Source organism: Eschrichtius robustus, chromosome 11 (assembly GCF_028021215.1).
Source record: "Eschrichtius robustus isolate mEscRob2 chromosome 11, mEscRob2.pri, whole genome shotgun sequence".
Classification (NCBI taxonomy): domain Eukaryota; kingdom Metazoa; phylum Chordata; class Mammalia; order Artiodactyla; family Eschrichtiidae; genus Eschrichtius; species Eschrichtius robustus.
The window spans coordinates 101916549-102038444 of NC_090834.1; the positions used below are offsets into that span (position 1 = coordinate 101916549).

Below are 121896 nucleotides of genomic sequence, written 5' to 3' on the forward strand. Positions count from 1 at the left end.
CTAGCCAGCTACCCATAGACTTGTGGAAATAATAAATGCTTAATGTTTTAGGCCATTAAGTTTTGGGGTAGTTTGTTATGCAGCAGTAGCTAACTAATACATCCCTGGTCTAGTCCTCCTCTCCTGGGACAGGTTTCCGCTGCCTTACCATGTCTGTCCCATCCCTGCTTCCTACTCCAGGTGAGATGAGAGGTTCTGGGCACACCATCACCAGCTCATAGTCCTTACCCGTAGCTGTAGTTGGGGGGCAGCGGGTAGGGGATGTGCCCCCGGGGCATCAGAAGGAAAGTACGCCCAACATGCCAGGCACTGCAGACAGAGATGAAGATGAAGGAGGCCCTGAGACTGATGCCCTGTTCATAAAGGAGCTGCAGAAAAAGGAGAGGAAAGGTCAGTGTAACAGCCACGTTCACAGCAGCATTATTCACAACATCCGAAAGGTGGAAGCAAATCAAGTATCCATCTGCGGATGAATGGATAAAGGAAATGTGGCACATACATACAATGGAACATTATTCAGCCTTAAAAAGGAAGGAAATTCTGACACCTGCTACAACATTGATAAACCTTGAAGACATTACGCTAAATGGAATAACCCAGTCACGGAAGGACAAATACTATATGACTTATGAGGTACCTACAGTAGTCAAATTCACAGAAATAGACAATAAGACAGTGGCTGCCAGGGGCAAGGGGGAGATGGGGGGGTACCCACAATGGGGATTATTGTTTAATGGGCACAGAGTTTCAGTTTTACAGGGTGGAGAAGAGTTCTAGAGATGGATGGCGGTTATGGTTGTACAACAACATGAATGAACTTAATGCCATTGAACTGTACACTTAAAAATGGTTAACATGGAAAACTTTATGTTAGGTGGGGTTGCCGCGCAGCTAGCAGGATCCTAGTTCCCTGACCAGGGATCGAACCTCCGTCCCCTGCAGTAGAAGTGCAGTCTTTTTTTTTTTGGAAGTGTGGAGTCTTAACCACTGGACCACCAGGGAAGTCCCTGGGTGTATTTCATCATACAAAAAGTCAGCGTAAGAATTAGGGGCTGGGGCTTCCCTGGTGGCACAGTGGTTGAGAATCTGCCTGCTAATGCAAGGGACACGGGTTCGAGCCCTGGTCTGGGAAGATCCCATATGCCGCGGAGCAACTAGGTCCGTGAGCCACAACTACTGAGCCTGCGCGTCTGGAGCCTGTGCTCCGCAACAAGAGAGGCCGCGATAGTGAGAGGCCCGCGCACCGCGATGAAGAGTGGCCCCTGCCTGCCACAACTAGAGAAAGCCCTCGCACAGAAACGAAGACCCAACACAGCCAAAAATTAATTAATTAATTAATTAATTAATTTAAAAAAAAAAAATAGGGGCTGAAACCTGTTTCTAAGAATGAGTCTTGGCCCAGGCTCTTGCCTTCCACCCTGGAGGCTGATTATGGATGCCTGGTGCTCCCCAGCAGCAGGGGAGATAAACATGGGCTATTGCTATCTTTTACCTTAATGATAAGGAAGACTGACGAGGAAGAGTCAAATGCTCCATTGTACATGGTGATGATGGTTGAGCGGTGTTTGCCAAATAGGTTCCCGATCTGAGAACACACGATCAGCCTGAATCACTTATTTATCCGTGAAATCTTTCCTGTGCACCCGGCAAGTGTCAGGCCCTCATACCCAGACCTACCCTCCACCCCAGGAGCTACCACCCTGGCTTGGGCCAACCCCATCAGAGGCAGCCAATGTAGCAAAGTGCTTCTCCCTCCCTCCACCCGCCCCAACCTCCGGCCAGGTGCCTGTGATGAGGGCAGGCTCACACCTGCAGGTTGGTGATCAGAAACAGGATTCCTCCCACGGTAAGCATGGGCATGGCCAGGAAGAGCAGCACAGCTGAGTCTGGAACAATCCAAGACAGAGATGGGGAGGTGTCACAGTGCAACCCAAACATGCAGCCCCGAACCCTGGCCCCCACCTGCTCCCTACAATCCTGGGCTCAGGACCCCAATTCTAGGCAGCCTCCCAGCATCCTCCAAGGATCTTAGGGTCCTGGTCAAGGCTCCTTCACGTGCCCCTGCGGAGGGACCCTGCAGAGGTCTCCTGAGACACCCTCTTCCTCATCAAAGATGACCCTTGGTCTCTGGCAGGGTGGATGTCTACAGAGAGAGGCACGACTCAACCCACCGCCCCCTTCCCTCATTAAACCACAAGCAGCCTCTCTATTCATCCTTGACACTGTGGGGGAGAGAAGCCTGGATTCAGTCCCTGAGCCCAGCCTCTAATTCACTGTTTTGAGCTAGATTTTGAATCTGGGACTCAGTCATTTCATCTGATAAATGGGAATAACAGTCCCTGCTCTTCCCACCTCACCAGGCGCTGTGAGATCTGAGTGTCTCTCTTTTGTTCATTAAACTTTGAGCATTTCCTTTGTGCCAGGCACTGTGCTTGGCACTGGAAATGCAGGATGAATAAATACTTCTTGCCCTTGGAAAGACTGACATGCAAAAAAATCATTCTAACAGGTCTGGCAAGTGTTGGGTAAGAAAGCAGAACTAAAAACAACTAAAGTGCCCAGGACTAGGGAGCCCTCTGTAAATTAGTCTTTCCCAAGTCACAGCCTTCTTTCTGCCCACCTTCATGATTTGGGCCATAACCCACACCTGTCTTATTTGCTAAAAAAAATGTTTTTTTAAGTTGACTCACTTTTATCCAAAAGAAATCTATTATTTTTAAATGAAACTTTATATTGGGAGTTCCCTGGTGGCCTAGTGGTTAGGATTCTGGGCTTTCACTGCCGTGGCCCAGGTTCAATCCTTGGTCGGGGAACTGAGATCCCACAAGCCACTGTGGCACGGCCAAAAAAAGAGAAAACTTTATATCGCTAGTATAAATGAAAAGCAACTTGTGTTGCTTGTTGTGAATAGGAGGTAACTGCAAAAATAAATACAATGAAAACACTGTTATTAAACTTCAGAATGTTCAAAGCCTGATACTTGCTCTTGTCATAGTGTTAAAATCATCCCAGCCCCAAACCAAGACTCTCATGCATGAAATCAGAGGGCTGAATGAGAAATAAAAAGGGAGTAACTCTCCCACCAGGTGATTCAATGTTAATGCAGCACATGTGTGCTTCCTAAGAATATTCTCCAAAGTAACTATTATCCTAGTAACTTTTGTTCCATACCTTGAGAAGCACTGTAAACCTGCTCATTTTAGAGCATTCACACTCTTTACCATTCAATTTCTGTCTCTATAAAAGGTACGTCTTCAAATGCACTAAAGGTTGGTTGAGATTCCTTTCACAATAGCATGCTTTTTCCAAAACCAAAAAGCCCTATTTTAGAGGGAAAGGGAATATTGTGACTCCAGTGATTCACAAATGTGAGTCAAACATACCCAGCCATCACCTCCACATTCAGCCACTTGAAAATCATGTTTAGGCTTTTAGGTAAGAAGACAGTTTGATGAGCAGAGTGGTTTTAAAATAACTGGCTTGAGGTGCCAGGCTACCTCATGAGATCTGCTCAGACAGAGACCCTCAGTCAGCCTGCGTTCACTGAACACAAATGAAGTAACAGCTTCAGCACAGGTACTAGACACAGGAGAGTTAGGTACTTTTACTTCCTAACCCCAAAACTGAGCCACGTGATCTGACACTGGGGAGGAATACTGGAAAGCATCTCTTGGCCTCTATAACTGAGATGCTAGCAAAGAGCACAGCCAGGGTCCCAGGACCCCTTCCCACTAACTTGCTCTGTGGCCTTTGGCTAGTCTTTGCGAAGGGTCCCTCTCTGACCTGTTTTCTCCTCTACATAATGGAGGAAGTGGGGAATACACCAGACTGAAATTCCCAGACTTTGGGAATTTTAGACACTTATAGACCAGTAAAATTTGAAAAGAAAACTTCTGACTACACTAGAGTTAGCAGTTTGTACCCGGCTAAGTCAGGATATTTTCAAAAACTGCCATTCATATTATCATTTCATTAAAAAAAAAAAAGAGAGAGAGAGGACATTTAATACATAACAGAAGGAAGGATGTAATCTTTTGAATAAAGTCTTCTCTCTGAAGCAACCCCTCCACTGTCCTTATTTTTTGCATGTCTCACTAGACTAAACTGTTTTTATAGACCAGCAATAACTCTCTCAAGGACTCTTTCCAGCTGAAAAGTTTGTGGATCTCTGAATAACTGTGGGGGTCAGTGCATCCTGCCCATTACCTTCTGCACCTGCCCATCCACCAGCTGCCCCTGAGGTTGTATCCCTCCCGACGGCACTCACCTGCAGAGATGAAGGCTATGGTAAGCGTGGCGCTGGTGTAGAGAAATCTGGAACACAGAACGGCAGATGGAGAATGCGGTCAACAAGAGAGAAAGCTGGAGGGGCAGGGTGCGTGGAGCCAAGGTCCTCCCACCTAGAAGTCCCAACCAGCCAAGCCCTTGAAGAAAGGGGTTAGTGCCTCATTTACAAATCATAATCTTGAGTTCTAATTCCTCTTGCTGTGTGACCTTGGGCAAGGCACTGCCCTTCTCTGGGCCTCAGCAGCCTCTTCTATGAAGAGATGTTTGTGGATGGACCTAGAGACTGTCATACAGAGTGAAGTAAGTCAGAAAGAGAAAAACAAATATCACTTATTAACGCATATATGTGGAATCTAGAAAAATGGTACAGATGAACCTGTTTGTAAGGCAGAAATAGAGACACAGACGTAGAGAACAAACGTATGGACACCAAGCGGGGGAAGGGGGGGGGGGGTGGTGGGATGAACTGGGAGATTGGGATTGACATATATACACTAATATGTATAAAACAGATACCTAATGAGAAACTACTGTAGAGCACAGGGAACTCCACTTCGCTGTATAGTAGAAACTAACAGAACATTATAAAACAACTGTACCCCAATTTAAAAAAATTAAAAAAAAAAAAACAGAATCTAACCATTTAAAAAAAAAAAAAAAAAAAGAGATGATTGGACTGACTGATCTAGGCCCTAAGCTTAAAGTTCTACGATGTTATTGTTTAAGGACCACGATCCCAAGGTTATGGGACTCTCTTAGAGGCATGGGGTAATAAAAGCAGTGCTTAAGTGTGACATTCTGATTTATAATAAGAAATACATATTTGGTCCAGGTCCGCAGTCCCTGACACGGGGCTCCTAAGACCCTTATAAATTCCTACATAAGAGAACTAGGAGCATCTTTCATTCTAATGAGGTGACCCTGGATGGGTCCTGGATGCGGGCTGCTTACCAGGAAGACCAGCCATAATTAGATGCTTGGAATTTTCAGCCCTGCCCCCGACTTCTCCAGAGAGGGGAGAGGGGCTGGAAATGGAGTTAATAATTGATCATGCCTACATGAGGAAGCCTCCATAAAATCCTAAGGGTATGGAGTTTGGGGAGCTCCCAGGTTGGGGAACACAGCCATGGACCAGGAGGGTGCGGCACCCTAACTCCACAGGGACAGAAGAGATGCTGGGCTCGGGACCCTCCCTGACCTCACCCTATGTGTCTCTTCATCTGGCTGTTCATCTGTATCCTTCATCATATCCTTTAATAAACTGGTATATGTGTTTCCCTGAGTTCTGCGAGCCCTTTAGCAAATAACTGAATCCAAGGGGGAGGAGGTCACAGGAATCCCAGGTTTGCAGCTGAAGTTGTGGGTAAACTGGGGACCTACCACTTGCAATTGGCATCTGAGGTGGAGGGCAGTCTGGTGGGACTGAGAGCCCTTAACCTGTGGGATCTGATGCTATATCTCCAGGTAGACAGTGTCAGAATTGAGTTAAATGATAGGACACCCAGCTGGTGCCACAGTATTGCCTGGTGTGGGAAAGGCTCCCACACATTTGGTGACCAGAAGTGCAGAGTTCTGTGTAAAAGTAAAGGAGAAACACGGGTGGGAAGACTGGGTTTTTCTTAACACACTAAAGGCTGGAGAAGAGGGAGTGGGCAAAGAAGGACGGGCAAGAGGAGGAGACAGGTGACCAAATTCCAAGAGCGACTGACAGAGTCATCGTGCACCCAAAGGCTTAGAGAGCCAAGGACTTGCTTTCCTGCCCGGCTGTTTCCTGGTCCAGCCACCCTCCAGTCCCTCTGACAGCTAGCCTCTCACGTGCCTCCCGGGAGGCACCAGCTCTGGGTCCTATCAGCTCCCCGCAGGCCGCTGCTTATCACCGAACCTGGCCAGCTGCGGTGGCACCCTGTGGAGCCAGCAAGTCCCTTACCCTCCGTGACTCGTCTGCATGGGATGGACCCCCACGGCCTCCCCTCCCGTCAGAGGGAAACTGAAATCCCACCGCTGGAGACACCCAGGACGCCTTACTACCTAAGCTTCTGGGGAGTGATGGTGGCGGTAAGGAGGATGGCAATGAGTCACTCGGGTATGATGAGGACAAAGGTCCCTGGCATGAAGGCGAGGGTGGTAATTCTATTTTTATTTTTATTTATTTATTGGCCACACCGCACGGCATGTGGGATCTCAGTTCCCCAACAGGGATCAAACTGGCGCCCCTTGCACTGGAAGCGCGGAGTCTTAACCGCTGGACCGCCACCAGGGAAGCCCCGAGAGTGACAATTCTAGGCTTTGCTAATTTCATAACCCTGTCCCGGGCCAGGGCTCACAGGAAGCAGGCCTGGGCTCCTGCTCGATTCAGCATATCATACAGCATGCAGTGTCACGTGCAACAGAGGAAGGAGGTGAAGAAAGGGAAGCAGGAGTGTGGGGAAGAGGGAAGGTCGAGACAGAGTCCACACCCTGGGCAGTTTCTAGCAGGGCTGCTGGGGCAGGGATACCCAGTTGCCTGGCCTGGGTCTCCCTCCAAACAAAGCTGCTGCCAGAATTCCTCTTGCCCACCCCTGTTCAGATCCCCTTGGGACTCACATGGCTATGAGGCGGGCCACGGTGGTCTTGAAACGGTCAAAGATGTAGCCAGTGGGGAACGTCATGAAGTTGTTCATGAAGGATGCCAGGGTGAAGATGAGTGAGAAGCGCTCGTCCTGGGCTTTGCAGTCTGGAGGAGAGAAAGGCAGATCTCAAGAGCCCAGGGTGGACGGGCCAACCTCCCATCCATCCCAGCCTTCCTGCCAGGCCGGCACCCAGCCTGGCTCCCGTCCAGGGCAGCCTCTTCCATCTCGGACAGCTTGCCTGGTAGAATAAGTTCTCCCTTAGATAAGTGGAGACGTGACTGCCCCTAATTACCTCTTGGGAGCCGGTACTTCCCTCCCCGGGGACCTCCGAGACCAAGGTTGAGGGCAGGGGCAGCTGACACTCCCTTCCTCTCACCATAGACATGCTGGCAGAGGAGGCAGGAGGTGGAGTCCTTCCGACCCCTTCCCACCACTGGGGAACCAGACTCAGCTTCCTAGAGAAGCCCTCCTCCCTTACCATCCAGCCCCGTGGCATTGCCCATCAGCCTGGCATTCGGTTCACACAGCTCCTCGAAGTAATGTTCTGTTTTGAAGACAAACACCAGGGATGCCCAGCCGAAGAGGACGCCCGCAAAGCCGAGGCATTCCAGCAGCCCCGTCATCAGGGTGGCCACACGAAGGGGCAGCCTCTGGCCCTGCATGGTCCGAGGTGGAGCCGATCCTCAAATCCCACTGGTGGCCTCCTGGGCTGACCACAGGAGCGGCAAAGCCCGGCTTTCGAGCACTTGGTAAATTCCTTTGGCAGGCGCTTCTGTTCAGGTGGCTCTCTGGTGCTGGCTGTTTCAGGCCTGGGTGAAAACCATCAGTGGGCGATTCCCTGGATCCTGTAAAATAAGGCAGAGGCTGCTTGGTACACAGGGCTGTGGGAAAGGTAGCGGTGGACAAAGGTTCTCTGTGGGATAGACAAAGAGGCCAGGTGTTAGAAACAGCTGCAAATGCCTCCCCATCCCACAGCTGGCAACAGGTCGGGAAGCTGGAACTGAGCCCCAGTTCTGGAGACGGGCCACTAAAATAACAACAGCAATTGTGAGCCAGGAACAGGGGGTAAGGGACTTTACACAGGTCCTCACAAAGCCTCACAATAACTTGGCAAAGTGGGTGTTTTCTTATCTTCAGTTCACTGACAAAAGCTCAGAGGACTTTGTCAACTTCCCAAGGTCACATGGTCTGGTTAGTCACGTCGCAGGCCAGTCTAAGGGCAAAAATATCCCCACCTCCACACGATCCTCCGTGACCCTCGGCTAGGACTCCCAATAACCCCCTTCCCAGCGCCCCTCCTCGCATCACCATCTGCCAGGAAAGCGCTCCCCACCCCCACCCGCTCCCCCTCCAGCACGTGGTTAGCGGCCCTCCCAGCAGGGGCGCCCCGAGGTCTGCCCAGCCACAGAGCCCCTCGCCTCGTCCCCGCGGCCCCGCCGCCCGCACCCCCGGCCCCGGCCCCGGCCCCGGCCCCGGCCCCGAGACGCTTCCTACCCGCTGGCCTCCTCGCGGAGCTCTCAGGGCTAGCCGCAGCGTACCTTGCGAGGTTTAGATTCGCGCCTCCACTCGCCCCTCCCAGACCCTCCACGCCCCCAGAGATCCCGGAAGGGCCGGGATGGGCGGGGCCAGAGAGGTCCTCCGCGACCCACTCTCCATCACTTCCTTCTTCTCCAGCTCTCACAATCCCGTGCTCTTTTTGACCACGCCCTGAGACCTTCCCTCCTGTCACTCTAACCCCAGCAGCATCTGTTTCCCTCTCTTGATCTTCTTGCAGCCTCTCAGCTCCTTTGCCCCTCCTTCCTCCCCTGACCGAGATAGTTTTAGTTCTGTTGCGCACAGACAGGCAGCCCGACGGAAAAGATCACACAGTCGCAGCACACACACAGACGGCTTACCTGCAGACACACACACACACACACACACCTTCTTCCTTGTGCTCTACCGGGACCACGCGGGTGGGCACAGAATATGTTTCTCCCCATTTGCCCAGGAGCTCAATCCTTTCTCCTGATCTCATGCTCCTAGCGCTGCCAGCAAATCCCAACACAGAGTAAGAGAACCAAGAGCCGGAACTAGACAGTGCAGACAGGAAAAAAAAAAAAAATGGTGCCTGGCCGTTCAGTGACTGTGTTGCCTGCCATTCCACTACCTGCGGCCGACCAGACGGTGCACCCTGAGGGAAATTCAGGAAGGAGAAAACAGGATTCTGGCCCTAGATAGTTAAGATCTTTTTTTTTTTTTTTTTTTTTTAATTTTTGGCTGCGCTGGGTCTTCGTTGCTGCGCCGGGCTTTTCTATAGTTGCAGCGAGCAGGGGCTACTCTTCGTTGTGATGCGCGGGCTTCTCATTGCGGTGGCTTCTCTTGTTGAGGAGCACGGGCTCTAGGCGCGCGGGCTTCAGTAGTTGTGGCGCAGGGGCTCAGTAGTTGTGGCGCATGGGCTTAGTTGCTCCGCGGCACGTGGGATCTTCCCGGACCAGGGCTTCAACCCTTGTCCCCTGCCTGGGCAGGCGGACTCTTAACCACTGTGCCACCAGGGAAGTCCCAGTTAAGATCTTATGCAGGAATAACTTCAATACGCCAAGATGCTTGCCTCTTCCCATACTTAGAAAAACGCTAAAATCATGAACTCGAGATGTCTGTTTTTGTGATTGGCAGTAATCTTTTCCTGTCTGACTACATGGGCTGTTATTGTTATTGTTGTTGTTGTTGTTTCTCCAGCAAAAACGTTTAGATATCTGACTCCTCCCTGACCTCTTTGGAACAGTTTCTCAGAGCCGAGAGGCTGCCTCCCAGGCTATAGTCCTCAGGAAGGTCCCCGAATAAAGCATAGCTCACAACTTTTAGGTTGTGCTTTTTTTTTTTTTCCAGTCCACAACAGCTTTCCAGAAACCACCCCCTGGCGTGGTGCTCTGCCTTTTCGCCACCAAGGACCCCTTTGATTACTCCCTGCCTCACCCCCAGCCCAGGTTCTGAAAGAGTCAACCTGCCAGACTTTATTGATTAAATATTCATTCATTGCTCCATTTTTTATTAATCAAAGACATATATAATTGCCCGTCGGAGCTCGTGATCAGCATGAACTAGCCAGCTGAACCAGCGGCGCTGCTCTCATTCTGGCCCAGAGCGAGTGAACTAATGGCTTCCGTGGCCATTTCCCCGTATAGAAAGCTGAATCTGGGGGAGAGCTGCTTGTATATTCAATGCAGTCTACAGCTCCCCAAGCCCAGCCTCCTGGATTCCTCCTGGGGCCCAGGGACTCAAGCTATTCCAAACCCACCTTTCTTTTTTAATGTAGAAGAATTAAGAGATTAGGACAGTGGAAAACCAGAACCAGGGAGTATTTTCCAGATTGCTACAAAAACACAAAGGATAAAGTGTAACCACCCAAGCACGGGCTGTATAGAATAGGGGTGGCTCTGATCCTATATCCGGTACTCACGAGTTATATAGCCCCAGGCCAGCCTTTTGGAAGCCCCACCTGTAAGATAAGGCTGATTAATTACATGAATTGTCACAAAAGAAATATGAGATGGGTTGATGAAGGTATGGTAGGCAGTAGCCAGACTGCCTATGGATAGTACTGGGTTCTCCAGGGTCCAGGTATGCAAACAGAGCCAGAGAAGCAGCCTTGGGAGGGGTCTTCAGAGGAACTTGCCCAAAGTCACTCTGGGAGTGCTTTAACACTCCCAGACTTCACATCGGCTAATGGGACATTAGAGAAAATAAGTCTTTTCTTAAAAAAAATTAATTGATGGGGGGGAAAAAAAAAAGAAAATACAGCAGCCCTGGACAAACAGGACTTAAGACGCAAGATTTTCTATTTTACTGTGAGATACAAAGACACTGAAATTAATTCAAGGCCTATCTCCTGCTCTGGCTTACGTTTTGGTCTCCTGAGGACCTGGGGGATCAGTGAGTGTGGAAGCAGCAAGGGAGGAACACAAAAAGTCAAAGCAAAGAGACAGAGATTTTAGAATGTAAATCTGCAGGAACCGTCAGAAAGGCCCAGCTCCCGGGCTATCTGTGCATCCAGGACTGGAGCTCAGGACCCGGACAGCTTGTCCGGGCTCTGTCCACCTTATCCTGTTATCTTTCTCTGGCTCTCAGTGGCCCCCCCACCCCGCCACCCGCATCGAAGTCTGCAGGAGGCACTCCCTCTGGTAATGTGACCGTCTTACTGAAACCGTTGGGACGGAATAATAGAATATTCTTTGAACCATTCCCGTTTTATTTGGTTCGAGTTCCAGCATCTAGCAGAGGCAGATGCTATTTAGATCACCCTCAAGCCTCACTCCGATGAGGATTAGTGTGTAACATCAGAGAGAGGAGCGATTATAATAAGATCTGACGGTGCGCCTGGGGATGTCTTCATTCCTTCCCTCTTCACTTCCTTCTTTCCGCTCCACCCTGCATCTTTTGTAATTGATTGATTCGCTCAACAAATATACGCAGCGCTCTAGGCTTTGTGCCAGGTGCTGGGATTCAGAGCTAAGAGATTCAGCCCCTTCCCTCAAGGAGCTCATTCTCTAGTGGGGGAAACAGACAAAGGAAGCCAAGATTTCTGGAGGGAGGGGATGGTCTTCCAGGCAGAAGCCAGCACACTCCGTTAAGAGGCGTGGAGCCTGAGTAGAGCAAGAACATTCAGGAACCAGCTAGAGCGAGGGGCGTGGCAACACTGGAGGCTGGAGTGGCCGCCTAAGTGAAGGTCTTTGGATGTCAGCCCGTATCAGTCAATCAGGTCCTATTGATTCTACCCCTTAATATCTCTCCTCTCCACCCTTGGCCATTGCCCTGTTCAGACACTCATCCTCTCTCACCTGGACATTACCTGCTTCCAAACCATTCTGCTGCAAGAGTTGACATCCATTGTTCCCATTTAATGACACTACTTACCTGCTCAAAACCCCTCCCAGGCCAGAGAGCCAGTCAACCAGCCAGTGAAGGCCAGTCCAGGCTCTGGGGATACCAGTCATGGGACATTATTGCACTGGGGAAAAGAGGGAACTTAGCACTGGGTATCTTGCTTCCCACCCAAGTACTGGTGCTGGGGGGGGGCTTTTCCTTCCCATTATGAGCATGTCTGGATGCCCAGGCTCCACCCTATGACAAGGGGGTGGGGAGGTGGGTATATTTATTTAGATCAGGGAAGAATGGTTTGCCAAACCAGGCAATAGGAATGAGCTGCACTAAGTCACCCCCCCCCCCACACACACACACACAAGCCGTGGCTGGTCCTCAGCAAGGCCCCCTTCCAATGCCGCCCCTGCCTCTGCACTGACCTCTCTCCTCAAGCCTCCTCCAAATAACCTCAGGCAAGACCGAACCACCCCCCGCCCCCAACCAAGGGCCACTCTCGGGGCAAGGTCCACATACTCTTTCCTGCCCTTCATCCCCTTCCAAATTTTTATAGGTGGATACATTGTGAACCACTCCTATAAAGGGCTTTGATTTCTGACATGCCAAGCAAACAAACAAAACAAGACAGAAACTTTTATTTCCTTCAAAATCGGGGCTCGCTGCAAATCAAACTGTTTGGTTTTTCCCACCTATGGTCTTGAATGAGGTTTCAGGACCCTGTTTTGGAAGACAAAAGGTAAATGCACATATTTTCTGTTTCATTTCAACTGGGGAGAAAAATACTAATCATCTTGAGGCAATGCCAAAAAAAAATAAAATAAAAGACTTATTGGGCCAATTACTGATCTTACTGACCCCTCTGGGCTTCAGCGGCCTCACCTATAAAATTGGAATCAGGTTGCTGTATGGATCAAAGATGTAAGAAAATTACCCAATTAGCACACTAGCTAATTAATAAATAACAGCTATTGTTGTTAAGAAAAATTAATTACTGAAAAATGGAGAGGAAAGCATGGAATCATATTTGAGGAGGATGGGAAAGTGTCCCTAACCTAAAACAGAAATGAGAAAATAATCACTGTATAATGGGTGAGCTCTGTCATCTGTTCCAAAAACTCCACCCCCGAGAAATGATCTCTAGTTGCTCCCAAACACACATCTGTGTAACCCAGGGTGACTGGTTTACATCATTGACTGGACTCGTCCAAAGCAGGGGTGCAGTTTGATTGTACTGTGAGCTGGGGAAGGAAGTCTGTTCAGGAACCAGAATGGTTAGGAAAGGGCACAGAGTCTTAGAGCTGGACACTTCAGCGTTGTCTCCTGCTGTGTTCAAAGCCGTCTGACAGGGTGGGGAGCCGCTGCAGAGCCCTGAATAAAGATGAGGCCCCCTGCCCTGGGAAAACCTTTCTTTTCAACCTAGTTTCAACCTAGAGTGAATCTAGAAGGACCCCCAAAGAGGCATTGAGGAGAGGGGGCTGCTCTGGCCGCTCAGGTCAGCCCTGGTGGATGCTGGAGTCAGCAGGTGTTGCAACCAGATCAGCCTCCCTTCTGCGCGGTGCAGAGAACAGGGCCCCTTACCAGCCACAGGGAGCTTTGGGACCAGTGTCAGTGACAGAAATGGGAGTCACAGACCCCACCACACTAGCCTGGTGAGCTTCCTGCTGCCCACCCCCCTCCACCCAGCTCTAATTCGGTGCTCATCAAGCAACTGCTTATTGGTAACTTGACCTGCCATGTAGACTCTGCTAGAACAGAGTGCCCTGGGTGCACTGTTGATTTCTGAATCTCCAAAGCTAAGGACCAGGCTGGGGGGCGCTGCCAACACTGAGACATCCGACATCCCTGCCCCTGAGAAAAAGAATAACAAGTGTCAATAGTACCTAGTCTTCACTGAGCGCTGACCACCTGTCAGGCATTCTTCTAAGTGCTTTGAGTTTATTCTCTCTCTGAATCTCACGACAATCCTGTGGGGATAGGTGTCATTATTAGCATCCATTATCTGGGCCAACTGAGGCCCAGAGGGATTAAGCAACTCCCCCAAGATCACACAGTACCTGGCAGGGCTTGGCTGTACACCCTGATGCGCTAACTATGGCAGACGTTCTTAACCTGTGCCCTACCCGTCCCCTCTGAGGGGCCTCCCACAAGTGCTGGACAGAACAAGAGCTGGAATTAGGTTGCTAGGTATCAATTATTAGTAATAGGAATGGGGGTGGGTACCCCTTTCAGAAGGCATCATTGATTAAAAAGAGAGAGAAGCGTTGCCTCTCCATTCAGCCACGGATCTGTGTCTCCCAGCCCTACTTACCCAGCCACCCATACCCACCCCCATGCACTCTCACGAAAATGGGAAATGGGCCCGGGGAGAAGACAGGATTCCTGAGTGAAAATAACAGGATTTTTCAGATGCCCAGCTCCCCGAGGACAAAAAGAACAGGAAAGAGCTAGGGCCAATGAAACACTTTTGTTTTGTGGAAAGGCAAAGGGAAGCAGGAAGAAACTAGAACAGTTTCCATGGTGCCGGAGGGATGGGGGTAGGGGTATCAGGAATTAACCGGGAGGAGGGGTGATCTCCACTTGCCCAGAGAGCACGCACATGATGGAAACCCTAACATGCTGACCTGTCCCTCTCTACCCTTCTTCCCTGAATCAACCAGAATCAAGTTTGTGGTGAAACTAGGGAAGGCCCCACCAGGATCTGTAGACAAAACACTGGATAAAGAAGCAGGAGGCCTGGGGTCCGGGCCCAGCCCTGGAGAACACTAGCTGGGTGATCTGGGGCATCTTTTCCTTTGGGAAAGCTGTGAAGCCAGTGCTGAACATCGCTCAGCCCTGACTCTCTGTGAGGCTGGGACTCTGTGCAGAGGCCGAACGTAAACAGGGATCGGTTGGGGGCAGCAGGCAACCCTGGATGCAGCCCTCCCCTTCCCTACACAGAGGAGGACAGAAAAACACCTCGATGGTGAGTCTTCCCTGGGAGTTTCTGCTTGGAAGCTGAAATGGCCTGACGGTGACTCAGAAACCACGGAAGTTCTCGAGGCTGATGGGTTCTTATAGATTGTACAGGCAGCTCTCCTCGGGGCTGCAAAACCACAGGACGGGCTGTGACCACTCTCAAGGAAGGAGCCGTATACTGCAAAGAGCTATCTGCCCTCTGGGTCTTAAAGCAAACTCAGACTCAACTCTCCCTCCTTTTGAGACAAAATTGCCTCTGGGGATACAGCAAGCCTCAATGTGTCTCCTTCTCCTAGAATTCTCCTCAATGAAAATATCATTTTGGGTATTAACAATGGCAACAGTAATGACAGCCATTCTGAGCGTTGCTTGTGGGCCCAGCACTGTACTAAGAGCTATATATCTTATATATAATCATTTCATCTTTACAGCCACCCCATAATGTGGCTACTATTTTTATGCCCACTTTAAAGATGAAGAACCTGAGGCCTAGAGAGATAGAGTAACTTAGCTAAGTCACATAGCCAATAAGGGGATAGAGATAGACTTCCAACCCGGGTAGGCAGACTCCAGAGCCTGCATTTCGACCTCTGTGCATAACATCCCTCTTCCTGTACCAACGTCATCCTTCTCCAGGAAGCCTTCCTTGATGCTCCTTTCCCCCACAGAGAAGCCCTCTCTCTGTCCTCTACATTCTCACAGGGTACATTTTCATACCATTCTTTGCACATCTTTCTTATACTACCCTGATGGTGTTTCCCCTCCAGCCTCTCCCTGGGACCTTAACTGCTGTGATTAGGTGGGGGGCGGCGGGGGTGGGGGGCGGGTTGCGGCGGGGCAGGATGACCTACACTAAACAAACTCACAAGAGACTGATTGTTAAACCTGAAGTGCAATTTATTAATTTACACTGAGAAATGAAACCACCTAGGAGACAGGAATCCTGAGGCTGATTGGTCAGCACAATCTCTTTCAGGAAGGACAGACTTTTGGGAAAGGAAATCAATACCAGAAGGTTCTTTGTTCAGTACAAAATCAGATTGAAGGGGATTGATGGACTGACACTTAGGTGAAGGCTAACGTACTCCTGTAAAGCCTCCTACTTGCCAAGGGACCAGAATATCCAAGGCCATATGGGTGTCCTTTTCTCTGGACAGTGCTGGATTTTTCTGGCTTCTATGAAGATCTTACCTTTCCGGATGCATTTATCATCATTGTGGCTGGCTTTTTTGTTCACTTGTTTGCTTAGATTGAATTCTGGGTATTTGATAGAACTGAAAGGCAATTTCCCATTGAGACCCACTGAAGAATTAGCAATACGTACCAGCCGTTCTGCCCTTTGAAGAACCTTCACATCCATGTTATCATTTCATCTCCACACTGCCTTGCAATGGAGGGATGGCAAATGGTACAAAATCTGAAGCCAGACTGCCTGGGTTTGAATCCTGGTAAAGTGTTACCCCATCTCTAAGTTGGAAATAATAATAACACCCACCTCATCATTTGTTGAGAGAATTCAATGAGTTAATACACATAAAGTGCTTTGAACAGTGTCTGGCATCTGGTAAGCACTCAATACTTGTTAGCAATGATTAATAATTCATTTTATAGATGAAAAAACTGAAGCCCAGAGAGATAAAAAGTCACTAATATCATACAGCCAGTAAATGGTGGAGATAGAATTCCAAATCAAACTGGCTTCCTTCAAGTGCTAAGGTCTTTCCCCAGACCAGTTTCTTATCCTTTCTCCTTCATGAGAATCCCAAGGAAAGCCTGTTTTTAAAAATGCAGATACCCATCCACCAGAATGGGTAAAATTTGAAAGGATGAAAAGATCAAAGAATGGTGGAACTTTTCTGGCGGTCCAGTGGTTAAGACTCTGTGCTTCCATTGCAGGGGTTCGATCCCTGGTTGGGGAACTAAGATCCCACATGCCACAGTGCGGCCAGAAAAAAAAAAAAAAACTGCTGAGGATGCAGCACAACTGGAGGTAGGGAATAGGAAGAGCCACTTTGGAAGAGTGTTTGACAGTTTCTAATTGAGTTAAACAAACACCTACAGTAGCAGCCAGGTTCAACCAGAGAAGCAGAAGCACTATATATATGGATATATATGGATTTGTCAGAGGGATGTGGCCTCTCTCAATGTGGGAGCTGGTTAAGCAGTCTTGCAAGGCTGTTGTGGTTGCATCTCATGTTAGAGTTTGAGTTCCATGGGTCAGGCAGTTGGGAACAGAAGGTGGATGTAAAGTGGGGGAGATCAAAAGTAGGCTGGACCCCATAAGCCCTAACGGGAACCACACAAGGATAGACTGAATCCCTGAAACTCGTGTCAGTTTTGTTGCCTCTGTCATTGACGATGTGGGTATTTTGCAGAAGCCAGCATCCCTCACCACCAGAGCTAAACACATACATGCCTGGCTTAGGAGGAGAGGCCAAAAGAGGAACCAGCTGCCGCTCCCTGCCAACAAGGTGTGTCAGCAAAGCAGCCACAAGGTGTGAGCTACACAATGGCTGCTGCTTCCCTTACACCCCCCAAACCCCTTGGAGAATCCCTCCCGTGGCCCACCTGAACCAGAAACATACAAGAAAGGGAATTCAGCCTAGCCAAGTCAGCACATCACAAAGCCATCACACCCACCCCGAGATATTTGTCCGATAGAAATGAGTGCATATGTTCACAAAAGGCACATACAAGAATGCTCCTGGCAGCCTTCTTCATAATAGCCAAAAGCTAGAAACAGCTCGAATGCCCATCGAGAAGAATATGGATAAGCAATTGTCCTATATTCAGACAGTAGAATACTGCTCTTCAATAGAGAGAACAAACCATGGGTACACATGACATAGATTAATTTCACAGATATGATGTGAGCAGAAGAAACCAGACACAAAAGAGTATATGATGTACAATTCTATTTGTGTGACATTCAAGAACAGGCGAAACGAACTGATGGTGATAAAACTCAGAGTGGTGGTTGATTACAGCCAAAAGGGGAAAGGTGTGTTAATTGCCTCTCGTGGGAAGTTGTGTGATGGAACCTTGGGGGTGCCTGGAAGGGTTCGATACCTTGATCTGGGTGGTAGTTATATAGCTCTATTCATATGTAAAATGTCTCTGGGCTATACACTTAAGGTTTGTGCTCTTTTTCCTATGTATGATATACTGTCATTTAAAATGAAATGCAGATTCCTGGGTCCCCCTCCCCCAGAGACGTCTGATGCAGTTTAAGGACCACTCTGGGGAAAACTCTGCCCTGTGCCTCATTTCTTCTTGAATCTGGTCCCCTTTTTGTATAGTCAGTTGTCGAATTCATCCTAAAGCCAACTTTTTTAAGGAGAGAATACGTCCAATTTTAATCCTACGCCTCTGGGATTTGAAAAAGCAAATTTCTGTTCAAAAAGTCACCCCGAGCATAGGACTGAATCACACAAAGCTTCCTAGTAACGGCCTCGGAAGGTGTGTTGACAATATCTGAAGTTGAACCGCTCTTGGTTTTAAGATGCCAAGTAGCTTAATAGTTTCCCACTTTCACGGACCATTCCTTTGGGAACTGCTAGGAATTGGAGCTTCTCTGTTTTCATAACAATTTCCCACATCCCAAACTCAGCCACCCTCTCCTGGTGTGAACAGACCCAGTACAGCTGCCTCCATCTTTGGAGGCTGAGTCTTTCAGAGACCGGAAGGTCTCACTCCCTGAGGGGAGGGGCAACCTCCCTGGGGAAAGCTCTAGAAAGTCCTCAGAGTCCTGGATGCAAGTGGCCCAAGTTTCCGCACAGTTCAAAATGAGCATAATCCGGGACTTCCCTGGCGGTCCAGCGGTTAAGACTCCGTGCTTCTACTGCAAGGGGGCGCGGGTTTGATCCCTGGTTGGGGAACTAAAATCCCACATGCTGTGTGGTGCGGCCGAAGAAAATAAATAATAAAATGAACCTAATCCTCTTTCCCCCCACTTAGAGCACAGATCTGCCTGTGGAGGAGATACACCAGTATGCACTGACGTTCCTGCCCGGTCCTCCCCGTATCCCCTCCTCAAGCCGGAGTTTCCATTCTTCAGAGCTGAACATGAGATGCTGCTTCCCGCTGGAGAACAGGGACGAGACAGAATAACCACTCGGATTGAAGCAGCTCTCTACAACTTGTCAAGCAGAGCACTTCCCCAGGTTCCCCCTGAGCGTCCGCCCCACCAGTCAGAAGGGATGCAGCAGAGTGTTTGCGGACAGGTTTGGCTTCAGAGTCCCCAGTGAGAAGCAGATACCTGCCAGAGGTAACGCAGAGATGTTATCAGCTGTTCATGAGCCCACACCTAATAGGTATCTGGGCTCAGGGGAAGTGACACCAAGGGGTGCCACTGACAAATTAAGTGATTAGGCTCTGACCCAGCACCTGAGTCCGGTGAGAGAGGCAGGGGTAGAGTGGTGATACCTAGATTCCATTTTGCAATCGGAAGCCTGAGGCTTCTGGAAGAGCTGACGTGGCTAAGTGTACTTTCCGTGCAATCTTACCCTGTCACCAGGTGACGAGTCAGCCAAGAGGGAACCCCTCTTCCATCTATCGAAGCCAGGCAGTCAGGGCAGCCAGAGAGCCTGGACTGAGGGAGGAAGGTTGCCTTCCTGCCCTCTCCACCTCAATCACCAAACTCACGCTGCCCTCTGTACCTTGAAGTCTGGGCAGGTTGTAGCCCACCTGCCTCATCCTACAACTTGTGCACTCAACGTCGGGGCTTATCAGAGTTTCTGCCCAGCCCACACCAGCACATACGGTCAGCCTTTAAGCTATGTTATGGTGCAAAGGAGACACCTGAAGTCAAACCCGGAAACAAAAGAGGTCCAAAGCAAGTGATGGGATTGGAGGGACGCTGACACAGGGCTCCCGGCAGATTTATCCAGAAAGGGCAACGGGAGTGAACTGATCCCCACTGAGCTCCGTGCAGGGCTTGGTCTATACATGGTGGTGCTGATGGATTGGGTCCAAGGAGGATCCTGGATGTCTACGGTTCCCTGGGATTGGGGACCGGGAGGGCCCAGAGCTGTGAAGGATCCAGGTCAGGCTATAGGACTCAGGAGTTAAGACAACCTAAAAGGAGGCGTGGGAGTGGGGGGGGAGGCGGGGCAGGGGGAGGAATTCCCTGGCGGTCCAATGGTTAGGACTCCGCACTTCCACTGCTAGGGGTCTGGGTTCGATCCCTAGTCGGGGGAACTAAGATCCTGCAAGCAGCGCAGCATGGTTAAAAAAAAAAGAAAAGGAGGCGGGACTAAGGCTGCTCACACCTGAGGGGAGTGCCCAAGGAGGCTGGAATCTGACCCTGAGTCACGACTAGGAGGGCTTGGGGCCACTCCTGGGAGCTCTGGCTTGACAAACGCCCTTGAGAAAGATGCAGTCTGGGCTGGTTTTTGACTTGGCCCCAAGTCACTTGTCCAGATTCCTCAAAACAGGAGACTCCCAGAAAACAGAAGGAACCAAACTGCCTTGGGACTTTCACTAAATAGCTTCAGCATTGGGACCTCCCTGGTGGCGCAGTGGATAAGACTCTGCACTCCCAGTGCAGGGGGTCCAGGTTTGATCCCTGGTCCGGGAACTAGAGCCCACATGCATGCTGCTACTAAGAGTTCACATGCTGCAACTAAGGAGCCCACCTGGTGCAACCAAATAAATAAACAAATATTTTTTAAAAATTAAAAACCTTCCAAAAATAATAAATAAATAAATAGCTTCAGCATCAGTAAGAAAGGAACCCTCCATCTCTCAGCCAGGATGGGAGAGAGGGGCTGCAGGCCCCACTCTGGAGGGAAGGGGCAGTGAGGGGCAGCAGGAGAGGAGGAAGCATGGCTGCAAGATGCATGGGACGCTCAGGCGGGGGTGTGTCTGGGAGGGCCTCACCGCCCCCCGCCAAGTCTACAGAATTGACGATTAGGAGTCAAAGGTCATTATGATCCTCGTCCAAGCCTGTGATGGGCACCCCTGGTCCGTCCACAGCCTTCCTCCAGCTCTGAAACACTCTCCCTGGGTGTCCTTGAATAAGTCCCTTCTCCTCTGAGCCACTTCTTCAACCTGAAAAGAGGAATGCGGTTGCACTGGGCTCCCTCCGGGAACTCCATGAGCATCGTGTGAGATTTGGACACCCTTGCTCTGAATCCACGCGTGCTGTCCTCCGTGTCCTCTCCATCATCAGCATTGTAGAATGCAGGCCACAGAAAGAAAGAACTCTGGTGCTGAGTGAGGGCCTCTGGCTGGGAGCAGCTTGGGTGCTGAGGCCCTGGGGCACACAGAGGGCCAGGGAGTAGCCAAGGCAGGGGTAAGAGGCATTTGTCACCCCTGAGGCAGGCTACCTGGGCCCAGCACCTCATGACACCTGTGCATCAGTACTGAGCTCCCATGGTCCTGGGAAGAGGTGCTGCCCTCCCTTTATTAAAGTGATCTGAAACCTGGGACAGGCTGCAGTCCTCCTGGGCCTCACTTCTCCTCGTGGTTCTGTGGGAGAATCCACCAGGCCCAGCCCAGCTCTTGCAGAAGGCCTCCTACTCCGTTCCTCACCCCCCAGCCAACTCCTACTCGTCCTTCAGAGCCCAGCTCGAATATGACTTCCTGAAGGACACTGTCCCCCAGCACCAGGACTGGCACAAGTGCTCTCACTGTGGCCCATACTCTCTCATCATAGACTTTATGCCCGCTTATAATTACATATTTGTGTTCGGGATTATTTGATTTCTGAGTTCTCCCCCATCACAGGCACAGATAAACACTCATGGGTACACAGTGGGGCACTTATTCAACGACTATTTATTAAGTGACTGCTGATGCCAGGATGGCTCCAAGGGCTGCAGTTACATCAGTTGGATAAAAAGACAAAAACCCCTGCTCTCATGGAGCTTACTTTTTTTTTTTTTTTTTTTTTTTGGCTCTTCTGTGTGGCTTGTGGGATCTTAGTTCCCCAACTAGGGATTGAACTCCCGGCAGTGAGAGCACGGAGTCCTAACCACTGGACTTCCAGGGAACTCCCGGAGCTTACATTCTAGTAGGAAGAGACAGACAATAAACAATAAACCCAGTAAATAAACAATAAATCCAGTAAAAACAAACAGCACAAAAGGTTACATAGTAAAACCTAAGTCTCCCAGTAAACAGACAATAAACAATAAACCCAGTAAATAAGTAACTTACATTCTGTTGGAAGGTTATGGAAAAAAAAGAAAAAGTAGAGCAGGGTATGGGAAGACCTGTGTGCCAGGTGAGAGCCAGAGGTGCAGGATTAAGCAGGGAGATCAGGGAGGCCTCACTGAGAAGGGGAAGCAGGGGCAAAGCCTTGAAGAAAGCAAGGACTTGGCAGACGGTGGCTGTTCACTGCTAAATTCCCAGCCCCTGGTCCCATGGTGGGCCCCCGGTAGTCATGTAATAAATGATTAAACAGATGAATGAGTGGGTGAATGGATGGATTGTCTTTATCTAGCTCAATGTCCAGCCAAGACACTGTTACCTGGACCTGGGGGGCTGTGGTGGTCCTTGTAGTTGACCCCCTTTTGAGCATCTCTTCCCCCCTCTCCGCTGTTCGGCAATAATGTGGCTCTGGGTTTGATCTAGTCTGCAAGACTGCCCTGATGCATCCAAGATAATCATAGCAGTATCAGACTCACTGCCAGGGACTGATTCAGGAACCCCAATCCAAGTCAGTCAGTATATAATACCCTCCAGGTGACCATTGTCTCAAGTGAGTTTTGACCTAAGATAACCCAGAGAGAAGGGAAAGATTTTTGTCCCGTGATGGGGGAAGGCCTGATTTCTCCTCCCAAAGAAGGACAAGGAGGCCAGATTAAGCCAGTTTGGGTTGGGTTTTCTATAACCTCCCAGAGTTCTCTGGCTGATGAGGGGCATCCCTTCCACTCCCACTGTGTGCTGGTTTGACCCCCTCATGGGTCAACATTACCCTTTTTGCCAAGGTCATAGATAAAGCGGTCTGTCCCATCTCTGGGTACCACCCAGCACCAGCTCCTGTCCTCTCAAACCGCCCTGTGAAGTACACATTATTCTCACCTAAATTTTTTTTTTTTTTTTAGTTTTTTATATCATCCCCATCTTAGAATAAAGCCCTTGGACTCAGAGAAGCTACTGAAATATGTCTTGACCAAAAACCCATCTCTGAAGCCATCCAGCTGCTGGTCAGAGAAGGGAGAGGATAAAATCTTCAGCTGAAAAAAGAGAGGGTGCCTGGGCCCTGCATGTGCCGTGGAGAGGCTCCAGCTGCAGCCTGGAGAGCCCCCATTTCTTAGGTGGGTCTTGCCTCAGGCAGGAAATTCCTCTTTTTTTTTAATTTTAAATTATTAAAGAGGTAATACAGGCACAGGGTTTTAAAAAGCAAATAGCACAAAAGGTTACATAGTAAAACCTAAGTCTCCCAGGATCTGGGGCAGTGCCTAGGGGTGGCTGTGGTGGGCATGGAGGTGGGGAGATCTCTATTATTTGAATCCACAAGCCCCTCAAATTACCCTGAGACTCAATACAGTCTGCTGGCTAGACAAACATTGCCCTTCCCTCCCTCTCAACCAGAGTCTTTCCAATACAAAATTCTGGGCAGCTACTCTTACCTATTTTATTAATGCTCTTCCAGAGATTGTCTATGCGTGTATCAGTATATGTGTGTATAATTATATATATATATTTTTTATCCCACAGGGTTTTGATACAAATGATAAATATTATTACACTCTTCTGCACTTTGCTTTGTTAACTTAGTATCTTTGATATTGTTCCATATAAAAACATATAGACCTCATTCATTCTTTTTTTTTTTTATTTTTTAAATTTTTTTCGTTCATTCTTTTTGATGGCTGTATATGGATGTACTAAAATTTATGTAACCAACCCCTATTGATGATACTTAGGTTGTTTCCTACATCATGTGCTACCACAATCAAGGCTACATTGGCTGTTGAGCTACACATATCTTCGTGCACATTTCAAGAGTAACTGCAGGAGGGACTTCCCTCGTGGTCCAGTGGTTAAGACTCTGTGATCCCAATGCAGGGGACACAAGTTCCATCCCTGGCTGGGGAACTAAGATCCCACATGCCATGCAGCGCTGCTAAATAAATAAATAAATAAATAAGTAAGTAAGTAAATAAATAAATAAGTGAGTAAATAAGTAAGTAAGTAGAGGAGGGCTTCCTTGGTGGCGCAGTGGTTAAGAATCCGCCTGCCAATGCAGGGGACACGGGTTCGAGCCCTGGTCCGGGAAGATCCCACATGCCGCGGAGCAACTAAGCTGGTGCGCCACAACTACTGACCCTGCGCTCTAGAGCCTGTGAACCACAACTACTGAAGCCCGTGCGCCTAGAGGCCATGCTCCACAACAAGAGAAGCCACTGCAGTGAGGCCTGTGCACCACAACGAAGAGTAGCCCCCGCTCACAACAACTAAAGAAAGCCCGTGCGCAGCAATGAAGACCCAGTGCAGCCAAAAACAATAAATAATAAATTTATAAAAAATAAAATAAATTCGTAGAGGAAAATTAACTTAAATAAATAAATAAATAAATAAATAAATAAATGCACTCTTTGGAGGAAAAAAAAAAAAGAATAACTGCAGGATAATTTCCTAAACAGTGAATTTTAAGATCCATGAGCACGTGCATTTTATTTTATTTTTATTTTTCTAAGTGTTTTGTTTGTTTGTTTGCTTGTTTGTTTTTTTGGCTGCATTGGGTCTTCGTTGCTGCGCGCGGGCTTTCTCTAGTTGCGGCGAGTGGAGGATACTTTTCGTTGTGGTGTGCGGGCTTCTCATTGTGGTGGCTTGCCTTTGTTGCGGGGCACGGGCTCTAGGCTTGCGGGCTTCAGTAGTTGCGGTGCGTGGGCTCAGTAGTTGTGGCTCGCGGGCTTAGTTGCTCTGCAGCATGTGTAATCTTCCTGGACCAGGGCTCAAACCCGTATCCCCTGCACTGGCAGGAGGATTCTTAACCACTGCACCACCAGGGAAGTCCCAAAAAAGAAGATTCTTAAACAAAAAGGAAAACCACTCATCAATTCCCCAACCTTAAATAATTTTCATTTTTGCATATTCTCCTCCAGACTTTGTCAACGTGAATACTTACTATTTGTGGTTGCAATCACAGTGTTCATGCAAATTGTGTATCCTGCTTTTTCTCAACAAACATGATGTTATAAACAGTTTCCATGCTTCTGCATATTCTTTATAACTATCATTTTTGTGGCAGCATAATATTGTATTGACTAGATTAGGCATGGTTTTCTTAACCATCTCACCGCCTGGAAAAATACAGGAGAATAATGCCAGTGGCATGCCTGGAGCTTTTTTCTTCTGTTGAATTATGGTCTTAAGATCAATTCCCAGGAGTGAGATTAATGAGTCAAAAGGTAATAATATTTTCAAGGCTCTTGTTACATTGTACTAGATTGTTTTGCAGAGTTTTGCACACTGCTTCCAGAGACGGAGGAGCACAGACTTCATCCAATCTGGCTAGCACCGGGTAATGGTGTTTGTAAATTCTGCTAATTTAATAAGTATGAAGTGCTATCTCCATACTGCTCTCATTTGCATCTCTTTGATCACTAACCAGTTGAACTATTTTCCAAGCATTTGTTTACTCTCTGCTTATCCTCTTGGGTGAAGTAGTGGTCCACGACCTTCACCTGTTTATCTGTTGGAGTCCTGAGGCCTTTCTTATCAATTTGAATGAGCATTTTAGAGTCGATAAATATTAATCATTTGCCAGCCAGATTTGGCCATTGGAGGCTTCTGAGCAGGTGAGTGCATGATCAAACTACAGCTTGGGAAGATTAATATTTAGGTTGATTGAGGAAAGTGGGCTGAGAGACAGAGAAATCTGTCGGTAGGCTGCCAGGCTTGATCCCACAGAGGGGGCCTGAAGAGCACAGTGGGAGTGGAAAGGGGCAGGAGGGTCCGCGGCCCCCATACTGGAGCTTGTGGTTCTCTGCATTGCCTCCAGCAATGCCCCTCATGCTCCCTTGCAAGTTCAGTGGCTTCAGCCCACAGAACTGGAGGGGAAAGGGATTGTTGTGTCCTGTTCATTCACCCTGCAGATAAGAAATGTTGTGTGTGGAGGACCACACAGCGAGGGGATGCCTTAAGCACCTTCCTCATCTGGTGTCTCCAAGGGGGTGGGGGAGGGGTTGGAGCATTAGTGCAACAGGGAAGGGGGAATCACCAGAGTCTTTTGCCCTATTATTTGGGTTCCCAGACAAATGGAGTCTAAGGTAACTCATCCCATAGCCACCCCCAGGCAGGGCTTCCCAATACTTCCCCATACCCACCTCCACCCCAGATTTTTTTTTTTTTCCATTGGATTATTTTATTACATTTCACAACTAGTTTATCTCTGCGAGTTCACCATGGTATCACAAGATTCAAAGTCTGGTGTTATTAAAATGTGCTATTGAGGTTTTTTTTTTTTTTTTTTTTTTGGAGTATAGTTGCTTTACAACGTTGTATTAGTTTCTGCTGTACAGCAAAGTGAATCAGCCACATGTATACATATATCCCCTCTTCCTTGAATTTCCTTCCCATTTAGGTTACCACAGAGCATTGATAGAGTTCTCTGCGCTATATAGTCTGTTCTCATTAGTTATCTATTTTATACATAGTAGTGTATGTATGTCAATCTCAGCCTCCCAATCCATCCCACCCCCGACCCCAGACTTTTCACACACTGCTGGATACCAGCATGACCATCGGCACCTTGCACCATGATTGTCTGATTAGCATCTTCTTACTAGTCGGTGGGTCCAATAGGTCAGCCGCCCTTGTGCTGAGTGCCTACTCTGGACCGGGCTGTACCAGGTACACGAAATAAAACAAAGTCAAAAAAGATATGGACCCTGCACTCAGTGAACTCATGGTCTCGTGAGAAAGGGAGGCTCTCTGCACCGGGAAGGGCACTCCAGCAGACACAACGGGACCCAACTTTCTAACCAAGAGGCCTCCAGGGCGCCAAAACTCTGACTTACGGTCAGGACTGGCATGGAGCTTCATGAAAGAAGGAAAGGGGGCACACAGACCTGGATTCAGAACCTGGGTCCACAGCTTCCTTGCCCTATCCCCTGTGATGAAGCCATGTGACTTCTCGGTCCAGCTGCCCTTAATATTTGCAGGGCCAGGGCGGGATGCAAACAGAGGCTCTGGGACCCTAGGCTGAGCGGTTCCTCCTCACCCCACCAGCCCACGCCGGGCAACCCGTGCCCACAAGGTACCCCAGCCTCCAGCACAGGAACTTTGCTCTTTTGTGTTCTTCAAAGGGACCCAACATTGGAAGGCTAGGTTCAAATGTCAAATGATCCAACTCCTCGGAGTTCTGTACAGAAATCCAGCCATCTCCTCTTCTCTTCCCAAACACAACTCCACCCCAAACCAGGGGCCTCATGGACATGCACGGGAATATGGCACCCACATGTCCAGGCTCCACCCACACCTCCTCCAAACAGATGCCCCTCAGCCACCCGAGGGGCACACATACTGGCACAAAGGTAGAGGGGAGACGATGCCTACACAGGTGCTAGAAGTAGACTTGGGCCATTTGAGCAAAAGAGATGCCAGGGTTCTGGACGCCCAAAGCGTGGTCCAAAAGGGGGAATGCGGGGAGTTCCCTGGTGGTCCAGTGGTTAGGATCCCAGGCTTTCCCTGCCACGGCCCGGGGTTCAATCCCTGGTCGGGGAACTGAGATCCCGCGAGCGGCGTGGCACAGCCAAATAAATAAATAAATAATCAAAAATAAAAAGGGAACTCAGGCTCTCAGAGGACACATCCCTTTGGTCTCAAGGCCTTTTTCCCCCATGGAAGGATGCTGGCTGGAGGAGGACCAGAGCAAAAAACCCTCTAAATCATGGGACCCAGGGCAAGACCCTTCTTGCCCAGATCTAAAAGTAGTACTACCGCTCTGAGTTTGTATCTCCATCTGTAAAAAGGGGATATTAGTAGACCTCCCCTCCCATAGAGCTGCTCTGAATGTTAAATGAGCCAGCACACATACATTCATGACATGACGTGAGTAGTTAACAAAGGTCAGTTATTATTATAAATAATGTAGAGGGACAGAAACTCGAGAAACCAAGCAGGGAAGGAGAAAGCACATTCTGACACCCCTGCCCTTTAAACGAATCTAGTTTAGGTTTTCTCCCCTGTTATAGAGAGGACCCGGAAAGGAGCCCTGTCCCCATCAGGCCAGGCAGAATAGGATGTGGAACTCACTGGCAAGGGTTCTGGGAGGCAAGTGCAGGCCCAGCTTTTTCCCCCTCCCTCCAGAGTATACGATCACCCCGACAGGTTCAGGGGCAGACCTGGTGGCCAGTGGGAGTCCTGAGGGGCCCAGAGTGGGGTCTGGGGGAATCCCTAGAAATTCTGATCTTCCTCTGGGGCCCACATCACAACCCCAGAGCTGGGAAGTTGGGGACAGCATGGGATCTGGCTGAGATGCTTCACCTTAGCTTCTGATTCCAGAGTCACAGAGAAAGGAGGATGTCACCAAGTCATGGCTTTTTGAGACTTCAGGAGTTTTGGGTCCAAGATGTACCTTTTGATAATAGGGAGCCTGAAGCCCAGAGAGGAGAGAGGTCGGTCCCACATTACACAGCCATTCGGAGGCAGAGTCCAGGCTAGAACTCAAGACTTCTAATTCTCAGGTTTGGATTGCTTTCGTCACACTGGGCAGACAGCCCTGGTCTGTGGCAGGGGCAGGTGGAGATGTGGAGGTCAGACACACACACACAGGGTGGGGAGTTCTAACTAAGAACTGACTCCCAGACCCAGCTCTGCCACTTAGGACTTCTGAGACCTTGGGTCATAACTTTACTTTCTGCCCCTGAACTGCAACATCTATTTCCTCAGCTTGCTGTTAGGCTAAACAAGAAAATTAATATGAATATTATTAGCGTTTATTGAGCACAGGGTCAGGCTCTCTGTCAGGTTCTTTCATGCTTTATCTCATTTCATCCTTAAACAACCTGATGAGCTGGGAGCTACTATTGCCGCCCCCCCCACCCCCCCCCACCTCGTTTTCTGGATGAGAAAACTGAAGCTTAGAAATCTTCAACACCTTGCCCGAGGTCATCTAGCTATGAGAGCAGCAGAGGCAGGGCATGAACCCAGCAAAGCCTCTGCTCTTGACCATTGATTGAGCCAGCCCATCTTGTATGCCAACTGCCAAGTGTCCTACAGTCAAGTTGCCAAATAGGTGAAGAAAAGAAGCAGGGAAGTTCTGTGGACTCACTAAAGCGGTCCCCAAGAAGGAAGAGGGGCCCCAGGTGTCACACTGAGAGTAGGGGTGCTATTAATAAGCGGGAGCTGGTAGATGAAGTCAAGACTCATCTAGTTTGTGTCAATGTCCTGCTTCTTCTACATGACCTCCTTTCCAAAGCGCACAGTTCTCCACACAATGAAGCCTTCTTCTCAGGGAAAATCCGTCCATCAGCCCATTTCCCTGAGATCCTTGGCTTCCCTTGGGACTGCAGGTCCCCCTACAGCCACCAGAGGGTGGGCCAGCTCTGCGGCAAGTCCTGAGGACACAGTAAGCCGCCCACCAGCCCCCTCCCCCAAGTGTCCGGCCAGGAATGGACCTAGATGCCCTATGGCACAGCCCTCGGTTACACTTTGCCTCGGGTACATCAGTTTACTCCCTTAGATCTCAAAAAGTCTAACTGCAGAAGTTCAGTTCGATCAGATGTGGTGTCTGATTCTACTGAGATAAAGATCTTAAGAATCACCACCAAAACAGTAATGACAACAGCTACCACTACAGACACTGGTTAGAACCTCATTCTATGAAGCACATTCTCATACCTTGACTGGCTGGAGATTTACTGGGTAAGCTGAAGCTTATGCGTGAGTGGTATATTCCATTGTACAGATGAGGAAACTTGAGGCAAACGGGAAAGGAAGTAACTCCCTTCGGGTCACCTAGAGGACTCTGGTCTTCGGGGAGAGCTGTTTCCAACTCCCTGCCTGTCTGAAGGAGGGGATGGGGGTTGGGGGGACTGCAAATGTGGATAGGGAGAGGAGGAACAAGGGGTCAGAATGCTCTACTGGGAATATCAAATGCATTGTGGTATTTCCTGTAAACTGAGACCCTGGGCCATCCACCCATGCGCCATTCATCCATCCAACGGTGTTCATTGAGCACAAGCTGGGGACACAAAGATGGATGAGAGGAATTTCCTGCCCTCAAAAAGCTGTCAGTCTAGTAGGGGAAAGTCGTGAGTCAGCAGATAACTATAGGAAACCGACGCCTGTACAGTGGGGTATAAGCAGAGGAATTTTTGACCGTCTGGAGCACACCCAAGTTCGGGGTGTCTCTTGGGGCTCCCAGGGCTGAAGGACAGGACTGGAGCCAAGGATCACTGGCGGGGACGCCCCCTTTCCTAAAGCTCATCCCGGGATGGGGGCTCCCCTCCCAGCTTCGGGTCCCCACCTGTGTTGGGGGCCGGGATCCCAGCCCTCCCCCCCGCAGAAGAGCGCCAGCCCAGGGAACGGATGACAGCACACACCTGAGTCAGCCCGCCGCCCACCCGCCCCTCAGCGTCTGTCTCCGCATCTTGTGATATTTCGCTCGCCGGGAGCCAGCCCCACTGCGCTCCGGAGGCAGCTCGGCAAACAAACCCAGCGACAGATTGTGCCGCGGCTCATTCCGGGGAAGGACGCCAAATCCCACCCTACTACCCCCAACACTCCCTCCCCGCCGCCCCCTCCAGGCCTTCCTCCCAGGCGCGGGCCCTCGGCAGGGTGGGTCCCGGGAAACGCAGGGACCCTGCTTTCTAGAGATGGGAGAGGGACAGGAGCCCCAGAGACGCCCCTTTTCACTCCCACCTCACCCGAACATAAGACGGGCCGGAAGAGGAAATTTAGTTGCTGGGAGGGCCTGGGAGCCCGGGAAGGGCAGAGGATGGAACCAGCAGGGGGCGCCCGAGCGTCGAGGTGCAAGAGGGCTGGGATCCCGCTACTGAAACCCGGTGGAAAGGGAGATAAGCGACAGACATCCGACCCAGAGATGGAGAGACAGGGAGGCAAGGAGGCACAAGGACAGAAGGGAAGCGACAGAGACACGGACAGAAAGCGAGAGAGACAGAGAAGACAGTGACACCAAGAGACAAATCATAAAGGAAGGAAATGGCAGGGAGAGAGTAAGGAGGGGAGGAAGGGAGGGAGGGAACAGAGAGACGGAGACCATAAAATATGAATAAGAGCGGGAGGAGAAAATGAGAGAAATCGAACGAGAACGAGGGAAGAATGAGATTATGGATGGAACAGAAAATGAATGGGAAAATGAGATCAGCATTTATAAAGCGCCGACTGTACGCCAGGCGCTGCGTTGGGCTCTGGCACAGACGGGAGAGGAGGAGCCAGAGAGCCAGGTGGAGGGGCGAAGGGGTTGTTTTTCTTTGCTCGCGGGAGCGGCCGCCCGGGACTCCCGCGCTTCCTCGGGCCGGCTTCGCGCAGATTTCCCTGGCTCTGGCCGTCGGCGCCGCTCCAGCAGCCCCAAACCGGCCTGCGCCGCTTGGCCACTGTCCCCGAAGCGGCTACCCCGAGGGCCCCGCGACTGTCCCGCGCCGGGGTGGCTCCCAAGGTCCGGATGCCCGACGCCCTGGACCAGGTCAAGGCCAGGGTGATCCGCATCGCCCCCTTTATAAGGAGACGCTTAGGTCGCGGGCCTGCAGGTATCGCCCTGAACGAGGCCACGAGGGGCGCAAGGGGTCCCGAAGAGATCAGAATACCCCCCTCTTTAAAAGGAAGCAGAAGAAGCTCCCGTGAAGCCAACGCTCTCCTCCCACCTTTGAGTCTTCTATCCCCCTCACGGGCGATGAGACACACGCGCACCCAAACTTGCACCCGCTTGCAGATGCATTAAGGGACATACACACACCAAGGTACACATACCCTGGCCACCCATCCCCAAGTTTGCTTGCGCCTAACTCTCACACGTTTCCCATCCGCGCAGACACGCGCGCTGGCTGACACTCAGCGGCTCATCCATTCGCACACTCACGAGCCCCTGCTTCCCCCGGCCCGTACAAAAGATAACGTGCAAGCACTCAGTCACACCTGCACAAGCGTCCTTGCGCGCGCGTGCACGCTCATATGCACTCGATCTCGCACCCACAAACTCTTGCATATACTATTCTTATAGTCGCACACACTCAGGGCTTGGGGTCTGGGAACGGAAGGGACAGTGGAATCTTGGAGCTCTCCCAGAGGACAGGAACATTGGAGGCCTGGGCAAAGGTGCCTGGGGCCCGGCAAGGAGGAGGAGGTGACCCAGGAGCCCGGCTCCTCCCAGAAAGTTGGGAGGGGGGAACTGGGCAAGTCCACGGGGTTCCCTTACACTACCGCACCCCCCCCCCAGGAAGGGATTTCTCTAGAAGCGTGGCGCCGTGACGGCGATCGAACACAGTCCTCCGGATCCCCCAAGAAAGAGAGGGGGCCTGGCTGGAGGGGGCTGGGAAGCCGCTACCGCCTCCTAGTGGCCAGGAAAGGGTTAAGTCGGCAAGCTAGGAAGCGAGGGAGGAGCCAGCGAGTGCGTGAAGGAGGGGGGTGGCTGGGAAGAGCATCCTCGCTGTCCCCACTCTCCCTCGGCGAGCAGCCGGCGCGCACGGACCGACGGACTGACGGACACCGCGCGCTGCCTGCGCTGCTGGGGGGCGCGGGCACCGGGCATCGACGGCCGGCTCGAGCCCCGTCCCGCCGCGCCCCACCCCGTCCCGTCGGGGCCGATGGCTCCTCCCGAGGTTCGCAGCCCGGGGGGCGCAGGGTAGAGCGCCGCGGCCCGGCCACACAGCCCGGGGACTCCCGGGCCCTCCCGGAGCCCCGCGGAGTCCCCGCCGTCCGTCTGGCCGGCTCAGGGAGCGAGTGGGAGCGCCCTCCCCCCCGCCGCCCCCTCCCCCGAGCGTCGAGACAAGATGCTGCCCGGGCTCAGGAGCCTGCTGCAAGGTAGGGACCCCAGCCTGCGGGAGGGCAGAGAGCATCCTGTGGAGGCAAGCGGGGCGCCCCCTCCGCCAGGGCGCGAGGGTGGGGCAGCGGTGGGGGTGGGGGTAGCCTGGGAGGAAAAACGCTTAGCCCCGGGCCCCGCCCCCGCCCCCGCCCCCAGAGCTGCCGGCAGGAGCCGCGCTCCCGACTCGGAGCCAGCTGGGCTGTGCGGGGAGCTCGAGACCGAGGGGGGACGCAGGGGGCAGGCGGACCGGCCCCGGGGGGTGGGGAGGGAGGCTCAGGTTCTGCTGTCCCGGCTCCACCTGCTCTGGGGGACGCTGAGGACTCGGGCCGGCTGGGGAAGCGCCGACTCAGCAACTTCTCGTGCCCCGTGCCTCAGCACTTTCCAGTCACCAGGGAGGACGAGGGATGAGGGTAGGGGGCTGTCCGGGAGGATGGGGGAGCAGAGGGAGATCCAAATGGCCCTCCCCGGTAGAACAGATGGAGGGCGCTAGAAAAGGGATAGTTCCACGAACTGAGTGACAGACAGACAAGGGTGTGGGCCAGAGATTGGGGGTGGGGTGGGGAAGGGGTAAGAAGGAAGGGGATAGGAAGGGGCCAAAGATGGAGAGAGTGGTCAGGGGAGGGAGATAGGAGGAGGAATAAAGGTTAGACGGGAAACGCTGGGAGGGAAGTGAGACCCTGGTGAGGACAGAGGAAGAGGGAAAGAGAGGGGAGACCAGATTAGGGGAGGGATGGGGAGAAGACTAGGGCCAGGGACCCAGAACCTGGCGGTGGGAGAAATAGGAAAGAGAATGAGGTCTGGGACCCTAGGGATGGGGAAGGAACGGGGAGTGAGAAGATCAGAAAGCCAGAAACCAGAGGAGGATGGGGATGGTGGACAGAGATGGGGTGTCAGGAACAGGGGAAGAGGATTGGGACGAGCTCTAGGGCTGGGGATGGGAAACCAGAGACAGGAGAGGGGCTGGGGTTGATCAGGGTGGGGATGGGGGCTGGAAAGGGAGGAAAGGACGAAGGAAGAGAAAGGGGAGAGAGAGAGAGACCAGGGGGGGCGGCCTAGGGATGAGACAAAGAGACTTCTGGTAACCACTTCCACGTGGGAAGCCCTCCATTTCCAAAGCGCCTGCCTGTCACTTCCCTTCTCTCAGGGAGTGGCCAGTGGGCCAGACCCTGGGCTCTGAGCTCAGGGCCTTGGGGGCGGCTGTGAGGGAGAGAGGAGGAAGACATTCAAGCGGAGTGGCAGCCTCCGAGGGTGGGCACCCCGGCTGGCTCAGTGCTGCCATTTATATCTCCGGGCCCCGTCGTGGGATCCTGCCGCCGCCGCCACGGTGGCTGCTTATTTTGGGGTGTTACATTCTGGCAGAGTGAGAAGCTGTTTGCAGCAGCTCTAAACCTCCATCACCCGCGTCAGTGCCTCCCCAGGCCGCTGCGTCACTGGCATCATCACCACCTCCGTTCTGTTCCCCGGCTCCCACCTCCTCAAGCCCCTGCCACCTCAGCATCTGCCCGGCAGGCCCAGCCCTTTTGGGTGTGGAGCTGTTGCTTCTTGTCTGGGACCCTGTGCCCCTCCTTCAGAACCAGAGGCCTTGACTCCCTTTCCAGGGAGCACTTTTCCTGGGGCCACTCTGCCCTGAGGGTTGGCACCCTGTTTCCTGCCTCTACACTGGGTCCATCTGCTTCCTTCTCAAGTTTCTTCTTTCACAGGGATCTCTGGACTTAATGGTGGCTCCCGGGCTGAGAACTTTGTTCGTGAGCCTTGGTGCTCCAGGATGATAGCCCAGAGTCCTTGACAGTGGGCCCTCAGTGAATGGATACTTTTTGGCTCTGGGCACCTCAGTCTTCTGGGATCAATACCATGTTCTGACCTCTCTCCGTTCCCTCCCCTGGTCAGTTCTGGCCACATCTTCTGGACACTGGTCATCTCTTCCTGACTCCCAGGTGGGCCGTCCCCTAGAACAACCACAGCCTGGAGCCCAGGAGGGGAAAGTTGGAGAGAACCTGGGTCCTTTACCTTGCCTTGAGCCTGAATAGCCAAACAGACCCGGTGTCATTGCTGGCCCAGCCCTGTGCACCTGGGTGCAATTTCTGTCCTCCCTTTACCCCGAGCGCAGTAACTCTCACACTCAGGGGTGGTGTCTGTGGACGACGTGGGGTCTCCCAAAGAAAGGTCAGAGAGTCCCTCTTGACATGGACTTGTCCAGTCTGGCTTCCACCTTGTACCAGCTGCATGCCCTGAGGCAACTCATTTCCTGTCTGTGAGCCTCCCTCCCCTCATCTGCAAATTGGGGGCCATAATATCGATCTCACCTATGTTACGTTGTATTCTATGCATAAAGACGTGTACAAATACAGTGGCTGGCACACAGTAGGTGTTTCATAACAGATGGTTTCTGCCCATCCTTGCTCTATGCTCCCCTGCAACTCTAGCCATCACCTGCTGACTTGAGAAAAAAAAAAAAAAAGAGGATGGATGGAATGAGCAGAGAGGGTGGGGAGGCTGTTAGAATAGGCCCAGATAGTAGTGGGGGCATAAAATGAAGCCTTCGAGAAAGATAACCGAAGGTGGATTGACAGAGGTTCGGTCAGGGCCTGGGCTGCTCCCTCAGAAGTGAGCTCTTCCCCTCTCCCGTCCTCAGTGGTGTGGCCTGTGAAATAAGGGGTTTGCTCTTGATGGCCAATGAGGTGTCCCCCACCTTCCTGCTCTGACACTCTGTGCATCTTGCCCCCGTCTTTACCAGGGATTCACAAAATGGGGCCGGGAGTGGAACTGTGGTCCTCGGGGAGAGAGGGAAGACCCAGGCCTGGAGGGAAGGAGTGATGGTGAAGAGCCAGGAGAAGCAGGGGGTGGGGAGGCAATGGTGGTGGGAAGGAAAAGGGCACATTGCTGGGCAGGGGCTGAGGGCGGAGGAGGGAGAGAGAGGCACAGCTCACCAGGCCCTGCTGCCTCTGCCCAGGAGCACTCGAGCCAGGCCTGGGGGCAGAGCAATCTAGAGCCCCACCTGCCCCTCCTCCTCGCTTCCAGTGAGAGCCGCAGCCTGAATTATGGATGAGGCTCCTTGGGTTACAGCTGCTTTGCACGGCAGCAGCAACGAGGACCAGAAATGGCAACAGAGTCACTGTTACGCAGCAGCTGTCACGGAGGGGCCCCCTGCTCAGGGCCCCCCCTCAAAGGGCCCGCAGGGAGCACCATCTTGGCCTTGGGGAGGTGGGCCATGATGGGGGGAGATATGGGGGCAAGAGGGAGGGGATGTGGGGAAATAAGAGAGAAGCCCCCTAATGAGGGCAAGCAGGGGGCCAGGGAATTGTGGGCTAGAGGAGTGAGTGGGGCCCCTGCCAGCCCCTGCTGAGCTTGGCCTCCAGGCTGGAAGAGACCCTGGTGCCAGGGGACTGGCTCCTGACTCTGGAGCACTCTGGGATCACGTGTGCTTCCCTCTGTCTCTCCTGGGTTAACAGTTGGCCTTAGAGGCTGAGGAAAGAGCTCCATAATCCTTGGAGGGCTGGCGGCCTTCTGAATGAACACCCTGTGAGCTTGTGGATAAGGGGTGGGATTAAGGGATCAGAGAGGGATTTGGCTTTCTCTGGTGTCAAGTCCTTGGGGAAGCGAGCTCAGAGGGTGACTCCACCAGGAAGGGAAGTGCTCTGGCCGGTCATCAGAAGGCTCCTTTCTAGTCCTTGCCCTGCCAATCACGTTGCTGTGTGACCTTGGGCAAGTCACTTTCCCTCTCTGAGCCCCAGCCATCACCTCAGTAGAACCAGAGCTTGAACCAGATGAACCTGGAGGATTTTCCACCTCCAAGATCTCCTGTTCTAAGCCTCAAACCTCAGCCCTCCTGAAACCCACCCAGGGCTCCCTACCGGGCTCCCGCACCCCACCCCTGCCTGGTTGGGTTGAGGGGTGAGAGACATGCTCTTTCACCCAACGTGGCTCTGAAAAACTCGGGAGGAGAAAGTAATCGTGAAACGCCGCACGGGGGAGGGGTGAGAAGGGCCGAGAAACGCGGAGGTGGTGTGAACGAAGGGAACAGCAGCCGCTGTGTCACCGAGTATTACATCACACCCAGCCTACACACGCACGGGGCCCGGCACTCACACACACGCGGAGGACCACCGGCACACGCTTGCGCGCAGCGGCGCGGGGAGGAGCCGGGACGCTCGCCGTGGGCCGGGTGGCAGTGGCGCCGGGGTCCCCCACCCTGCGCCTTTGCGCTCCTCCACGGGAGGAGGCACAGCCCAGCTTCCGTGATGTCCGCGCCACACGCGGGGCCTGTCGTTGTCACGTGCCCACCCCGGGTTCCGCAGCACTTCATGTAGAGGGCACCCGGCTCCCACGCGCATTCACACACAGCAACCTCTGACGCCAGGCGTCAGTGAAAGTCACGGAACCCCTCAGGCTCTACCCTGAGGACCCAGGATCTCAGGTCCTCGGGTCCAAGGGCAAAGGTCTTCCTCTGCCTTCGCAGGCGGTAGCACACTGTTTGGAGCTACCATGTCATTCTCTGGGCACTCATTGCATGTGTGCCCAGAGAATGACTGCCTGGCTTTTGGAGTGCAAAACCTGCCAGATGAAAATCCCGAGACTCATCCGGAAGTCATGATAAAGGGTAGAGGTCAAGCCAGTTCCAGCCCAGAACTTGCATCAGCTGCCGTGAGGGTCAGAAGGCCAGGGGACAGGGATGGATGAGGGGCCCCAGAGCCCCTGCTATAGCTCAGGGATACGGAGGCCTAGACACGACTCTTTAGCCCCCAGGCCCTTGGGCCCCCCTGGGCCTGCCTCTCCATCTGTGTCATAAGAAGGCTGGATCGCAGCCAACCTTCAAAAGTTACTTTGAGAAAAAACTATTGTTATTTTTTGGCCGCACCAAGTGGGATCAAAGTTCCCCAGGGATCGAACCAGTGCCCCCTGCAGTGGAAGCGCAGAGTCTTAACCACTGGACCGCCAAGGAAGTCCCGAAAAAGAATTTTTAAGTGACTTTGAATGAGAAGAGCCTGGGGTGTAAAATGCAGATTCCCGGGCTATTCCCCCAGGGATGCTGATTCTGCACAGGCGGGGCCCAGGAAGCAGCATTCTTTCCAGGACCCTCTGATGATTCTGTTGCAGGTGGCTGGAGACCCCCTGTCCCTTGGTCCCTAAGATCCCTTCCAGTGTGGAGAGATGAGGGAGGAGGGCTGTGGTCACCAGTGGGCCAGCAAGACCAGACCCCAGAGGCAGCCAGAGGGCCATTTTACATGGGCCTTAGTTTCACAGAGGGTCTCAATTTAGTTCCACCTGTTCTCAAATGGAGTCAGTTTTGCTCCCCAGGTGGTATGTGGCGACGTCTGGAGACATTTCGGTTATCATAGGTTATCATAACGGCAGGGGGAGGGGTGTTACACATCTAACGGGTAGAGGGCAGGGGTGAGGCCAAACACCCTGTACAGGACATCGTCGTATAGGACCGCCTCCAGCAAAGCACTGCCCAGCCCAAGTCTCAAGACCAAAGTCATGGTCAAACCTACCAGGGTGAAAACAGGAATGAAAGCAGACGATCACTCATCAAACAACTTTCAACCTATCACAGTGCTTCCTACAGTGTCCTCTTGGCATTTCTTTATTCTTTAATATACCAGGAGCCTCCAAAAGCGGAAGTGACCAGGGCCTCTCGCGACTCTTGAGGCTGCACCCAGAACCCCCCACCCAGGCTAGAAACGCAAGGCTCTCAGCAAGGGTCGCGTTAGCGGGTGGGTGGGCCGGGCCCCTGGCTGGCACTCCCACGCTCGCAGCCCGCCCAGAGAGATCTCCCCCGCGCCCTCCCCGCAGGTCCCGCCCCGGCCTGCCTCCTGCTGATGCTCCTGGCCCTGCCCCCAGCCGCCCCCAGCTGCCCCATGCTCTGTACCTGCTACTCGTCCCCGCCCACCGTGAGCTGCCAGGCCAACAACTTCTCGTCGGTGCCGCTGTCCCTGCCGCCCAGCACGCAGCGCCTCTTCCTGCAGAACAACCTCATCCGCACGCTGCGGCCCGGCACCTTCGGGCCTAACCTGCTCACTCTGTGGCTCTTCTCCAACAACCTCTCCGCCATCTATCCGGGCACCTTCCGCCACCTGCAGGCGCTCGAGGAGCTGGACCTCGGCGACAACCGGCACCTGCGCTCTCTGGAGCCCGACACCTTCCAGGGCCTGGAGCGGCTGCAGTCGCTGCATCTGTACCGCTGTCAGCTCAGCACCCTGCCGGGCAACATCTTCCGCGGCCTGGTCAGCCTGCAGTACCTCTACCTCCAGGAAAACAGCCTGCTCCACCTACAGGTGAGCCGGCCCCAGCCCGGCGCGCGCGCACACACACACACACACACACACACACACACACACACACACACACACACACACACACACACACACACACACACACACACACACACACACACACACACACACACACACACACACACACACAGTCCTGCTTCGCTCTGTCCCCGGGGCCTCTCGGCCCCTCTGTCCCTGCTCACCCTTCCCGCCTCTGTCTCAGCACCTCTCTATTTCTCTGTCCCTTTTCTAGGTTTCTGTCCCTCCCACTTCCTCCAGGGGCTTTTCTTTATTTTGTCTCCTCCGTCCATCTTTCTCTGTCACTAACACCCCACCCCCCATCTGACTGCGTCTGCCTGTCTGTCTCTCCCTTTCTGTCCCTCTCTGTCTCGCTCACTAACTTGCCTCCCCCATCTGTCTCCCTCTGCCTCTTCTGTCTGTCTCCCTTCACACGCCCACTCCACACACACACCCCCATGTCTGTCTGGGTGTATGTGTGTGTCTCTTTCTGTGATCTCTCCTTTCCCCCTTGTTTGCCTTCAGGGGACTCTGCCTTTCCCCAGGCACCCCAGCCCAAAGGGCTTCGTGGTGGCTTTTCTCACCCACCCCCATGCCCTCTCGCAATATGGGGAGGTGGGCAAGAGGGCAGAGCCACTGCAACTGGTATCCCATAGAAGGTTCCACCTCACCGGATCGTGGGACAAGGGAAAACCCTACCCTTTCTAGATTCCGTCCCCCAAACCTATCCCCCAAATCTGTTGTCTCAGTGCAACCGGTGAAGGAAAAAAAGCGTAACGAGCTGTTAAGGAGCTGGAAAATGGATGCTCTGAAAACGGAAGGAATAACAGTAATTGCTATTTATTGTTATTATTATTGATCTAAATATTGTTTATTGTTGTCGTTATGCTGACTGTTTGACAGTCAAATCCTCCCATTCTATTTCCCCAGGAAGCAATAACACACCCTCCAAGCCACTCTGGGAGAAAATTCTCCCTCGGCTACACAACCTCTGGATATCCAAACTCTCCCCTCTCCCCACACCAACCTGGAAGGCACTTCCTCCTCCCCATCCCAGGTTGAGGCCTAACTGGTGGATTTGATGCTGATAATTATAACAACAGCAATAGCAATAATAATTTAACATTTATTGAGCACCCAGAATGTGCTTGGTGCTGAGAAAAGGGCAGCGAACAAAACAGATGAAACTCCTGCCTTCGCAGAGAGCATTCTAGTGGCGGGGAGAGACAAGAAGTAAAATGTACAGTATGTTGGGAAAATATGTTGTGTGTTATTATTATTGCATAAGTAATGATAATGATAGCCCACTAGCACTTAGCAGGCACACTGTGCATCAGGCGCTGTGCTAAGGACTTTATACGGGTATCAACTCTGCCATTTACAAGTGTGTGGCGTTTTTTAACCTCCCTGAGCCTCAGTTTTTCCATCTGTAAAATGGGAGTAGCCATAGCACCCATCTTCTAGGGATTTTATAAGTGTTAAGTGCATGAATAATTTGTAAAGCACTTGGAACAGCATTTGGCATACAGTGGGCACGCTATAAATGCTTGTTAAGATACTATTTTAAAAAGAGAAACAAGCCTCATTTAACACTGGTCTCAGTGAAATGGCCCATCTTGGACCCTATCCTGAAGATATGGGTCAACTTCAAGGATTATACTGAGACCATGGGTGGGTCCCAGAACACTCCCTCCTTTTTTCTTCTTCCTAACTTTGCACCTCATGGTTTCCAAAGTGCGCTCAGTCACCTCATCTCATTTCTACAGCCCTGTCGGGAGACTGTTTATACTCCCTTACAGATGAGGAAGCTGAGACCAAGGGTCCCAAAATCTCTTAAATCATTGTCCATGTGCCTGGGGGCTTAACGTGTTCTCAGTATCACGTCAAACCTCACAACAGGCTGGCAGTAGGGATGGTTAGGGGCAGTAGGGACAAAAAATGAAGTTTCTGAGGCCACACAACCAGGAAGAGCTGGTGGCACTTGAGCCTTCGTAGTCTGATGACACTTCAGGCCATTTTTATCATTCAGAACTCTCCACTGGGCGCTGACCAGGTGCAGGGGGAATGGTACTCAGAAGGACAGCAGAGCAGGCTCATTTTTGAAAGCGCATGCTTTGTTTTGTTTTGGTTTTGGCTGCACTGCGCAGCATGTGGGATCTTAGTTCCCTGACCGGGGATCAAACGCACGCCCCCTGCAGTGGAGCGCGGAGTCTTAACCTCTGCACCACCAGGGAGGTCCCTGAAAGCACATGCTTTGGAGTCTGCCAGACCTAAGTTCAAATCCTGGCTCCTATACGACGTTGGACAAATTACTCATTACAAATTACTCTCTCCATTGCCATTTCCTCATCTGTAAAATGGCAATCATGATAGTAATGAACAATAATACTTACCTAAGAAGTTTTGTAAGGATTAAAATTTAGCACAGGGCCACATCAATATATGGGCGCTGTCATTATCATTATTGTTAATTATTACTAGTAGTGCAACAACCACTACTACTGAGATCCTGACCTCCTTATCAACATATATTAGTTGTGCAGATTAGGAATCTGGGGTCAGCAGGCCTGAGTTTGAATCCCTGCTCTGCTATTTTCTGACTTATTTAACTTTAGACAAGTTGCTGCCCCCTCTGAACCTCAGTTTTCTTATCTTTAAGATGGGAATAATAAAAATAATACCTTCCATAAAGAATGGCTGTAAAGAGTAAATGAGTTCGTATATATAAAGCACATAGTTAAGTGCTGAATAAATTTTGTCGTCATGACCTGATCCTCCATCACAAATGGCAGCCAGGGCCTGGGGTCAGGAAAGACCTGGGCAAGGGAGACCTTGAGTGGACACTGGGGTCTTCTGAAATGGGAAGTGTTCTGCACACCCCTGGCATGAATGGTAGGGGGCATCATGGGAAGGAAACATCTTCACGCCTGGCCCTATATAGAAGAGAAAGAAAGAGACAGCCTCTGCCTGTGAACTGCCTGGAGAAACTAGGCTGGGAGATGCCACAGGCAGGTGAGGAAGCATGCGGGCTGGGCTGAGATCTGCAGAGTGCAGGTGTGACCCAAGATGGCACCGGGCCTGCCCCGAGAGGGGAGATCTGGAGGAGGCAAGAGGACCACAGCTTTTCAGGATGAGGAAGGTGGAAATGGGAATGGGGTAGAGTGGAGGTTCTCACAGACTGTCTGCTGTAGGCCAGGCACTGTGCCAGGTGCGTTCATCACAGATAGTTACTGAGCATCTACTATATGCCAGGCAGTGTTCTGGGTGCCAGGGATTCAGAAGTGAACAAAAACAGTGTCCCTGCTCTCCTGGAGCATGTTTCCTACTGGAGTGGAACCAGATGATAGAGGCACCTGTCTCTCTTTTAACTGTTAGAGCAGCCTGCATGGCGTAAAAGAGCAGTCTTTACATTCAGGCAGATCTGATTTGCTCTGTGGCTTTGGGCAAGTTACTTAACCACTCTGAGCCTCAGTGGACCCATCTGTGAAATGGAGAAAATGACCTGTAACTCAGGGGTTCGTTGTGAGGATTAAAGGAGATGCTACTTGAAAGGGGTTTAGTGCGTCCAGTCCAGAGTAAGCATCGTTTCCCGCATTCAGTGGCTGAGGACCCTGAGGCTCGGAGAAGTTAAGTCACCCATCCAAGGTCACCCAGCTTGTAAAGGGCACAGCCTAGAATTAGCCCAGGTCTGTCTGGCTCCGAAGTGCAACTGTTCAGAGCTCTGTCTCCAGAGTTCACGTCTGCCTTCCACTGCATATTGGCTCTTGAACTCTAGGCCAGTCACTTGCCTTCTCTGAGCCTCCCTCTCCTAATCTCTGAAAGGGGGAGAATAATACTGTCTGCTTCACGGGACTTCCCTGGCGGTCCAGTGGTTAAGACTCCGTGCTCCCAATGCAGGGGACATGGGTTCGATCCCTGGTCAGGGACTAAGATCCCACATGCCACATGGCGCAGCCAAAAAAAAAAAAATTATCTGCTTCATGGGGCTGTGATGATTCAGTTACTACATGGGATCTGTGTAGCACAGAGCCTGGCACACGGTAAGCGCTCGGTTAGTCAGCTGCTGACGCAAACAATGGCGATGATACCCAGCGTAGATCAGTGAGCACTGTGAGTAGGGGTGCCTGGCACGGGGCAGACACTCCTCAATACAGCTTTCTTGAATGAATGAGGTACATTCCAGGACTCACTTGCTCATTAATATCAGATGAGGATGGATCTTAATGATCAACGATCTCAAGTCCCTTGTTTCACAGATGGAAAAAAAACCTGAGGCTCAGAGAGGTGCCCGGAGCTGCCCAAGGTCACACAGCCCAGCAGCTGATTTGATCGGTGCCAGAGACTGGAGCTGGGAGGTTGGAGGGAGGCAAGGTTAAGAACAGGATGCTGTCCAGGGAAGGGGGCAGGGGTGCTGCGTTGAGGTTCCAGATGGATTCAGAGAGCTGTGAACCGGCCACGGGGAGGTGAGGGAAATGTGGTTTTCAAAATGGAAGAGGATGACTTTAACAGACACTCTCTGCCCAGAGGGAGGGCGTGATAGGGAGCGTGGTGGGGGAGGAGGAGGGCTGTGAAGGTCAAGAGCTTATTAATGCACAGAGAACCATTTTAGAGGAAGGACCAGATCTGAGAGCTGCAGCCTAGGAAGTGACAAGAGGATCTGGCAACAGCTTGGATGGGGGTTGGGGGAGTGGACCCCCAGGCTGAGGCTCAGAGCAGGAGGGGCAGGACTTCTGCCAGGGGAGGGAGAAGGAGATTGGAATCGAGGAATCCTGTAGCCCAAAAACTGGGGCTGTAGGTCAAAGGTGCCTGAATTCCCTAGCATCTCTGAACTTCTGGTCTTCCCTTCCTGACTTCTGGAAGTCCCCAAAGTGCCAATGACCTCTGCTCCCTCTATACCCCACCCCTCCCCGTATTTATCCTTTGACCAGGTATCTCTGGGTGTGTCCTACTCTTGCGGACACTCCATTAAAAAGAGAAACCCTAATTAGGTGTTTGAGTGGAAGGGATTCAGCCCACTCCCTGGGGGGGCCAAGAAGAAAAGGTTCAAGAACACCAGGCCACGCTGGGCCAGGCTGAGGCCACGGACGTGCAGGGAGCCCTCCACTGGAGACCTGAGCTGGGCATGGGGCCGTGGCAGCAGGAGGTGGAGAAAGCTGGTGTCACAGGCAGCCGAGAAGGTTGAGGGGGACGGATCTCAATGTGGCCAAGAGGAGGGTTCTTGGCAGGCTCAGTTCCTGTAGCAGAGAGGGCGGAAGCCAGATGGGAGGGGGCGAGAAAATGCAGGAGCACAGGAAGGCGGAGGCTGTGAGTGTGGGCTGGGAGTCAACGCCCTCCCCCCACCTGAGAGCCTGAGACCAGGCTCCTGGGTGAGGTGGGGGGATCATCTCCCCAGGCAGGGAAGGGTGGGAGAGGCACCGCCAGGAAACAGGAATCCAGGGTGAGCTGGCTTGAGCACGGAGGATACCCCTGTCCCCCAGAACCAGACCCCCTGGGTCTGCTGACCACAATGATGTCCTCCACAAGAGGGGAGGACCTCAGCACTGGGGCTCTGGTCCCCTCTCTGGCAAGCCCTTCATCTCTCTGGGTCTCAGTGCTCTCCTCTGCAAAAAAGTAGGCTAGGCTGGTGCAACCAGAAGCACTAACTCCCAAATCTGGTTGATCATCACCAATACCTTGGTGAACCGGTTAAAATGCAGCGCCAGCCCCCTGCTCTCTCCCCTCCATGGAGCATACCCACTCCTCCACTCCCCTGAACCACAGTTCAAGGTCCTTCCAGCACTAATATGGTCTGATTCAGAGACTCCCCAGCCTTGGGCAGGTGGGACAGCCCCTCTAAGGGGACAGTGAAGCAGGGCATGGGGCAGCAGGCTTCCTTCCCCTCCCCTGCTGCCTCTGTGGGGTGGAGCTGATATGGTCCCCTTAACGTCCCAGCCCAGTAGCAGAACTTTGGGGTCCCAGGAAGCTCCTCTATTAGAGGAAAATGGATGGGACCTAATTCTAACTAAGACACTATTGTCATAATAATCACCATTTATTTATTTATTTTTTTAATCACCATTTATTGATGGTGGTCTGTGTGCCCACTGGGTACGGCATCCTTACAAGATCTCATCTAACCCTCCCTCAGCCTGCTGAAAGAGGTGTTCTCTGAGTTACACACACTGAGGCTAAATAACTTGCCCAAAGTAACGCAGCTGGGAAGAGGGCAAGCTGGATTTGAGCCGGGGCTCTGCTGACTCCTGAGCCTGTGGGCTTCATCACTGGACCGAATCCCAACGTGCCAGGCCCTGTGCCCGACACTTCACCCATCTGATAGGTATGGGGATTGTCTTCTTAAATCCTCAAAACAAACCCAGGGGGAGGTACACTCACCTCCATTTTAAAGATGAGGAAACAGATTGCTGGCTTGGCCAAGTTCACAATAATGGCTAACTCATAGAATGCCCACCACATGTATTAATACATGTTTCATTTAATCTCCACATGTTACAGATGAAGAAACTGAGTCATAAGGATACTGAGTGACTTGCTCGAGTGTCAGTTAATAAGGCCAGGATTTGAAAGTCAGGGAGTCTGGAAGTCTGCATACTTAGCCAAATCAGAGGTTCTCATCCTCCAAGTGCGGTCCTCCCACCAGCGGCATCAGTACCACCTGGGAACTTGTAAAGACGTGCAGAATCTCAACCCCGCCCCCCGCGGCCACCCCGACCCCCGCTCCAAGACCTGCTGAATCAGAAACCCTGCTGACAGGGCTCAGGGATCTGCAGGGGATTCTGATGCACCCCCAAAGTTTTAAGAACTCTATTGCGTTTCTCACATTAACCTCTAAATAGGTTAGAGGAGGCAGGATTAGAACCCAGGGCTCTATGAGTCAGAAGGTCAAACCCCTTCTGTTCTACCACAATGCTCCCCTTCTTTCCCAGATTTCTTCGGTACCTGTCTCAGAACCACTCACCACTCTTCTTCTCTCCCCTTTCCCCCCGCCCCGCCCCCCTCTCCCCCCGCCAGGATGACCTGTTCGCGGACCTGGCCAACCTGAGCCACCTCTTCCTCCACGGGAACCGCCTGCGGCTGCTCACGGAGCACGTGTTCCGCGGCCTGGGCAGTCTGGACCGGCTGCTGCTGCACGGGAACCGGCTGCAGGGCGTGCACCGCGCGGCCTTCCGCGGCCTCAGCCGCCTCACCATCCTCTACCTGTTCAACAACAGCCTGGCCTCGCTGCCGGGCGAGGCGCTCGCCGACCTGCCGGCGCTGGAGTTCCTGCGGCTCAACGCCAACCCCTGGGCGTGCGACTGCCGCGCGCGGCCGCTCTGGGCCTGGTTCCAGCGCGCGCGCGTGTCCAGCTCCGACGTGACCTGCGCCACCCCCCCGGAGCGCCAGGGCCGCGACCTGCGCGCCCTCCGCGAGGCCGACTTCCAGGCCTGCCCGCCCGCCGTGCCCACGCGGCCCGGCAGCCGCGCCCGCGGCAACAGCTCGTCCAACCACCTGTACGGGGTGGCCGAGGCCGGGGCGCCCCCCGCCGACCCCTCCACCCTCTACCGAGACCTGCCAGCCGAAGACCCGCGGGGGCGCCAGGGCGGGGACGCACCCACCGAGGACGACTACTGGGAGGGCTACGGGGGCGAGGACCAGCGGGGCGAGCAGACGTGCCCCGGCGCTGCCTGCCAGGCGACCCCGGACTCCCGCGGCCCCGGGCTCTCGGCCGGGCTCCGCACCCCTCTGCTTTGCCTCTTGCTCCTGGTCCCCCACCACCTCTGACTGCGGTGCTGAGACTGAAGAGGCCGGTGTGTCTCGCTCCCCCTCATCCCTCATCCCCCATCCCCAGCTGCGGCTCTGGCCCAGTCCCCGCCCTCTGGCCCTGCGGCCTTGCTGCCTTCTTTCCCCTCCCAGCTCCTCTCTTCCTCTGGGACCAGGCCACCTCTCCCTGCCTCCCAGGCTGCTGGCTTATGGCAGCCCCAGGAGGACACATCTGGTGGCTCAGCCCTGTTCTCCCCAACTCTGGCCATTAACCCGTTCCCATCCCAAGGCTGGGGTGGGCACCCCAGGCAGCCGCTGACCCCTTCTCCCAGTGCCCACAGTGGACTCGGGACGGGCTTTGTCTGCAGAGCGTCTTCCACCAGCAGAGCCTTTGGAAGCTCCCGGGAAGGGAGCCCTGCCCAGGAGCCCTTTGGAGGGATGCTTCAGTCGGGGCCAGGCCAACCCTAGGCCCCTGCTTATCCTAGCACCCCTCAACCTCCCAACACTGGAGAAATACTTTTCTCCTATGTCTACCTTGGACACTTTTTAGGGTGCCTGGAGAGAACTTTCCTCTCCACCGTGGCCCCTGTGTGGTGAAGATCAACAGAAGTTGTTTGGGAAAAAAAAAAATTTATTAAAAAATTCTATTATTTTATCTTCTGTAAGATTTGTTGGCTCAGGTCCTCAAAAGTGGGAGGAGGGCTTAGAACCATCAGGCTTTCAGGGCCAGGAGGGTTAGAAAAAGGGGAACCATTTCATGCTATCAAAGTGCTTCTTGCTGTTTTCCCATGACAAGAAGCTGAAGCCTCAGGAACAGGGTTGTGACCCTGGAGTCCCAGGCAGGACAGGAGAAATCTGACAGCCAGGAGTGGGCGCTAATGGCACCTCACCTCCTCATTTGTCCAGGAGAAGCAGCTACAGACGACCCTGAGTTGTCTATGCCTGAGGAGCTAAGCCTGGGGAAGGCTCTCTCTGAGGCTCTGTTCCTTCAGGAAGGGAGAGCAGTTCCCTCTTTCCCCTGCAAGGAGGAGTAACATGGACAGCCATGGTCACAGCCAGCCCAAACATGACTTTGGGTAAAACTGAAAAAGGCACCTCTTCCCCAGGGGAACCCAGCTGCATACCACAGCAAACACTCTAGCAAACAAAGCACAACAGTGGATTTCAGCTCACACTTGCCCCCTCAGCTGATTGCCCTTGTGCAGTGTACAGCCTGCACAGCTGTACACAACAGCCTTGTAGACAAATGGTCTCTTTCCCTTGGGTACTGTGAGGTAGAAGTCATCAGGGAGGAATCAGGTCAGAGCAGCAGTTCTCCAAGCAGGTTAGAGGAGAAGTCAAGGGGCTAGGGTGATCAGAGGGACACGAATCCCAAGCTGGGGTGTCTTGCTGGCTTGAGGTGTGATCAGAAGCTTCACCTTTCCAGGGTGTGGAGGAGAGGCTGGGGAAAGGGAAGAGCCCCGGCTAAGAAGGACTTGGTTGAGTCTAATCCAACAGAAGCAATTGGGGAGACATTTGATGGTTTAAACTTAGGGTTAAAAAATCTAACTTGGGATCTGGGGATGGAAAGAGAGGGTACCTGGGTGCCAGGGCTCAAGGATGCTGAGATTCTGTGGCCCTGGCCAGACAAGTCAGAAGGATAGTGGGAAGAGGAGGCAGAAACGGGACAGAGTGAACATCTAAGGCCTGAAGCCGGTGGACTTTGGATAAAGATGTGGGGTTGGGGTGGGGGGATAGTGCCCCCCAAGTCTGCGGTCTCATGGGGGCCTGTGTCAGGCTGGCTTTGAGGAGGCTAATGAGGGGGACTAGGGGGCCAGCCAGGCAAGAGCTCTGAAGGAGGGATGGCTGGGGCCTGGGCAGGGGAGGAGGGAAGGAAGATGCTGGTAAATCAGAAGCAGGCAGTCCAGGTCACAGAATTTTCGTTGTGAAATATTCATGGGCCTTTGGTCCAGATGCTATTTCAGAGCAGTGAAAGCAAGAGGAGTGTGTGAGCCTCAGGAAGAAGCCTACAGCAATGCCACTTTCCCCACCCCCGCCCAGACAGACCCACGGACGCCCATCACGTGCACACCCACACTCACACGCTCTCTCACACACACTAACACAGAGCGGAGCTAGAGAGCACGTGCAGGCATGCCGACACCCACGGGTCCCACAAACAGGAGGATGCACCCCCAAACACCGACGTGCGCGTGCAGCTGCTCACATGGGTCCCCGCCCATGAGATGTCACACACACAGACCCCAGCCTCTCCAAACAACCCAGCCTGATAACCCTGAGCCACACACCCTGAAATAGGAGGGACTTTCAAGGCCATGCAGTCCAACACCCACCGATGCTCCGAGGGGCAACGGAGGCCCAGAGAGGGGAAGTGACGTGTCCAAGACTTCCCAGCCCTGAAAGGAACAGAACTCATTCACCTCCTGCATCCTGAGTGTATACCCACCCTGAGTGTATACCCACATGCTGAGTTCTCTCTGTCTGCCTGACACCAGTGGGAGTTAACTCCTCCCTTTCTTTAATGTCCTGTCTCTACTCTCTCACCCAGTCCCCCTCGCAGCCCCCATCCAGCCCTTCCTTTCCGTTCCTCCTGCTACCTCCCTGCTTCATCTCCTCATTACCTCATGCCTAGAATATAGAAGAAAATAGCCATAACCTCCTGTCTGGTTTTCCTCTATTCACTCTCTCTCTCCCTCCCGCTCAACTGGCCCCTGTTGGCCAGATTCATCTGACCAAAATTTGCATTATGTCATTCTGTTACTCGGGAACTTACAATGGCTCCCTATTGCCTACAGGTTAAAGATAAAACACCTTAGCAAAACATCAAAGATCCTTCAGAGTCTGGTCCCAACTGCCTTTCTAGCTTTTTCTCTCCTGGCCTCCTCCCAAATCTTCACTCCAGCTAGACAGATTGTATCATGCTGGCCATCAGTTACCATGTACTTGAAACCCACAAACCTACTTTGAACCCTCCCCAAAATTCCTCAATCTCCCCCAAACTAGGAGCCCTCTCCCCCTGTCCTCAGATGACAGACTCCAGAGCCCTTCCCCAAGGCCAAAACTGCATCTCCGGGACCTTATCCATGGGGTTCTTTTCCTGTCCCTCAAAGCTTCAGTAGAGGCTCAGGCTAGGGCTCCCTCATAGGAGAGAGCTGCCCTCCACTGGCCACCTCGGGTATCACAGCCAGGCTGAGTTACCCTAAACTGAGAGTGAGTATCTGTCTGCCTGGGGAGAGGAACAGAAGGACGCCAGATGACAAGGTTTATAAGCCCTGAAACCTCTAAGGTTCTTACACTCAGAGTGGGGGGAGGGTTCTCAGCCCTGCTTTCTCAGCTGCTGGCTCCTGACTTTAGCTCCCTAATCCATGAGAGAACCCCGCTCCTGTGAAATACAGACTCGGGGGCTCCCAGGACACTGCTGAAGGGAAATTTGCCCACCAGGCTCTGAGAGGCCACCAGGCCAGGGACAGTCCAGGTGGCAGACCCAAGGTCCAGCTGGGGTCAGGTTTCTATATGAATTTTTAATGCTTCCAGCCAGACTTGTCAGATGTTCCGAAACCCGAGCATCTCCTTTCATCTCTGTACATGATGCCCTTCCCCACCCCCACTGCCCTGGAGGGTAGGGCAGGGAAGGGAGGCCTGGGTCAGCTACCCAGCAGCCTCTTGAGAAATGATTTGGGGGAAATAGAAGGGTGAATGACCTAGTTATTTTCCCACTTACTGTGTGACCTTGAGCAAGTCACTTAACCTCTCTGAACATCCCTTGTTTTGTTTTGCATGTATAACCTGGGGGCAATAGCGCCTGCCTAAATTGAGTTGTCATGGGGACTAAGTGCAAGAGCCCATGGAAAGGTGGCCTATATGTTTGCTGTCACCCTTATCTTTCCTCAAGCCCTGCCTCCCTCCTCCTGTTTTCTTCCAACCCCAGAGGTAGGTGCTTTGCCTCTTTCTTTTGGAGGTGGGGACTTTGGCTCTGCCCTTACTCCCTAAGATCCAAACTGCCTACCACAAGATTCTTTGGCCTTCTTAGAAACTTCAGATGAGGTGGGGGAAGGGAAGTGAGAGAGGAAGATGGATGGAGCAGCTGAGGCCGATGGGAGGGAAGCAGGCAGCAGAGAGAGGAAGGCTAAGACCCTGCTCAGAGAGAGAACAGCCAGCTGAGACTCACTCTTTCTTTCTTCTCCTTCCTCCCCCCCCTTCCTCCCTTCCTTCCCTCCTTCCCGGCGCCTTCTCCATCCCCTGCTACTCTCACACCGGAAGCAGAGATGGCCATACTGAGCGGAGGTGAGGTCAGGAGCATGGAGGAGGGGTGGAGGGCTGTTGATGAAGACTTGTCCAGTCTTCCCAGCCCACCAATTCCCTGCACAGTGTTTCTGAAACTGAAGGTCTTTTATATCTGATTTAGGTGGGAAACTGCTAAGATGCAGATTCCTGAGCCCCTGAACCAGATCTCTAAGGGAGCCCTGGAATCTGCATTTTAACATGTAGGGGTGGGTTATGAAGCTCTCTAAAGGCTGAGAAACGGCTCCTCAAAGGTGGGGTGGTCCTTGGGGGGCAGACGGGAGAAAGCGAAGGAAGAAAAGTTAGATTCCCTCCCCTCCCCCACTCTCTTGGTGGAAGTTACAGACAATACTCTTGCAAGGAGAGGGTGATGCCAGGGATGGGGAAAAAGGATGGAGACAGATGGGGGAGGGGGGATGCAGTGAATGTGACACCCAATGTAAGCAGCCACAAGCGGAGACAGCCACTTGCACGTTGCCCCCACCTTCGTGGCGATCTGAGACCCTGAACTTCTGGTCCCGCGATGTGGAGACTCTGGAAGAGTCCCCTGTGTCTGGGGCGTAGGGTCAAGGAGGAGGCCTCATCTTCAGAGACCAGCGGCCCTCCCCGGAGGGTCCACGCAGCGATAAACGGATACACACCTACCCATCACTCCCCGGCCGGAGCCCTCCTGCCCTCCCCTCGGGTCCAGCGTCCGTCAGACCTTCTTCTCCCTCCATCGGCCCTCCCCAGCCCGCGTCCCAGCTCATCTGCATAAAGTTCCAATTAACACGTTTTCCCTCAGCTATTTACGATCCCTGAACTCGCTCCCGGCTCGGGAGCCCGCTTCCCGCCGCCCCCTCGCCCCTCGGAGTGTGGCCCCATTAATCCCTGCGACCCGGGCTGCTCCCTGCGGCCTGGACCCCGCCGGCTTGGCCCGCGCCGGGAGTCTAGGGGGTGAGGGGGGCGACCCGGGGGGACGGCGGGGTCTGCCGCAGGCCAGAGGCCGGGGCTCTCCGGGGAAAAGGCAGGCGCTTGCCCGCCCCTCTTTCTGGGAAGAGATGGGGAGGGGGGCTTCTCCTGGGAGACTCGGGGCGTCGAAATTCCTCGTTCCTCATCCTGCGGCCCCCGCACCCCTCCTCCTCCCCGCCACGTACCCTCTCCCCTCCCCAGCCATCTGTTCCACTCGGCAGCGCCGCGGCAAACTCGGCTCCAGCTCGCTTCCGCCCCTGCCCAGCCCCCTCCCCAAGCTCCCCACCCCGGGAACGGGGAGTGAGGAGACACCCCTCCCCCAGGAGGCCGAGACCTCTGCCTGCGTCTCCCACCCGGTCCCACGCCCCAGCTGGGCAGGGGCAGCGTCGAGACCCCCTCCTTCAGCCTCGAGGGTCAGTGGGGCAGGGGATAACGCTTGAACGGATGTTCGGCGAAGGAGGGCAGAGCAAGCCAGGGTAGGGGTCTGGAGATCGAGACCCAGGAAAGGGCAGACTAGTGGGTAAGGGGTGTATGTGGAGGGGTGTCGGGGTTCCCTTCCTGGCTCGCCGCGGGCTCCCACCCGCGCACCCCGTCCCAGCCGCAGCCACGCGGCGCCGCCTGCTGGGCACGCCGAGCACCCGGCGCACACGCCTCGCTTCCTCCGCCCGCCCCGCTTCTGTTCATCGCTTGTGATCAACTTCCACCAGACTGTACGGAAAGTCAAGGTCCGGGACAGAGATGGTAGTGAGACCAGGGCAAGGCCTCTGGGAACCCGTCCAACCCGTTGGTGGGTGCTGTCCAGTTCTGGTTTTGTGTTTTGCGAAAAGGGCACGGTGCTGCAAGCCAGGAGTCTGGGCTCAGAGCAGGCAGGTATCTGCTGTGTGACTTTGTCAAGTCTCCAGACCCCTCTGGACATCTATAAAATGGGTGGGTCAGTCTGTTTTATCAACTCCTAAAGACAGTTTAAGACAAAGGGAGGGCTTATCTGTAATACTGTCTTCCAGGGCTAAAATTTGGGGGTTCTCCAAGGTTTTTTTTTTTTTTGGTGGGGGGGGGTGGATAAGGGTTTTGTGGTTACTCTCAGCCCTGAGAGGGCAGCAGAAAGTTGAGCTCATTATCTTGGAACCTCCTTTCTGCTGCTGATTGCCTTGGCAGACCTGTGGTTAGGACTCAGCAGTTAGAATGCCCAGGTTCCAAGCTCAGCTCCACCACCTACCAGCTGTGTGCCCTTGGGTCTTGTGCCTTAACCTGTCTGAGCTTTCCTCAATCTACGAAACAACCCGAAGACACCGACTTCTACAGTTAGGATGAAATGAGATACCCGTGTAGCTAGGACAGGCAGATCCTCAACAAATGTTAGTGGTCCCTCCCCGCCCCATCCCTCCATTCTGTGACTTTAAGGTTTATGTCCCAGGACAGAAAGAGATGTAGGAGTGGGATAAATAAGGTATAGCTTGCTGGAAGGTCCCTTGCCCTCAAAGACAGTGTCTTCCCTTGATGCAGGTAATTTTAAAGCCTCACTTTATTGCTAAAAGTAAATATGAACATAGCATAAAATGAAGCTCAAAATTTGCATGAAGTTTTAAGATAAAACACTATAAAGAATGTTACTTGCAACAGACCTCCCTCCAGGGATCCCTGGATAGGAAAGTTGGAGAGGCATTCCTTAGCATTCTTTCCAAAGCATCCTGCCCCTTATCCCCTGTAGGGAGAAAGGCCAACCTCCCAGATGTACCCCAAACCCTGAGAAGTGGCGGGCAGGAGCAGAGGGCAGGATCTGGACTCCCTCCAGACACTAAGGGCAGGGCATGGCTGAGAACAGGGAGGTGAGCCAGACAGCCACAGGTGGGCAGGCTGGCACTTCAGGTGTCCTACTTAATGCCCAGCTGAGCCTGGCTGAGGATGAGGGATGGGGTGTGGGAAGACACACCCCTCCCCCAAGACACAGGCAGGTACACACCAGCCAGTCTCTCACTTCCCTTTTTATTTCCTCTAAGATCTGCAAGCAGCAGCAGCAGCAGGGAGGGAACCCAGCCTCCAGCCTCAGGAAGGGGCTTACCGCCCACGCGGCAGCATTCAGGACGCAGCCAGCACCTCAGGCCCCTTTCCTCTGAGGGGCAGGGACTTTCATACCCACATGCACACACACACACCTGTACACTCTGGACACCGCACGGCTGAGATCTCAGGGGTCGCCTGTTCACTGATCCCACAAGCCCCCAGGAGGCAGCAGCAGGCAGACCCCTAGGCCCAGAGAAACGGCAGGGCTGCACCCTGGTCTCCTCCAATCCCAGGAGCAAGAAGGTCCAGTCCTAGCACGGGGGACATCTTCAGTCAATGGAGCACTGCTTTGGGGATTTTTTTTTTTTTTTTTTCCTTTTTAACAAGTCCCTACAAAAATAGAACTTCTCTTGGTATTTATAAATCCCCGGCGCCTGGCTCTGTGCGGAGGTTACAGGTAGAAAAGCCACGAGGCACCCCCTTTGGCTGCTCAGGCCTTGACTGCCTGTCACCCGGGCCCCTCAGAGGCCTAGGCAGTCACCTCAGGGCTGCCAAGCACCTTCAGGGGGCCCTCCCAGTGGGTGATGTACTCCCTCTGGAGCCGGGTGCGATAGTAGAAGAGGTAGCAAGGTAGCAGGAATCCCAGGAGTGAGAACAGCAGGAGGCCCAGATTCACCTTTAGGGCAAAGAGAGAGAGAGAGAGAAAAGAGAGTCAAGTGGGTACCTGTTCACCCTCATCACCCTCAGGGATCCTCCTTAGCCTCCCACAGGGAGGAGAAGGCCGCCATTTTTAGTCCAGGTCCTTGGCCAGAATGATAGACAGAGCTAGTACTTGCTGTGTGCAATCACTCTCCACCAGCATCTCACTGAATGTTCGGCAGCCTTATAAAGTGTCAGAGCCTGGTTTGAACCCCAGCTAATGGGGGTGCCCAAATCATCTGGTGCCGTCTGGGTAGCCTGGGCTGGGAACCTCGACCTTTGAGGGTGTTGGCAATGGGATCCCATTGGGAGTGGTGAGAAGAAGCTCCCAGGCAGTTAATAGCACTGGGGTGCAGCCTGGGATAGAAGGCCTGGGTCCGAGCCCACCTCCCGTGGGCTCGGACACAGCGCACATCCCACCCTGCATTACTCACGGTGTGGCTCTGGGCAAGTCATCCTAATTCGACGCACCTCCTTCTCTGGGCCACTGTGGCAACGTTCAGTACAAAACACACGGTGCGCTTAGCACCTGGTGAGCACTTGGGAAATGGCAGCTGTCATTTCGTCATCATTCTGGCAGGAGGGTCTTGGGGTGTGGGTGGGCCCTCGAGGCAGATATCAGCTTTAGGGAGGTGAGGTCAGTTCGATGTAAGAAAAAGCCTTTCCAACAAGACCAACAGCTGCCTCCTTGTACAGGACCGGCACCCCATCGCTGCGGGCGTTTGACTAAGAGGGTCTGGAGGAGCCCCTTTCTAGGGGCACTGGAGAGAAGATCCCTGCATCGGGTGGAACTGGACTGGATCAGGACTGGGCCACTGTACAAATCACCTGGGAGCTTCCTGGGCCCAGGCCAAGAGATGCTGATTCAGTAGGCTGGGGAATCTGTGGGCGGGTCTGATGGCCAGCCAGCTTGGGAACCCCCTGATTAGAGACCTCCAAGGTGCCTCCTGGCTGAGATAAGAGCGAGGGATTCCATCACATACAAGAGCCCCCATCCTCAACTCCTTGGGTGCACCCAGGAAGGGGGATCCTGTTGCCCCCATGCCACCCCCCCCACCGACTTCTCACCCAGAAGGGCTCTCCTTTCAAGGGTCCCACCATGGCCATGAAAAGCGGCTGCTGGAGCAGGGCGAACACAGCACTGATGAGGGACTGCAGGCCCGTCAGTGTCCCAAAGTGGTTGGACGGGTACCTGTCAATGAGAAGAGGGAGGGCTCGCCGTGAGGGGCGTGGTCCTCTCCAGCCCCACCCCTTGTCCCGTCCCTCCCTAGATATCACTCTTTGTTAGCCAGGCAGGGCAGAGCTTAAGAATTCAGGCTCTCTGCACGTGCCCTGGCCTCGAGGGTGTATGCTGTGACTTCACATCTACTGAGCTGGTTTCTGACACCTACTGTCTGTGTGATAACAGCAAGTTCCTCAACTTCTCTGAGCCTCACTTCCTTCCCTAAAAACAGGGATAGCACTAACCTCGCTGGGCTGTTTGTTTATTCTTTTAACACATATTTATTGAGCCCCTATTACGTGCCAGGTACTGTTCGAGGTGGGTGGAGATACAGCAATGAACCAGACATGGAGGTGGCATTCTGGCGACGGGTGGGGGGTTGGGTGGCGGCGTGCAGGTGTTCGTCACACAACAAGCAAGAGAAATGCACCGTTGGGACTTCCCTGGCGGTCCAGTGGTTAGGGTTCTGTGCTTCAACTGCAGGGGGCACGGGTTCGATCCCTGATCTGGGAACTAAGACCCCGCATGCCGGGCGTGGCCACAAAAACAAAACAAAAACAAAAACGCACAGTGTGTTAGAAAGTGGTGCGTGCTATGGAGAGAAGTTCAGCAGAGGGAGGGGGGTGAGGGTATCTAGGGCGTTGCGACTGTAGACAGGACGGCCAGCAGAGGCCACTGAGACAAGGACAGCTGGGGAAAGGCCTGGAGAAGGTGAGACGGCTGGGAGCCTTGTGGCTATCTGGAGGAAGCACGTGCCAGGAAGAGGGGACAGCAAGTCCAAGGGCCCTGAGGAGGGAACACACATAGGGTTTCTGTGGCATGAGGCAGCCATGTGGGAAAAGGGGGTGAGCGAGGTGGGGAGGCGAAGGAAGAGGTCCCTGGGGGGGGGGGGGGTGTGGCCAGACCCTGTAGGGCCTTTTAAGCCATAATGAAGCCTTTGGCTTCTTCTCTACGTGAGATAAGACGGGCAGTCGCGGAGTGATGTGAAGAGACTTATGTCCTAACAGGTGTCTCCGGCTCCTGTGTTAAAAATACGGAGGGAAGCAAGGGCGGACGCAGGGACGGTCAGGAGGCAGCGGCAGTAATCCAGGCCAAGCGGTGGCACCGCTGGAGATGGTCGGAAGGGCAGGGTTTGGAGTCTGTGGCATGTGGCGTGGGCAGGCTCGCTGGCGGTCTGGGTGTGGACTGTGAGGAATGAGCGAGTGGAAGCAAGGACGACTCCAAGGTCTGGCTGGAGCTGCCCTCTGAGGTCTGGATGCGGGCATGGGGTCAGCATCTCCCGCCACGCCCACGATGGAGTAATAAGCGCTCTGGGACAGTTACTCCATCAAACGCCGGAGAGACGCTCAGCCGTGGAAACCAGAAGGAAAAGGGAAAAGGGAACAGGGCCAGGGGGCTGGGGTAGGGTAGGGGGTTGCTCGACATGAAGCAGGAAAGTCAGGAGGCAAACGAGACTGCTGTCTGGAAGTTTCGACAGGGCTGGCACGGGGAGAGAGGCCACTCCAGGGCCCGTTCCCGAGAGCAGACATAGGACCCAAGTGTCATGCAACCAAGGATTTCAGCTGCCCCTAAGGGAAGACGTTCTGACGGGGGGGGGTCATCCCGCAGTGGGGTGGGCTGCCTTGGAGGAAGTGAGCTCCCTGTCATTAGGGGGCGGGGGGGAGGGCAGCGAGCCAAACAGCCTCCAGAGCCTGGCCGGCCCCGACGCAGCAGCAGTCCAGTCCAGGCAGGCCGCGGAAGGGTGCGCTCAGGGGGGCCCAGGAGCCCAGCTGACTCACACGGCTGCGTAGAGGCCTCCGCAGGCCGAGTGGTAGAAGCCTCGGACCATGGTGTGCAGGACAAAGGTCAAAAACTGAAACCAAAAAGAGAGCAGGGAGAGCTTAAGAGCAGCGTGGAGACAGGAGGAAGGGCGGTCACGGTGAGGAGGCGAACGGAGCCTGCACACGCCTGCCCCCTCGCCAACCCAACCTCCTACAAACACTACCTGGAGAACCCAGAAAACAGACCCAGAGGACGGGAGCCCTGCTTCCCGGAAGGCACCTGCCTGGGGTGAACCGTGCCTGGGGCGGCACTCTGCGAGGCAGGGAGAGCGGGGAGGATGGAAGTCGGTACCTGGAGGTGTAAGTTGTTGATGAGGCAGGTGATGCCGAAACCCACGAGCAGTAGGTTGGTCAGGGTGAAGGCGTTGATGGCATTGGTGAGCTTTTGGATCTTGCGGTAGCGTGGTCTGACGGACTTGGTGGCCACCCCGTCCCTGAGGAGAACAGGCCGTCACCGGCCGCTGCCCCGACCTCCTCGGCAGCCCTCCCCACCCCCTGGGTTCTCAGCCTGGTCCCTCCCCTTTCAGGGTAGCAGAAAAGGGAGAAAGTCATTCCTCCAGCCCTGTGTTTCTCAAAGCGTGGCTCCCCCAGCATCATCTGGAGCTTTTCTTTAAAATGCAGACTCCAGGGCCTTGCCCCAAACATCAGAATCTCGGGCGGTGGGCCCTGGAATCTGCATTTGGAAAACTATCTCCTATTTCATAAGCACACTGAAGTCTAAGAATCGAGGATGGGAAGGAAGGTGGAGAATGGGAAGCTCTCACACCACCTCTCATCAGAAGCCCCCACAAAAGTGTCCCTGCCCACCAGCCTAGACAAAAGTAGATGACACTCTAGGGACAGCCGCTTGGCCCCTGACTGCCCAGCAAGCCCCTCCCTCTAGCATAATCAAGGGCTCTGAGGCTGGCCCAAAGGAGAGGTCAGCAGGCTGAGACAGATGAAGACAGGCCGCCCACTGGTCCGAGAGAAGGGCCCTGCTGATGGACCATGGCCCTCAGAACAGAGCGTAGAGGAGGAAGACTGGGTACCAGGGCCAGGGTACCACTGGTGGGGAGGGAAGCCACATCCTTAGATGACTTCTCTCCTAGTCTCCCTCTCCCATCCTCTCAGGACAAACAGGACCGTTTGGATCAACACAAAAAGAACACAAGCAGTCAGAAGACCTTCGTGCAAGACCCAGTGGTGTGGGACTTCCCTGGTGGCGCAGTGGTTAAGAATCCGCCTTCCAATGCAGGGGACACGGGTTCAAGCCCTGGTCCGGGAGGATTCCACATGCTGTGGAGCAACTAAGCCCGTGCACCACAACTACTGAGCCTGCGCTCTAGAGCCCACGAGCCACAACTACTGAGCCCACGTGCTGCAACTACTGAAGCCCGTGCGCCTAGAGCCCGTGCTCCGCAACAAGAGAAGCCACCTCAATGAGAAGCCCGCGCACCATGACGAAGAGTAGCCCCTGCTCGCCACAACTAGAGAAAGCCCGCGTGCAGCAACGAAGACACAGCGCAGCCAAAAATAAATAAATAAATAAAATGTGGGGGGGGGCGGAAAAAGACCCATTGGTGGTCTCCAGCCCACAGGACGGCCCCGATGATCCCCGCATCCTGCATTCACACCCTGGTACAGTCCCCTTCCACAAGGTTCCAGAGTTACTCTGTGTGCCTATAGAAGACAACCTCACTCGTGAAGACAACCTCACTCGTGTATGTCACTTCTGAGATGACGTCATGAAAGACCTTGTAGCTCCTGTCCTGGTCTCCCTCCCTTAGCTGTCTTGCTCTGGGGCCAGCCAGCTGCCATGTCATGAGCAGACTATAGAGAGGCCCAGGTGGGGAGGAACCGAACCTCCTCCATTGGGCACACGAGTGAGCTTAGAAGTGACTGGCCAACCCCAGTCAGTACTTCAGATGACTGCGGCCCTGGCCAACAGCTTGACCACAACCTTATGAGAGACCCTGTTATGGTCTGAATGTTTGTGTCCTCCACAAATTCTTATGTTGAAATCCTAATGCCCATGTGATGGTATTAAGAGGTAGGGCCAGGAATTCCCTGGCGGTCCAGTGGTTAAGACTCCAAGCTTCCACTGCAGGGGGCCCGGGTTCAATCCCTGGTCAGGGAACTAAGATCCCACAAGCCGCGTGGCATGGCCAAAAGAAAACAACAACAACAACAAAAAATAGAGGTAGAGGTAGGGCCTTTGGGATTGACTTGTGCCCTTATAAAGAGGCCCCACAGAGCTCCCTAGGTCCTACTATGTGAAGACACAACGAGAAGTCTTCCACCCAGAAGAGGACCCTCTCCTGACCATGCTGGCACCCCGATCTCAGACTTCCAGCCTCCAGAACTGTGAGAAATAAATTTCCATTGATTATAAGCTACCCTGTCTGTGGTATTTTGTTATACCAGTCTGAACAGACTCAGACAGACTCTGAGACAAAACCACCCAGCTAAGTCATTCCCAGAATCCTGACTCTCAGCAACTATGAGATAATAAATGTTTGTTGTTTAAAGATGCCAAGTTTGGGGGTGATTTGTTATACAGCAATAGATGTCTAATACACCAACTCTATCTCTTTCTAATCGTAAGAAGGCTTTAGAGTGTACTCTTTATAACAAAGGTTCTGGAACCTACTACTAAATGCTGTGTGATCTTGGGTAAGTTAGTTAACCTTTCTGTATCTCAGCTCCTCATCTGTGAAACGAGGATAATAATGTAGGTACCTACCTCAGGGAGCTGGTGCAGGACTAAAGAGGACAATGCAAGTGCCTAGTGCACAGTCAGCATTTGATGTCAGCTATACTTATCATCAAGCCAGCCAAGCCCCCTCTTAGTGTCAGTTTCCTCATCTGTAAAATGGGGATGTACCCCTTCTCTCCCAGGGCTCCTGGGAGAATGAAGTAAGATGCTGGATGTGAAAGCAGAAGGCTGTCACCACCCCCGGGCAGGTCACCTAGCGGTGGGGGTGTCCACGCAGTCCTTGATTCGCCAGTCCATGACGTAGCCAATGAGAGGGCAGGTGAGAAGGCACGACAGCTGCATGGCCCCAAAGACGGACGAGTAGAACTCAACTGGGCAGGGCAGGAAGAGAAGTGGGGTCAGGAGCTGACATGACAGATGCCAGCAGCCTAGTGGGCACTGTCACCCACGTCCAGCAGAGGAGAGAAAATGCCAAAATCACCTTCCTTTGACCCCCAAATTCTTAGATCCCCAAAACGCCCAGGGTGACGAGGGTGGGTCCAGGCTCCCCCCACTGCAGGCAGTGGCGGGGTGGGTGTGGGCAAGGACCCGAGCTTTTGTCCCCCTACCTGTCTCTGTCACCCTTTGTTTCAGGCCGTCCGTCTCTGTTGGGGGTGGAGGGGGAAAGCCAGGGTGAGAGGAGCTCAGCCAGGGTGACCCCCTGCACCTCCAGCCCCCAGTGGGCTCGGCTGCACCTCACCATGCTCCTGGCCTCCAGACACGATGTACTCCAGCATCTTGTTCATGGCGGCCATGTAGAAGATGATCCGCAGCTGGGTCATGCCCATGGTGAGAAGGCTCCACAGGAAAATGGGGGAGCAGAGGCTCTTGCGCAAGGGCACAGACTCTGGGGAGACAGCAGGAGGTGCCCCTGAGCCCTAGATCTTCCATTTGCCTCTGCGTGTCCCAGCTGATGCAGTTCTAGCAGAGGCTCTGACGCTGTGACTTCGGCGAGGGATCAGTTTCTTCAAAAGCGAGGGTTCAGCCTTACTGGCCTCCAAGTTCTTGCCCGGCTCTATAACTATCTCACTAGAGCATTTTCTTTTCTTTTTTGGCCACGCTGCATGGCTTGTGGGACCTTAGTTCCCCAGCCAGGAATCGAACCCGGGCCCTCAGCAGTGAAAGTGTGGGGTCCTAACCACTGGACCACCAGGGAATTCCCCCACTAGAACATTTTCAGGTGACCTCCGGGTGTGTACCGTAGGCTTGGCGTGGTAATAATAACTCGAGCTACTATTTATTAAGCACTTGCTATGTGCTGCACACTTGACAGGTATTATCCCATGTAATCAAATTGTACAACAACCCTATCTTCAGCACATTCTACAGATGGGGAGACCGCAGCTCAGCACGCTCAGTGACTTGCCCGAGCTCATGGGGCTGGAAGGCGGGATGCAGGTGGGATAGACTCAGCTCATGCCTATAACAACTCTGCCGTGGGAGGATCGGCAGTGGGGATCAGACTCATAACTTCACAGCATTTGCAGTTTGCAAAGAGCTTCCGCGTCCCTGTCTTCATTCAATCCTCACAACTAACTTCCCTGTGAGACGGGTGTTCTTAGTGCTAGTTTAAGAGACAGGGAAAGTGACAGCAGGGTTAAGTGATCTACCCAAGTCACATGGCCTGTAATTGGGAAGCAGGACTCCAACCCCCACCTCCTGACGCCCAGGCCCATCGTCTTTCCACTAATCACAGAGGTGTCACCTTGCAAAGTGGCCCAGGCAGAAGGCAGGTGCAGCTCCTCCTGTGGCCAGCAGGAGGCGCCAACCAACCAGGTGTCAGAGGACCCAGACTGAAGGCTGGCTCACCTGCGGTATCTGATGCAAGAGGCTTGGAGGTTGCAGGGAGCCCTGAGGAAACCAGCCCTCCCACAGGCCTGGACACCCTGCCCCGTTCTGGAAGCTGCCCCTCCCTCATCCCAGAAATCCCACAGAGTACCCCTGAATCTGACCTTCCCAGAGTTCCCTGAGCTTTGATTTGGCCCCATTCTAGACACAGGGAGTGTGCCCACCTCTGTGAGGGGGTGTTGTGAGAACTGAAGAGGGGAGAATGAGCACTTGGGCACGAGTGCTCGCTACGCGCGAGGACCCATCCTCTCCGTCCCCCAAGGCTGGCACCTCGACCAGACACTCACTCTCAGCAGACTTTTCTGAGGTGTCACGAACGTTCTGGGACGAGATGAAGATGTCTGTCCCCTCCTCCAGGCTGGGGGCCTTCTGGCTCAGCCGCTGGCCCACGGTGGTCACATAGGTGTAGAAGCGGTCACCTGTCACCTTGTGATCCAGGGCCAGCCCTCTGAGCTTGATCTTCTCCCTGCCAGTAGCCAGGCCACAGCACGTGGGAACCAGCCACACAGAGCCCCCCTTCAACAGCCTGCCTCTAGGGGGTGCCGTCCCAGGGGTGCCAAGCCCCCCCTTTAACCAGCACTGACATGCCCACTGACAAGCTCCCAAGGGCAGGGCTTGTGTCTGTGTGTCTCAGAGCCCGGCCCAGGGGCCAGCTCAGCACACACTAAGTGAGGGATGGATGAGCCATTTTCCACTTGGGCTGTAGCCATGGAGGCAGCATTAAGAACCCAAACTCTGGGGTGGGGGCGGGCAGTGGGAGGGATAAATTAGGAGGTCGGGATTAACATATACACACTACTATATATGAAATCGCTAACCAACAAGGACCTACGGTATAATATGGGGAACTCTACTCAATATTTATAATAACCTATAAGGGAAGAGAATCTGATAAAGAATATATACATATAATAAGAATATAATGTATATAAGGAATATAATGAATAATAAATAATAAAGAATATAATGTATAATTATAATATAATAATATAATAATAAAGAATATAACGTACATTATATAAATAATAAAGAATATAACGTACATTATATAAATAATAAAGAATATAACGTACATTATATAAATAATAAAGAATATAACGTACATTATATAAATAATAAAGAATATAACGTACATTATATAAATAATAAAGAATATAACGTACATTATATAAATAATAAAGAATATAACGTACATTATATAAATAATAAAGAATATAATGTACATTATAATATACATATAATAAGAATATAATAAGAAAAAGAATATATACATGTATATATATGAACCACTTTGCTGTACACCTGAAACTAACACAGCATTATAAATCAACTATACTTCAATAAATTAAAAAAAAAACAAAAAAAGAACTCAGACTCTGGAGTTCTGATTCCCGCCTTAGATTCACCCCTGCCCCCTTCAGTGGTAAGACCTTAGGAAAGTCACTTTGTTCCCCGTGCCTTTGTTATGAGTGGAGTTAGGAACAGAACCCACGTCACAGAGCTGCTTGAGAGTGAGGGCTGAGCACAGTGCCTGGCACGCAGGAGATGCTTCGTCAGCATCAGCTATTTGACTGGCACCCTCGGTGCCTGGTTGTGGAGCATCACTCCAGTCCCCTGGGGAACTGAAGGGGGGGGTAGGTAAAGTTGGCATTCAGGTTGCCCCACAAAGGGTGGGATTTCATTCCTCTGTATCCCCCCTTTCTGGGTCCCCGTAGCACATGGCCCTATCGCAACGGTCCCTCCTACTCTGAACCCATCCTCCAAACCTGGACAGAAGAAGACAGTCCCCACGTTTTGGCTGCCTGCTTTATGCCTGACCTACTCAGAACACCTGCAGGTGGGTGGGATCAGGCCTACGGTTCAGATGAGAAAGCGGAACTTGGAAAGCTCAGATGATCGGCAAATCTTGGTTTCTCTGAGTCCACAGCTGCTTCTGTCCCTCACACCACCACACCCCGGCCTCCAGATCTGCAGCGGGGCAGTCCCCCTCCCACCCCACACCCCCCGGTCACTCACTTGTAGTTGACTTCCTCCGGCGAGGGAAAGGCTTCACTCGGCCAGTTGAAGGCACAGTTCAGAAAGATGAGGCAGGCCAGGCTTGACCAGGTGAACATGATGATCATGAAGGACACGCCGGCATCATAGATCAGCTGTCGGGGGAGGGGGCGGGCCATGGAGGAGGCTGCCCAGCCCCAGGCCCGCGTCCTCCAGCTGGAGGTAGAACCCAGGCCCCACAGGCCTTAGAGAAGGTCTCGTCTACCCCATTCCTTGTACCCAATTTGCAGATGAAGAAACCAAGGCCAGAAGTTAAGAGTTGGATCTAGAAGCCCCACCATCCTCTTCCTTTCTCACCCCAGCCCCCCTCAAGAGGTGTGAAATAGTTCGCACACGGTGCCGAAGGGGCTGGCCACAAGCTCAAAATGTCTTTGAAATCTCAATTATTATCTTAAAAAGACACACCAATGTTTGACTCCATACACATGTTTGTTTTCACATGAAAGTCATTTCATTTTATGTACAAGAGAGGACAATGAAAGCGCCTAACCGTGTTTATCCTGTCCCTGCTGGGCACCCTCCCTGGGGGAAAGACAAACCCAGTCTGAGAAGCCTTATCTCACCTTGCACAGGTGTGACAACTGACAGGGGAGGGGCGTGTGCAAGCACTCTGCCCACAGCCTCCCAACCCCAGGACAAGCAGGTTCTGTATTGATTGGGATTCTGTGCCGACGTAGCAACTGCTCTAGTGAGGAAGCCAGGCATGCAGAAATGTCCTGCCTGCCACCCTCTGCCTGGGATGGCTGCTGTCTGCCCTCCACTCAGGCTCCAAGCTTCAGTGCTGCCTGGGAAAACTGCTCCTCCTGGGCCTCAGGCTTTGGGGCTCTTTCTTCCCCGGGAGCAGGACAGAACTTCAAAGGGCCACACCCGCAAAGATCTGGCTCCTCAAATCCCACTGCCTTAGTCACGGGAAGGGAGACCCCCAGCCTCCAGGCCTGCTCCTACCTGAACAATTGTTGGTCACCCCCATCAGTGTGCTCTCCACCTCCTCTGGCGACGGATGCTGAGCAAGTGCCTTCTAAACCAATAAATTAACTGCCCAAGGCAGAATCTGAGGAGCATGGTGCGGCCCAGCTGAAAGGGTACTTTGATATCAGAGGGAGGAAAGAGGCCCCAAACTTGCCCAGAGCTAGAACTCAGGCCTTCCGGCTCTAGGTCCACCAGGCTGAGCTGTCTAGGACCTGGCCAGGCCTGGACTAGCTTGGTGACCTTGGACCCAAGTCATCCAGCCTCTTCAGGGCTGGGGAAGGAGACGTGGCCTGAAAGGTGGGGTGAGGCCAAAGAGTCGAGGGCCTTGAAGGCACGTGAAGGGGTTGGACTTGATTCTGTAGGCGAAGCAGAGTGGGTAGATGAGCTAGTCCTCCATCTAAGGTCATTCTGGAAGTCACGTGAATGACAGCTTAGAGAAGGAAAAGCTTGGAGGCAGGGAGATCAGCTGAGAAAGCACTGGCCCAGGAGAGAGGATGAAGGCCTGGACAGAGCAGCAGAGAAGTCAGACCCACTGGTCCACAGCAGCACATGGGCTCTTCCCACGATGCTGCAGCGCTTTTCCCTGCCGTGGTGGGAACTGACCTCCGCCTGGCAGGAAGTAGGTCACCAGATATACTATGCACCCAGCCCCACCCAGTTCTTGTGTCAAGGCAAAAAGGCCAAGCGACCTCACTGACCACCACCTGCCCACTCCCCAGGCAGCTCCGTACCTTGATTCCCGGGTACGTGATGGCAGAAGAGGCATAGGAGCCGATCATGAGGGCCATGAAAGTGGAGCGCAGGTTCCCAAACATGTTGGGCAGCTGAGAGAGGAGAGAAGTGCCAGTGAGCAGGGAGACCCTGACACCTGCCCAGGGCTCCCCTTTCTCCGCCCGAGCAAGCTTGGAAGCTTCTAGCCCAGTAGTCCTCAACGTGAGCTCCAGGAACACCAGCCCCAGAGTCGCGACAGAAAAGTTCTAAGGCAAAATCAACGTCGGAAACCTGGCTATACTCCCCTCCCACACAAAGAAGTGCCCACAAAGAGAAATTTTGTTTAACCCCATGGTTTCCCAAGCTACTTAGTTATGGAACCCCTTAATCATGACTCGCCTCTTAATAACCCATGGGTTAGGTGTATAAGAAACACTGATCTCTTACTTTAAAATGTATATCTCAGAAAAAACTAAATTTCCTTGTCAATTGCATTATTATGAACTTTCATCAAATCTTTAACCGTGGTCATTTTTAAGTCTTTTGTCATTTACAGACAGTTCTGGGTGTACTCTGATGCTTTTGCAAATATGTTCCTATAAAAGGGTTTCATCTTCAAGGAATTCATGGAAAAGACTCTGACAAGTACAGGTTTCTGGTAACTGACTGTACTGCTGAACTGAATGAATAAGCATTTTCAGAACTCTAATGAAAAACTGATGAACTCATAAAAGTGCTAACAAAAGATCAAGATAAAAAAAATTAATTACGTGGGACTGAGTGAACTGATGAGGATGATTATAATTTTTGTGACTTTGTTTGAATTAAAAAAAAAAAAAAAAAGAAACACTGATCTAGAGCAACTCTGACAGATGAGAACACAGAGGCCTGGAGCGGGAAAGGAACGTACTGGAGCTCACAGAGCACGTTACTGACTTTCTCCCCTGTCCTGGCCGTCCGAGTCCTATCCCAGAACCCAAGGCTGTGACCATGGCTGGCTCTGTAACAGGATGGTGCCCCTTAACCTTCTCGGTGGCCCCAGAGGCCCCCAGTCCATGGTTTCTGCTGAGCCAGGACAAGTAACAGGACGACTAGGGAGGCGAGGGTGGGAGTAGGGGGGAAACAGGGCCAGGCCAGGTGTCCAGAAGATGAGGCTCTGACCCGCAGGGCAGGCCCAGAATTCCTACCAGTAGCGAACTGACTGTGTGTTCTACTCTCTGGCCTGAGCCAGGCCCTCAGGGGAGGGGAAAGCAAAGTCACACAGCCCTTTGTGTGCTCCCACCTCTCCCTCCTCCCCCCAGTCAACAGATCCCACCGCTGGAAGCGTCTTAGATGCCATACAAAGCTAAAACCCTCTCCACAGAGGGAAGCACTGGGGTCCAGAAGGGGATCTCAAATAGCTCTGGAGAGGAAGGCGACTAAACACGGAGAACTGACCCATCAACCTCCAAGCGGCTAGGAAAAACAGCTGGGGCCCGCCTGACCCCCTGGCACCCTGTCTGTGCGAGGCAGGCTGCAAGGACGCCACGGAGAAGCGCTAGGGCCGGGGGAGCGGCGGGGGCCTTGGCGCCCCTCACTATCCGCCGCCAGGGTCCGAGAGCGCTGTCTCCGCCCAGCACGGCCTAGGCCGGCCTGGCTGAGCCGCCTGGGCGCTGGCCGTGCTGGCTCGGATCTGTCCTGGCCGGCGAGCACCTAGGCCCGGGGGCGGCACCGGAGCCGGGGGCGGGACCGGAGCCCGGTCCTGTCACTGGTTGGAGATTACGGTGGCGGAGCAGGGGGCGGGCTGCGGGCGGAGAGCCCCCTAGGCCCCAGGGCAGGATTCAAGGTTAGGCCCCGGAGGGCAGGGGAGAGAAAGGCTTTAGGGCCTTGAGCAAAGGTGCGCAGCGTGGAGAAGGGGCTGCGGAGGGAGGCGGGGATGAAGGGGTCCGCTTCCTCAGAAAGTTGTGAAATGTCCTGGGCTGGAATTAAAGGCGGTTGCTGGGCGAGGTGAAATTCAGCCAAAAAACACCCAGTTTGGCGGTCAGGCGGCCCTCCTCTGAGATAAACAGCCCGAGGCTGGCCCGGCCAGGAACCCCTCCTCCCACCACACACGCTGAAGCCTTTAACCCTTCTGCACACTCACTCTTATATACACTTAGAGTAACACACGCCAAACACACATGCAAGAGATCAAGCCAAGTGAAAAAGCCCTTTCTGTAGGTCAAGCACAGTCAAGTGTCGGCAGTATCATATGGTTCAATCCAACACACTCACAAATACATCTACCTACCCATGGACAGCACCACATATACACAACGTGGCAAACACACACACGCCCACTGTCTCAAGCTGCCCACCGCCCTTACTTTCGCATTACCCAGTTTTATTCTTTCCAGCACTTATGACTAGGGATATCATTTATTAGTTTACTTGTTTTTAGGGTTGTCTGTTCCCCCAGCTCCTGAATGTAAGTTCCAGAAAGGTGAAGCAGTTGTCAGTTCTTTCTGTGCTGTGGCCCCAGGACAGAGTTCAACAGATGTATGGGCTTGGGACACACACACACACACACACACACACACACACACACACACACGTGCATTTGATCTGCGTCCACAGGCCCTTCTCCCACCCTCACCCTCGCTCAACTCCTGGGTGCCCTACTGCCAAGTCGGGACCTGTCATACTCACTGTGAGTGAAGAGAATGTTAGGCAGATGCCACCAAAACCATTCAGGGACAGCGCCAGGAATATCAACGGAGACAGAACTGGGAAGGGGAGAGGGATGAATGAGGCACTGGGGAGCTGTGGGAGGCTAAAGGCAGGAGCTGGGGTAACATCCACCTTCATCCCACCCATTCTTTTCCTGTGAGGGCACGAGAGGCCAGACATCTCACCTTTGGTGTCCCAAGAGGCCAGGGCCATGAGGGTGCAGGATGCGGCGAAGCAGGCGCTGTGGGGATGCAGGGGAAGGGGGAGGGGCTGAACACTCTGTGCCTCCCCTCCCCCTGCAGCACCAGTCCTGCCCTGCAGCTCCCCCCCAAAGCCCCTTCCAGTTCCCCACAGCCCAGCCAGCTCACCTGCCAATCAGCCGCACGGGCCGGGGCCCGAAGCGGTCCATGAGGATCCCCAGCGGCAGGGTGGTGGCGCTGAGCACGAAGGAGCCGATGGTGAAGCCCAGGTTGAGCATCTCTTCCTGCTGGTTACAGCTCAGCCACGGGGGCTGCGCATCCTGGCTGGTGTTGGTGGTGTTCTCAGCTGAGGAGGGGGAGGGAAAGGCAGCACGTGGCCGCGGGAGCAGCTGGGCACAGGAGAGAGGCCTGGGATCAGGGGTCCCGCACTCACGTCGCATGCCCCTGCTTGGCTGCTAAGCAGGTGACTTTGGAATTATACCTACTCTGGTGGGGAAGGGGCTCCGTAAACGGCAGCAATCAGTATCGGACCCAGGGAGGGTCATGTACCCAATCTGAGGCCTCAACTAGCTCAAATGGAATAACGGACATCGAAGTATTTACCAAATTGAAATATTTACTCAGTGTCCAAGCTTAGGGGGTTGACGATCCCCAATAGGATCCACCCAATAGGATCCAATAGGAAGCACCCTCGAATCTGGGACAACATCAGTGGGTGATGCTCAAATGATGTAACAAGAATTCCCTTAAAACTCAGAGGACGCTACCCCGTAAATGACGTTCTGATAAAATAATAGCTAATATTTGTTGAGCATTTAACTGTGTTCTAGGCATGTCCTCAGCAGTCACTGTATTAACTCACGACAGCCCCAGGAGTCAGCTAATAAAGTATCCCCACTCTCCAGATAATGAAACTGAGGCGCAGAATCAGGACCAAGGCGCTGCCCTCCAGTGCTCCTCTGGAAGTCCACCTCCGAGAAGACGCGTCCTCCAGGTAAAAGGCCAACTTGGAGTTGTGTCAAGTTAATGAAAAAGGCTGGTGGCGTGGGAAGGAGGCGGGTTTCACTTCACCCAATGCTCAGTGAGTCACGAGGTGGCGGCTCCCCTGCCTCCTACTTGTTACTTAGGCATCACTGCCAAGGGCAAAGTCAGGGTGCACCTGGAAGGGGGACAGACCACGGTCTGAATTCCCACCACCATCCCTACTAGCTGTGCAACCTTGGACAAATAACTTCCTCTCTTTGAGGCTCAGGCCCCTTGCCTGTAAAAAGGAGCAGAGAATGCCTAACCCAGGCTCCTTAGGAGATTCAGTTGGAGAAGGGGAACAAAGAGCTTTGCACAGGGTCCTGGCCCAGAGAGGGTGTCCTGAAACAGCTGATGAAGGGGTAGATGATGGCCCCCTGGGAGAGCCACGACGTGGTGAGCCTCTTCTCTAGGTGCCGGGGGTCTCACGGTGAATAAGACGGGAAGCTCTCAGCTCTCATGGGGCTTGTATTAGATAATAAGGAAACAAATGGACATTGATATAAAGAGTCACAGGTGCTATGAAGAGAACGAAACAGGAAGATGTGATAGTGCTGAATGCTGGGACGGGGAAGTATCTGCCCTCCGTGGTGACAGTGACCCCTGACTTCAGGTATCCAAAGGGCATTCAGGCGGCAGAAGGCTGACGTAAGGAAAGAAGAGAATGACTTCTTTTCAAAGCATGAGTGCTGGCTAACCAGAGGAGAGAGCCCCTTGGGCAATGGGGTACTCAGGTACCTGAAAGAAGGGGTTAGGGGTTTAGAGCACACAGCCTCTGGGGTTCAGGCTAGCGCCCCCCCGCCCCCACCAAATTTAGTGATTTTCATCATCACTGTTCATTTCTCCGCCAGGTTTGTCTGCACCTGTTCATTCAATCTACATACACTTAAGCGACATCTACTGCACGACAGGCACTGTGTTGGGACAGTGGGTAAAGCAGGAAGAAATGCAATGCTAATTTAGACCAGAGGCTACAAACAGGTGACCAGCAATGAACCCCACCCATATTTTGCTTGGCTTGCAAATTTTAATTGGGTGCCAGTTTAAAATCAGGAGTTCTCACCTAAAAATCCAGAAGTCTGGCTTCTCTTTAGTAAGTCAGAAGATCTGGCCATTGCTGGAGCTGAGTAGAGACCACTCCTTTTCACCAGGGCTTGCCCTCTCTAAGTCACCCACGTCCTCACCTCTTCATGAGCTCTCAGACATTCGCCATCTTATATCTGCCCTGATTGGCCCAATTATTATTAGGTTTTCTATTGAAGTATATTTGACACGCAATATATTAGTTTCATGTGTACAACACAGTAATTTGATGTTTGTATACATTACAAAATGATCACGACAGTAAGTCTAGTTACCATCTGTCACCAGATGTACTATTACTGACTGTATTCTCATGTTGGACATTACCACCCAATTGTTATTAACTGCCTGGCCCCTGTTGGCATCTGAGTTTGCAGGCCCTGAATTAGACATGGTCCCTGCTCCTAAGTCTTTCACAATCAAGTGACACTTTCCCTCACTAGCTCTCAACTAATTAATACCTACTTTGTGCCACGCTTTTCCATATAGTATATCATTTAATCTTCACAAAGTGAGTGTAATGATCCCCGTTTTGTAGATCATGAGGCTCGGAGAAGCAAAGTAAGTCACAGTTACACAACTGCTTACAGGCAGGCCTAGATCCAAACTCAAGACCCTCTCCAAAGCCAACACTTCCCCGTTACCCCACTGGGCCTCTCTGTCCTGAACAGGGCAACTCAGTAAGTTTTCAAAGCCTGCGCTAGTGCTGGCGAAGAAATGTGTTCTTCTACTGGTGGCGAACTCCAGCCTAGTGTATGGCGAATAACTCAAGGTCAGTTAATGCATTCACTTCTCTGGTTTAAATTGATCAGCCTCTTGTGAGTTTGACTAGTAAGAGCTAGTTCCTAAGGCCTGATGACTCTGAGTGGTTGGATAAAGCCAGACTTCTTTTTTTTGCAATGTACTTTTTATTTTTATTTTTTATTAATTTTTATTGGAGTATAGTTGATTTGCAATGTTGTGTTAGTTTCTGCTGTACAGCAAAGTGAATCAGTTATACATATACATATATCCACTCTCTTTTAGATTCTTTTCCCATATAGGTCATTACAGAGTATTGAGTAGAGTTCCCTGTGCTCTACAGTAGGTTCTTATTAGTTACCTATTTTATTTTTTAATATTAATCATGTTTTTAATATTATGTTGAAATAATAATGTTTTGATACGTTGGATTAAATATGTTATGAGAAATTATTACAAATGTTTTTAATTACTTTTATTTTATTTATTTTTTCATATTTGTTCCCTTGTTTATTTTTTTAGAGTCTATTTCCTTTTCTCCCCCTAAATTGAAAGAAACAGTTAATATCAATAGCTCTTGCTACTTCTGGGGTTTTTTTTGCATTTAAAAAATTTTTTTTATTGGAGTATAGTTGATTTACAATGTCGCATTAGTCCTTATTAGTCATCTATTTTATATATAGTAGTGTGTATATGTCAATCCAAATTTCCCGATTTATCCCATCCCCTCCCTTTCCCCCTTGGTAACCATAAGTTTGTTTTCTACATCTGTGACTCTATTTTTGTTTTGTAAATAAGTTCATTTGTACCTTTTTGTAGATTAAGCCAGACTTCTGAACCAAGAGGGAAGCCAAGCCAGCATGCAAAGACCTCTGTCCATGTCCATTACAACAGGAGAGGTCTTTGACATCTAACCTCTCCCATTTTATAGACAACTGAAGCATGGGGTGCAACAGGGAAAACATATGCAGTAAGTTACTGATAGAGGAGGGCTTAGAAGCCAGAGAAAATAGTGTTTCCCAAAGCGTGGTATGCACAGCATGTGTGCACTCAAGATGGGTTTAGAGGTACAGTTGACCCTTGAACCTCAGGGGGTTAGGGGCCTCAACCCTTCCCCCGTGCTTTGGAAAATCCACCTGTAATTTAGTCAGCCCTCCCTTTGTGGGGTCCCTCCGTATCTGCGTTTCTGCAGCTGCAGATTCAACCAGCCACGGAGCGTGTAGTCCTGTACTATTTACTGTTGGAAAAAATCCTAAGCAGTTCAAACCCGTGTTCAAGGGTCAACTGTACAGGTAATGGTTTTTGATGTTTCATAGTCATTAGTTATTTGAATGTGTATCAAACACACATATACATATATGTAGGTATTAGAAATATATACGTATGATGTATGTGTGTGTGTGTGTGTCTGAGTAACATCAAACTCAAGGTTCCAAGAATATTACACATTTTGTTTTTAAACAGGATCTTTAGTTTTATTTAATTTAATTAATTAGTTAATTATTTTTTGGCCACGCCGCACAGCTTTCAGGATCTTAGTTCCCCAACCAGGGAATGAACCCTCACCCCCTGCAGTGGAAGTGCAGAGTCCTAACCACTGGACCGCCAGGGAAGTCCCAAGAACATTACACTTTAAAATGAGGCTTTTTATTTTTTAAAAAGTGGATTGATTTAAAAGGAAGTATTAAGTAAATAATAGTACCTATGGCACACAGAAATGGCAAAATCATGAAGGTGAACTGCAAATGACTAGGTCTAGGAAACACGGGAGAGAGGATCATGGTTAAGCATTTTTCATGTCCAAATTCTGGCTCCACTAGCTGTGCTGCTGAAACTCAGAGGTTCTGTTATCCCATCTGTGAAATGGGGATAGTGACTGCAGCCATGTAAAAGGTGGGCTCTAAGGACTGCTGCACACACACAATACTCACTAAATGATCCCAGGTCTCTGAGCCCTTCCTCACCATCCCCCACCCTTGCCCCATCATTCATTATCCTGCAGCTGACACAGCCACATTCACCAAAACACCCGCAGAACTGGGCTCTGGCTACTTGTCTTCTCTGTGACGGGACTCCCCCAGGGGAACTCTTAATCCTAAGGCCTCGGAGAAAGGTTCTGGGGCTGAATACTCACTCTGCTCCTTATTTAGTAGCTGTGTGACCTTGGGGAAATTACTTAGCGTCTCTGAGCTTCAGCTTTCCCTTCTATAAAAAGAGTTGTCGTGAGGACTAAAGATCTAACTAGCAAATAGTCAATGCTTGATGAACTTTAGCTACTGTTTTATTATTTTGGCACTTATGCTGGATATGCAGTTGTGTGTGATAAGCTGAATTGCCCCTGCCTACTTCTGAGTAAGAGTCCTCTTTAGCTGTGATGCCCCAATAGGTGGGTCAACCATCTACCCCAGGGTGTACCTCAAAAGAGGGAGAGCAGAAACCTGAGAAGACAGAGGGTGTGGCCAGGGAACCCCAAAGCCGACACTAATGAGCACCTCAGTAATGAACTTGGGACTTCCCTGGTGGTCCAGCGGTTAAGATGCCACGCTTCCATTGTAGGGGGCACAGGTTCAACCCCTGATCATACAAAAATTAACTCCAAATGGATCAAAGGTTTAAATATAAGAGCTTAAACCTTAAAACTCTTAGAAGAAAACATAGACATAAAACTTTGTGACCTTAGATTAGGCAATGGTTTCTTAAACATGACACCAAAACACAAACGGCAAAAGAAAAGATAGCTTGGACTTCATCAATATTAAAAACTTTTATGCTCCAGACCTAGAAAACAAACTTACGGTTACCAAAGGGGAAAGGAGGGGAGGGATAAATTAGGAGTTTAAGATTAGCAGATACAAACTACTATAGATAAAATAGATAAACAACAAGGACCTACTGTATAGCCCAGGGAACTATAGTCAATATCCTGCAATAAACCATAATGGAAAAAGAATATGTACATATATGTGTGTGTACATATATATATATGAATCACTTTGCTGCACACCAGAAACTAACACAACATTGTAAATCAGCTATACTTCAATTTTTAAAAAATAATCCAAAAAAAAAAGAAAACTTTTGTGCTCCAAAGGACACCATGAAGAATGTGAAAAGACAACCCACGGTGGGAGAAAAATTTTGCAAATCCTGTATCTGATAAGGGACTTGTATCTACAATACAAAGAACTCTTACAACTCAATAATAAAAATAACCCAATTTAAAAATGGGCAAAGGATCTGAATAGATATTTCTCCAAGGAAGAAATACCAATGGCCAATAAATACATGAAAAAGGTGCTCACCATCATTAGCCACTAGGGAAATGCAAATCAAAGCCACAAAAATATAACACTTTATGTCCACGAGAAGGGCCGTAATAAGAAAGATAAACAATAACAAGTGTTGTCTAGACTGTGAAGAAACTGGAACCCTCCTACACTGCTGGTGGGAATGTAAAATGGCCCAGCCACTTTGGAAAACAGTCTAGCAGTTCCTCAAAATGTTAAACATAGATTTACCCTATGGCCCAGCAATTCCATATGGAAGGAAAGCATATGTCCACACAGAACTTGAACATGAGTGTTCATAGGAGCATTACTCATAATAGCCAAAAAGTGGAAACAATCCACATGTCTATCAACTGTTGAGTGGATAAATAAAATGTGGTAGCAAAGGACTTGGAAAGGAACCAAGTCTTGATACATTTGCCAACATGAATGAACCTTGAAAACATCATGCTAAGTGACAAAAAGCCAGTTACAAAAGATCACCTATTGTAAGATGCCATTTATATGAAATGTTCAGAATAGGCAAATCTATTTTTGTCATAGGCAAACCTGTAACAGAAAGTAGATGATTGGTTGCCTAGTGCTTGAGGGTAAAAGAACAGGTGGGGGGAGAGGTACTGCTAGTGGGTCCAGGGTGACTTTTTTGGGTAGAGAAAATGTCCAAAAATTTGTTGTGCTAATGGTGGCACAACTCTGAATAAACTAAAAACCATTAACTTGTGTACTTTAAATGGGTGCATTGTAACCTATGTGACTTATATCTTAATCTAGCTCTTATCCATATTTTTAAAAAGGTGGGAGGATGGGCAGCAAAAGGGAGGGAGTTTTGGGGATGATGGAAATATTCTAAATATTGATTGTGGTGACGGTTCCTGAGGTGTGTAAATTTGTCAAACCTCATCAAAATGTGTGATGTAAATTAATCTTCAATAAAGTTGATTAAAAAAACAGGTGGAGAAGGCAGGAAGAAGCCATCGGATGGGCAGCGGCAGGCATCAAGGCCAGTAGGCAGCGAAGGGAAGGTCTCTCCAGCCTCCAGGGTAAGCAACTCAGAGGGGACCTGGACTCCTGGCCTCTGTTGGCAAAGGAATCCCCCACCCCTCTGTCTGGTTCTCTCAGCCACCCTGGAACACCCAGCATTTCATCCCAAGCCAGCTCCTCCTGACCCAACCTGCGTCCCCTGGCCAGCTGCCAACTTTAATCTCCACCTCCTCAGGCCCCCCAGCACCCTGTAATTGGGGCCAGGAGATGCACGCGCATCCTCGGTGCCACCTGCTGCTTCCTTACAGATAAGGCTGGCGGGGGGTTAGAGCAGAGTGGGTGCTGCCCAGAGATCAAGAGCACCCCAGCTCCACCCCTCAAGGCAACGGTTTTCTCCCACAGCCAAGGCAGACGCCTGCAGGGAGTGGAGTTGAGGAGTTGGGAGAAGCTGGGAGAAGCCAGCAGAAGCCAGGAATGACCCTAACATTGATCAAGCACTGTTAACTCTCGGCATAGATATTACTCTTCTTCCCATTTTGCAGGCCGGGCGACTGAAGATCAATGTTTTAGGGAACTCGCCAATGTCAGCCAGCTGCTAAAAGTGGTGGAAGCTGGGAGTCTAACCCAAGCTGGCCTTCTTCCAAAGCCTGTTCCACAGCAAGGAGGTTGGAGGAAGAGGATAAGGAGGGGAGGGAAGGGCCAAACTCCACATCCCTTGAGCTCCTTAGGCTGAGCTTGTCCGCACAGCTCTCTCCTTCCCAGAAAAGAAAGATACCTATCAGATCACGAGAGCCTCAAGTCCCAGACACCAGGAAGGGCGACTCCTTGCCTCCAGGCACCTGAAGACAGCAGGGATGTGGTTACTGCTCCCAAGGATTGTTAGAATTCTCACTCCTGCATCCAGGGCCCCTGATTCAAAGCCAAGGTGACCAAAGTGGAAAACAGGGACCATCCACAAGTTGGGGCCTAGGGGAAATGAGGCGATTAACTTTGTACAAATGGTTACTTGAAGACCTGGGGGCTCAAATGGCCTGGAAAAGGAGAAGCACACTGCCTGCCCCTCCCTTTACAATCAAATCCATCTTGCAGGCTCTCCTTTGCCTCATTCAGCCTTACAATAGCCCTAGTAAGAAATCCCTCACCCAGCTATAGTAGCTGCTGAACTTCTGGGAGTCTCCACCTTGCTCTAGACCTGAGGCTGCAAAGGGATCAGTCCCAGGATCTGGATGCCCGCAGGACACCTGGCATTCAGTGAAAACTGGATTCGGTGAATGAGGTAGAGTGGCTCATTCTCTAGAGGAAGTTTGAAGAGGTCAAGAAGTGGGGCTGCCCAGTCCCCTGCGGAGTGCTCTTTCTTGAGGAGCCCGGCTTTCTGTCTCCTTGGCCGCCTGTCCTTTGCCGGCGTCCACCTTCCCCCTCTGCTGCCCCTCCCGAGCCCCACTGGCCCCCTCTCGGGCATACCTGAGCACATGCTGGAATAGAAGCCCTCGTTCTTGAGCATGATCAGCAGGGAGCTCCAGCCCAGGAGCACCGCGGAAAAGAAGAGGTTCTCCAGAACGGCCGTGCACGCCATCCACCAGCGCCTCCGGTACGCCTCCTCCAGCGTGGGGGCCATACTGGTCGCAAGCCTGCCCAGGAGCAGAGCACTGAGCGAAGGGCCCAGAGGACCCAGAGGAGCATCCTGTATCATGGTGGCTCCCGAGACCCCTCGAGCCAGCCCGCAAGGGGGCCTTCATGGAGGCCCCATAGAGCCCTGGGCTTCCCAGCGGGTGCCGCCGAGCTGGCTCTGGGCGCACTGGCAGCGCCAGGGGCGCACGAGGCGCTGGGCTCCCGCCGTGTCACTATCAGAGACGAGGAAGGTCCTGTCTGTGCGCAACAGCTTCTTGGCGCGCTGCCGGGCTCTTCCACCCAGGCCAAGGCACGCAGAGCCCGGCTCCCGGGGACCAATCCCGCACTTCCCCAAGTCCCCAAAGGTCAGCAAGGGGCAGGGCGCGCTCTGAAGCAACCGCTGGCCAGTATCCGGCCTCCCGCTCCAGGAAGGACCCCCAGAAGCAAGCAGGGGGAGGAAGGGGAAGTCTGATGTTAGCTCAAGGACACCCTCCCCTCTTCCTGTTGCCAGTATAAGACCACTCCTCTTCTCTGGGGCCGGGCTTCAGCAAGCCCTCCCCCTTTCCGCACTAGGCGACCCAAGTCCCTACAGTCTCTCGGTCCAAGCCGACAGCTGCCACGTGGAAGGAGACCCAGGCAGGCCCTCCAGCGCCCCCGGCGCCACCCACTCACACGGGCACCCAGCTGCGCGCCAGGGAACCAGCCCGCCCTCTCTCGCCCGGGGAGGGGGCTCGGGCACCCGCAGGAAGTCCGGCGGCCGCTGACTTTATAAGAGCAGTGGCGGCGGAGGGGCTGGCGGGAGGGTGGGTTTACCGGAGAGAGAAGGAGCCCGAGCACCCACCCCCACCCCCTCCGCCTAGGCCACGGCCGCCGCCGTGGGAGGAGACGGGACGCGGGCGGCGAGGGGGCGGAGAGCGGCCGGTGAGACCGAGAAGAGCAGAGAGGAGAGGGACAGGGAGGGCAAGAGAGAAAGGGCGCGAGGGAGCGGAGGAAAGCACGAATGCCTTCGCCGGAGGGCCTCAGTACTCTCATCTGTGAAATGGGGCTTTGCATTTAGGAGTTCCCGCAGGTCCGTTCGAACTCCGACAAGAGTGTTTCTCTAAACGGAGGCAGTGCAGCAAGAGAGGGCGCAGAGGGGCCAGACCAAAGCGGAAGGAGGGACGCGCTTGGAGAGGCGGGACCCACGGGCTCAGGTAACGGGTTTTTCTTGGGGAGCCTGGAAGTGTCGGTGGGAGCCAGCCGGGTGACTCTCAGAGAACGTGCAGCCCGGGACCCGGACCCCAGCCGCACCCGCTGCTCACGTCTGATCCGGGGCAAACGCGCCTCCTGTAGCCGCCGGCCGGTCGGGGAGCGGCGCGTGCACAATTTCTGCGTCCGGTGTACGGCGGGCCCACCTCGGAACCGCACCGGCGCTCGGGACTTCTCTGCGCGCCGGGTCTGGGCGGCCTCGCAGATTCTGCCGGACAGCCTGGTGTTCTCACCGCCTCGGTCCCATCGGAAGAAGTCGGGGAACGGGAACCCGGCGGGCGCCACCAATCCGCGAAATGAGGCTAGGACGAAGTGGATCGACGGAGTGAACAGTTGTACTTAAAACCGGCCGGGGCTGCACCCCGAGGTAGGGGCGGGGGCTCCCTTCCCTAACCCTCCCCCTAGGTCGAGTTTCACGAGCACGTGACTCGTCCTCTGGTCCCCAGATACTCTCCCCGGCACACGCCCCTGCACCTAAAATGTCCACCCTTACTCCCTCCCCCTCCCCTCCCCCTCGGCCCCCCCCAGACGAATCGGGGCAGCGCCCTCTGTATCCTTGGTCAAAACAAAGAACAACTCGGCCGGAGCAGACTGACCGCGATGCAGGGCAGCCTTGGGTGGGGTTTTGAACTGTGCACTTGGGAGTAGAGTTTTCCGAGAGTCAGAATGACACGGGTTTCTTTGTGGAGTTAGATCGAGGTCTGAGAGTGGACTTGAAAACTGGCCTGGGTTATCTTCAGCAAGTTGCTTAACCTCTCTGAGCCTTGGTTTCCTCCTGTAAGTTCTCATAACAATAGTACCTACCTTACAGCAGTACCTACAATAGTACTGCGGAGAGGTGGGGGCTGGAATTGGGGGTTATGAGGCAGGTAGGTGCTCATCACAGCGCTTGGCACAAAGTAAGCATAATAAATGTTCACTGTTGTTGTTACTACTGTCATTATTATTATTTTAGAAGATGTGGTGATGGGATGCTTCCAGCCACTTACTGATTCCTGGTAAATCTCTCAACCTCCCAGAGCCTCAGTTTCCTCATCTGTAAAATAGAGGATGAACTGTGCTGTGGATTAATGGGATGAGGTCAAGGGCAAATAAATACAGATGTGAGTTTATTAGTGTGTTGAGAGTGATATTCGTGATACTGACAAAGCTCTGTGGGCATGTGAGCAACTGCCCAGGAAGTTCCAGACCCCAGACAGGAGGGGCTCTCTGAACGGCTGAGCCACCTAGCCACGAGAGGGACTTACATTTGCCGAGCGGCTACTATATGCTGGGCACTTTCCAAACAAAAACTATCATTAAATCCTCCAAACATCACAGGCTCATTTAAACCTCAGAGCTTTTCACAGAGGGAGAAGACCGGAGGCTGGCAGCTGGAAAATGGTGGGTAGAAGCAGGATGCAAAGTCAGGTCTGTCTGCCTTTGAAAGTGTGGCCCTTTCCATTCCTCCAGGTCGGGAAGAAACAGCAAGAGCAAAGGCTTAGCAGCAGAAAAGGCACAAGGAGTTCTCTCTGGCGGGAGCACAGTGTCAGGCTCTGATGCTTTCACTTCTCAAAATTAATTACTGGCTCCCAGAACTTCCACATCAAGGTCAAACTCCTTAGTTTCGCACAAGGGGCCCTAGAATAAGGACCCCATGGCCCTACGCGGTCATGGATGGATCCCTTTGAGAATGCAATAAAATTTTATGAGTCCATTCCCTATGAAAATGCCTGTGTGAACATGAACACACACATATATTTACATTCAATTTCCAAGGGTTTTGTGGACCCCCTCCACTGACTCTAGGGGTCCATGGGCTGTAATGCTTGCCGTTCCTTATCTCCAACCGACATTTTGATATTTTCCCCTTGTGAACTGTCAGCTCTATGGGGGCAAGGGTCTGGTCTGCTGTGGTCACTGCTGTATCTCCAGCACCAAAAACAGCACCTGGCACCTAAGACGCACTCAGTAAATACCTGTGGAATGAAGTGTGAAGCCAGCTGGTTTCACACCTCCTGGCCTTTGCACCTGCTGTTCCTTCTTCATTTCTTTTTTTTTTTTTGTGAATTTATTTATTTATTTTTGGCTGCGTTGGGTCTTCGTTGCTGCGCATGGGCTTTCTCTAGTTCTGGTGAGCGGGGGCTACTCTTCGTTGCAATGCACGGGTTTCTCATTATGGTGGCTTCTCTTGTTGCGGAGCACGGGCTCTAGGCGCGCGGGCTTCAGTAGTTGTGGCACGTGGGCTCAGCAGTTGTGGCACACGGGCTTAGTTGTTCCATGGCATGTGGGAATCTTCCCGGACCAGGGATCGAACCCGTGTCCCCTGCATTGGCAGACGGATCCTTAACCACTGCGCCACCAGGGAAGTCCCTCCTTCTTCATTTCTAATGCACTCATCCTTCACAACTCACCTCAATTTCACCTTTTTCTGGAAGCTCTGATCTCTTAGGCTGGGTTAGGGGTCCTGCCCATGTACTCCCCCCAAACGCTATTCTATCCTGAAATAAGCCCTCACACTGATCTAGAATCATCAATTTAGTTGCCTGCTCCCTCCCCAAGAGCTATAAATCTCTGGAGGGCAGGCACCATGGGAACCACATTGTAGGTGATTTGTATGCCTGCTACCTATCCCAGGACCTGGCCTGTAACAGCCCGTGGTAAACATTTATGGAATAAGTGGAAGACGGTAGTGGGAAAGGGAGCTGGAAACTGTGGTCATTTTGGAATGACCTCTGCCAGACCAAGGATTTCCCATGTTGTGAGATAGGTGATGGGAACTCCTGGATTTTGTTTTCTTGTTTTATTTTGGTTTACTTTGTTTGTTTTTAAGGGAGGAGATAGATATGGTCGGGTTTGTGTGTTTAATGAATGGAAAGGAGAGGGACTTTAAAGCAGTTAAGAGGCCACTGTAATAGTTCAGATAATTAAAAAAAAAAAAATAGAGGAAAGCAGAGACTTTTTTTTTGGCCACACCACATGGCGTGTGGGATCTTAGTTCCCCCACCAGGGATCGAACCTGCACCCCCTGCATTGGAAGGGCAGAGTCTTAACCACTGGACCACCAGGGAAGTCCCAGAGAAGAGACTTAAGACACACTTCCATATCAGAATCAACAGGATTTACCAACCCCTCCTCCTGTCCCCAAAAGTAATCCCTTTCTAGACTCTGTTCCCTTGACACTACCCATAGCTAGAGTAGAACAGCGCTGTCACAGTGGCTCTCCTGCAGGCCGGTGGCCAGAGTCGGCCTCACAGCTGAGTGAACAGGAGTACTGGCTCGTGAATCACAGGCTGGGTCCCAATCCTGGCTCCGCAGCTGATTCGTTGTGCAGTTTTGCCCAAGGCACTCACACTCCCGAGCCTTACTCTTCTAGTCTATTATGTGCTGGAAATAATAGTATCCAGTTCACAATGAAGAAATTATTTATTCAGCCTAACAAATAGTTATGGTAAACCTTGGCGTGAGGAATGTAAATAAAATAGTGCAGCCACTTTGGAAAAACGGTTTGGCTGATACTCAAATAGTTAAACATAGAGTCACCACTATGACCCAGCAATTCCTCTCCTAGGTATATACCCAAGAGAACTGAGAACATATGTGGACACAAAGACTTGGACACAAATGTTCATAGCATTGTTATTCATAATAGCCAAAAAGTGCAAACAACCCAATTGTCCGTTAACAAATGGATGAACACAATGTGTATAGTGGGAACTCCCTGGTGGTCCAGTGGTTAGGACTCTGCGCTTTCCCTACTGAAGGCCCGGGTTCAATCCCTGGTCGGGGAACTAAGATCCCACAAGCCGCGAGGTGTGACCAAAAAAAAAAAAAAATGTGTATAGTAACATTGAATGTATTATGATCTGGTCATAAAAAGGAAGGAGGTGCTGGTACATGCTACAACATGGATGAACCTTGAAAACATTATGCTAAGTGAAAGCCAGATGCAAAAGATCACATATTGTAGGGGTGCACTCATATGAAATGCCCAGAATAGGCAGGTACACTGAGACAGTAGATTAGTCGTTGCCAAAAACTGGAGGAGGGAGAGATGGGAAGTGATTGCTAGTGAGTATGGGGTTTCTTCTTGTGGGTGGTGAAAATGTTGCGCAGTTAGATAGTGGTGATGACGGTACAACCCTGTGAATGCACTAAAATCCACTTAATTGGACACTTTAAAAGGGTGAATTTTATGATATGTGAATTATATCAGTTTTTAAAAAATTTTTCAACGCTTTCACATGCATCAGGCACTAGGGATTGAAGGATGAATAAGACACAGACTCCATCCTCAGAGAACATAAAGTCCAGTGGGGGAGAGGAGTAGATGAATCAAATTATCACATAGTAAGTGTAATTGCATCTAAAGGAAGCGCCATGCAGTGGCTAAGAATCTGCCTGCCAATGCAGGGGTTACAGGTTCGAGCCCTGGTCCAGGAAGATCCCACATGCCGCGGCGCAACTAAGCCCGTGCGCCACAACTACTGAGCCTGTGCTCTAGAGCCTGCGAGCCACAACTACTGAGCCCACATGCCACAACTACGGAAGCCCACGCGCCTAGAGCCCATGCTCCGCAACAAGAGAAGCCACCGCAATGAGAAGCCCACACACCGCAACGAAGAGTAACCCCCGCTCGCCGCAAGCAGAGAAAGCCCACGCACAGCAACAAAGACCCAACGCAGCCAAAAATAAATAAACAAAATAAATAAATTTATAAAAAAAAATAAAGGAAGCGCCATGGAAGAGAAGTAACATATCACTGGGGAAGGGCGTTGATCTAGACTGGAGGGCAGGGAGGAGTCCTTAAAGGTGTTGTTTGTGCCAAAATCTGAAGATATAAGACTTCCCGTGTCTGAATCAGTAGGATTTATCAACCCCCAAGAGGAGGACACAGCATGCGGAGGCGCTACAACAGGAGGATGCCTGAGACATTCAGGGAACTGAAGGAGGGCCTGAATGGAAGAACACATAGAATGAGGCGGGCTGTGGCATGAAGCTGCAGCTGGAAAAGTAGATACAGGCCAATTGTACCGGACCTTCTAAGATAATAAGAAGTGCTCAGTGCGACTTCTCTGGTGGTCCAGTGGTTAAGACTCCACGCTTCCAATGCAGGGGGTGTGGGTTCCATCCCTGGTTGGGGAACTAAGATTCCACATGCCGCGCAGCGCAGCCAAAAACATTTTTTTTAATTTAAAAATTAAAAAAAAAAAAGAAGTGCTCAGTGATGACAGAAAATGACCCTCCTCCTCCCTAACTCGCTCTACCTCCGTTGCTGCCTGTGTCGGTAAAAGCACCACCTTGCACACAGTTGCTTAAGCTCAAAGCGAAGTTATCCAGACTCGGCTCCCAGCCTGACTTTCCGCGTCCAACCTACCAGCGAGCTTGTGGCTCCTGCCTTTAAAGACTTCTCCTCTCCATCTTCTGCTGGCCCCCAAGCCTAGGTCTCGTCAACTCCTGCCTGGACTCCTGCGACCCTTTCAGCCTGGCCTTCCCGATTCCACTCGTGCCAGTGAGTCCACTTTCTGGTCAGAATGATCTTGGCTTCAACCAGGCCTCTCCCCTTGGAAGTTTCCACGACTGTTGGGCAAACGTACAAACTCCCAACAATGCCCCCTAGTCCATCCGGGCCCTCCTGCTGGGCCCACCTCCCTTCTGGCCTCTCTCTTCTCTATGCTTTCACTGTTGTGACCTGTTCTCATCCATTAAAACCCTGTGTTCTCCCACCTGGGCCTGGAACATTCCCCCACCCTGGCCTATCTAACTAATCCTTCAGATTTTGACTTAACGGGCACTTCCTACAGGAAGCCTCCTTGCCTGACTCCAGCAATAAATCCCTTTGCTATATGACTCGTATAACATTCGAGTCACCCTTTGATAACACTCATCACGACGTTGTCTGTTTCTTCTGATAGACTGTATGGGCCAGAGGATAGGGACCTGAGCCCACCTTCCCCACCACTATCCTCCCACCACTTAACAAAGAAGCCACCACCCACCACTGCCCCCAACCTGGCAAATTCCTACCCACCCATCCTTCAAATCTCACTCACCTACATCGCTTTCAGGGGGACAGCCTTCCCTGAGCACCCAGACTTGGGGGAGTCATCCCTTTACATAGCCCCACACTTCCCTGGGCATCTCTTACAGCACTTTTCACAACTGTAAAAGTGACTGATTTTAATATGCCTCCCCCCTTTGATTTTCTGTCTTGTTTCTCTTTGCCCCAGCATTTAAAAAAATGCTTGTCACAAGACTCCCCCCAGGTCAGCCCACAAGAATTCTAAAGAAAATCCCTAAAATTGCATGCAAAATTCTGTGCATGAACAATTTTCTGAAGAACCAGTCTGTGGCTTTTGTTGGCGTTTCAAAGAGGCCCAAGATGTGAAAGGTTAAGAACCTTCTCCCAGGAGCTGAAGGGGCTGTCTTTCCTTCAAAATAGCACTGCCAACCCAGACTTCTATGCAAAACCGTTGCCCTAGAATATAAGTTCCAAGTGGGCAACAATCTTTATTTTGTTCATTGGTGTACCCCAAATGCCTGGAACAGTGCCTGGTCCCTTGCAGGTGTGGGTGTAGAATGACCAAACATAGTCTTTGACGACTGTAACAGTTGTGAGAACTGTCTGTGTAGTGGTTAACTATTGCTGCGCAACAAATTACCCCAAAATGTAATGGCTTAAATCAACATTTATCATCCCAGTTTCTCTAGGCTGGGAGTCAGGGTGCAGCTTAGTTGGGTCCTCTGCTTCAGGGTCTCTCACAGGGCTGCAAAGTGCCAGCCAGGGCTGTAGTCATCTGAAAGTCTGACTGGGGAAAGATCTGCTTCTGAGCTCACTCATGTGGTTGCCAGCAGGATTCAGTTCCTCACTGGCTGTGGGCTGGAGGCTGCCCTGAGTTCCCCACCACATGGGCCTCTTCATAGGGCAGCTCACAACATGGAAGCTTGCTTCAACAGATTTTGCAAGGAAGAGGAGAGGAGGAGAAGGGGAGGAAGAGAGAGAGAGAGAGACAATAACAAGATGGCCATTACCATCTTTTGTGTCTTAACCTTGGAAGCAGCTTTCATCACCTTTGCTCTGTCCTGTTTGTTAGAAGCAAGTCTCTATTTAGGTCTAGTGCACGCTCAAGGGAAGGAGATTATACTAGGAATGAATAGGAATGAACAGCAGCGGGCAGGATCATTAGGAGCCATCTCAGAGGCTGCCCACTCCAGGACCGTTACATGTTTTCTCATATAGTGTCTGGCTCATCTGAAAACCCAAAGAGCAGAAAGTGCAGACCAAATGCCTACAGGTCAAGCAGATGGTGACAAGGGAAGAAATGAGAGGTGGGAGGTTTGGCGGACAGCTGAGCCTCCACCCATCCTCCAGCAGCAGACCACTGCCAAGCAGGAATGTAGGCTGACTTGTCAGATCTTCTAGCTTTTCAAAAGAAGCCAAAGTCCTGATGTTTATGAGACACTTCCCGGTTTTTAAAACTGATAATCGCCGTGGAGCAACTAAGCCCGTGCACCACAACTACTGAGCCTGCGCTCTAGAGCCCGCGAGCCACAACTACTGAAGCCCACGCGCCTAGAGCCCATGCTCCGCAACAAGAGAAGCCACCGCAGTGAGAAGCCCGCGCACCGCAATGAAGAGTAGCCCCCGCTCACCGCAACTAGAGAAAGCCCGCACGCAGCAACGAAGACCCAATGCAGCCAAAAATAAATAAATAAATACATAAATTTATGAAAATAAATGAAACTGATAATCTAGCAAACACACATGTGAGCATTTTTTGACTCTTCTCGATGGCAGAAAAGGCCTAACCTATTCTACTACTCTGTATGTTTGTTCCATCTCTCCTATGCCCACCCTCCCAACCGCCACACTTGTTCACCAAAGGCAGGGACCTAGTTAATTCACTTGCACACTTTCTACAGCTCTCTGCATGCAGCAAGCCAACAATAACTATTGCTGAATAAAATATGACATTGCTGACATTAGGGAGCATTCCCTACCCACACCTGCACTCCAGTCCTAGAGGGGTGGGTAAAAGTGGGCTCTGGTGTCTGAATTAGCTGGAATCCTGGCTCTAGCACTTGCTTGTTGTATGACCTTCAGCAAGTTACTAACTTTTCAGAGCCTCAACTTCTTCACCTATAAGATAAGAATAATGGTACCTGCCTCAGAGTTGTTATGAGTTTTAACTGAAATAATATACTTATTAGCACAATGTAGCAACTTGATAGCTATTCCTACTGGTATCATCCCCGTTTCCTCACCAGCTCCCTGGTATGTCTCCCCTGAATCCATTAAGCCATCATCTACCACTATCCACCTGGCTGACAGCTAGAGGGAGCTTTAAAATGCACTTCTGGGGCTTCCCTGGTGGCGCAGTGGTTGAGAATCTGCCTGCCAATGCAGGGGTCATGGGTTTGAGCCCTGGTCTGGGAAGATCCCACATGCCGCGGAGCAACTAGGCCCGTGAGACACAATTACAGAGCCTGCGCGTCTGGAGCCTGTGCTCCGCAACAAGAGAGGCCACGATAGTGAGAGGCCCGCGCACCGCGATGAAGAGTGGCCCCCACTTGCCGCAACTAGAAAAAGCCCTCGCACAGAAACGAAGACCCAACACAGCCATAAATAAATAAATAAATAAATAAATAAACCCAAACTTTAAAAAAAAAAAAGGAAAAAGATAATTAAAAAATAATAATAATAATAAATAAAATGCACATCTGTCATTTTCACTGCCAGGGTTTTACATCCTTCAACAGTTTGCTGATGCCCTTCGGAGAAAATCCAAACTCTTTTAAAAAACTCAGCTCATCAGGCTCTTTGGAGCTGCGCCTGCTTAGCCCTCGGGCAGGTCTCATCCCTCACCACTACCTGCCTTCCCACTTGGCACTCCGAGCAGGCCAAAGCTTTGTTTCTTGACGGCTCCACACTTTCTGCCACTTCAAAGCTTTTGCAAGTGCTCTCTGTCCAGCTGGAACCTCTTCTCTCCATTCTCTATGACCCCTTCTAGATGTTCCAGCCATGTGCTCTGAAAATTTCTGACGTTCGTTGCTAAACCTGAGGGCGGGTACAATATCTGTTTTCCTCACCACCCTGCTCTTCCTAGTACAACGGCCGCAAGGAATACACGAATAATACACATTTGTAGAACTGGCCACAGCAGTGCTGAGTCCCGTGAGCAGACAGCGCCACCTGTTGACCCAAGTTGGCACTCCAGTACCTAGAAAGGAGCCTTAGCTCTCTGCCCACCCTTAAGGTAGATGGACAATAGTTTTGAAGTTTTCAGGGGGTCTATCCCGAGACTCCTTACATCAAAGTTAGCAATTAAAAAAAAAAAAAACAGCTAACATTATTGAGTATTTAACATGGGAGAATTAGGCACTTTCCTAAGTGCTTTAGTTATTAACACATTTCATCTTCACAACCACTCAGTGAAGTAGGTAATTTTATCGCTTTATAGATAGGGTAACTGAGGCACAGAGTCGTCAAATGCCTCACCCATGATCACACAGCCAGAAAATTTCATCCCAGGTGGTCTGACTTGAACCTGGATTTTTTTTTTTTTTGGCCACACTGCGCAGCTTGTAGGATCCTAGCTCCTGACCAAGAAATGAACCCAGGCCCTCGGCAGTGAAAGCGCAAAGTCCCAACCACTGGACCGCCAGGGAATTCCCTGGACCTGTACTTTTAAGCCTGAAACTCACTGCCTCTACCGTCTCCTTTCCTGTGAGCCCAACGACCTGGTGAGGTTACATCCCAGACACCTCCCTCTGCTGTGAAGGTACTGCTATCAGTGGCACTGGCGTCAACCAAAATTCCTTCTGCAGTGAACCACACATTTTGAGAACTGCGCAGTTCTCCAAGGGCACCCTCAGGACAGGAAGTGGGTGCGGCCTCTCCTCCGAGAGCAGTCAACCCTGACTTCCGTCATTGCTCCTCTCCTGTGACCTCCAGCAAACCACCACCTCTCTGAGCCCCCATTTCCTAACAGGGCCTTTAGCCTGCTGAGTGGATGAGACTGGATACCCCATGAAGAGTGAGGAGCGCAGTCCCTGATTCAGATCCAGGTGAACACTGAATGGCAGTGCTTATCACTCGGTCCCCTCCCCGGATCACACACATCACACATGAAGCTGGGTCCCTTCACATGTTTCGATATTACTGTTTAAAACCAAGAGGTTGTGGCTACTTCCTTCTTAAGTTCCATCTACTTTCCACCCTCTCCTCTAAACCGTTCCTTTATATCATTGAGGAAAATGCCTGCCTGCACTTGATTTTAAGTTGTTAGACATAAATAATATATACTGGGCACTTTCTATGGCCCAGGCATTATTCTAAATAGTTTATTCATATTAACTCATTTAATCTTCACAACAGCCCTGATTCTCCCCACTTTACAGATGAGGAAGCTACGCACAGGGAAATGACACGTTCAGGGTCACACAGCAAGTGGCTGCCGTGGAATGTAAACTTAAGCCACGGTACCAGTCTATGCTTTTAAACACTACGTTAGACTCCCTCTGCTGGCAGAGGCTGTGTCTGCTGCCTTTACTCCCAAGTGCCAGGTACACTGCTTTGCACACTGTAGGTGTCAACAAACTTGTTTTAATATATAATATATATAAACACACACACAGTCACATGCCAGTGTGACAAATACCCCTTCTTCGACCGGGAAAGAGCTCCATCATACCCTGGGCTCCTGGAGACTCTCCAGAAAGAGCCTAGGCCTGGCAGTCTTCACAGATGACACCCAATGGGGACACTTTTATTAGACAAGTGGGAAAGGACAGGGTGCACCTTGAGGTGTACTGCCTGGGACCTCAGGCGGGCCCGGAACTCTGCTGCACCCTCTTCATCAACTCTTCATCCTGCATAGACAATTCTGTCAACTTTTTGCCCATCCGCTCATGGATGTCCAGGTACTTGGAGACACACCGGTCCAGGCACACAGACTCGCCCTTGGACAGTTCTGCTTCCTTGTAGTGGGGAGGCACGCACTTCCGGTGGCAGGCACTGGTCATTCTAGAAAGAAGGAAGGGCAAGGTCAGGTCAGCAGCATCCTGTGGCATACCAGGAACCCTCAGCCATTCCTGCCCTGCTATACTGATTTCACCTCCCAAGAAGGCAGTGTAAATCCTCAGTTTGCACCTCAACTATCTTGGAAGATCCTTGAGAGCAGGAACCTTGTCGGGGCCCATGTTTATGACTAATTAAACAGGAACCATTAGCTGAGTACCAGTTATGTTCCAGACATCACGCTAAGTGCTTGACATGGATTCTGTCATGCAGTTCTTATGATAACCCTATGAGGTCGGCACAATCATTATCCCCCTTTTTACAGATAAGGAAGTGAAGGCACAGAGCCTCAGGATCACATAAAGCTGGGCTATGAACCCAGGTAGCCTGACTTTACAGCCTACATTTAAAAATTATTCTAATAGCCTCCAAGATAAAACAACGAATCTAGGGAGGATACCAGAGAGCTTAAGCCAATAAAAATAGCAAATATTTGTTGACTGCTTATTTGACTTGTGTTGGGCTTAATGCTAAGAGCTTGTCATATACTTTTACATTTAATATTTATAATGCCTCTGTGAGTAAGGTCCTATTATTAACTCCACTTTACAGATGGGGAAACCACTGGTCTAACAGTCCATGTAACTTGCCCAAGGCCATAATAGTGGTGGTTGGTGCAGCTACGATTTGTTCCCAAATTTGCCAGATGGTTATGGGCACTAGTTAGGAGTCAGACTGAGCTACTGGTCCTGACATTGTTACTGACCAGCTGTGGACCCTGAGAGAGTTATTTAACCTCTAGAAACCTCAATCTCCTCACCTTTAAAAAAAGATAATGCATATAAAATGCTCAGCATGTGTCCGAGATGGATTAAGAGTTTAAGAAATGTTGACTACTAAGTGGGCTACGTGCTCTTTGTCAAAAGGCAAATGCTCTACTCTTCCTGGAACACAACTAGAGCCTGGACAGGACCTTCTCTTCCTGCTCATCTCCTACATCGCCAATTCCATCCCACCCTAAATGCCCAATTCCTTCTAGTGACCCCACACTGCGTCTGCATTAGCCCTTAAGCATGGGGCGGGAGTTGGGGGTGCCGGGAGGGTAAACCCGGGCCTCAGGTTCCCCCAGAATGAGGAAAATAACTTTCAGAAGTTATCCACCTCTGCCTTGGCAAGAGTGACCTGGGATCATTCTCTAAGACAAGGCAGTGCAGAATCAGCCCTTACCTGTTGTACATATCAGCCATCATCTCTACCTCCAGCTCTGCCGCCAGCTGCTGGGCCCTAAGCGGGTCCATTTCAGCCCTGCACCGTGGAAGAGATCTCCCTCTGGCCTCCTAATCCTGGGGGCAGACATCATGGTCAGCACCCACCCCTCCCATTCACCTTCCCATCGCAGGGGCTGGAGGATGTGGAGGAATCAGAGGGCATCAGACCAGCAGGGGCTACTGACCTCAGTGAACTCAAAAGTCCCATTTCACAGATGTGGGAACTGAGGCCCCGAAGGGGAACACTGCCTAGCCCAAGGTCACAGAACATGTCAATGGCGGGGCTGGAACTCGAGCCCCGGAGCCCTGACTCCCAATCCCTCTAAGTCACCTCTATCCAGGAGAAGAAGGGGAGACCGGAACGGAGCATGAACCTGCGGGGCCCTAAGAATTCGATCATAAGCGGAACTAAGGCGCCCGGGCCCCAGCCCAGGGTCTACACCTCTGAAATGGCGGCGCCATCATCAGGATCACCTTGAGGTCAGACGTCACTCACCACGGCCTGGGGCCAGCCACAACGCCCCCTATGTCCCCAACTTCGGGTAAACACTAGAAACTCACCGGGCGCTCAGGTAGGATAGGGCGGAAGCACCTGCGTCACTTCCGGGAGGGAAGTCCCGCCTCTTCTCTGATCCGTGCGCGCTTCCGGAATGAAGTACCAACGAGGCGGCGCTGGAAAATCCGCTACCATAGAGAGGGAGCTGCTGGCCCTGGCTAAGGCGTCTCCCAAATGCTAGAGAGGACTCCAAAATACCATAGAGGCTTGAGCGGGGCGCAGAGCGCCTGCAGACTGGTTAGAATTCTTGTCCTTAGGGGTGTCACGGAGAGGTTTGAGTTTATTGGTTCTGTAAGAGGGGCAGGACCACAGAACTCAGTGAACCTCGCCCTCACCTCCGGAGAGCTGAGGCCAGAGCGCAAATCAGGCGCGGAGTAGGAAGAATGCCGCCAAAGTGCAGCTCTCAGTTTGTGATGTACTTAAGGTCACCTGGGACGCTTAAAATAATCCCGAAGCCCAGGGCTCACTTCGTACCAATTAAATCAGAATCCCTGGGAGTAGGACCCAGGCATCAGTACATCTTAAAACTCCCCAGGTGAATCCCATGTGCAGCCAAGTTTGAGGACCAATGCTCAGAGGCCCTTTGTGTGAATACAGCTGTGTGTAGGTCACTAAGCTTTCTCTGGGGTTGCAGAGACAAGCGAGGCACGGTTCCTGCTTGCAGAAAGATGAGTCAAGTATACAGTATGTTTTAGTCAGCTTCTGTTAGACGCCCTGGGCCCTAAAGAGATGAATAGGACCATTGTGGCTGCCACCAGAACTAACCTAGTGTGTTTGGGTGAGGAAGACGGAGGGTACTTGTGAACTCTTCATCTTTCAAGACTTAATGTATTTCTCGGTCTGCACGCCCCCCTCCCGCACCCCCCCCAAGAAAAACCCACCTCAATCCCTGGATTTTTCAAGGGATTTCCCAGTAAACGAAATTTAGAAGATGCAAATTAATGATGCAGTGGTACACTGCCTATAGGAGAAGGTGGGCTAGACACTTTCCATGGCTGGTCACCATGTGCTTCCCTAAGGAAGTCCCAATTTTAAATATTGCCCTCATTACTGCTCTAAGGACTCAAACTCTTTGTCAAACCCTGTGCCTTGATACTTTAAAATTTAGGTATAGCATTCAGATAGTAAAGTAGTAAAACACGCAAGCTTAATTCTTAAATACTTATTCATTTTTATAACTATCACCCAGATCAAGATACAAAATATTTCCAGCACCTTAAAAAGTTATCTCATGTTCCTTCCCAGTCAATACTCCCTCTTCTGCAGTGAACCACTATTCTGACTTCTGTCACCATCAGTTAGTTCTGCCTACTCTTGAACTTCATGTAAATGAAATTATACATTGTTTTCTGTTTTGTGCCTCACTTCTTTAGCTCAATGTAGCATCCGTAAGATTTCATCCATACTGTCGTGTGTATCTCTTATTCATTCTTTTTGATGGCTGTCTAGTGTTTGATTGTATAAATAAGCCACAGTTCATTTATCTATTCTCCTATTGATGGACTTTTGGGTTGTTTCCAGTTTGGGGCTATTATGATAATGCTGCTACGTATGTTATTCTATATATGTTATCCTGGTTTTTACTTTTGAGAATATAGTCAACATATTATGGAGTATTAAGAAATTGCATGGAAAAAGGAGATGGGTTCTTAAGAGAGGAATCTGCTTCCTAGATGGGATTTTTATTAGGTTTTATGAAAGGTTACATACTGTATGATTCCATTTAAATCACATTCTCAAAATGACAATATTATAGAGATGGGAGAAGAGATTAATGGTTGCCTAGGGTTAGAGTTGGTGGGGGGAGGGAAGGAGGTGTGCCTAAGGGGACAGCACAAGGGAGATCTTTGTGTTGATGAAATTGGTTCTGTGCCCTGATTGTGGGAGAAGGTGTTTATTCAAATCTAAGCTGTCGTAGAAGTATACACGCCATTGTACCAATGCCAATTTCCTGGCTTTGATATTGCATATAGTTATGTAAGATTTAGCCTTCAGTGGATAAATCTTAAGTAAAATTTAACCTTCTGTACCCTCTCTGTACTATTTATGCAACTTCCTATAAACCTATAATTATTTCAAAATAAAGTTTTAAAAATCATTACAAAACAAACGAACAAACAAAAAAGATGATGTATTTAAAGCACCTAGTCCATGACAGATGCTCAATAAAAATGAATCTTTTTTTTTCAGATTTTTATTTATTAGGGAAAATTTTTAAAGTACAGAAAAGCGGAGAGCACAATATATTGAACTTCCACATATTAATCACCCATGACCAAGATTTGACAATTGTCAACATTTAGCCATATTTTCTTCATCTAATTGTATCTCTAACAGATGAAGTCCTTTTTCCACAATGACATTTTTTTCTGTTTTTCTTTTCTTTTCTTTTTTTTGGCTGCATTGGGTCCTTGCTGCGCGCGGGCTTCCTCTAGTTGCGGCGAGCGGGGGCTACTCTTCGTTGCAGTGTGCCGGCTTCTCATTGTGGTGGCTTCTCTCGTTGTGGAGCACGGGCTCTAGGAGCGCAGGCTTCAGTAGTTGCAGCACGCGGGCTCAGTAGTCGTGGTGCACGGGCTTAGTTGCTCCGCAGCATGTGGAATCTTCCCAGACCAGGGCTCAAACCCGTGTCCCCTGCACTGGCAGGCGGATTCTCAACCACTGCGCCACCAGGGAAGCCCCCCACAATGCCCTTTTCATGCCCTTAAAATTACAGACATCTTATCACTAAATGCAGCTGGCAATCAACAATATTGCACTGTTCAACCATTGGTACCCAAACTTGGCTTTCAGATCATCCCAGGAACAGGCCCCCAAATTCCCGTTCCATATTTCTACTAACTAATTAAATCATTTATTTATTCACTATCCATTTATTGAGCACTTCATATGACCCAGGCAATTTGCTAGGCTCTGGGCATACAGCCATGAACATGACAAAGTCCCTGCCCTCATGGAGCTTAGAGTCTAGAGAGAAAGTCAGGTAACAAGGAAATGAATAAGGTAACTTTGGATTCCAATCCATATTCCATAAGAAAATAAAATATGCAGAAGCGATGGAGAGGAACTCAATGTCGTGGGAGAACTCTCTGAGGAAATGAGAGCAGAAGAATGAGAAAGAGCCAGCCTTGCAAACAGCAGAAGCAGAACGGTTTACAGCCCTGAGTATGGAAAGGAATCGACTCATCGGAGGAATACGAAGGAGCCAGTGTTGCTGAAGCGGTGGGGAGGGGGAGGGGTTGGGGGGGTCACAAGCTTGCAAGCCACAAGCCCCTCACACATTCTCCAGAAGTAGTACCTTTCTTAGATCACAGGACACCTACAGAAGGTAAAGGTGTTTCGTCTTTCTGAGCAAAATCTCGATTCAGCACAAAAATCTGTTCAGAGCCTCCTGTGTACCCGTCACCTCAGCTCCAAATAGAACTCGGCTTTGTATTTCCTAGACTCTCAGCGCGGCGATCCATCAGCTTGGGCCATCACTCTTCTCTCTCTCCCCAACCGCTCCCCGTCCAGTGGGAGCCCTGAGAGACATCGCCACCTCGGCAGCTGTCCCGTTCACCCCTCCTTAGCCCACCCTTCCGCAGCTGCTTTAGTCTGAGGAAGGGTAAAAGGGACTATTTAAAGGAACGTGGTGGGGGGGATGCAGAGGAGGCCTAGCCTGGGCTCTGGGTGGGCAGGGGAGACCAGACAGCTGATGACCATGCTCCAAATGGGCCTGCAGATGGTTTGGGGAGTTGCCAGGGCCAGGCGAGTACATCGGGAAGGGAGATGAGCGCAGGACGGATGCTGCCCGGTGTCAGGCGGGAGGCACTGGCTGTGATTGAAAGGTGCCACCTGTCAGATCTCCATGGGAAATCCGAGCCTCCCAGTTCAGGGGAGAGTGCTGTACCAACAGGACAGTAAACAATGCTCGTCTGCAGCCCCAGGATCTTGCGGGGGGGGGGGGGGGGGGGGAGGGGGAGGGGGAACGGGGGCTGAAGAGCTGGGGGCTAGAAGCCGCAGGGGCTTAAAGACAGCCCGGGAGTGCGGTCGCTCAGCTGGAGGAAGGAGACAGCTCCAAGCCCCCAGGGAGAGGCCCTACAGGTAGGAGAAGCCCTGGGCCCCTTTCTAGGCACCCCCTCCATCTGCCAACTCCTCTCCCATCTTCCAAGGGCCCGAGGAGCCTCCAAGCAGGGCCCCACCGTTGGAGAAATCCAGGCTCCTTCCTAAGTCTCTCCACCACTATGTCCACTCTTTTTCAATGCCAGAGTTCGGGGGCTCAGCCCTGCGGTGCTGGGCAACTTGAGGTCACCCGCCGAGCAGCCTGCAGGTGGCCATCCATGTGGACCTGACGGGTAGAGAGGGCCTTGGGAGACTTACCAGTCCAGTTGGGGTGGGAGGCAGAGTCTCTAAGCAGTTGAGAGTGGCATCTCCAAGGGATGTCCCCGCTGAGGTGAGGGATGGTGAAAGCTTTGGGGCCACTGGAAGACAGACTGGGGAGCAGTGAGTCGTGGAGGTGTTAGCTGAACCATCAAACGTTGTCTGTACCATGTGGGGCTTGGAACTCGGGCTCCTGGGTACTTTTCCTTCCAGTCTGCTGAGAAAAACAGGAAGAGAGAGAGGGGAGCTGTCTGCAGTGGACACAAAACAGGGGTGGAATGAATCTTTCCTTCCTCCTTCCTGGGGAAGGAACGAGGGAGGAAAGTGGAGAGGAAGGTCTGCCATGCCCTTGGAAGAGAGAGCTGGCCTCTTCCGCCATATCTGACTGCCCTCCCCACCAGTGGGGTGCCCCACATCCTGGGCTGGAGCCTTTGAAGGGACACTGGCTGAGGAGCTGGCGGGGGCAGTGTCTCTGGCACATGCTCTGGACTGGTTGTCAGGAGACCTGGGTTCTAGGTACAGCTGGGCCATTTAACTGTCCTATGACTTTAGTCAAGGGGCTTCAACTCCCCAAGCTTCAAATTCCTACTCTGTAAAATGGGGCCAGTAACACTTATTCTGAAGGGTTAGAGTGAGGAACTAGGAAGGTAAAGCAGGGCACCGCAGCGCAAGCTGTAAACTGCTATGGAATTAATGCTGGGGTGGGTGGTATTATCCGGGCGTCTCAGTATTCTGAGTTTCTTCACTCCTTGGCTATTTATCACAAGCCTGGAGGGTGGAAAGCTGAGATGATGAACACACAGGATGGCTGAGGGGTGTGTATGTGTGTGTATACACCTGCCCTTCCCCTCCACTATGCTAAGTGTGTAGCATGTAGATGAAGGGTAAGATGGCTGCAGCACTCAGCTATGTCTTAGCCAATTACTCCCACATTTTGAGGTATAAAAAGGGCTTATCGGAACTTCCCTGGTGGTCCAGTGGTTAAGACTCTGCACTCCCAATGCAGGGGGCACGGGTTCGATCCCGGGTCGGGGAACTAAGATCCCACGTGCTGCACGGCGCAGCCAAAAAATTTTTTTAAATAAACAAATAAAAAGGGCTTATCATCTCATTGGTGTTCAGTTCTTTTTGCCTTGTCTTTTACCAACTAAATGCCCTCATGGCTGAGTCAGGACCTTAATGTGGCACAGGGCTGGACAGAGGCCAGCCTACACCGTACAAGCTGATGTATACTGAGTACTCCTTCCATGCCAGGCACACCCCAAAATACTTTCTATGCATTGGCTTCCTTAACCCTCCACTGTCCCTATGAGGTGAGACCTATTTTTATCTCCAGAAATCAAAATACAGGGAGGGTAAGCAGCTTGCTCAAGGTCACAGTGGGAGAAGAAGTGGGAGCTGGGATCCCATCATAGGAAGCTCCAGAATCAATGATTTTCACCGCTGCTTCCTACCACCTTCCAAACAAGAGTGCAAGGCAGGGGTGGGTTGTGTGGATCATTTAGACCAGCACTTGCCATAGTTTCTTCTGCTAAAGGTGGCATCGCTCAAGAGGGCAATAGATGCACCTCAGGGAAAATAAAGCAAAAAGAAAACGAAGCAAGAAAAAAAAAAGCCATGGCCACATAGGTTTGGAGAAAAGCAAGTTAAATAGAGCTAAGCAAAATTAAGGTTCCTTTACCATGGGGTATCTGGAATCTATTTAAGTGCTAATGAAGTTGTAAGACTCTAAAAGGGTCAAGAAGAGTAGGCTGTTTCTGGAACAACCTTAGCCAAAGAACACCTCCCCCACCACCGCAGCCCTTAATACGGTCTTAGGAGACCCTAGTTTTCCACAGAACACAGTTTGCAAACCTGATCTAGACCAATCCTGTCATTGTATTGGAAACCAAGGCTCTCTCCAGAGAGGCAAAGAGACTTGCTCAGGTCTCAGACCAGGAGATGGGGTTCAAGGCATACTCCCAGCTCCCTGCAGATGTGCGTTCCATCCCCCAGGCTCATTTGTTTCCCTCTAACTTTTAATAGGTTCCCGGAGCTGCTGAACCATGAAGGGGCTCCAGTGGGAGGGGTGGAATTGGAGGGCAGCATGAGCATCTTTGAAAATCCCAGCCTACTTCCTAGGAAACGGTGGGAGACCAAATCCAGGGACACAAGGACTTCGATCTGGGGGCAGTAAGACCTGAATGGGTGGCAGAAACAGAGCCCTGTCCCTCATATGCCTGTCTTCTTGCCTCTGTCCCAATTACTCAGGTACCCTGGGTACTGTATCCAGAACGATGGCCTTGCAGAGGGCAGGAGGTATTTTTAGCCAGTGACAAGGAGTGTCTACTTCTTTCACTGCCTGAGTCATGCCCTGAACGTTATTTGGGGATTATTTTCTCTGTAAACAGACCCCCCCCCCCCCCTCCGCCCAAGAAGGGCAGAAGCTGAAGGAGCTGGCCCTGTCCGCCCCCGCCCCCAGCTGGGTTTTTTTGTTTTGTTTTGTTTTCCCCAGCTGTTTTTGTAGATCGGACAGTACAATCATCCCTTAATGTCTGTGGGGGATTAGTCCCAGCTTCCCTTGCAGATACGAAAATCTGCGGATGCTCTAGTCCCTCATATGAAATGTTGTATTTGCATATCACCTTACAAGCCTCTCTAATACTTTAAATCATCTCTAGATTACTTATAATACCCAGTACAATGAAAATGTTATGTAAACAGTTGTTAATAACAATGTAAATGCTCTGTAAATAGTTGAAGTGGCAGCAAATTCAAGTTTGCATTTTGGAATTTTCTGGAATTTTTTCTTCAAATTTTTTCCACCCAAGGTTGGTTGAATCCACAGAACCCACAGAAAAAGAAGGCTGACTGTATATACAGTACTTGAATAGGAAACCTCATGATAAAGTTGGAGGATCAGATTTCCCTGCAGAGGTTAGTTAGGGAGAGTATTTTCTGTTCTTCACCAAAAGAAACTCTTCCATGCCCAGGCCCAGCTCTTCAGAGAACCACACACACACAGGCTGGCAGTGCTGGCAGAGACCCAGAGACCAAGCTGGCCCAGGGTTTCCCAAATTTCAGGCATTTTAACACCACCTCCATGATTTAGGTATTTTGTATTCTGTATTCTGCTTTCCTGAAGGTCTTCCTTTGAATTAACTTACTTTACTTCAATAAATGTATTTATAAAAGAAATTTTATATCACTATTGGAAATGGAAACTCGATATTACTGACCAGAAACAGAAAGTAACTGTAAAAATAAATACAATGGAATCAAAACAGTATTATTAGAGACTTCCCTGGTGGTCCATTGGGTAAGACTCCGAGCTTCCAAGGCAGGGGGCCTGGGTTCAATCCCTGGTCAGGGAACTAGATCCCGCATGCATGCCGCAACTTAAAGATCCCACATGCCTCAACGAAGACCCGGCGCAGCCAAAATAAGTAAATAAAATAAATACTCAAAACAAAACAAAAAACAGTATTATTAAGTTCTATCTAGAGACTTCTGTCTGCTTTGGGCTCTGAGCGTGAGGGCAGCTATCTCCATCAAAAGGGGAGAATAGCAACTGCTCCATGGGGGTCTAGGAGGCTAGTGTCAGATTATAACCACCTCACTGACTTATTCAAAAAGAGGTCAAATCATTGAAAAGGCATTATGGAACCCAGTGTTCCTTAAAGCCCAAGTCACAACCTGCAGGGGGCCTTTAGGTGAACATCATCCAACATCAAGTAAATGTGGCTGGCCCAACACCCCAATTTTGGGGATGTGGTGCTCTACCCCTTCATTTAACCAAAGGGAAAGTGGATACTTGTGTCACATGTCTGAGCAGTGGGGGACCCAGGACTGAATCGCAGGTCTCCAGACTCCAGGGCCTTCAGCGGCAGAAAGGGGGCATGACCAGGCCTGCTTGTTTTCTCTTTTCAGAGATGGAGAAGAAGGAAGGGAAGCCCTCTGAGGACGGGACCCCTGTGTCCCCAGCCACGGAGGTCCCGGAGACAGTGGGAGGCGGAGCCTCTGCTGAGGAGGAGGCCACAGGCCCAGCTGAGAGGACCATCACAGAGGGGCCTCCAGATGGGGCAGGAAAGCAGGAGAGGGCACCAGCTGAGGACAGCATTTCAGCGGAATTCCAGGGGGAATCCAAAGGGGAGGCTGAACTTCAAAAGGAGGACAGTGTGAAGCAAGAGACCACCGTGACTCCTCAGGAGATGGCTGAGAGGAAGGAAGACACCAACTCTGAACCCAAGGAGGCTGAGGGAAAAGAGGAGACCACGTTGGCCTCTGAGAACCAGAAGGCTGATGAGAAAGAGGCCAAGCCTGGATCTAGGGAGAAAGCCAACGTGAGTGATGAGGCACAGGCTGCTGGGGAGCAGGAAGACAAGGCTGGAGGCAGGGAGGCTGCTGGGAAGGAGAAGGCCAAGGCTGGAGGCAGGGAGGCCAAAGGGAAGGAGGAGGCCATGGTTGGAGGCAGGGAGGCTGCTGGGAAGGAGGAGGCCATGGCTGGAGCCAGTGAGGCTGCTGGGAAGGAGGAGGCCATGGCTGGAGGCAGGGAGGCTGCTGGGAAGGAGGAGGCCAAGGCTGGAGGCAGGGAGGCCAAAGGGAAGGAGGAGGCCATGGCTGGAGGCAGGGAGGCTGCTGGGAAGGAGGAGGCCAAGGCTGGAGGCAGGGAGGCTGCTGGGAAGGAGGAGGCCAAGGCTGGAGGCAGGGAGGCCAAAGGGAAGGAGGAGGCCATGGCTGGAGGCAGGGAGGCTGCTGGGAAGGAGGAGGCCAAGGCTGGAGGCAGGGAGGCTGCTGGGAAGGAGGAGGCCTTGGCTGGAGGCAGGGAGGCCAAAGGGAAGGAGGAGGCCATGGCTGGAGGCAGGGAGGCTGCTGGGAAGGAGGAGGCCAAGGCTGGAGGCAGTGAGGCCGCTGGGAAGGGGGAGGCCATGGCTGGAGGCAGGGAGGCCAAAGGGAAGGAGGAGGCCATGGCTGGAGGCAGGGAGGCTGCTGGGAAGGAGGAGGCCAAGGCTGGAGGCAGGGAGGCCAAAGGGAAGGAGGAGGCCATGGCTGTAGGCAGGGAGGCTGCTGGGAAGCAGGAGGCCAAGGCTGGAGCCAGTGAGGCTGCTGGGAAGGAGGAGGCCACAGTGGCCTCTCAGGAGGAGAGCGACAAGACGGAGGAGCCCAAGGCTGAAGCCCAGGAGAAAGCCAGTGCTCCAGAGACCAAGTCAGACTCTCAGAAGAAGACTGCCGTGGAAGATGAGGCCAAGCCTGAACCACAGGGGGAGGTGGTGAAGGAGGAGGTGAAGGAGGAGGTGGTGAGTGAGAAAGAGGAGAGGAGGGAGGAGGCCCCGCGACGTTCCGGAGTCCCCTGCCCACCCCGCCCCCAAGCAAGCCCCTCCCCTGCTTTAGTCCTTTGGGACAATCCAGTCTTCCACCCACTGATATCAAGAGCCTGGGGTGGGGGATGCAGCACTGTGGCCCCAGGCTGCCTTCCAGATATTTCTGAAGCCCTCCAGAGCCTCAGGCAGGTGCGAGCCCACACAGCTCATGTCCATTCCAGGAGCCAGGCTGTCCTGATGAAGAACAGGACCAGGGTGTGGAGGAAGAGTCAGAGGAAGGGGCAGGAGTGCTTCCCAGCTCCACCGAGGAATGGCCCGAGAGCCCCACGGAGGAGGGCAGCGGCCTCAGCCCAGGTGAGTGAGAGCCCAGGAGCCCACGGACGCTGCAGGGGCCTCCCTGAGGGAGCATGCGGGCACTGCACCATGGGTCACCCCAGCTTCCCTCCCTCCCGTTCCTTTCCCCTAGACGGGCTGGGTCCAGACACCGCAGCTTCCGGAGAGACCAGTCCTTCAGCCAGGTAATGTCAAACTCTGGAGCCCCAGCTCCAACCCCTGCTACCACTTGCTTCCTTTAAAGGCTGCCATCCCCTGGGCCTGGGCCTCCCCAGTGCTGGTCTCAAGATATGCCAGGAATTATGGTTTTCAGCCCCCTAGCCCAGGGCAGAGCCCAGGAGACAAAAGGAGCCGGAGTGCGGGAGCGAAGGGGCAGTGGAGCATATCTGGTCCGTCTCTCACTCACTGCTGAAGCGTCCGTGGTGTCGGCCTCACCCGTAAGCGAGTGAGCAGAAAGCCTGAGTTTGAACAATGACTCTGCCACTTACCAGCTGTGTGGCCTTGGCCCCATCACTGCCCCTTTCCTCCCCTGTGAAGTGGGCACAGTCACGGTACCTACCTCATAGGATTTTTGTGAGGCTCAGATGACATCTGTGTATAAAGCACTCAGCCCAGCGCCTGGTGCCTGGCCGGTGCTGGATAACATGAGAGCCTTACTCTTGCCAGGGCACAACTTTCGTCATTAGAAGAGTCTTCCTTTATTTCGAGCTGAAATTCACCTCCGTGTCACCTTCTTCGGGAAAGGTACCTGGTTGAACGTTCGTGGAGCGTGGTCTACATTCCCCCTCCCACGCAGGCCTTAGAACCACCTTGTCAGGTAGCTATTCTTGCCCCATTTTACAGATGAGGAAGCTGAGGCTCAGAGGAGTGACATGACAGTCCCAAGATCACACAGCAAATAAGAGGCAAAGGCAGGATTCAAACTCAGGTCAGACCTCAGATGTGCCTTAGTTCTGCCCACACATGCACCAGACCACATGCTCCCCAAAGTTAGACTGAACCTCACTATTCCTTCTCAGCTCTTGCCAGTGCTGGGCCCAGAGGAAACGTGTGCGAGAGTGGGGACCACAACTTCGTATGCCTCCTGAGACTGCAGGCACCACGCTCAGCCAGCCTCCTCCCTCCTCCCCACAGTGGCTGGTCCCAGCCCCTCTCACCCTTCTCCAAACGTTTCCATGCAGTGAATCTTCACCCAGCGATGTGTCCCAGAGTCCCATGGAGCCCCCTCCCTCCCAGGAGAAGAAGAAAGAGAAGGCACCAGAGCGCAGGGTGTCAGCCCCTGCCCGGCCCCGGGGGCCCCGTGCCCAGAACCGCAAAGCCATCGTAGACAAGTTTGGGGGGTAAGATGCGGGCGAGGAGCTGGTGGGGCTGGGTTGGTTGGACGGTCGGGGGCGGGGGAGTCCTGAGGGGCAATAGGAACAGGCCGAGCCCAGGCAGGAGGACTGACATCTGGGGCTGGGGCTCCTCCCTGATGGGACCCTCCCACCTCTCTGGCCTGACCTCTGTCCCTCGTGCACAGGGCAGCCTCGGGCCCCACGGCCCTGTTCCGGAACACCAAGGCCGCGGGGGCAGCCGTCGGCGGCGTTAAGAACATGCTCCTGGAGTGGTGCCGGGCCATGACGAGGAGCTACGAGGTGCATGGTGGGGCGAGGGACCCTTCCCCAGGGCAGCAGTGCTGGGAGGGTCTCTGTGGTGCAAAGCCCAGAGGGTGGGAGGTCCGGCGGGGGCAAAGTCCGGGTCCTCTGGCTGAGGCTCACCGAGGCCTCTGGGCCCCGCTTGCCCGCAGCACGTGGACGTCCAGAACTTCTCCTCAAGCTGGAGCAGTGGCATGGCCTTCTGCGCCCTCATCCACAAGTTCTTCCCCGATGCCTTTGACTATGCTGCGCTGGACCCCGCCAAGCGCCGGCACAACTTCTCCCTGGCCTTCTCCACAGCCGAGTAAGCCATGCCAGGGGACGCAGAGGTGGGTGGGAGCTCGGGGCACGTACACAGAATCGAGTGCCGGATTCACAAGGGTCAGGTAGTGAGGTGGTCAGGTAGAGGCTGTCACCACACATTCATGAATTCAACAGATATTTTTTTTAAGATTTATTTATTTTTTATTTATTTATTTAATTTAGTTTTTGGCTGCATCGGGTCTTAGTTGCGGCATGCGGGATCTTCACTGAGGTATGCGGGATCTTTTGTTGCAGCGCGTGGGCTTCTCTCTAGTTGTGCATGCAGGTTTTCTCTTCTCTAGTTGTGGCGCGTGGGCTCTGTAGTTGTGGCGCGTGGACTTAGTTGCCCCGCGGCCTGTGGGATCTTAGTTCCCTGACCAGGGATCGAACCCGCGTCCCCTGCATTGGAAGGCGGACTCTCTACCACTGGACCACGAGGGAAGTCCCCAACAGATATTTTTTGATTGCTGGGAACTGTTTTAGGACATAGCAGTGGGTGAAACTTGCAAAATCCCTGCGTGCCTATGACTCACATTCTAAAGGGAGAGACAGATCATAAACACACATACGTGTGAAATATAATGTGAGGGAACAGGTGCCGTGAAGAACATGCAGGCAGGGTAAGGGGTAGAGGAGGGGCAGACAGGGTGGTTGCTGAGATTTAGGGCCAGATTCTGACTCTGCCATTTGTTAGCTGTGTGATCTTGGACAGGCTCCTTCACCTCTCTGAGCCTCCATATTCTGTTCTTTAAAATGGGCATGACATTTCCTCTTTGGCAGGGCTATGGTGAGAATTAAGTAAATAATTAAGTAAAGTCCCTATAAACAGTGCCTAACCCATGGCAAACACTTCAAAAAAAAAAATCTTAGCTCCTATGTTATGATGAATGATATCACAGTTGTTATGATAATTATTATTCAGTGTGGGACCTGGAGGGGATTTATTGCTGGGGTTCACACAGCTGGGTGCCGAGGTGGTGGAGGGATGGAGACAGGGGAGGACTAGACAGGCAGGAGAGGTGTGAGGAGCAGTGTGGCCCAAGGAAGAACCTAAGAGACCAAGACATGGCTGCCAGGTGGCAGGGGAGGAGGAGGCACTCCCACCACCAAAGCACCAACACCAGACTCAGCCAAAGGCCTCCTCCATCTCTACCCACCAGAGAGACATGACCTGATGGCCTTGGGGCTCCCAAGGAGCTCACGCCTGGAGCACCCGTCCTTTCCCACCTGGGAGGGGCTTCTGAGCCGCCTGGTAGAGACAGGACTATGCATAGGGAGTAGTCCATGCAGACAGCTCTGAGGCCCGGGAACGCATTTCCCGCCCAGTGCGTTTCTAAAGCCCGGGGGCAGGGAATAAGTCACTGGGGGTGTCGGTAGCACCTTGGTCCAGGAGGCTGAGCCCTCTGGTCTAGTCCAGGCCTGGCCACCAGCCTGCAGGGAAGCCTGGGCAGCAGTCTTCCCCTTTCTGGGCCTGCGTGTCCCCATCGGCAAAACGAGATGGCTGATATTGATCTGTGCTTTTCATATGTTTTTTTTCCCCCCTGACACATTCCTCAAGCAAAATATTAAATGAATGCCCAACATATTAAACAGATTTTAGGGAGGCCTTTTTAGGTTGGGAGGGGTTCCTGCAGCACTCCAGCTCAGCGCCCAACCCTGCTTCCCAAGATGGTCCCTGAAGCATGTCTATAGGGCCCTAGGGCACCAAGGATGCTGTTTGAAATCCACCAGACTTGATGCTAGAGAAGATCCCTTCCAGTTCATCCTGCCAAGGGATGGGGGGAGTGCCCTGGGGTGGGGGGCTGAGGGCGTCGGGAGCACCAGTCCTGCTCTGGGCTCAGAAGCACCTTTAATGGTGATGAACCAGGATTGGAAAGTGAAGCTCCTAGTCGGGGCTGAGAGCTCTCGGTGAACATCAGAAGGGCACGTGGCTCGGCCCTGACCAGGTGTCCCCGGCCTGTGGGGCCAGGTCATTGTCCTCCTGCAGCTGCCTTGCCTTGGCTCCAAGCCTGCAGAGCCACAGAAAGGCAGAAGGAATAATCAGGTGATGGCGACAGGCTGAGAGGAGGCATCAGGCAGCAGTGAAAAGGGAAGGATGTGCAGGGGATGCGTGGGGATGGAGGGTGCAGAAAAAAAGAGGTGGAGGTGGCTCCTCCTTCCTAGCTCTTTTTTTTTTTTTTTTTTTTTGGCTACGCCATGAGGCATGCGGGATCTTAGTTTCCTGACCAGTGATGACCAGAGTTCGAACCCGTGCCCCCTGCAGTGGAAGCTCAGATTCCCAACCACTGGACCTCCAAGGAAGTCCCCCTTCCTAGCTCTTTGACCCTCGGCAGCTGACTTAACCTCTTTTAGGGCTTGGTGCGAAGATTAAGTGTGCAAAGTAAGGGGGCCCCTGCCGCAGCTGGCTCCCTTCTAGAACTTGCCTCTGATTCCCATGGAACGGTCAACGCTGGGGCCCCCAGGTGGCTTGATCTGCTGTGCTGCTCGAGGAGCCCGACCCCATTCCCCAGGCCCAGCGGGAATGAAGCTTTTGCCTCTCCTGCATGGGAACAGCACCCCGACCCACACCCAGGAGCCAAGAGCACTGCACTGGTTGCAGGGAGCTTGTCCCATTCTTCGAAATCCTCCAGTCTGTGCTCCGCCCTCCCGCTCCCAGGCCAGCCTGGCTTGGGTTTCGGCCCAGCTGTCTCAGCTCTAAGAGAGGATTTCCGCTGGGACCCTGGTTTCTCCTACTGCCAGCACCCATGGCGGTTTGGCAGGCTGGGACTGCTGAGACCCGGCTACAGGGCAGGGATGCCAGAGGCATCAGGCAGGCCTGCGGTGGAGTCCCAGATGTGTCACTCACTTGGACGTTGGGCAAATCACCAAAATGCTCTGAGTCTCCAGTTCCTCTTCTGCCGGTTGAACACAGAGGAGTGGAGTAAATGAGACCATTCAAGGGAAAGCACTTGGGAGTCCCCTGGTGGCCTAGTGGTTAGGATTCCAGGCTTTCACTGCCATGGCCCGGGTTCAATCCCTGGTTGGGGAACTAAGATCCTGTAAGCTGTGTGGTGCAACCAAAAAAAAAAAAAAGGTGGGGGAGGAAGCACTTGATAAAGCTCCTGGCACATGGTGGCAAGGTCCCAACAGTGGTTAGATCAGATGATCGGCTTTAGCAAAGCCAGGAGTAGCTGGGAAGTTAGAAAAAGAGGACTTGCTGCTAAGTTCCATGCAGTTGCTCAAACACATTAAGCGCTCCTGCCTCAGGACCTTTGCACATGCTGTTTCCTCTGCCTGGAATCCTCTTCCCGCAGATATGTACCTGATTTACTCTTTTAAAATTTTTTTTTATAAATTTGTCTTTTTTATTTATTTTTGACTGTGTTGGGTCTTCGTTGCTATGCGCGGGCTTTGTCTAGTTGTGGCGAGCGGGGGCTACTCTTTGTTGCGGTGCACGGGCCTCTCACTGCGGTGGCTTCTCTTTTTTTTTTTTTTTTTTTTAAATTTTATTTATTTATGGCTGTGTTGGGTCTTCGTTTCTGTGCGAGGGCTTTCTCTAGTTGTGGCAAGCGGGGGCCACCCTTCATCGCGGTGCGCGGGCCTCTCACTATCGTGGCCTCTCTTGTTGCGGAGCACAGGCTCCAGACGCGCAGGCTCAGCAATTGTGGCTCACGGGTCTAGTCGCTCCGCGGCATGTGGGATCTTCCCAGACCAGGGCTTGAACCCGTGTCCCCTGCATTGGCAGGCACATTCTCAACAACTGCGCCACCAGGGAAGCCCCGCGGTGGCTTCTCTTGATGCGGAGCACGGGCTCTAGGCGCGGGGGCTTCAGGAGTTGTGGTGCACGGGCTTAGTTGCTCTGCCGCACGTGGGATCTTAGTTCCACGACCAGGGATTGAACCTGTGCCTCCTGCACTGGAAGCGCAGAGTCTTAACCACTGGACCACCAGGGACGTCCCCAATTTACTCTCTTTAAGAGAACTTTCCTGGGGTCCTTATTAAAATTCTCCTTGGAGAATTCCCTGGTGGTCCAGTGGTTAGGACTCCGTGTTTTCACTGCCAAGGGCCCGTTCAATCCCTGGTCGGGGAACTACAACCCCACAAGCTGTGAGGCGCTGGCACAAAATAAAAAAAATAAATAGATGAAAAATAAAAAAATTAAGCCATCACTAACATAATATTAAAAAAAAAATCCCCTTCAACACAGAAACGTACCGTCCCCCTTCTCTGCCTTATTTTTCTCCACAGCACCTCTCATTATCTGACGTACCATCGATTTCTGTTTGATTACTGTCTGTCTAGTCTACTGTAGTGAGAACGTCAGTGACGTGAGAGTGGGGAATTTTTATTTTGTTCAGTGCTGAATTCCCTGGAAGAGTACCTAGCACATAGTACCCCTCAATAAATACACGGAAACTGGATGAAGCTGGAGATGTTGCAGCTACAAGCCAACACTCTGGCTAGTGTTGGGGGTCTGTCCTTTAAACTCTCCCTGAGGACAGGTATATGAGCACGTGGAAGGGGTGGGCTAATGCAGAACTAGAGGGTCTCGCTCCTACATGAAGGCACACAGTGCAGTGAAAACACGGGCTTAGGAATCAGACCACGCTGAGTTTGTGTCTTGACTATTGGGCCTCAGTTATCTCATCTGTACGATGGGATGGTTGCCCTAGAGGACCTCCCAGCTCTGCCACACAGTTCTGTGGGCTTCATCCTTGCCGGGCTGTCCCCACCCGTTCCCTGAGGCCCTGCATCCTTCACCGTTGGCTCTCTGCTCCACCCCTCCTCACCCCTCCCCATCCTGCCCCTCAGGGAACTGGCCGACTGTGCCCAGCTGCTGGAGGTGGATGACATGGTGCGGCTGGCAGTGCCCGACTCCAAGTGCGTCTACACCTACATCCAGGAGCTGTACCGCAGCCTCGTGCAGAAGGGACTGGTGAAGACCAAGAAGAAATGAGGGAAGAAATGAGGGGCTGACCAACCCTGTGGGCAGAGGCGGGCAGGGGGCCCAGCTGACCAGCCGTGGCCCAGAGGCTCACTTCTGCTCATGGTGGCAGCAGTGCTGGGGCTCAGACAAGGGCAGATGGCACCAGTCTTAACTACATGAGAAGTTCTTTTGTAAAATCCGGTCTAGCCCCTTAGTGCTCCCTCCCTACCCCACCAGCAACATCTCTCACTTGGATAATAAACCCCGGCCGCCAGGGTTCCTCATCTGACATGATTTTCTCAACAACCATGAAAGGCATTTGGGAAAGGAGAGTGGGCTGGGTCCTACCACTAACCAGCTGTGTGTCCCTGGGCCAGTGAGTGAACCTCTCTGAGCTTCAGTTTACCATCTGCATGGGGATGATAGGAGCTCAAAATCATGCAGGTGCTGTGAGCGTTAAATGACATCATGAAAAGGACAAACAGCCTTGCCCGGGTCCTGTCACATAAGTGTCCTTTAAGTGATGGCCCAAAGTAACAACACATCTTACATTTCCGGCCATGGGTGGCACTTTCCCAATTCTCTTCCCTTTTTCCACACTTCTTCCAGATTAGGGAATTCCAGGGCAGGGACTAGAGTAGAAGATTCTCTACAGATCTCACCCCAACTAGGCTAGTGGGGCCTGGAGTGATTCCCTTGACTCAAAGGTACCCCATATTCTGTCTCTTAAAAGCCAGCGGTCTTCTAGGAGCTTAGAACCACTGCACCCAGAAAGCTCCTCCTTTGTGCTAAGTTAATCCCTCCAACCCTGGCTAGAGTTTTGGCTTGTTTTTGCTTTTCTGCTGCTCACTAGAGATGAACCCTGGAGCTGAGTATAATTTCCCGCTAACCATCTTGTCTGGCTTCATCAGCCATCTGGAGCATGTGCGCTGATGAGAACAGTTGATGAAAAACACAGAAACAAAACCCAGCCAGCTTGGCACTGCAGCTGGAGGTGCGGCCTCTGCCCTCATCAGCAGAGTGGACCTGGCAACCCACTGAAGCGCTCTGGGCCTTGGTTGTCTCATCTATAAAAACGGGGATGTCATCCTTGTGGATGTGTCGACAACCGCTCAGGCCAAGGGTGGTCTAGTCCCTCACGGCCAGCTTTCCCCACAATGCTTGGGGTCACACAAGGCTCCATGCCCAGCGAGCCCTCAGCTGATGGAAAGCAGGGTCACACCTTCTACTAGACTGCGGCGAAATCCCCAGCCTCCTCTTCTCCCGATGAACCACCCATCCCCTCAGTGAACACTCAGTTGGACTCCACAGTCCATCTGTGACTTTAATAGCTGGGCAAACACATGGTCTCCATGGCTCCCGTGGACTGAAAGCTGGAGGGGAAACACCTCCCCGCCTAAAGCCTGGTCCCCAGGAACCAGCAACCCAATGGGATAGCAAGTGGTTTAAACACCGTGTAGTCAGGGGACCTCCCCAGCGGTCCAGTGGTTGAGACCTTGCGCTTCCACGGCAGGGGGTGTGGGTTCGATCCCTGGTTGTGTGGCCAAAAAAAAAAAAAATTAAAAGAAAAAAAAACAACAAAAAAACCCCATGTAGTCAGATTTCTGGGGTGGAGATTAGTTTCTTCACTTTAGGATTCATCAGTGGAAGAGAAAAGGTTTTGCACCTAAATCTATACATGTCTATCAGCGGTCTGGCTGTTTCCAATCACTAAATCAACAAAACACTCAACTGTAAGTAGGAGTCCCTCCTCCCTGTGCCCTGCCTCCCTCCCATACTCCCCTCCTGCCCCTCTGCCCTCCCCGCACCCCCAATGCCTGGGCCCTCAGGGGATTCTGGTTGACTGCTGGGCTCATTTCCTGCGAGCCGGCCTGCGATTCCCACATCACAGAGCGCTGGAGAGCTGGCCTGCGACTCTGCAAACCTAAATGCCCCTGGCCCTGGGGCAGAGAAAGGAAGTGGGGAAAGCACACCTGAGGCCAGTGGGTCCACGTACCACACACATAACTGCGGCCCCCCCCCCCACACACACACGCACACACACGCACACGCACCCACACACACACACGCACATGCACCCACACACACACACACACACACACACAAATGACTAACAATCTAAGGAGGAAAACTTGGAAGAAATGAGCAGGAAATGGACCACAAAGGGGCTCTGGCCCCTAGCCCATGACATGTGTCCGTCCATCACACAGAAAGCATCCAGTGCAGAGATGGGTCAGAGGCAGAGTTAGGAGGGCCGGTCCACTCCAAACTGGAGGGTGAACTCTTCGGCCCTCCTGTTGAACAGCTCCGGGTCCTGTGTCAGCTGGTCAGCAAGCTCCAAGCGAAGGGGCTGCCCCAGCTCTGGTTTATTCACCAGCACGTTGAGGGCCTCCAAAACTGGGGAGAGAGGTCAGATCAGGACATCAGGATGGAAGGAAGCGATGGCTGCCCAGATCCCAGATCCCCCGAAACGTCACACTCACTCCTTGGGAGATCCCCCCAGGAGGTTCCACGTCTTAGGATGACTCTGCAACCAAATGAAATGCCTCTTACCACATTCACTGATGATGCCCAAAGCCATAACCAGGTACATCAGTGCTTTTCAAACTATGTTTCACGGTGTCACAGAAGCTACCCATCATGGGGGCTGGTGAGATAAACAGGGTTTCTGGGTTCTATTCCCTTTTCAAGAAGAAACACTTTGCTTTTCTCTGTTGTGTTATTAGGATTCCAAAAAAACTTTTATTTGGGAAAAAAGATTCTGAGTCTCAAGACTGGAAACCACTACTGCCCCGTGGCTGGAAATCTTTCACAGGCGACTTTGGAAACCTGGTGAAGGCAGTGGCCCATCCCCCCAGGCACGTGCACATATGCATACACACAAACGTGTGGTTCTGGGTTCAGAGTGCTTCACCGACCTCCTGAAGCTCATCCAAGGACCACTCCTCCCCATCCCCACTGCCAGGATTCTTGTTTCCAGGGTTATGAACTCCCGAGCTGGTCCAGAGGCAGGATTGATCGCACGCTGATTACGTCCATAGGCTCTGGAGCCATAGTGCGCACTATGGTAGCCACCAGCCATGCGTAGTTACCTCAATTTAAATTAATGGAAATTCACTACAATTAGGAATGCAGCTCATAGTCACATCAGCCACATTTCAAGTGCTTGAAAGCTACATGTGGCTAGTGACCATGGCATTGGACAGGGCAGCTACAGAAGGATTCCATCACCGCAGAAAGTTCTGCTGGACGGTGCTGTTCCAGAGTCACCCAAGCAGGCTCCGAATCCCAGCTCTGCCACCTGCCAGCTCAGGCAAGAGCTTCTCCTCTCATATGCCTCAGTGTCCTCATCTATTAAATGGAGCTAACGAGAGCACTATTTCAGGGGGCTTCTGGGGGGATTAAATGAAGTTGGTGTGTTAAAAATGGCTGGTGTCCTTGGGTTAGAAAGTTCAAGTTCAAGTTCTCAGTGGTGCAGAGACATGTCTCAGACCAGGTCCTCAATGGCCACCCAACTCCATTTTTGTATGCCTGAACTATGATTACTCCATTATAATTTCAATTTGTCATCAATGGATAGATACCAAAAATATAATATGGAATAAAAAAGTGAATTTTTATGCTGGAGAGGGTGTGGAGAAAAGGGAACCCTCCTACACTGTTGGCGGGGAATGTAAATTGGTGCAGCCACTATGGAGAACAGTATGGAGGTTCCTTAAAAAACTAAAAGTAGAGTTACCATATGATCCTGCAATCCTACTCCTGGGCATATATCCAGAGAAAACTCTAATTCAAAAAGATACATGCACCCCAATGTTCAAAGCAGCACTATTTACAATAGTCAAGACATGGAAGCAGTCTGAATGTCCATCGACGTATGAATGGATAAAGAAGATGTGGTACATATATACAATGAAATATTACTCAGCCATAAAAAAGAATGAAATAATGCCATTTGCAGCAACATGGATGGATCTGGAGATTATCGTACTAAGTAATGTTAAGTCAAACAGAGAAAGACAAATATATGATATCACTTGTATGTGGAATCTAAAATACGATACAAATGAACTTACTTACAAAACAGAGACAGACTTAGGGACATAGAAAACAAACTTATGGTTACCATGCGGAAAAGGGGGGGAGGAGGGATAAATTAGGAGTTTGGGATTAACATATACACATTACTATATATAAAACAGATAAACAGCTAGGTCCTACTGTATAGCACAGGGAACTATATTCAATATCTTGTAATAAACTATAATGGAAAAGAATATGAAAAAGAATATATGTACATAAGTATAACTGAACACATGTGCATAAGTATAACTAACACAACATTGCAAATCAACTATACTTCAAATAAAAAGTGAACTTTTGGGACTTCCCTGGTGGTCCAGTGGCAAAGAATCCACCTTACAATGCAGGGGATGCAAGTTCGATCCCTGGTCAGGGAACTAAGATCCCACATGCCACGGGGCTACTGAGCTTGTGCGCCACAACTACTGAGATTGCACGCCTCAACTAGAGAGCCTGTGTCTGCGAACTACACAGCCCACGCGCTCTGGAACCCACGGGCCACACTAGAGAAGAGAAAACCCGCACGCCATAACTAGAGAGGGGCCCGCCCACCACAACAAAGAGCCCGCGTACTGCAAGGAAAGATCCCGCATGCTGCAACAAGGATCCCACGAGCCGCAACTAAGAGCTGATGCAGCCAAAAATAAATTAAATAAATAAATAATAAATAAATCTTAAAAAGAAAAAAAGGTGGGGATTCCCTGGTGGCGCAGTGATTAAGAATCCGCCTGCCAACGCAGGGGACACGGGTTCCATCCCTGGTCCGGGAAGATCCCACATGCCGTGGAGCAACTAAGCCCGTGCGCCACAACTACTGAGCCTGTGCTCTAGAGCCCGCGAGCCACAATTACTGGAGCCCACGTGCCACAACTACTGAAGCCCATGTGCCTAGAGCCTGTGCTCTGCCACAAGAGAAGCCACTGCAATGAGAAGTCCATGCACCACAACGAAGAGTAGCCCCCACTCGCCGCAACTAGAGAAAGCCCGCGCACAGCAACGAAGACCCAACGCAGCCAAAAATAAATAAATAAATAAATTTGTTTTAAAAAAAGAAAAAAAGTGAACTTTTAAAAAATGGCATGTGGGAATTCCCTGGCAGACCAGTGGTTAGGACTCCGAGCTTCCGAGCTTCCACTGGGCTGGGGACCCAGGTTCAATCCCTGGTCGGGGAACTAAGATCCTGCAAGCTGCAAAACACAGCCCAAAAAAAAAAAAAAAAAAAGGCATGTGAAGCTCTTAGCACAGTGCCAAAGTGCCTAATTAAGTGATGTATGTTATCATTGTTAGGCCAGTCCCCTCAGCTGTCATTTAGGGCACTGAGCCCTGGAAAGGAACAGACTTCACCAAGGTCCCCAGATAGAGCACGCGGCCTTCTTATCCCAAGCCCTTCCCTCTAGAGCCCAGCTGCTTCTCTCTCCCCTGACCCAGAGTCAACGCTGCTCTTTCCCACCTGCCCAGGTATGAGAACAGAGGCAGGAGCAGGTCAGCCAGCCCAGGATCTCAGGACGCATCCCTTCTATCTGACGACAGGCTCAGCTGAGACTCACAATTTTTATCTCCTTCCTTCTGGGCTTTTCTAACTGAACATCGGTCCCATGACTCCCACCCCCATCCAGTCCAGGTCCCTCCCTCTAGGCAGGGCCCGGGCCCACCTTGGCAGGTCTTGGTGAAAGGCTTCCAGTTCTCCTTGCTGATGATGGGCAGGCACACCCGCCCGCTGCTGTCCACGTTGGGGTGGTAGATCCTGGTTGTGAACGTCACTGTCGGAGGCTTGAATGGATACTCCTCAGGGAAGCTGATGCGCAGGTTGAAGGCCTTGAGGTTGTAGGGCGGTTTCTCCTGTGCAAGAGAGGGATCAAGCTCTGTGCCGAGGCATGGCGGCTCATTTTCCTTCTAGGGCCTGGATCTGGTTTCCCCCTCTCCCCGCCCCCACCCCAGGGTCCCAGGCATCCTCTGCTCCACTCCTAGGAAGAATCGTGAATGGCGACAGGCCGCAACACCAATAAACTCTGAAGGCATTGTGCTAAGTGAAATAAGCTCGATCCAAAAAGAAAAAAGAACAAATATTGTATGATTCCACTTACGTGATGTACCTAGAATAGTCAAATTCATAGACATAAAATAGAAAATTAGTTACCAGATGCTGGAGGGAAGGAGGGATGGGGAGTTAGTGTTTAATAGACACACACTTTCAGTTCTGGAAGCTGAAAAAGTTCTAGAGATGGATGGTGGTGATCGTTGCACAATAATGTGAGTGTACTTAGTGTCACTGAACTCAGAACATAAAAATGATGAGTATGGGGCTTCCCTGGTGGCGCAGTGGTTGAGAATCTGCCTGCCAATGCAGGGGACACGGGTTCGAGCCCCGGTCTGGGAAGATCCCACGTGCCATGGAGCAACTAGGCCCGTGAGCCACCAACTACTGAGCCTGCGCGTCTGGAGCCTGTGCTCCGCAACAAGAGAGGCCGCGACAGTGAGAGGCCCGCGCACCGCGATGAAGAGTGGCCCCCGCTCGCCGCAGCTAGAGAAAGCCCTCGCACAGAAACGAAGACCCAACACAGCCAAAAATAAATAAATAAAATTTTAAAAAAAAATGATGGGGATGGTACATATTGTTATGTGTATTTCACCACGTTAAAAGAGAAAAAAAAGAACTCAGAGCTGGAATGACCAGTTGCCAGGAGCCAGTAGAAGACCCTCTAGACTTCCAGCAACCAGAAGGCTTTCCTGGGCATCTACTCTGTGCCACCCTATGCTAAGGGCTCCACACACTTTAGCCCATACAGCACAGTGTAGGGGTTATGTGGACTTTGGAGCCACTCTGCCTGAGTGTGACTCTTGGCTCTGCCACTTCCTAGCTGTGTAACCTCAGGCAAGTAAATTAACCTCTCTGTGCTTTTCCATACGGAACAAATAAGAGACTTCTTCATAGGGTTTATGTAGGAATTAAATGAGCTAATTTACGTTAAGAGCTTAGAATAGGGCCTGGCACACGGCAAGCACTATGTACACGTCAGCTATTAGGATGAGTATTAGGAAAAGTCACGAGTATTAGCGTCTCCACTCCCAGATGAGGAAACTCAAGTTCAATGTATATAAGTAACTTGCCCAGGGCCACAGTGACAGTGCTAGGATGGGAACTCAGCACTGCCAACTTGACTTCTCCACACACGGGCAGTGCTCTACGACCCTAGTGGGGAGGAACCTCAGGACTTGGGTGACCCCAGCATAGAGCACAGGGGCCTTCAGGCTGGTTCCAAAGCTCCAAATCCTTTCAGAACCTTCGTGATAGAGAAGACAGGACAAAGACAGTCAGAATGACATAGGTATGCAAGCACAGAGTCAAGGTTTTAAGAGAGCTCCTCTTCCTTAGCAGAAGGCAGAAAGGAAGCCGTAGGGGTCTTGGGTGTGTCTGAGATAAGAGCTGGGGCAAATGCTGGGTAGATAAAGAAAATGCTTTAGCTTTCATGCTCTCGATAATAAGAAGAGGCTGGGACCTGGGAAGTAGACACAAAGCCACGGGTGAGGCCTCAGAAAAGGACGAGAGAGCCATGAAGCTGAGAGCCCTGGGTCCTGGGAACCCATCCTGGCTCCGCCTCGAGCTTGCTGTGTGGCTTTGAGCAGCTCTGGGGCTCAGTTTCCTCATCTGTAAAGATGAGGAAGTTGGACCAGACAGAGGGCTTCACACTGCACCTTAGGGTCAGCTGAGAAAGCCCTACTTCTTCCGAAGTCCTGAGTTAAATAAAGCATTTTGTTATTCTTCCAGCCCAGAGCAGTTGTGGTGGACTGTTTCAACCCAGCAGCCCACAGGACGTGACAGGGGGTCAAGGGTTGCCCTGACTCAAGCCTTTCTCCATTGTTCTGGGCTACAGGTCAGTTGAAAGAGAAGATGGCACAGGGACTTCCCTGGTGGTCCAATGGGTAAGACTCTGCGCTCCCAATGCAGGGGGTCTGGGTTCGATCCCTGGTCAGGGAACTAGATCCCGCACGCATGCCGCAACTAAGAAGCCTGCATACCGCAATGAAGATCCCACGTGCCGCAACTAAGACCCAGCGCAGCCAAAATAAATAAATAAATAAATTTTAAAAAAGAAAAAATAAAAAAATAAAGAAAAAGAATATGGCACAACCCAAGCCATTGCCTTGTCAGGAAGAAGTCCAAATCCTAAATAAGCAAATGAATTGTTCCCATTAAATTCCAAAGAGCTAATAAAAAGCTCAATTGTTTTCATTTTTATTTCCAAGTATCCAAAGGTATATAGATGAACTTCTCAAAGAAAATATCTGTGGTCACTAATAATTAGATGATACAATAGACATCTTGCACTCTGATAGGTCCTTTGGAATATTACTTTCAAAGGGAGATTCTATCGAGATGATCTTTAATAATAAACAGAGAAAAAGCAGAATAGTAGAGATGAGTTATCTGTGCTGTCATATGTAACAATAATTTTCTGAAATACGATTTTTAAAAGAGAACAAAACACATTTTAGGTCTGAGGCAGCAAATTCTACCAACTGTGGGAAACAGGAACTTTATCCCTATCCTTTGACAAAGACCCAACAGATATTTTCTTCTTTTTCTTTTTCTTTTTTTTTTTTTCTTTATGCCCTTTGTCTACTGAAGCTTCCGTGGTGGGCTTGGTAGAAGGGGTCTCTTACTAACTCCAAAAGGCTTTTAGCCTCTTCATCAGTCGGCCTGGACCTCAGAAGCAATCAATCCAGAGAGAGACCCCCTCTGCCAACGATAACCTCCAGTGAAAAACAGGATTCGAAGGCAGGGAAGATTCTCGCCCAGTCCTAACCCTCCCTGCCCAGGCTCCTGGCCTAAGTGGCCCCAGTCCCAGGCCACGTCCTGCGGATACTCACAGGCAGGAGGAGAGCGTGCCACACCAGCACGTCGGCATCTTCGCTGAACAGGTTCCGCAGGTACCTGGGGAGCCCCTTCTGAAGGTCCTCCAGCTCCTGCAGGGGGACAGAGCATGGGCAGCTGGCCTAGTCTCCCCTACTTCAGCCCCCTCCCCCTGCCCCACAGCACACTGTCCAAGTCCCAAACAGGACCGCCCAGGGGACGGAAGCTGGCACAGTCATAGCCCCCATTTGCTGAGCACTTGGTACGTGTCAGGCACGGTGCTCAGGGCTTTGAGTGAATCACCCAGTTTTAGCCTCACCCCAGCTCTGTAGGTACCAGGTGGAGGGAACATGCACATGACTGCTTCCAGATATTACAACTTGGGAGTAAACTCTCTTAGGAGCCTTTTCTCCTGAAACCAAGGGACTTAATGTCTGCCCTCTTGTCCTCTTCCTAGAGAGTCACGAGGTCCTCCCTCCCTTCCATAGCACGCAGCATGACGACGTGCCTTTACAGTGCTCAGGGCAGAACGGGCAGCAAAGACAGCACCCTGCCCCTGTCAAACTGCTCCAGACCAGGCCTGGGGAGGGGAAACGACTCAGGCAGACCATAGCAGAGGAGAACTCTACACACCAAGCAGAGAAACAAGAGGACAAGCAGTGACTCACCTTCCCAGAAAGGTGACCCAGTCACCTGGACATCACTGAGTTCCCCCAACAGCCCTCTCCTCAATAGCACCCTCTACTGACACCTGACTAAGACATGGCCCAGCCCTCGAGAACTTCACTGGAGTAATGGAAGAAACACGGATGTGATTATGTGCATAACATGTGGACACATAATAAGGAAGGAGAGGAGAGGGGAGCAGGAAAGCTTCACGCAGGGTGACACTGTGAGCTGGGTCATGCGGGATGAATAAGAGTCTACCATGCAGAGAATTGGAGAGGTACCAAGGCAGAGGGCCCAGTAAGAGCAAATGTATATGTTGTGTCCCATGCAAAATTCATAGTTATTATGGGAAAAGGGTTCCACGGTCAAGTACACTGGGAAACACTAGGCTAAACAGACTTCTTTCCTACAGGACTTCCCAAAGCCTTTAATATGTTACTGTGTGTTGTGATTCTCGAAGGTATGAGCCCAAGCATGCAGTACTTCTCAAATGTATTAGACCAAAGAACCCCTCTCTCCATTTTGGGGTCCATCTTGTGGAACAATAGACTTTTTAAAAAATATATTTCCTTTTCTTTTAAAAAAAATTTTAAAAAATTGAAGTATAGTTGCTGTACAATATTATATGTTACAGGTGTACAATATAGTAATTCACAATTTTTAAAGGTTATACTCCATTTATAGCTATTATAAAATATCAGCTACATTCCTCATGTTGTACAATATATCCCTGTGGCTTATTTTATACCTAATGATTTGTATCTCTTACCCCTCTACCCCTATGCTGCCTCTCCCCACTGTAATAGACCTTTAAAAAAAAAACAACAGCAACAGATAAAAAGACATTCAGGGAACTCCCGAGCAGTCCGGTGGTTAGGACTCCACACTTTCACTGCCAAGGGCGTGGGTTCGATCCCTGGTTGGGAACAGAGATCCTGTAAGTCACATGGTGCAGCCGAAATAAAAATAAAAATAAATAATAAATAAATAAAAGTATTTTTTTCAAAAAGACTTTCAAGGGCAGGTCATATTTTTCTAGAACACCAAATGGTATAAACCAGTGCTTCTCAACTGGGGGGTTACTTTACCTACTTGCCCCCGGGACATTTGGCAATGTCTACGACCATTTTTGGCTGTCACAAACGGAGGAGTGCTACTACATCTAGTGGGTAGAGGCCAGGGAAGCTGACAAACACGCTACAGAAAATTATCCAGCCCAAGATGTCAATAGTGACAAGGTTGGGAAACCCTGGTATAAACAAAGGCAGAGAGAAAGGTCCCCAAAGCCAGTCCACAGCTGGGGAGAGGTCCCTTCACGCTGTGCACCATCTACACTTTCCCTGCCCCCCAACATACAAACACACCCTTATCTCCTGTTTCTCATCTTTCCATACTCCAACTCTGTTCATGCCAACAAACTGCTTCTTGCACCTTCTGCCCAGAATCTATGACCCCTCATTTATCTTTTACCCCAAACTAGAAGCATCTGCTACTACAAGTCCTAGTTCCAGTATCATCTGTGACTCTTCAGCAAGAATGAAGCCCCAGGTTGAACACAGAAGCTCTGGAATGGACATTTTCCCCAAGTTTACTATAACTGGAAGAACTTGGACTTTACCGGTTGTATATGAGTTCTCTCAAGACTTTCCCAAAGCCTGGGGACGCTGAAACCCAAGCTAGGACACAAAGTTCGTTCCTGAGGCCTGTTAGGAAATCATCTGACTCTGAGGAACAGGAAATGAAAGTAGGGAAGCCACTGAAAGAGCCTGCCAACCTGGGCTCTAATCCCAGTCCCATCACTCCCTACTGGGTGACCCAGGACAATCAAGTTATTCTCTCTGAGCCTCAACTTCCCCATCTGTAAAATGGGGGTATAGGACTTATCTCACAGGGTTGCTGTGAGAATGAGATGAAATAACTAATGTAAACTACCTGGCATTTAGTGGTGCCAGTGCTATAAATACTGGCTCCTAGCTCTTTCCCACTTGGCTGGAAAGACTCTCTGCCCTATTTTGCTGCCAACCTCCAGATTTCAGTCCTTCTGGGCTGAGCCTGCTCTGGGTGCCCCAATCTCAGATCATTTTCTTCTCAGAGGCTGAGGGTAGCACCCCCTCTTCACCCCCCTCAAGCCTGCACATAGGAGGGGCACTTCTGAGAGCCTCAGAGCCTGAGGGGTGTCCGACCCAGGATCGCTCTACCTTCCCCATCTATCTCCAGTCCCAGCCACATCCCAGTCCTCCAAACACCTTAGGTTTTCCCACCTCCTGGGGAAAATCACCCCCTCCCCATCCTTCCCGACCTCACTTCAAATTGTGTCCCTGATCGGAATGAAAGCTCAGCAAGGGTAGGTTTGTTTACCTCTGCCTCCTTATCTCCTAGAACTGGAGCCAGCATATAGGAGGCATTCAACAACATTTGTAGAACTAATGAATACACGCCACCTACTCCAGGACACCTTCTAGGTTCTCCCTGGCATCTTTTCCTCCCGAGAATACCCTGAGAACGTTGCTTTCAACTCCCACTCAGCATCGCATACTTCTCGGGACTCTAATGTGGGTACCAAAATATGGGGCGGGCCATGGGCTATTCCAAGGCAAGGACCTTGTCCTGGTTATCTCTGTTCAAAAGGCACCTGCCACCACCCCCAACAGAACGCCTGGCTCCAAAAAAGACTCCAAGGAACCAACCCTTCCCGCACCTGAGACGCACGTAATTGTTATCACGAGTTTCTGGCAGAGAAATGAAACTGAAACCAATTTGGGGGGCGGTGGCTCATCCCCATCCCCAGCACAGCTCAGGGAGCCAGCGACACCCCCGCTCGACACGTCCTCATTTCCCCAAACTCCAGCTCTGGCCCCTCTCGTAGACCCACTCTTCCACTGGGGAGGGGGGAGGGATGCAGGGATTCAGCCAGCCCTGGTACCCAGACAAACAAATGCGCTCGGAGTGCTGGAAGAGGCATGGAGGGAGGACGGAATAGAAAGTCACCGGTAACTGTGACAAAGGGGTCATCCTACTCGCGGTTACCTTCGCCACCCGCTTGCTCGCCGTCATCTCGGGACAGAGTGTGAAGCTCCGACGGGCTCCAGCCAGAGTGCGCACCGGACTGCGAACGCCGCGCGCCCCGCCCCGGGGACACCACCTCCGGGAGCCCCGCCCACTTTCCGTTCCACCCGCGGGGACCGGGTTGACCTGCTCCCCACCCCCTCGGCTGAGACTTCGAGGCCACCGAGGGGAGGACCCGCCCGGTCCCCGGGGCGGTGGGCTCGGATCCGCGTAACTTGAGCTCTTTTGTCGTGAGACCAGGCGGGCCTGGGAGAGCGCGGCGTTGCCGGATCCAGGCGTCCCGCTAGGGGGCGCCCTGCACCAGGCAGCGAGCGCGAGGGGGCGCGGGGCCGGGGTCCGCCCATCCGGGTTCGAGTTCCAGCTCCGCCGCTAGAGGCCCAGCCGGGGGCTGCACCATCTCCGTCAGGCCCCTCTCAGCCGCCGCCCGAAACACACACTCGCTCTAAGCAAACACAGGACGCTCGCTATGCACGCGCAGCTCCGCGACAGGTCGCTCGGGGGCCCCCGCCGTCAGACCGCCGCCCTAAGCCCCTCTAGCGAATTCCCAGAGCCCCCTGGGCAAATCATTTCCCCTCTCTGGGCCCATGTGCCCCATCTCTAAAAATGGGTGGGAGACAGCGTAGACTATATCCCCGACAAGGACCCCTCCCCTGGCAGCTTGGGATCCTTTGTGCTGTCCAGCATTCGGTGGTGGAACTGCAGATGTTTCTCCCAGGTGACTTCTTGATGCAGAGCACCGCAAGGC

General features: G+C 51.8%; 6 protein-coding genes across 16 annotated transcripts in view; 2 read left to right on the forward strand and 4 right to left on the reverse strand.

The window, feature by feature from the left end:
- SLC43A3 (solute carrier family 43 member 3) overlaps window positions 1-8909 on the reverse strand; it is a 17238-nt gene extending 8329 nt beyond the window's left edge. The window contains exons 1-7 of one of the 3 annotated variants that reach the window (XM_068554818.1): window positions 8820-8909; window positions 7375-7741; window positions 6871-7000; window positions 4268-4314; window positions 1810-1886; window positions 1493-1585; window positions 229-368 (exon numbers count right to left, since the gene is read on the reverse strand). In XM_068554818.1, coding sequence (XP_068410919.1) covers window positions 229-368; window positions 1493-1585; window positions 1810-1886; window positions 4268-4314; window positions 6871-7000; window positions 7375-7558 — 671 coding nt within the window. In that variant the 5' untranslated portion in view covers window positions 7559-7741; window positions 8820-8909. Of the gene's footprint in view, window positions 1-228; window positions 369-1492; window positions 1586-1809; window positions 1887-4267; window positions 4315-6870; window positions 7001-7374; window positions 7742-8390; window positions 8576-8819 lie in introns of those variants that run through there. The other 2 variants (XM_068554819.1, XM_068554817.1) reach the window with 2 other exon arrangements.
- Window positions 8910-32617: 23708 nt separating this feature from the next.
- RTN4RL2 (reticulon 4 receptor like 2) lies at window positions 32618-46697 on the forward strand. Its single transcript, XM_068556336.1, has 3 exons — window positions 32618-32648; window positions 38443-38924; window positions 45948-46697. The coding sequence occupies exons 1-3, from the start codon at window positions 32618-32620 to the stop codon at window positions 46695-46697; spliced, it is 1263 nt and encodes a 420-aa protein (XP_068412437.1).
- Window positions 46698-53872: 7175 nt separating this feature from the next.
- SLC43A1 (solute carrier family 43 member 1) lies at window positions 53873-79289 on the reverse strand. 6 transcript variants are annotated; one of them, XM_068554087.1, is made up of 15 exons: window positions 78880-79289; window positions 77432-77598; window positions 69024-69201; window positions 68841-68896; window positions 68635-68711; window positions 65988-66080; window positions 64249-64382; window positions 62520-62698; window positions 61085-61231; window positions 60954-60989; window positions 60599-60716; window positions 57943-58084; window positions 57609-57682; window positions 55677-55800; window positions 53873-54585 (listed from the first exon to the last, which is right to left on the reverse strand). In XM_068554087.1, exons 2-15 carry the CDS (start codon window positions 77583-77585, stop codon window positions 54439-54441), a joined length of 1659 nt encoding a protein of 552 aa, XP_068410188.1. In that variant the 5' UTR covers window positions 77586-77598; window positions 78880-79289; the 3' UTR covers window positions 53873-54438. The 6 variants fall into 6 exon arrangements, with proteins under 6 accessions (XP_068410188.1, XP_068410186.1, XP_068410189.1 ...); XM_068554085.1 differs by having other exon boundaries at window positions 78869-79289; XM_068554088.1 differs by lacking the exon at window positions 78880-79289 and adding an exon at window positions 78251-78744.
- Window positions 79290-89395: 10106 nt separating this feature from the next.
- TIMM10 (translocase of inner mitochondrial membrane 10) lies at window positions 89396-91726 on the reverse strand. 4 transcript variants are annotated; one of them, XM_068555215.1, is made up of 3 exons: window positions 91655-91726; window positions 91053-91168; window positions 89396-89831 (listed from the first exon to the last, which is right to left on the reverse strand). In XM_068555215.1, exons 2-3 carry the CDS (start codon window positions 91121-91123, stop codon window positions 89630-89632), a joined length of 273 nt encoding a protein of 90 aa, XP_068411316.1. In that variant the 5' UTR covers window positions 91124-91168; window positions 91655-91726; the 3' UTR covers window positions 89396-89629. The 4 variants fall into 4 exon arrangements, with proteins under 4 accessions (XP_068411316.1, XP_068411318.1, XP_068411319.1 ...); XM_068555217.1 differs by having other exon boundaries at window positions 91590-91660; XM_068555218.1 differs by lacking the exon at window positions 91655-91726 and adding an exon at window positions 91568-91590.
- Window positions 91727-99916: 8190 nt separating this feature from the next.
- SMTNL1 (smoothelin like 1) lies at window positions 99917-108511 on the forward strand. Its single transcript, XM_068556715.1, has 8 exons — window positions 99917-100883; window positions 101040-101281; window positions 101527-101659; window positions 101772-101823; window positions 102820-102978; window positions 103158-103272; window positions 103425-103576; window positions 108367-108511. Exons 1-8 carry the CDS (start codon window positions 99917-99919, stop codon window positions 108509-108511), a joined length of 1965 nt encoding a protein of 654 aa, XP_068412816.1.
- A 1803-nt stretch (window positions 108512-110314) lies between these two features.
- On the reverse strand, window positions 110315-121182 carry UBE2L6 (ubiquitin conjugating enzyme E2 L6). The gene is made up of 4 exons (XM_068555769.1): window positions 121113-121182; window positions 117434-117529; window positions 114217-114403; window positions 110315-110878 (listed from the first exon to the last, which is right to left on the reverse strand). The coding sequence occupies exons 1-4, from the start codon at window positions 121137-121139 to the stop codon at window positions 110727-110729; spliced, it is 462 nt and encodes a 153-aa protein (XP_068411870.1). The 5' UTR covers window positions 121140-121182; the 3' UTR covers window positions 110315-110726.
- Between the last annotated feature and the right edge of the window lie 714 nt (window positions 121183-121896).

What these genes read in the sequence shown, in the direction of transcription:
- TIMM10 (XM_068555215.1), bottom strand. Translation starts at nt 91,123, where the DNA reads ATGGACCCGCTTAGGGCCCAGCAGCTGGCGGCAGAGCTGGAGGTAGAG. An exon ending in ATGGCTGATATGTACAACAG is followed by an intron (nt 89,832 to 91,052) that starts GTAAGGGCTGAT and finishes CCTTCTTTCTAG; the next exon opens with AATGACCAGTGCCTGCCACC.
- UBE2L6 (XM_068555769.1), bottom strand. Translation starts at nt 121,139, where the DNA reads ATGACGGCGAGCAAGCGGGTGGCGAAG. An exon ending in CGAGCAAGCGGGTGGCGAAG is followed by an intron (nt 117,530 to 121,112) that starts GTAACCGCGAGT and finishes GTCCCCCTGCAG; the next exon opens with GAGCTGGAGGACCTTCAGAA. An exon ending in TTTCACCAAGACCTGCCAAG is followed by an intron (nt 110,879 to 114,216) that starts GTGGGCCCGGGC and finishes CTCTCTCCCCAG; the next exon opens with TTTTGGAGGCCCTCAACGTG.
- SMTNL1 (XM_068556715.1), top strand. Translation starts at nt 99,917, where the DNA reads ATGGAGAAGAAGGAAGGGAAGCCCTCTGAGGACGGGACCCCTGTGTCC. An exon ending in GGGCAGCGGCCTCAGCCCAG is followed by an intron (nt 101,660 to 101,771) that starts GTGAGTGAGAGC and finishes CCTTTCCCCTAG; the next exon opens with ACGGGCTGGGTCCAGACACC. An exon ending in GAGACCAGTCCTTCAGCCAG is followed by an intron (nt 101,824 to 102,819) that starts GTAATGTCAAAC and finishes GTTTCCATGCAG; the next exon opens with TGAATCTTCACCCAGCGATG.
- RTN4RL2 (XM_068556336.1), top strand. Translation starts at nt 32,618, where the DNA reads ATGCTGCCCGGGCTCAGGAGCCTGCTGCAAG. An exon ending in GCTCAGGAGCCTGCTGCAAG is followed by an intron (nt 32,649 to 38,442) that starts GTAGGGACCCCA and finishes CCCTCCCCGCAG; the next exon opens with GTCCCGCCCCGGCCTGCCTC. An exon ending in ACAGCCTGCTCCACCTACAG is followed by an intron (nt 38,925 to 45,947) that starts GTGAGCCGGCCC and finishes TCCCCCCGCCAG; the next exon opens with GATGACCTGTTCGCGGACCT.
- SLC43A1 (XM_068554083.1), bottom strand. Translation starts at nt 77,660, where the DNA reads ATGATACAGGATGCTCCTCTGGGTCCTCTGGGCCCTTCGCTCAGTGCT. An exon ending in GGCCTCTTGGGACACCAAAG is followed by an intron (nt 68,712 to 68,840) that starts GTGAGATGTCTG and finishes TCCCCTTCCCAG; the next exon opens with TTCTGTCTCCGTTGATATTC. An exon ending in GTGGACACCCCCACCGCTAG is followed by an intron (nt 58,085 to 60,598) that starts GTGACCTGCCCG and finishes TGTTCTCCTCAG; the next exon opens with GGACGGGGTGGCCACCAAGT.